Source organism: Salmo trutta, chromosome 15 (genome assembly GCF_901001165.1).
Source record: "Salmo trutta chromosome 15, fSalTru1.1, whole genome shotgun sequence".
NCBI classification, from domain to species: domain Eukaryota; kingdom Metazoa; phylum Chordata; class Actinopteri; order Salmoniformes; family Salmonidae; genus Salmo; species Salmo trutta.
In genome coordinates, this window is record NC_042971.1 from 65,469,733 (window position 1) to 65,585,850 (window position 116,118).

The 116,118-nt window shown below is 43.5% G+C and overlaps 2 protein-coding genes across 4 annotated transcripts; both read left to right on the forward strand.

The window, feature by feature from the left end:
* Positions 1 to 7,220: 7,220 nt before the first annotated feature.
* LOC115149553 (ras-related protein Rab-27B) lies at positions 7,221 to 91,239 on the forward strand. Of its 3 annotated transcripts, none has more exons than XM_029692507.1 (8): positions 7,221 to 7,331; positions 7,433 to 7,524; positions 61,828 to 61,929; positions 65,583 to 65,652; positions 76,362 to 76,447; positions 79,586 to 79,689; positions 85,833 to 85,956; positions 89,933 to 91,239. In XM_029692507.1, coding segments are annotated over exons 2-8 (675 nt in total). In that variant the 5' UTR covers positions 7,221 to 7,331; positions 7,433 to 7,522; the 3' UTR covers positions 90,120 to 91,239. The 3 variants fall into 3 exon arrangements, with proteins under 3 accessions (XP_029548367.1, XP_029548368.1, XP_029548369.1); XM_029692508.1 differs by having other exon boundaries at positions 7,223 to 7,331; positions 7,412 to 7,524; XM_029692509.1 differs by lacking the exons at positions 7,221 to 7,331; positions 7,433 to 7,524 and adding an exon at positions 44,731 to 44,833.
* A 15,317-nt stretch (positions 91,240 to 106,556) lies between these two features.
* LOC115148360 (ATP synthase subunit a-like) lies at positions 106,557 to 107,093 on the forward strand. Its single transcript, XM_029690270.1, has one exon. The coding sequence runs from the start codon at positions 106,557 to 106,559 to the stop codon at positions 107,091 to 107,093; it is 537 nt and encodes a 178-aa protein (XP_029546130.1).
* The last annotated feature ends 9,025 nt before the right edge of the window (positions 107,094 to 116,118 follow it).

The following is a 116,118-nucleotide window of genomic DNA, read 5'->3' on the forward strand; positions in this document are numbered from 1 at the left end:
GAGCAAAACAAAATTAGATAAAGGATGGTTTGTCTAGAAATCAAAATAGGGAGAGCCAACTAAAGGTCTAGACCCTCCACATCTATCCAGACAACTAAAGGAGTTAACCCTCCACATCTATCCAGACAACTAAAGGAGTTAACCCTCCACATCTATCAAGACAACTAAAGGAGTTAACCCTCCACATCTATCAAGACAACTAAAGGTCTAGACCCTCCACATCTATCAAGACAACTAAAGGTGTTAAACCCTCCACATCTATCAAGACAACTAAAGGTCTAGACCCTCCACATCTATCCAGACAACTAAAGGTCTAGACCCTCCACATCTATCAAGACAACTAAAGGTCTAGACCCTCCACATCTATCCAGACAACTAAAGGAGTTAACCCTCCACATCTATCAAGACAACTAAAGGTCTAGACCCTCCACATCTATCCAGACAACTAAAGGTCTAGACCCTCCACATCTATCAAGACAACTAAAGGAGTTAACCCTCCACATCTATCAAGACAACTAAAGGAGTTAACCCTCCACATCTATCCAGACAACTAAAGGTGTCGACCCTCCAGAGATGACAAACCAGAACAGGTGTAACACATACTGACTAACGAGGTGACACCAATCGGTGACGCACTACGTGCTAAAGTAGAACCTCAAAACATAAATGGAAAAACCAAAGCCTTTAACACCTTCCCCCTTAAGACAACACATATATCCTATTTTTTTTTATAGCCTGTAACAGTGGTTCAATGCATGATTTTCAAATCTTTCTTTTCCAAAACTGCAGCATCTGTCATGTAATCTGTAATGAGCAGACAACATAATCATCATAAGAACCAATAAAGTTATATATATTTTTTAATTTGATGCTGATTTGCCTGTGGGACTGCCCTACATGATCTGTGTGTCATGATGATGTGCATAGTCTACCATGTTTTGGGACAAGGAGTGTCATCATTTTACGTGAATAAAATGTTAAGTATGAGCCTTGACTGTGTCCTGCATGTACTCTTAGAAAAAAAGGTTCCCTCTGGAGGAGAACTCTTTTTTTTGGTTCCAGGGAGAACCTTTTTTTGGTTTGGGTTCTACATGGAACCCAAAAGGGTTCTACCTGGAAACCGAAAAGGGTTCTCCAATGGGGACAACAGAATAACCCTATTAGGTTATAGATAACTTATTATAGCACTACACAGCTGATTCAAATAATGAACTAATCATTACGTTTTGATCATTTGAATCAGCTGTGTAATGTTAGGGTAAAATGACAAAACGAGTTTGAGAAACACTGCCCTACATACTGGTATTGACCACTGAGTTTGAGAAACACTGCCCTACATACTGGTATTGACCACTGAGTTTGGGGAACACTGCCCTACATACTGGTATTGACCACTGAGTTTGAGAAACACTGCCCTACATACTGGTATTGACCACTGAGTTTGGGGAACTGCCCTACATACTGGTATTGACCACTGAGTTTGAGAAACACTGCCCTACATACTGGTATTGACCACTGAGTTTGAGAAACACTGCCCTACATACTGGTATTAACCACTGAGTTTGGGGAACACTGCCCTACATACTGGTATTGACCACTGAGTTTGAGAAACACTGCCCTACATACTGGTATTGACCACTGAGTTTGGGGAACTGCCCTACATACTGGTATTGACCACTGAGTTTGGGAAACACTGCCCTACATACTGGTATTGACCACTGAGTTTGAGAAACACTGACCTACATACTGGTATTGACCACTGAGTTTGGTGAAACACTGCCCTACATACTGGTATTGACCACTGAGTTTGGGGAACACTGCCCTACATACTGGTATTGACCACTGAGTTTGGGGAACACTGCCCTACATACTGGTATTGACCACTGAGTTTGGTGAAACACTGCCCTACATACTGGTATTGACCACTGAGTTTGGGAAACACTGCCCTACATACTGGTATTGACCACTGAGTTTGGGGAACACTGCCCTACATACTGGTATTGACCACTGAGTTTGGGGAACTGCCCTACATACTGGTATTGACCACTGAGTTTGGGAAACACTGCCCTACATACTGGTATTGACCACTGAGTTTGGGGAACACTGCCCTACATACTGGTATTGACCAGAATAACAAACAAAAACAAACTCTTCGGGAGAGGTTTTCTTTAGCACTATTCTATAGATCCAGTGAATGTGGAGGAAGAGTTATGATGGAGTGTTGCCTTGGTAACGTCTGAAAAACCCGGAACATCCGGCTAAGTTCTAGAAGGAACCTTTATTTTTATTTTCTTCTAAAATCTCAGACACATCAAGTCGGATTTTCTAAATGTTTGCCTGCCGACAGCACCTCTGTCAAGAGCGTCTTCTGTCAATCTCGTCTTTTATTGTTGTTTTGTTCACACAGCAACGCTACTGCCACACTCAACCTTGTTAAAATACTCCAAACCAGAACATTGTTTGGCAATGCATATCCGTGTGTATTGCTTATTTTCTTTCATTCTACACATTTTGCCATGGGGCAGAGAGAAGATTTTATAATTTTATATCTAATTTCATGCAATTCTACTCATTTTGCCATGGGGCGGAGAGACAAATGTGCAGTTTTACAACTAAATTTCCTGCAATTCTACCTATTTTGCCATAGGGTGGAGGCAAATGTATGCAGTTAATAGGATAACTGATGTTTATTGGGCCCCACTGCCAGTCGGTAATTCGACCATGCTTACTACAAGTTTATATAGCGGGCCGCTAGACTCACTTACCAATCTAAAACGATGTTGCTGACATGAGATAATTGAGTGACAGCTGATGCACAACCACATATAGAAATTGCACCTTGTACTATTATTCTATTATTACTCATACTACAATGATGAAAAAAATCTTGCTACCTAGCCATAAAAGAAAGATATTTAAATGTACCTGCTATGACAGCTAACCAGGGCCGGTGTATGGGTCCTGGCCCGCTCTACCGTACCTCCTTTCCGGTCCGAATTAAATATTGAAATATTGATCACGCGTTGTCAGAAAGACGCATCAATCTCAGATAAAGCATCCAAGCGAGCGAAACAGCGCCCCTCTGTTTCCTTATGTGTAGACCATCTATCTGATGCTGTCTGGACAAAGGGAGTATGGCATGTCATACCTTTCCTGTCCTGAATATACCCGATGTGTTTTCTATGGGGAAAATATGCAGACCAAAGCTTGTCGCCTGCATTCCCACCTTCGGGACAACGACTCGTATTGTTTTTAATTTTTTATAATTTTTTATTTATTTAACCTTTTTAACTAGAAATGTCATTTAAGAACAAATTCTTATTTTACAATGACGGCCTACGATTAGGGCGGAGACATGAGCATCTCGTTATTTTAAACAGATTTCTGGTTTCAGCCACTTGCGAATTAGAAAGGAAAGTTTGCGGGTGGAAAGTGCACTGTTCGGATGCTGGCTTCCCCTAAAGTAAATTGATGTTTTGCCAAAATGATATAATTAATCCTGTCTAATTAAAATAATACAAAAGACTTTACCAGAGAGCTTGATTTACCCACAAAGGATTATTATTTTATTTATTTTTTTAAATAGCTGTGAATTGTTTCAAATCACAAGTGCAAAGGCGGATGTCTATTTGGAAAGCCAGTAATTTGGGCAGTATAAATTAAAATGTTGAGAAATGAAGAAGAGGACGGCTGTGTGGTGAAGATTACTCTCCAGAACGTGCTCCGCTGTCTCCCTGTTAATTATTGCACATTCATTGTTTCATTGTGTGAATTGTTTGCCCTTTGATTGTTGTTTTTTTAATTTATTTTTTAAAATAAATTCCCCATGACATATGTAACCAGAAGGCTAGTAAATGTACCGTTAATCCATGTCATTTGGTTACATTCATTTCTGTTAATGCATGTTTTACAGTCATTTACCGTTCTCATTCTCGGAGTGGAAACGTTGTTTACAGAGTTCACAACCTGATAAACTTGTGAGAAACAGGTGTTGGTTTAGTTCATAACCATCATTTAGGAGTTTAGTCATTTTATTTTTTCATGGTGTTTTGTTTGGAGTGCTCCATGTGTGGTTTCCTGTCCTGATAACGTTGAGGGAAACCTGCTGAGTTGATACCATGTTGCACTTCCCTAGTCAATAGCTCAAATCAAGACAGATAGAAAGGGAGGGAGGCAGACAGACAGGCGGAGGAGTAGAGAGATTAATGAGAATGAAAGAACCTGCAATTTTAATCAGGATATTTTTACTGTTTTTATTTGTTGGCTTTAGGCCTATGTTTTTTACTTAGTTGCCGATGGAAGTTATAGGCCTACTGCTTCATTTGCCTATATAGGCTATCTCTGAGTTATAGGCCTACTGCTTCATTTGCCTATATAGGCTATCTCTGAGTTATAGGCCTACTGCTTCATTTGCCTATATGGGCTATCTCTGAGTTATAGGCCTACTGCTGCATTTGCCTATATGGGCTATCTCTGAGTTATAGGCCTACTGCTTCATTTGCCTATATGGGCTATCTCTGAGTTATAGGCCTACTGCTGCATTGTCCTATATAGACTATCTCTGAGTTATAGGCCTACTGCTGCATTGGCCTATATGGGCTATTTCTGAGTTATAGGCCTACTGCTGCATTGGCCTATATGGGCTATCTCTGAGTTATAGGCCTACTGCTGCATTGGCCTATATAGGCTATCTCTGAGTTATAGGCCTACTGCAGCATTGGCCTATATGGGCTATCTCTGAGTTATTTAAAGGCCTACTGCTGCATTGGCCTATATGGGCTATCTCTGAGTTATAGGCCTACTGCTGCATTGGCCTATATAGGCTATCTCTGAGTTATAGGCCTACTGCTGCATTGGCCTATATGGGCTATCTCTGAGTTATAGGCCTACTGCTGCATTTGCCTATATAGGCTATCTCTGAGTTATAGGCCTACTGCTGCATTGGCCTATATGGGCTATCTCTGAGTTATAGGCCTACTGCTGCATTTGCCTATATGGGCTATCTCTGAGTTATAGGCCTGCTGCTGCATTGGCCTATATGGGCTATCTCTGAGTTATAGGCCTACTGCTGCATTGGCCTATATGGGCTATCTCTGAGTTATAGGCCTACTGCTGCATTGGCCTATATGGGCTATCTCTGAGTTATAGGCCTACTGCTGCATTGGCCTATATAGGCTATCTCTGAGTTATAGGCCTACTGCTTCATTTGCCTATATAGGCTATCTCTGAGTTATAGGCCTACTGCTGCATTTGCCTATATGGGCTATCTCTGAGTTATAGGCCTACTGCTTCATTTGCCTATATGGGCTATCTCTGAGTTATAGGCCTACTGCTTCATTTGCCTATATGGGCTATCTCTGAGTTATAGGCCTACTGCTGCATTTGCCTATATGGGCTATCTCTGAGTTATAGACCTACTGCTGCATTTGCCTATATGGGCTATCTCTGAGTTATAGGCCTACTGCTTCATTTGCCTATATGGGCTATCTCTGAGTTATAGACCTACTGCTGCATTTGCCTATATGGGCTATCTCTGAGTTATAGGCCTACTGCTTCATTTGCCTATATGGGCTATCTCTGAGTTATAGGCCTACTGCTGCATTTGCCTATATGGGCTATCTCTGAGTTATAGGCCTACTGCTTCATTTGCCTATATGGGCTATCTCTGAGTTATAGGCCTACTGCTGCATTGTCCTATATAGGCTATCTCTGAGTTATAGGCCTACTGCTGCATTGGCCTATATAGGCTATCTCTGAGTTATAGGCCTACTGCAGCATTGGCCTATATAGGCTATCTCTGAGTTATAGGCCTACTGCTGCATTGGCCTATATGGGCTATCTCTGAGTTATAGGCCTACTGCTGCATTGGCCTATATAGGCTATCTCTGAGTTATAGGCCTACTGCAGCATTGGCCTATATAGGCTATCTCTGAGTTATAGGCCTACTGCAGCATTGGCCTATATAGGCTATCTGTGAGTTCTATGTGCTAATTTCTTTAGCTACCAATGGATCACAGTGTATCAATGTGTCTATATGGCAAAGGTTGGTGCTCTTGCATTAGTTGAATTTTAACTTTTAGATTTTTATGATTTTAATTAACATTTGTATGATTAACCATGACAATACTTTTGAGAAACGAACACGTTATCGAAATGAAACTGAAAAATGTACACATAAAATAATCAAGTTCCCCAAACTTGAAACTCGGGAGCTGTCTATGGTCTTCACTATTAACTGGGTGGTTCGAGACCTGAATGCTGATTGGCTGAAAGCCATGGTATATCAGACCCTATACCAGGGGTATGACAAAACATTACTTTTTGACTGTCCTAATTATGTTGGGAACCAGTTTATAATAGCAATAAGGCACCTCGGGATTTGTTGCACATAGCCAATATACCACGACTAAGGTCTGTGTTGTGTCGTACCTAAGAACAGCCCTTAGCCGTGGTATGTGTAACAGATACAACCCCCCCCCCCCCCCAGGCCTTATTGCTTAATTATAACACCTATTAACAACATTTCTCCAGGCGTGCATACAGGAGGTCCTGTGGAAGAAAAACAGGCACACCTATAGAAATCAAATGCCAACCGGTTTCGTTCTGGCGTGGGGCCCTGCAGCTAATATCTGGGATTCATTGGTGGACATTGGTTGAGCCTTGACAACACCGCTTTTGTGAGCTGTCACCAACCAACCAGTGATGAGTATACGAGTCTATGAAAAAAACTCATCTAATTGGTTAGTAGAAACAGGTTCCTCCTTCCAGAGCTCCTGCTCTCCCTCTATTTGCATGCAAATGGCTGTTTGCATATTTACAAATATTATTGTCACAGTAGGGCGCTAAAGTACTGCCAGAAGAATGATTATATGAAATTAACATGTGCAGGTGCAATTATTCCTGGCAAATATTAACGTACAAGTTTGTAAATACGATTACAACTACAAATGTGTTTTTTTTTCTTCATGTTTACAACTCATCAGTTACACACTTGCAAATTGTGTTTACAAATCTATTGTAAACGATCAAATCATTATGTCAGTGATTTATCTCCATACTTCCACTGTGATAAGAACCCGGAATCTATCTGATTCCTGCAGAGATATTCTCGGTGTGTTTTATGGTTCAGAGTGTAAGGTCGGGACCATTGGATGGGACAGGTAACCTGTTGAATGTGAAGCGACAGCTACAAGAGGACCCATCGGCACTAGGACCGTGTTGGATCGCCCACTCTTCTACAGAGTGGCTGTGATCACTGTCCACGACAGACAAGTCAGCCATCCTCACAAGGACGCGAAGAAGCACCATGCAAATATAATAGTTTGCGAAAGGTACGTGGATCCATGTAACATTCGTTCTCGCGCATTCGTTCCCGACGAAATTTGTTGTGCTGAAATGAAACGTTTTGTAGACGTTATGTTTGTCGTGGTAGGTGGTGAAGATGGATCGCTTCAGTGGTAAAGAAACATCCGCGAGGCAGCAGACACCTGCAAACAACATTTGAGTCGCAAGCAGCGTTATAATGTAAGTGAGAATTGTAGAATCTTACGTTGTTACATTGTTCGTTACATTGTTGCCATAAGTGGGGCTTCGAGATACATTGTTCCAATTGCACATTTTGCTCCATTTCTGTAACGTTTTGCGCTCATGAGTCATCACTAAACCCTACCGTAGACTGTGAGTCATACTCTTCCAGCCCACTGACGGTAGCCAGTGGAAAACCAGCGGCATCTTTATTGAGATCTGCACCTTGCAAAACAATGCATTGAAAAATATGTAGATTATAAAAATAAAAAAAAACATGCATAGAAAAAAGGGATTATTCATTTGCATGCTGTCTCTCTCGCGCTGTGTGTGTGTGTGTGTGTATACAATGCAGAAAACTAAATTAGTTTTTTTTTCTTTCTGTCATATCTCTCCATGTGTCATAATCCATTCACAGAGGATAACCCATTACAGGGCTAGGGATAATATTGATATCAATCCAATCAGTTTATGTCGATAAGTGTCACGTCTTGGTTGTGTTGCAGGAATATGACGTTTTAGAAAACACTCACTAAATCTCTAAACCTTCTGCAGTTGTTTTGACTGATGTCTAATCTTAATTCATTTATGAGTGAAATTACAGCCTTTCCTGTTTTGAATTACTGTCAGTACTTTTGCACCAGGTCCTTCAGGTCCTTCAGGTTCGGACATGTGGACAATAATATAATTTAGAAACTCAATGCTTTTGCCAATTAGTCGTCTCACTCCTGTCCTATGATAAACTTTAGCTCCAGTAATACTCCCTCTCTGACCATATTGTGTCCCAAATGGCATCCTATTCCCTATATAGTGCACTACTTTAAACCAGAGCCCTATGGAACCCTATTCCCTATATAGTGCACTACTTTAGACCAGAGCCCTATGGAACCCTATTCCCTATATAGTGCACTACTTTAGACCAGAGCCCTATAGAACCCTATTCCCTATATAGTGCACTACTTTAGACCAGAGCCCTATGGAACCCTATTCCCTATATATAGTGCACTACTTTAGACCAGAGACCTATGGAACCCTATTCCCTATATAGTGTACTACTTTAGACCAGAGCGTGCCATTTGGAACACAGGGGGTCATCACGTAAAAATGTCCCAGTTGTTCCTATGAATCACTGAACAAAACACAGTCTCAGGGATCTTGTAGTAATTACTGCCTTATTGCTTCCGGTTGTTTCACATCTACTGTTTTATATCTGTTACACATCCACTGTTTATATCTGTTACACATCTACTGTTTTATATCTGTTACACATCCACTGTTTATATCTGTTACACATCTACTGTTTATATCTGTTACACATCCACTGTTTATCTCTGTTACACATCTACTGTTTATATCTGTTACACATCTACTGTTTATATCTGTTACACATCCACTGTTACACATCTACTGTTTATATCTGTTACACATCCACTGTTACACATCCACTGTTTATCTCTGTTACACATCTACTGTTTATCTGTTACACATCTACTGTTACACATCTACTGTTTATATCTGTTACACATCTACTGTTTATATCTGTTACACATCTACTGTTTATATCTGTTACACATCCACTGTTACACATCTACTGTTTATATCTGTTACACATCCACTGTTACACATCTACTGTTTATATCTGTTACACATCTACTGTTTATATCTGTTACACATCTACTGTTTATATCTGTTACACATCTACTGTTTATCTGTTACACATCTACTGTTTCTCTGTTACACATCTACTGTTTATCTCTGTTACACATCTACTGTTTATATCTGTTACACATCCACTGTTACACATCTACTATTTATATCTGTTACACATCTACTGTTTATATCTGTTACACATCCACTGTTACACATCTACTGTTTCTCTGTTACACATCCACTGTTTATATCTGTTACACATCCACTGTTTATATCTGTTACACATCTACTGTTTATATCTGTTACACATCTACTGTTTATATCTGTTACACATCCACTGTTACACATCTACTGTTTCTCTGTTACACATCCACTGTTTATATCTGTTACACATCCACTGTTTATATCTGTTACACATCTACTGTTTATATCTGTTACACATCTACTGTTTATATCTGTTACACATCTACTGTTACACATCTACTGTTTATATCTGTTACACATCCACTGTTACAGATCTACTGTTTATATCTGTTACACATCCACTGTTTATCTGTTACACATCCACTGTTTTATATCTGTTACACATCCACTGTTTATATCTGTTACACATCTACTGTTTATATCTGTTACACATCTACTGTTTATATCTGTTACACATCCACTGTTACAGATCTACTGTTTATATCTGTTACACATCCACTGTTTATCTGTTACACATCTACTGTTTATATCTGTTACACATCCACTGTTAAACATCCACTGTTTATATCTGTTACACATCTACTGTTTTATATCTGTTACACATCTACTGTTTATCTGTTACACATCTACTGTTTATATCTGTTACACATCTACTGTTTATCTGTTACACATCCACTGTTTATATCTGTTACACATCTACTGTTTATATCTGTTACACATCTACTGTTTATCTGTTACACATCCACTGTTTATATCTGTTACACATCTACTGTTTATATCTGTTACACATCCATGTTTATCTGTTACACATCCACTGTTTATATCTGTTACACATCTACTGTTTATATCTGTTACACATCTACTGTTTATCTGTTACACATCTACTGTTTATCTGTTACAGATCTACTGTTTTATATCTGTTACACATCCACTGTTTATATCTGTTACACATCTACTGTTTATATCTGTTACACATCTACTGTTTATATCTGTTATACATCCACTGTTACAGATCTACTGTTTATATCTGTTACACATCCACTGTTTATATCTGTTACACATCTACTGTTTATATCTGTTACACATCCACTGTTACACATCCACTGTTTATATCTGTTACACATCTACTGTTTTATATCTGCTACACATCTACTGTTTATCTGTTACACATCTACTGTTTATATCTGTTACACATCTACTGTTTATCTGTTACACATCCACTGTTTATATCTGTTACACATCTACTGTTTATATCTGTTACACATCTACTGTTAATCTGTTACACATCCACTGTTTATATCTGTTACACATCTACTGTTTATATCTGTTACACATCCACTGTTTATCTGTTACACATCCACTGTTTATATCTGTTACACATCTACTGTTTATATCTGTTACACATCTACTGTTTATCTGTTACACATCTACTGTTTATCTGTTACAGATCTACTGTTTATATCTGTTACACATCCACTGTTACACATCCACTGTTTATATCTGTTACACATCTACTGTTTATATCTGTTACACATCTACTGTTTATATCTGTTACACATCTACTGTTTATATCTGTTACACATCCACTGTTACACATCCACTGTTTATATCTGTTACACATCTACTGTTTATATCTGTTACACATCTACTGTTTATATCTGTTACACATCCACTGTTTATATCTGTTACACATCCACTGTTTATATCTGTTACACATCTACTGTTTATATCTGTTACACATCTACTGTTTATATCTGTTACACATCTACTGTTTATATCTGTTACACATCCACTGTTACACATCCACTGTTTATATCTGTTACACATCTACTGTTTATATCTGTTACACATCTACTGTTTATCTGTTACACATCTACTGTTTATCTGTTACAGATCTACTGTTTTATATCTGTTACACATCCACTGTTTATATCTGTTACACATCTACTGTTTATATCTGTTACACATCTACTGTTTATATCTGTTATACATCCACTGTTACAGATCTACTGTTTATATCTGTTACACATCCACTGTTTATATCTGTTACACATCTACTGTTTATATCTGTTACACATCCACTGTTACACATCCACTGTTTATATCTGTTACACATCTACTGTTTTATATCTGCTACACATCAACTGTTTATCTGTTACACATCTACTGTTTATATCTGTTACACATCTACTGTTTATCTGTTACACATCCACTGTTTATATCTGTTACACATCTACTGTTTATATCTGTTACACATCTACTGTTAATCTGTTACACATCCACTGTTTATATCTGTTACACATCTACTGTTGATATCTGTTACACATCCACTGTTTATCTGTTACACATCCACTGTTTATATCTGTTACACATCTACTGTTTATATCTGTTACACATCTACTGTTTATCTGTTACACATCTACTGTTTATCTGTTACAGATCTACTGTTTATATCTGTTACACATCCACTGTTTATATCTGTTACACATCCACTGTTTATATCTGTTACACATCTACTGTTTATATCTGTTACACATCTACTGTTTATATCTGTTACACATCTACTGTTTATATCTGTTACACATCCACTGTTACACATCCACTGTTTATATCTGTTACACATCTACTGTTTATATCTGTTACACATCTACTGTTTATATCTGTTACACATCCACTGTTTATATCTGTTACGAATCCACTGTTTTTATCTGTTACACATCTACTGTTTATCTGTTACACATCTACTGTTTATCTGTTACACATCTACTGTTTATATCTGTTACACATCCACTGTTACACATCTACTGTTTATCTGTTACACATCTACTGTTTATATCTGTTACACATCCACTGTTTATATCTGTTACACATCTACTGTTTATATCTGTTACACATCCATGACATTAGAGCAACAGGGATGACAGTACAGTAACAGCAATGCTACGGCTATACAGTGGAGCAATACAGTAGGGTATAGTAGACTATACAGTAGGGCTAGACAGTAGAGCTATACAGTAGGGCTATACAATAGAGCTATACAGTGGAGCAATACTGTAGGGCTATACAGTAGACTATATAGTAGGGCTATACAGTAGGGCTATACAGTAGGCTATATAGTAGGGCTATACAGTAGGGCTATACAGTAGACTATATAGTAGGACTATACAGTGGAGCAATACAGTAGGGCTATACAGTAGAGCCATACAGTAGACTATATAGTAGGACTATACAGTAGGGCTATACAGTAGACTATACAGTAGGGCTATATAGTAGGGCGTTATAGTAGAGCTATACAGTAGGGCTATACAGTAGGGCTATACAGTAGGGCTATATAGTAGGGCGTTATAGTAGAGCTATACAGTAGGGCTATACAGTAGGGCTATACAGTAGACTATATAGTAGGGCTATACAGTAGGGCTATACAGTATGGCTAAACAGTGGAGCAATACAGTAGGGCTATATAGTAGGGCTATACAGTAGGGCTATACACTAGGGCTATATAGTAGGGCTATACAGTAGGGCTATACAATAGGCTACACAGTAGACCTATACATTAGACTATACAGTGGACACTACAGTAGACTATACAGTAGGGCTATACAGTAGGGCTATACAGTAGGGCTATACAGTAGACTATACAGTAGACTATATAGTAGGCTATACAGTAGAGCTATACACTAAGGCTATACAGTGGGCTATATAGTAGGGCTATACAGTAGAGCTATACAGTAGACTATATAGTAGGACTATACAGTGGAGCAATACAGTAGGGCTATACAGTAGGCTATACAGTAGACTATATAGTAGGACTATACAGTAGGGCTATACAGTAGGGCTATATAGTAGGGCGTTATAGTAGAGCTATACAGTAGGGCTATACAGTAGGGCTATACAGTAGACTATATAGTAGGGCTATACAGTAGGGCTATACAGCATGGCTAAACAGTGGAGCAATACAGTAGGGCTATATAGTAGGGCTATACAGTAGGGCTATACACTAGGGCTATATAGTAGGGCTATACAGTAGGGCTATACAGTAGGCTACACAGTAGACCTATACATTAGGCTATACAGTGGACACTACAGTAGACTATACAGTAGGGCTATACAGTAGGGCTATACAGTAGGGCTATACAGTAGACTATACAGTAGACTATATAGTAGGGCTATACAGTAGAGCTATACACTAAGGCTATACAGTAGACTATACAGTAGCATATACAGTAGGGTTATACAGTAGGGCTATACAATAGACTATACAGTAGGGCTATACAGTAGACTATACAGTAGGGCTATACAGTAGGGCTATACAGTAGACTATACAGTAGCCTATACAGTAGGGTTATACAGTAGGGCTATACACTAAGTCTATACAGTAGACTATACAGTAGCCTATACAGTAGGGTTATAGAGTAGGGCTATACAGTAGACTAAACAGTAGCCTATACAGTAGGGTTATACAGTAGGGCTATACAGTAGACTATATAGTAGGGCTATACAGTAGACTATACAGTAGACTATACAGTAGACTATAGTAGACTATACAGTAGGGCTATATAGTAGGGCTATACAGTTGGGCTATACAGTAGGGCTATAGAGTAGGGCTATACAGTAGGGCTATACACTAGGGCTATATAGTAGGGCTATACAGTAGGGCTATACAGTAAGGCTATACAGTAGGGCTATATAGTAGGGCTATACAGTAGGGATATAGAGTAGGGCTATACAGTACGGCTATACAGTAGGGCTATATAGTAGGGCTATACAGTAGGGCTATACACTAGGGCTATACAGTAGGGCTATACAGTAGGGCTATACAGTAGGGCTATATAGTAGAGCTATACAGTAGGGCTGTACAGTAGACTATACAGTAGGGCTATACAGTAGGGCTATACAGTAGACAATAGATTAGGTCAATACAGTAGGCTATATAGTAGGGCTACACAGTAGGGCTATACAGTAGGGCTATACAGTAGGGCTATACAGTAAGGCTATGCAGTAGGGCTATACAGTAGGCTATATAGTAGACAATACAGTAGGTCGATACAGTAGGCTATATAGTAGGGCTATACAGTAGGGCTATACAGTAGGGCTATACAGTAGGCTATACAGTAGACAATACAGTAGGTTGATACAGTAGGCTATATAGTAGGGCTACACAGTAGGGCTATACAGTAGGGCTATACACTGTGGCTAAACAGTGGAGCAGTACAGTAGGCTATATAGTAGGGCTATAGAGTAGGGCTATACAGTAGGGCTATACACTATGGCTAAACAGTAGAGCAGTACAGTAGGGCTATACAGTAGGCTGTACAGTAGGGCTATACAGTTGGGCTATACAGTAGAGCTATACAGTAGACAATAGTAGGGCTATACAGTAGGGCTATACAGTAGGGCTATACAGTAGGGCCATATAGTAGGGCTATACAGTAGACAATAGTAGGGCTATACAGTAGAGCTATACATTAGGCTATACAGTAGGGCTATACATTAGGCTATACAGTAGGGCTATACAGTAGAGCTGTATAGTAGGGCTGTACAGTAGGGCTATACAGTAGGGCTATACAGTAGACTATACAGTAGGGCTGTATAGTAGGGCTATACAGTAGGGCTATACAGTAGGGCTATACAGTAGACTATACAGTAGAATATACAGTAGGGCTATACAGTAGACAATAGTAGGCTATACAGTAGGGTTGTACAGTAGGGCTGTACAGTAGGGCTATACAGTAGGACTATACAGTAGACTATACAGTAGGGCTATACAGTAGACTATACAGTAGCCTATACAGTAGGCTATACAGTAGACTATACAGTAGTGCTATTTAGTAGGGCTATACAGTAGGACTATATAGTAGACTATACAGTAGACCTATACAGTAGACTATACAGTAGCCTATACAGTAGGGCTATACAGTAGACTATACAGTAGGGCTATATAGTAGGGCTATACAGTAGGGCTATACAGTAGACTATACAGTAGGGCTATACATTAGGGCTATACATTAGGCTATACAGTAGGGCTCTACAGTAGGCTATACAGTAGGGCTCTACAGTAGGGCTATACAGTAGGGCTATACAGTAGGGCTATACATTAGGCTATACAGTAGGGCTATACAGTAGGGCTATACAGTAGGGCTATACAGTAGTGCTATTCAGTAGGGCTATACAGTAGGGCTATACAGTAGAGCTATACAGTAGGGCTATACAGTAGGGCTATACAGTGGACACTACAGTAGACTATACAGTAGGGCTATACAGTTGGGCTATACAGTAGAGATATATCGTAGGGTTATATAGTAGGCTATAGTTGGGTAATACAGTAGGCCTATACAGTAGGGCTATACAGTAGGGCTATACAGTAGGGCTATACAGTAGGGCTATACAGTAGCCCATACAGTAGGGTTATACAGTAGGGCTATACAGTAGCCTATACAGTAGACTATATAGTAGGGCTATACAGTAGACTATAGTAGGGCTATACAGTAGGGCTATACAGTAGACTATACAGTAGACTATACAGTAGACTATAGTAGGGCTATACAGTAGACTATAGTAGGGCTATACAGTAGACTATAGTAGGGTTATACAGTAGACTATAGTAGGGCTATACAGTAGGGCTATAGTAGGGCTATACAGTAGACTATAGTAGGGCTATACAGTAGGGATATACAGTAGACTATAGTAGGGCTATACAGTAGACTATACAGTAGACTATAGTAGGGTTATACAGTAGACTATAGTAGGGCTATACAGTAGGGCTATAGTAGGGCTATACAGTAGACTATAGTAGGGCTATACAGTAGGGATATACAGTAGACTATAGTAGGGCTATACAGTAGACTATACAGTAGACTATAGTAGGGCTATACAGTAGACTATAGTAGGGCTATACAGTAGGGCTATACAGTAGGGCTATTCAGTAGGGATATACAGTAGGGCTATACAGTAGGGATATACAGTAGTGCTATACAGTAGACTATACAGTAGACTATACAGTAGGACTGTACAGTAGGGCTATACAGTAGACTATACAGTAGGGCTATACAGTAGGGCTATACAGTAGACTATACAGTAGACTATACAGTAGGACTGTACAGTAGGGCTATACAGTAGACTATACAGTAGGGCTATACAGTAGAGCTATACAGTAGGGCTATACAGTAGGGCTATATAGTAGGGCTATAGAGTAGGGCTATACAGTAGGGCTATACAGTAGACTATACAGTAGAGCTATACAGTAGGGCTATACAGTAGGGCTATACAGTAGGGCTATACAGTGGGGCTATACAGTAGACTATATAGTAGGGTTATACAGTAGGCCTATACAGTAGGGCTATACAGTAGGGCTATACAGTAGAGCTATACAGTAGGGCTATACAGTAGGGCTATACAGTAGAGCTATACAGTAGGGCTATACAGTAGGGCTATACAGTAGGGCTATACAGTAGACTATACAGTAGACTATACAGTAGGGCTATACAGTAGGGTTATACAGTAGAGCTATACAGTAGGTCTATACAGTAGGGCTATACAGTAGGGCTATACAGCAGGGTTATACAGTAGGGCTATAGAGTAGGGCTATACAGTAGGGCTATACAGTAGACTATACAGTAGACTATACAGTAGGGCTATACAGTAGGGCTATACAGTAGACTATACAGCAGGGTTATACAGTAGGCTATACAGTAGGGCTATACAGTAGGGCTATACAGCAGGGTTATACAGTAGGGCTATAGAGTAGGGCTATACAGTAGGGCTATACAGTAGGGCTATACAGTAGACTATACAGTAGGGCTATACAGTAGACTATACAGTAGGGCTCTACAGTAGGGCTATACAGTAGGGCTATACAGTAGGGCTATACAGTAGGGCTATACAGCAGGGTTATACAGTAGGGCTATAGAGTAGGGCTATACAGTAGGGCTCTACAGTCAGGCTATATAGTAGGGCTATACTGCAGGGTTATACAGTAGGGCTATAGAGTAGGGCTATACAGTAGGGCTATACAGTAGGGCTATACAGTAGGGCTATAGAGTAGGGCTATATAGTAGGGCTATACAGTAGGGCTATACAGTAGAGCTATAGAGTAGGGCTATACAGTAGGGCTATAGAGTAGGGCTATACAGTAGGGCTATACAGTAGGGCTATAGAGTAGGGCTATACAGTAGAGCTATAGAGTAGGGCTATATAGTAGGGCTATACAGTAGGGCTATACAGTAGGGCTATAGAGTAGGTCTATACAGTAGGGCTATAGAGTAGGGCTATATAGTAGGGCTATACAGTAGGGCTATACAGTAGGGCTATAGAGTAGGGCTATACAGTAGGGCTATACAATAGGGCTATACAGTAGGGCTATACAGTAGGGCTATAGAGTAGGGCTATACAGTAGAGCTATCCAGTAGGGCTATACAGTATTAGGACATCTCTTATCTTATCTATAGCATCTCTGCCCATATAGCTAGAGCTGTCTGTCTGGCTCCCTCCCCTGAGTGGCTATAGATGCTTTAAGATGCAGAGAGATATAGAGAGAGATGTGGACAGAGAGATGTAGAGGGAGAGAGATAGAGAGAGAGATGTAGAGGGAGAGAGATATAGAGAGAGATGTAGAGGGAGAGAGATATAGAGGGAGATATATTGAGGGAGAGAGATATAGAGAGAGATGTAGAGGGAGAGAGATATAGAGAGAGATGTAGAGGGAGAGAGATATAGAGAGAGATGTAGAGGGAGAGAGATATAGAGAGAGATGTAGAGGGAGAGTGATATATAGAGAGATGTAGAGGGAGAGAGATATAGAGGGAGAGATATAGAGGGAGAGAGATAGAGAGAGAGATGTAGAGGGAGAGAGATAGAGAGAGAGATATAGAAGGAGAGAGATATAGAGGGAGAGAGATAGAGAGAGAGATGTAGAGGGAGAGAGATAAAGAAGGAGAGAGATATAGAGAGAGATGTAGAGGGAGAGAGAGGTAGAGGGAGAGAGAAAGAGAGGGAGAGAGATAGAGAGAGAGATATAGAGGGAGAGAGATAGAGAGAGATATAGAAGGAGAGAGATATAGAGAGAGAGATATAGAGGGAGAGAGATATAGAGGGAGAGAGATAGAGAGAGATATAGAGAGAGATGTGGAGGGAGAGATATAGAGAGAGAGAGAGAGATAGAGGGAGAGAGATATAGAGAGAGATAGAGAGAGATATAGAGAGAGAGATATATAGAGAGATATAGAAAGAGAGATATAGAGGGAGAGAAATATAGAAAGAGAGATAGAGAGAGATATAGAGGGAGAGAGATAGAGAGAGAGATGTAGAGGGAGAGAGATATAGAGGGAGAGAGATAGAGAGAGATGTAGAGGGAGAGAGATATAGAGAGAGATGTAGAGGGAGAGAGAGATAGAAAGAGATATAGAGGGAGAGAGAGATAGAGGGAGAGAGATAGAGAGAGAGAGAAATATAGAGAGAGATGTGGAGGGAGAGAGATAGAGAGAGAGATGTAGAGGGAGAGAGATAGAGAGAGAGATATATAGAGAGATATAGAAAGAGAGATGTAGAGGGAGAGAGATATAGAAAGAGAGATAGAGAGAGATATAGAGGGAGAGAGATATAGAAAGAGAGATAGAGAGAGATATAGAGGGAGAGAGATATAGAAAGAGAGATAGAAAGAGATATAGAGGGAGAGAGCTATATAGAGAGAGAGATATAGAGGGAGAGAGCTCTATAGAGAGGTATAGAAAGAGAGATATAGAGGGAGAGAGATATAGAGGGAGATTGAAATTGAAAGACAGAGATTTGATAGACATGGAGAGATCTCAGTAAAATAGATACCTTGTCACCCTAGAAGAAACCAGCCTAAAACATACCACCATCTATAGTACCTACTCTCTACTCTCCCCTCTATACTCTCCCCTCTTTACACTCTACTCCCTACTCTCCCTTCTACTCTTCCTTCTACTCTCCCCTCTCTGCTCTCTAACTTCCCTACTACTCTCTACTCTCCCCTCTCTAATCTCCCTTCTCTACTCTCCCCTCTCTATAATCTCCCTTCTCTACTCTTCTCTCCCCTCTCTACTCTCCCTCTCTACTCTCCCCTCTCTGCTCTCTAACTTCCCTACTACTCTCTACTCTCCCCTCTCTAATCTCCCTTCTCTACTCTCCCCTCTCTATAATCTCCCTTCTCTACTCTTCTCTCCCCTCTCTACTCTCCCCTCTCTACTCTCCCCTCTCCCCTCTCTACTCTCCCCTCTCTACTCTCCCCTCTCTACTCTCCCCTCTCTACTCTCCCCTCTCTACTCTCCCCTCTCCCCTCTCTACTCTCTCCCCTCTCCCCTCTCTACTCTCCCCTCTCTACTCTCCCCTCTCTACTCTCCCCTCTCCCCTCTCTACTCTCCCCTCTCCCCTCTCTACTCTCCCCTCTCTACTCTCCCCTCTCTACTCTCTACTCTTCCCTCTCTACTCTCCCTCTCTACTCTCCCCTCTCCCCTCTCTACTCTCCCCTCTCCCCTCTCTACTCTCCCCTCTCTACTCTCCCTCTCTACTCTCCCCTCTCTACTCTCCCCTCTCTGCTCTCTACTCTACTCTCCCCTCTCTGCTCTCTACTCTCTACTCTCTACTCTCCCCTCCCCTCTCTAATCTCCCTTCTCTACTCTCTACTCTCCATTCTCTACTCTCTCTAATCTCTACTCTCCCCTCCACTCTCTATTCTCCCCTCTCTACTCTCCTCTCTACTCCACTCTCTAATCTCTACTCTCCCCTCTCTACTCTCTAATCTCCCCTCTCTACTCCACTCTCTAATCTCTACTCTCCTCTCTCTACTCTCCTCTCCTCTCTCTACTCCCCTCTCCTCTCCCTACTCTCCTCTCTCTACTCCCCCCTCTCCTCTCCCTACTCTCCTCTCCTCTCCTCTCTCTCCTCTCCTCTCCTCTCCCTACTCTCCTCTCTCTACTCTCCTCTCCTCTCTCTACTCTCCTCTCCTCTCCCTACTCTCCTCTCTCTACTCTCCTCTCCTCTCTCTACTCTCCTCTCCTCTCCCTACTCTCCTCTCCCTACTCTCCTCTCTCTCTCTCTACTCTCCTCTCTCTACTCCCCTCTCTCCTCTCCTCTCTCCTCTCTCTCCTCTCCTCTCCCTACTCTCCTCTCCTCTCCTCTCTCTCCTCTCCTCTCCCTACTCTCCTCTCTCTACTCTCCTCTCCTCTCCCTACTCTCCTCTCCTCTCCTCTCTCTCCTCTCCTCTCCCTACTCTCCTCTCTCTCCTCTCCTCTCTCTCCTCTCTCTCCTCTCTCCTCTCTCTACTCTCCTCTCCCTCTCTCTCCTCTCCTCTCCTCTCCTCTCCTCTCCTCTCCTCTCCTCTCCTCTCCTCTCCTCTCCTCTCCCTACTCTCCTCTCTCTACTCTCCTCTCCTCTCTCTCCTCTCCTCTCCTCTCTCTACTCTCCTCTCTCTACTCCCCCCTCTCCTCTCCCTACTCTCCTCTCCTCTCCTCTCTCTCCTCTCCTCTCCCTACTCTCCTCTCTCTACTCTCCTCTCTCCTCTCTCTACTCTCCTCTCTCCTCTCTCTCCTCTCCTCTCTCTACTCCCCTCTCCTCTCCCTACTCTCCTCTCCTCTCTCCTCTCTCTCCTCTCCTCTCCCTACTCTCCTCTCTCTACTCCCCCCTCTCCTCTCCCTACTCTCCTCTCCTCTCTCTACTCTCCTCTCCTCTCCCTACTCTCCTCTCTCCTCTCTCTACTCTCCTCTCTCCTCTCTCTCCTCTCCTCTCTCTACTCCCCTCTCCTCTCCCTACTCTCCTCTCCTCTCTCCTCTCTCTCCTCTCCTCTCCCTACTCTCCTCTCTCTACTCCCCCCTCTCCTCTCCCTACTCTCCTCTCCTCTCTCTACTCTCCTCTCCTCTCTCTACTCTCCTCTCTCCTCTCTCTCCTCTCCTCTCTCTACTCTCTTCTCTCCGAGTGGTGCTTTGCTTCATCCACGATTGATGTGTAAATGTGGAGGAGGGTGTTTGTTTCCCTGGAGGAGGTTAGGAGGACTGAAGAGTATCCCCTTTGTGTTTCTCCTAGAAGGACAGGACTCAGGAGTGTTTGTGTTGTGTAGAGGGACAGGACAGGACTCAGGAGTGTTTGTGTTGTGTAGAAGGACAGGACTCAGGAGTGTTTGTGTTGTGTAGAAGGACAGGACTCAGGAGTGTTTGTGTTGTGTAGAGGGACAGGACAGGACTCAGGAGTGTTTGTGTTGTGTAGAAGGACAGGACTCAGGAGTGTTGTCTTGGTCCAGCTACTGTTTAGCCTACTGTAAAGGCAGCTGGCAGGGAGGCAGTCAGCCGAGCGAGGGGAACAGAGAGGAGGGAGGAACAGAGGGGAGGGAGGAACAGAGGGGAGGGAGGAACAGAGGGGAGCGAGGGGAACAGAGGGGAGGAACAGAGCGAGGGGAACAGAGGGGAGCGAGGGGAACAGAGGGGGAGGGACCGAGCGAGGGGAACAGAGAGGGGAGGGACTGAGCGAGGGGAACAGAGGGGGAGGGACCGAGCGAGGGGAACAGAGGGGGAGGAACAGAGCGAGGGGAACAGAGGGGGAGGGACCGAGCGAGGGGAACAGAGGGGAGGAACAGAGCGAGGGGAACAGAGGGGGAGGGACCGAGCGAGGGGAACAGAGGGGGAGGGACTGAGCGAGGGGAACAGAGGGGGAGGGACCGAGCGAGGGGAACAGAGGGGGAGGGACTGAGCGAGGGGAACAGAGGGGGAGGGACTGAGCGAGGGGAACAGAGGGGGAGTAGAAAAAGAGAAAACAGCCCTCATCTTGGATTTCTAGAGTTCAGGTCATTCAGTACCACAGAGAGTGTAGGAGAGCAGGGAACTATTACAGTGGGGTCTGAAACCCTTGATAAAGATGAGCAAAAATGACTGTAAAGTAAATAATTCAAATACTGAGCTATATAGTATGCAAAAAAAAAAATGTATTTTTATTTTAGACTAATAATTGCTTAGAAAAAAATATTGAGTAATCCAAAAAAAATATTTTTTAATAAAGGTAGGGTTCAAAATGGACACCCCTGTTTTCAATATCTGCCAATACCTCACCTGGTGAGGATAACAGCACTGAGATGTTTATGGAATGGTTTAGGAGTTGGAGATACACATTGAGAGGGATCTTAGACCAGCCCTGCTTATAGAATCCTTCATCTACTCTTATGGACTGCCCTCTTCAATTGAAACCACAGCTTTTCAATGGGGTTCATGTCCGGAGACAGGTAGCCAATGGGGTTCATATCCGGAGACAGGTAGCCAATGGGGTTCATGTCCGGAGACAGGTAGCCAATGGGGTTCATATCCGGAGACAGGTAGCCAATGGGGTTCATATCCGGAGACAGGTAGCCAATGGGGTTCATATCCGGAGACAGGTAGCCAATGGGGTTCATGTCCGGAGACAGGTAGCCAATGGAGTTCATATCCGGAGACAGGTAGCCAATGGGGTTCATATCCGGAGACAGGTAGCCAATGGGGTTCATGTCCGGAGACAGGTAGCCAATGGGGTTGATGTCCGGAGACAGGTAGCCAATGGGGTTCATATCAGGAGACAGGTAGCCAATGGGGTTCATGTCCGGAGACAGGTGGCCAATGGGGTTCATGTCCGGAGACAGGTGGCCAATGGGGTTCATGTCCGGAGACAGGTAGCCAATGGGGTTCATGTCCGGAGACAGGTGGCCAATGGGGTTCATGTCCGGAGACAGGTGGCCAATGGGATTCATATCCGGAGACAGGTAGCCAATGGGTTTCATATCCGGAGACAGGTGGCCAATGGGATTCATGTCCGGAGACAGGTGGCCAATGGGTTTCATATCCGGAGACAGGTGGCCAATGGGATTCATGTCCGGAGACAGGTAGCCAATGGGGTTCATGTCCGGAGACAGGTAGCCAATGGGGTTCATATCCGGAGACAGGTAGCCAATGGGTTTCATGTCCGGAGACAGGTAGCCAATGGGGTTCATATCCGGAGACAGGTGGCCAATGGGTTTCATGTCCGGAGACAGGTGGCCAATGGGGTTCATGTCCGGAGACAGGTGGCCAATGGGGTTCATGTCCGGAGACAGGTGGCCAATGGGGTTCATGTCCGGAGACAGGTAGCCAATGGGGTTCATATCCGGAGACAGGTGGCCAATGGGGTTCATGTCCGGAGACAGGGGGCCAATGGGGTTCATGTCCGGAGACAGGTGGCCAATGGGGTTCATGTCTGGAGACAGGTGGCCAATGGGGTTCATGTCCGGAGACAGGTGGCCAATGGGGTTCATGTCCGGAGACAGGTGGCCAATGGGGTTCATGTCCGGAGACAGGTAGCCAATGGGGTTCATGTCAAGGAGACAGGTAGCCAATGGGGTTCATGTCCGGAGACAGGTGGCCAATGGGGTTCATGTCAAGGAGACAGGTGGCCAATGGGGTTCATGTCCGGAGACAGGTGGCCAATGGGGTTCATGTCAAGGAGACAGGTAGCCAATGGGGTTCATGTCAAGGAGACAGGTGGCCAATGGGGTTCATGTCCGGAGACAGGTGGCCAATGGGGTTCATGTCCAGAGACAGGTGGCCAATGGGGTTCATGTCCGGAGACATGTAGCCAATGGGGTTCATGTCCGGAGACAGGTAGCCAATGGGGTTCATGTCAAGGAGACAGGTAGCCAATGGGGTTCATGTCCGGAGACAGGTAGCCAATGGGGTTCATGTCCGGAGACAGGTGGCCAATGGGGTTCATGTCAAGGAGACAGGTGGCCAATGGGGTTCATGTCCGGAGACAGGTAGCCAATGGGGTTCATGTCCGGAGACAGGTAGCCAATGGGGTTCATGTCAAGGAGACAGGTGGCCAATGGGGTTCATGTCCGGAGACAGGTGGCCAATGGGGTTCATGTCCGGAGACAGGTGGCCAATGGGGTTCATATCCAGAGACAGGTAGCCAATGGGGTTCATATCCGGAGACAGGTGGCCAATGGGGTTCATAGCCGGAGACAGGTAGCCAATGGGGTTCATGTCCGGAGACAGGTGGCCAATGGGGTTCATGTCCGGAGACAGGTGGCCAATGGGGTTCATGTCCGGAGACAGGTGGCCAATGGGGTTCATGTCAAGGAGACAGGTGGCCAATGGGGTTCATGTCCGGAGACAGGTAGCCAATGGGGTTCATGTCCGGAGACAGGTAGCCAATGGGGTTCATGTCAAGGAGACAGGTGGCCAATGGGGTTCATGTCCGGAGACAGGTGGCCAATGGGGTTCATGTCCGGAGACAGGTGGCCAATGGGGTTCATATCCGGAGACAGGTAGCCAATGGGGTTCATATCCGGAGACAGGTGGCCAATGGGGTTCATGTCCGGAGACAGGTAGCCAATGGGGTTCATGTCCGGAGACAGGTGGCCAATGGGGTTCATGTCCGGAGACAGGTGGCCAATGGGGTTCATGTCAAGGAGACAGGTGGCCAATGGGGTTCATGTCAAGGAGACAGGTGGCCAATGGGGTTCATGTCCGGAGACAGGTTGCCAATGGGGTTCATGTCAAGGAGACAGGTGGCCAATGGGGTTCATGTCCGGAGACAGGTTGCCAATGGGGTTCATGTCAAGGAGACAGGTGGCCAATGGGGTTCATGTCCGGAGACAGGTGGCCAATGGGGTTCATGTCAAGGAGACAGGTGTCCAATGGGGTTCATGTCCGGAGACAGGTGGCCATTGCAAAATGCTGATTTTTTTTGTTGCCAATGAACCATTACTTTGTGTATTGTGACGTGTGCTTGTGGGGGACATTGTCTTGCTGGAACATCCTGCTGGCAGAGGAAACCAGGTTTTTGGCTGAAATGTCGTTGTACTGGGTAAAGTTCCTGATGTCGTTGACCTTAACAAGGGCGTTGCCAAAGAGCTCTCTAGTCAGATGAGAGAGACAAATTTTTCACTTGACTTTTCTCTAGTATAGGTTACTTATCGTAATGAACGATATCAGCAAAATGACTTCTGTCTGTCTAATTATGACACATAGAGGGGTCCCTACTCTGTATTGTTGATGTTGGAGGTAGATTTCATTAAATGGTAATAGAGTGTAGTGTCTGTTTATTTAACATTGAGAGAGTAGTGGAAGAAAACACAAGACAATTGAGATGCGACCTAGAGATGTTTATTTAAAGAGATACTATGGGATTTTGGCAATGAGGTCCCATATCTACTTCCCCAGAGTCATTTCCCTCATGCTAGTTAGCATTGGCTCGCAAAACAACCTTTAACTTCTTTCGTACTGGATACAGAGACATTAAAAATGGCATCTACAAGTTCATCTGAGTCTGAGGAAGTGGAACCTAGCTGTTTTGGAGTTAACCCTGAAGTATCTCTCTAACCCAGAACCTAGCTGTTGAGGAGTTAACCCTGAAGTATCTCTAGCTGTTTAGGATTTAACCCTGAAGTGTCTCTTTAACCCAGAACCTAGCTGTTTAGGAGTTAACCCTGATGTATCTCTCTAACCCAGAACCTAGCTGTTTAGGAGTTAACCCTGAAGTATCTCTCTAACCCAGAACCTAGCTGTTTTGGAGTTAATCCTGAAGTATCTCTTTAACCCAGAACCTAGCTGTTTAGGAGTTAACCCTGAAGTATCTCTCTAACCCAGAACCTAGCTGTTTAGGAGTTAACCCTGAAGTATCTCTTTAACCCAGAACCTAGCTGTTTAGGAGTTAACCCTGAAGTATCTCTAGCTGTTTAGGAGTTAACCCTGAAGTATCTCTCTAACCCAGAACCTAGCCTGCATTCCAAGAGTTGTGGGTTCTGCTCGTTTGGTAACAACAGCTCTGACCAAGTGCATTACTGCTAGTAAATAGGAAAACAAGTTTCCATAGAGATGTCAAATTGAGTTGAATTGTGCAGTAATCAGGCAGTAAGCAGGCAGTAATCAGGCAGTAATCAGGCAGTAATCAAGCAGTAATCAGGCAGTAATCAGGCAGTAAGCAGGCAGTAATCAGGCAGTAATCAGGCAGTAAGCAGGCAGTAATCAGGCAGTAATCAGGCAGTAATCAGGCAGTAATCAGGTAAATGTCATTTTGGCTGGAGGCCATCTGAATGTTGCTGATGACCTGATTGGTTGCTCGGTCATATTCACTAGGAACAAAACAGAAGCAAAAGAGCCTAAACGGGGAGGGTCTACATATACAACTTGTACAATATGAAACTCATGTTATTATTTTCTATAGGAAGTTTTCTATATTTTCTATAGGAAGAGAGGAGCAAAATGGAGTCGTGGTCAGATTTGCCAAAGGGAGTGCGGGGGAGGGCCTTGTATGCATCACGCAAGTTAGAGTAGCAGTGATCCAGAGTTTTGCCAGCACGCATACTACAGTCAATATGCTGATAGAATTTAGGTAGCCCTGTTCTCAAATTTACTTTGTTAAAATATCCAGCTACAATAAATGCAGCCTCAGGATATGTGGTTTCCAGTTTTCATGAAGTCCAGTGAAGTTCCTTGAGGGCCGTCGTGCTATCGGGTTGAGGGGGGATATACATGGCTGTGACAATAACCGAGGAGAATTCTCTTGGGAGATAATACGGTCGGCATTTGATTGTAAGGAATTCTAGGTCAGGTTAACAAAAGGACCGGAGTTCCTGTACGTTGTTACAATTACACCATGAGTCGTTAATCATGAAACATTCCCGCTCCGTCTACCTCTTCTCTGTTGGCGTTGTTGTTTTGGGTCAGCCTCTGGAATCAGCTCAAATGCCCTGGGTAGTTTGGACAAAAGATCCGCTTTGGAAAAGTCGTATTCCTGGTCGTAATGTTGGTAAGTTGACGTCTCTCTGACATCTAATAGTTCTTCTCGGCTGTACGTAATAAGACTTAAGATTTCCTGGGGTAACGATGTAAGAAATAATACACAAAAAAAATAAAAAATACTGCAAAGTTTCCTAAGGACTAGAAGCGAGGCAGCCCTCTCTGTCGGCATCATTTTGTTCATGTTATGGGTATGCTTGTTTATTGGCAAGGACTAAGGAGTTTTTAGGATAAAAATAATCGGAATACGGTTATAAGAACAGGCAAAGTCCTAGAGAAAAACCTGGTACAGTTTGCTTTCCACCAGACACTGGGAGATGAATTCACCTTTCAGTTGGACAATAACCTAAAACACAAGGCCAAATCTACACTGAAGTTGTTTACCAAGACAACATTGAATGTTCCTGAGCGGCCTATTTAAAGTTTTGACTTAAAGCGGCTTGAAAATCTATGGCAAGACTTGAAAATGGTTGTCTAGCAAGGATCAACAATCAACTTGACAGAGCTTGAAGAATTAAAACAAATAATAATGTGCACATATTGTACAATCCAGGTGTGCAAAGCTCTTAGAGACTTACCCAGAAAGACTCACAGCTGTAATCACTGCCAAAGGTGATTCTAACATGTATTGACTCAGGGATGTGACTACTTATGTAAATTAGATATTTAAGCTATTTAATTTTCAATATATTTGCCAAAATTTCTAAAAATATGCTTTCACTTTGTCGTTATGGGATAGTGTGTGTAGATGGGTGAGAATTTGTTTTAATCCATTTTGAATTCAGGCTGTAACACAACAGTGGAATAGGTCAAGGGGTATGAATACTTTCTGAAGGCACTGCTTTTTTGTTTTCTTTCCTGGTTATACTGAATTTATTTTATTTATTAACTTATACTCTGTATTTCTTACTGTTGTTTTCTTTTGAGTGCCAATCTACGGCTACATGTTTTATAAACGTATACATTGAAAATGGATAATGTACCTGAAGTAAACAGCCTTGTGTTCCCTTCACAAACAGTAGTTGTCACAGGCGTCGTTTTGAACAGACCAAGGCGCAGTGTGTATATTGCTCATCTTCATTTATTTTAAGAGAACACTTAAACAAAAATAACCAAACGACAAAACAGTTCCGTAAAGTACACAGACTATACGGAAAACAACCACCCACAAAACCCAAAGGAAAACAGGCTGCCTATGGCTTCCAATCAGAGACAACGAAAGACACCTGCCTCTGATTGGAAACCATACTCGGCCAAACCTGGAAAAACGAAACATAGAAAATGAAAACTAGAACACATTCCCCTGGAAACAAACAACCCCAAAACACACAAAACAACCCCCCTGCCACGCCCTGACCATACTACTATGGCAAATGACCCTTTTCACTGGTCAGGATGTGACAGTAGTAAACTAAATGTCAAGTAAACAGCCTTGTGTTCCCTTCACAAACGGTCCTTTCTTTCCCAAACTAAAAGGGTCCTTCCCATTCCAAACCTTTATAATAGAGTATAACATTCCTCAGATGCCTTAAGACTGGGTTTAATTGGGCCTGCATGACTGCCAGGCTTGTTTTCCTCCACCCATGGTTAACTAACTCCCTGTCAGGTCATATGGGTCTGTAGGTGTATAGCATTAGCATTAGCATTAGCATTAGCCTGAGGGTTTATATAATACGTCCTTTTGTGCTTGGACAGTGATGTCACGCCGTTGACAAGGATTTGTGTGTGTGTGTGTGTGTGTGTGTGTGTGTGTGTGTGTGTGTGTGTGTGTGTGTGTGTGTGTGTATGTGTATGTGTGTGTGTGTATGTGTGTGTGCACGTTGTGTACCCATGATTCCCCGGGGGGGGGGGGGGGGGGGGGGGGGGGGGGGTTGTGTGTGTGTGTGTGTGTGTGTGTGTGTGTGTGTGTGTGTGTGTGTGTGCACGTTGTGTACCCATGATTCCCCCGGGGGGGGGTTGTGTGTGTGTGTGTGTGTGTGTGTGTGTGTGTGTGTGTGTATGTGTGTGTGTGTGTGTGTGTGTGTGTGTGTGTGTGTGTGTGTGTGTGTGTGTGTGTGTGTGTGTGTGTGTGTGTGTGTGTGTGTGTGTGTGTGTGTGTGCACGTTGTGTACCCATGATTCCCCGGGGTAGGTTGAGCCTCAAAACAATCAGCTAGCGGGTGGAATGAAAACATTCCTTCAACCTGCGGGCCGACTCGCGGTTCAGAACAATTACATTACCAGTCGGGAAAACATTTTAAATCAAGATAATAGACTTTTAAAAAAATACCCAGGAGTTTAATGTGTTACATTGTGTGAGCGGTGAGGTAGACATGAGGCTGCTAGCCAACCATTGAGAAGCCCGAGAACTGGGCCCTTATTTAGTTTTGGTGCTAAAATGTTCTAATTTGTTTATGGTCCCTCTCCCCATGCGAGAGTACGTCACGTTGACAAGTTTACTCTCCCCCGGATAGCCTAGCTCACGCTAAATGGCTAACGTAGGACTAACCCGGAGAAATAAACAGAAAGGTTATGATTAAGGGTATGGACTACAACATCACCATGGCGAGTGAAATCGGCAGTTTGGAAGGACAACAACGGGGTAGATGGATACACAGCGGGTAGGCCTACTTGTTTTGGATAATTCAGTTCATTAACAGTTCATTAGACCATAAGCAGTCCCTATAAAGTGTAAACCAGTGCGGCTGGTAAAAGTTTGAGAAGACTACAAAATAAATGGATGCTATTTTTGCAGCCTACATTCCATCCTGGGAATGGTTTATTTAAGCCATGATTAGACCTAACCTATTTAATTATCTAAACAATATTGAATGTAAAGGTATTAGTTTATTATGTTGGCTATATGTAACAGTATAGCTTCCGTCCCTCTCCTCGCCCCGACCTGGGATCGAACCAGGGACCCTCTGCACACATTGACGACAGCCACCCTCGAAGCGTCTTTACCCATCGCTCCACAAAAGCCGCGGCCCTTGCAGAGCAAGGGGAACAACTACTTCAGGTCTCAGACCGAGTGACGTCACCAATTGAAACGCTATTAGCGCGCACCACCGCTAACTAGCTAGCCATTTCACATCGGTTACATATAGTACCCCCTGTATATAGCTCTTTAGTCATTTATTCTCTTACTTTTTGGGGGTATTTTTTCTTAAAACTGCATTGTTGGTTAAGGGCTTGTAAGTAAGCATTTCACTGCTGTATTTGGCGCATGTGACAAATAATATTTGATTTGATTTTTAGGTAAGTAGAAGGCTAATTAGAAGGCTGTTTCTCAAAACGATTTGAGTGAGTCATCGCATTTTGGAAGAAAAAAAAATATATATCTTAAATCATGGCATGGTTTCCTTTTATACAAATGTTGAATAGACATGCAGACACATTATAATTCATGCAGGGAATAGCCTACTACTCTGGAGTCATAAAAACAAAATATTTGGCGGGTAAAGGATCGGCTCTCAGAACAATTCTATGCGGGTGGGTCGATTTGCTGTCCTGATATCGGGTGGTGTTCGGGAATTGATGAAGTGGGTCAGGTGTGGGTCAGGTGGGCTCCAAAAACCGGACCCGTGCAGGACTCTAGTATGTGTCACTGTTTCTTTTATCCATTACACAAGCATCAGGTTTTCTAGCCTATAGTCTATCCTCTCATTTAACTACTGGCCTTCTGGACATGATCCCTAAACAACAAGACGCCTCATTCTCTGTAGATAGTGTAATGACTATGATCCATCTCCATGAATCACCATTCATTACCATCTCATAATATTGACTTCCTTTTATTAGAAATATTAGTTGGGTCATTTTGAAAATGACTTTGGTCTTGGGTACAGTAAATACAGCCACCTCCAGAGTATGGGACACATCCAGAGGGTAAACGATGAGAGACAGAGACAGAGAGAGTGTGTGTGGGACACATCCAGAGGGTAAATGATGAGAGAGAGAGACAGAGACAGAGAGAGAGAGAGAGAGAGAGACAGAGACAGAGACAGAGAGAGTGTGTGAGGGTCACATCCAGAGGGTAAATGATGAGTGCCATTGTCTGTCTGACTTAACTATTCCCATGGCTCCACTCTTAAATTGATAGCTGCAAGAACTGCTGCAGTACTAGGACTTGCGTGTGTGTGTGTGTGTGTGTGTCCATGTGCGCGTTTTAAAGCAACGCTGGGAAGATGAAATGGTCTTGCTGCTCTTGATTGTTTGTTGTTTTTGTGAGCAACCCCCAACCCCCAACCCCCAACCCTCAACCCTCAACCCTCAACCCCCAACCCTCAACCCCCAACCCTCAACCCTTAACCCTCAACCCCCAACCCTCAGCCCCCAACCCTCAACCCCCAACCCTCAACCCCCAACCCTCAACCCCCAACCCTCAGCCCCCAACACTCAACCCCCAACCCCCAACCCTCAACCAATAAACCCCCAACCCTCAACCAATAAACCCCCAACCCTCAACCCCCAACCCACAACCCTCAACCCCCAGCCCCCAACCCACAACCCCCAACCCACAACCCCCAACCCTCAACCAATAAACCCCCAACCCCCAACCCTCAACCCCCAACCCTCAACCAATAAACCCCCAACCCTCAACCCCCAACCCTCAACCCCCAACCCTCAACCAATAAACCCCCAACCCTCAACCCTCAACCCCAACCCCTCAGCCCCCAACCCTCAACCCCCAACCCTCAACCCCCAACCCCCAACCCCAACCCTCAACCCTCAACTCCCAACCCCCAACCCTCAACCCTCAACCCCCAACCCTCAACCCCCAACCCTCAGCCCCAACCCTCAACCCCCAACCCCCAACCCCCAACCCCAACCCCCACCCCTCAACCCCAACCCTCAACCCCCAACCCCCAACCCTCAACCCCCAACCCCAACCCCCACCCCTCAACCCCAACCCCCAACCCTCAACCCCCAACCCCCACCCCCACCCCTCAACCCCCAACCCCCAACCCCCACCCCTCAACCCCAACCCCCAACCCTCAACCCCCACCCCTCAACCCCAACCCTCAACCCTCAACCCCAACCCTCAACCCCCAACCCTCAACCCCCAACCCCTCAACCCCCAACCCTCAACCCCCAACCCTCAACCCTCAACCCCCAACCCTCAACCCACAACCCTCAACCCCCAACCCTCAGCCCCAACCCTCAGCCCCAACCCTCAACCCCCAACCCTCAACCCCCAACCCCCAACCCCAACCCCAACCCCCAACCCTCAACCCCCAACCCTCAACCCCCAACCCCCAACCAACCTCTGTTTTTTATGTTACGATAAACATTCATTGTTAAGCATCATACAGTCATTGGGAAATGAATTAATAGATTTACATTAGTGATGTCAGACTTGCCAACCAGAGAGACGTCACTATGGGTGTGATGTCAGTAGTGATGCTTATGTTGCTATCTCCTAACAGTGCAGTATAATGGGTATGTTACTATCTCCTAACAGTGCAGTATAATGGGTATGTTACTATCTCCTAACAGTGCAGTTTAATGGGTATGTTACTATCTCCTAACAGTGCAGTATAATGGGTATGTTACTATCTCCTAACAGTGCAGTATAATGGGTATGTTACTATCTCCTAACAGTGCAGTATAATGGGTATGTTACTATCTCCTAACAGTGCAGTATAATGGGTATGTTACTATCTCCTAACAGTGCAGTATAATGGGTATGTTACTATCTCCTAACAGTGCAGTATAATGGGTTTGTTACTAGCTCCTGAAAGTGCAGTATAATGTCAAACAAGTACACAAATGATAATAAAAAAACTAGAAACAAGTAATCACGAATGTCAGAACGAATCCAATTAACAACCCAAATAATACTGTATTTGTAATCCAAATACAATCTATGTGTATCTTCACTGAGTGTACAAAACATTAAAGGAAAAATTCACCCTGGGGGATTCTGGGCTTGTTTTCATCATTTCTGAGGCATTTCTAGGACAGTTTGATGTGTTTCACACATTACTGCCCAGAAGGAAGGCAGGTCAGCCGCTTCACTGCTTCATGCGATGTATTGATAGGGGGGGACGATCTAACCATACATGTAGTCCATTACGCCAAGGCTCTATGTTATACTGATCCCACTATAAGGCTCTACTGATCACACTATAAGGCTCTATGTTATACTGATCACACTATAAGGCTCTATGTTATACTGATCACACTATAAGGCTCTATGTTATACTGATCACACTATAAGGCTCTATGTTATACTGATCACACTATAAGGCTCTATGTTATACTGATCACACTATAAGGCTCTATGTTATACTGATCACACTATAAGGCTCTATGTTATACTGATCACACTATAAGGCTCTATGTTATACTGATCACACTATAAGGCTCTATGTTATACTGATCACACTATAAGGCTCTATGTTATACTGATCACACTATATGGCTCTACGTTATACTGATCACACTATAAGGCTCTATGTTATACTGATCACACTATAAGGCTCTACTGATCACACTATAAGGCTCTATGTTATACTGATCACACTATAAGGCTCTATGTTATACTGATCACACTACATGTTTTTGTGGGTGTAGATGTGATTTTCCTTCTTCGATAGAGCCAATGGAAGTGTTTCAGCGATGTTCCTATTGACGGATCCCATTGCTAAATATACAAGCACACACATTTTTTTCAGTCTCTCAAAGACTACAACTTCTGTTGGGCAGTTCTTCATGCTCTGGCCCCCAATCCCTCCCCCAAGTTTTTTTTTAAAGGAGGCGGACACTAAAGAACAATCCTTTGGGCAAAACCGAAATAATTAACCAGACTCAATGGCTTCAAGTGATTCCTCTCGTTGGCACTAATTTGACGATGGCGCGTCTATTAGCTACATGGTGACACACCATACGTTTCACCCGGAATATAACAAAGAGGATTTGAAACAAAGAGTTGGATTTAGCTAACGTTAGAAGCCCAGCAACAGCCGATGCCAGCACCAAGACGGCAGATGACAAATACAGTGCCTAGAAAAGTAAGTTACTGCAAGCCACCTAGCTAGCTAACTGTAGTTTATCTAATGAAAAACATTATTGTTTATTGCTGGCTAATATACTATTGTGTTACAGTGGGGAGAAATCCCCCCCAAAAATCTGGTTGCTTACTACCAGTATGACTAAAAATAGAAAATGTTTTGTATCTCGATTGTAAAAACCTCTTCTCTTTTTAGTTGTAGATATAGTTAGCTACTAAACTACAAGCTACAATGTTACCAACCTACCTAAAGGTAGATTTACCAGCAAATGTTAGCACATGACTGGAATTGGCTAGCTAGTTAACCTGGCACCTGCTAACTCATTATGCGCCACACCTTGCATTTGTAACTTGTCGCAAACATGTGTAACATCAGCGACTGTAGCTAGCTATGTAACATAATTGATGAGGGTTGACATCGGTTATGATTCAATCTCACAAAATTACACGCATGACGCAAGATAGGATTCCAAACAGATGTAAATAACAAGTATTGTATATCCAGCAAGCTCGCTAGCTTGCAAAGTTTACTAGCTAACAGTGAGGAGAAACAATAATACAACAATTTACTGTTGTAAATCTCTAAAACTGAAGCTGGTTTTACTATAAAAATATGCCTTACTACCTAGTTACATTTGTACAGTCTGGTCACTGTGTAAAGGCTGAGGGTTATACCATATTTCTTTCTATTAGGCTAGATATTGTTGTAAATGTAATCTCTGTGCCTGTGTACATGTATACATGTTCAACTAGTCTACCCTAATGTTGATGTTATGCTGGCACAGTTCAACTGTTGTTCAAACTGTACAATAGAGTATAATTTAGTTTAGGTTTTTTTGTCTTACAGACAATACCGTCTGGTGCCTGGGCTTCTTCCTGGAGTGGATTCCAGATACAGAAACAGAATTCCTTTGCCTGCGTGTGTCATTGTAGCAAAACAGTATTCTGTGATCTGTATCCCTCTCGAGGGATTAGACATTATGCTGGATTTCAAGCAGATGACTCATGAGGACCTGAAAGGCAGCTGTATGTTTCTTTGGAATGGCACTTTCATTCTGATCACCGCTCCCATCACCTGCTGATCACCAGTTCTCTTTAGCTATAGATTGTTGCACCAGATAATGTGATTTAACCAAAGATCTTTGGTATCAATTACTGAGAATTACAGGATAGCTACTGTTTGGTGTAGCACAGAGAATTTTCGACCAAATTTAGCAATGCCGTCTTCGTCCTCGATTTGGGGAAACAGGAGTCTCATAAAATGTCTGTGTCCAGTTGCAGGGGGTCAGTTTGAATGCTCCATTATTAAAATAATTTTCCTGATTGACTGACCTGTATGTCATAAAGTAATGATGGACTGTTATTTCTCTTTGCTTATTTGAGCTGTTCTTGCCATAATATGGACTTTGTCTTTTACCAAATAGGGTGATTACCTCATGAAGCTGGTTGAGAGAATGCCAAGAGCGTGCAAGGCTCTTTGAAGAAGAGCCTTGCAAAGTGGCTACTTTGAAGAATCTCAAATATAAAATATATTTTGAATTGTTTAACACTTTTTTTGCTTACTACATGATTCCATATGTGTTATTTCATAGTTTTGATGTCTTCACTATTATTCTACAATGTAGAAAATAAAGAAAAACCCTTGAATGAGTAGGTGTGTCCAAACTTTTGACTGGTACTGTAGGTCCTGGATGGCAGGAAGCTTGGCCCCAGTGACGTACTGGGCTATACTCACTACCCTCTTTGATGCCTTACACGGTCCCGTGTGGCTCAGTTGGTAGAGCATGGTGTTTGCAACGCCAGGGTTGTGGGTTCGATTCCCACGGGGGACCAGTACGGGGAAGAAAAGGAAAAGTATGAAATGTATCCATTCACTACTGTAAGTCGCTCTGGATAAGAGCGTCTGCTAAATGACTAAAATGTAAAATGGATGCTGAGCAGTTGCCATAACAGGCGGTGATAAAACCGATCATGCAGCTGTAGAACTTTTTGAGCATCTGTGGACCCATGCCAAATCTTTTCAGTGTCCTGAAGGGGGAAAAGGCATTGTCAGGCCCTCTTCACGACTGTCTTGGTGTGTTTGGATCATGATAGTTTATTGTTGGTGTGGACACCAAGGAACTTAACTCTCGACCCGCTCCACTACAACCCCGTGGATGTGAACGGGGGCGTGTTCGGCATCCTTATCCTGTAGTCCACGATCATCTCCTTTGTCTTGCTCACATATGTATGTGACCAATAACATTTTATTTGATTTGACATGATATGGACTTGGTCTTTCCCAAATAGGGTATCTTCTGTATACCACCCCTACCTAGGCTGTACGCACTACCCTCTGTAGCGCCTTACGGTCAGATGCCGAGCAGTTGCCATACCAGGCGGTGATGCAACTGGTCAGAATGCTCTCAATGGTGCAGCTGTAGAACCTTTTGAGGATCTGGGGACCCATGACAAATCTTTTCATTCTCCTGAGCGGGAATAGGTTTTGTGGTGCCCTCTTCACGACTGTCTTGGTATGTTTGGACCATGATAGTTCGTTGGTGATGTGGACACCAAGGAACTTGAAACTCTCGACCCTCTCCACTGCAGCCCCATCGATGTTAATGGGGGCCTGTTCAGCCCTCCTTTTCCTGTAGTCCACGATCATCTCCTTTGTCTTGCTCACGTTGATTGAGAGGTTGTTGTCCTGGCACCACAATGCCAGGTCTCTGACCTCCTACCTATAGGCTCTCATCGTTGTCGGTGATCATGCCTTCCACCGTTGCGTCGTCAGCAAACTTAATGATGGTGTTGGAGTCGTGCTTGGCCACGCAGTCGTGGGTGAACAGGGAGTACAGGAGGGGACTAACCACGCACCCCTGAGGGGCCCCCGTGTTGAGGATCAGCGTGGCAGATGTGTTGTTGCTAGGGTTGCACATTTTGGGGAATATTCAGAGGTGGAAACCTTCCGTGGGAATTAACAGGAATATATGGGAATTAACAGGAATATATGGGAATTAACGGGAATATATTGGAATTAACATGAATACCATTTAAATGTAGATGTTTTTTGCATTGGATATATTTACCATATCATATGGAGACAGAAACAAACCTTTTACCTCATAGACATAATTGCAAATGATTAAATCCTTCCAATAGAAATTTTAAAAAACAATTTAGTTACGAATTGAACTTTAATTAAATGAGTTGACTCTTCACATGGGATGATTTCACTGAACAACAAAAGGGAATATTGAATGATCCCCAATGATCCATCACATCTCCCAAAAACATTTTCAACATACATATGATGATAGTCTAGAAACTAAAGCTTTGGTTGTCTTCCTCTCAGGCTTCCATGTCTTCTCCTTGGACCTCCTCAATGTCCACCTCTTGAACATCAGACTCTGAGGCCTCATCTTCACTGTCACTTTCCAACCTTGTTGAGGATGGCTCGTTGTCAGGCCCAAAAAGCCTAAAATTTCCCTCAATGAAAACCGATTTTTCAACCCTTGTATTGATCAGCGTGTTAAGTCATTTGGTGTGTGTGTGTTCCCAAACAAGGACCAGTTGCGCTCTGAGGCGGCTGATGTTGGTGGGATTTGGAGTGGCTCAAGGCCAAGGCAACAAAGGAGTGGCTCAAGAAGAAGCACATTAAGGTCCTGGAGTGGCCTAGGAATTAAGTATTTGACCCCTCTGCAAAACATGACTTAGTACTTGGTGGCAAAACCCTTGTTGGCAATCACAGAGGTCAAACGTTTCTTGTAATTGGCCACCAGGTTTGCACACATCTCAGGAGGGATTTTGTCCCACTCCTCTTTGCAGATCTTCACCAAGTCATTATGGTTTTGAGGCTGACGTTTGGCAACTCGAACATTCAGCTCCCTCCACAGATTTTCTGGCTAGGCCACTCCAGGACCTTAATGTGCTTCTTCTTGAGCCACTCCTTTGTTGCCTTGGCCGTGTGTTTTGGGTCATTGTCATGCTGGAATACCCATCCACGACCCATTTTCAATGCCCTGGCTGAGGGAAGGAAGTTCTCACCCAAGATTTGACGGTACATGGCCCCGTCCATCGTCCCTTTGATGCGGTGAAGTTGTCCTGTCCCCTTAGCAGAAAAACACCCCCAAAGCATAATGTTTCTACCTGTTTGACGGTGGAGATGGTGTTCTTGGGGTCATAGGCAGCATTCCTCCTCCTCCAAACACGGTGTCATGACGTTGGCCTCTTTGGGTACAGGAAGGACAGTTGACCCCCTCCCCTTTGTACCATCACCCAACCTACCTTCCCCCCCAACCCAGGGTTGTAAAAATTCCAAGAGGAGAATCTACTACAACATGTTTCATAGAGAGACAAAGGAAATTCTTCCAACTCATAGAATTGGAGAACCTAGCGATGTGTGTTCTGGAGAAGATATGGAAGATTGATGAAGACTCCAGCTACGAACTGATCCGCTTGGTACAATTTTGTGATACTCAGAAGAGACAATATAGCCATATTACCCTAAAACGGTCTACATGATAGCCTCAGCGATGAGACTGAATCCACATGGTTGTATACAATGTATTATTAAGGATAAAGCTATTTGTAATACATTGAGATGCTATGTACTGATGTTAATGTGATAGAATTATATTTCTGTAACCAAGTCTAGCTCAGTCATAGGCACGCCCCCAGGGACACATACAGGACCAGGCGTCATTTGACAAGCCTGTTCTCTGGGCACTATAAAACACCCCCTGATTTACATTTCTACAGACCAGGCCTCCACTCCATCGTGAGTTTGGCCCATAGGTTTGACCAGCCAAGTATTCTACTGAAAGTGAACCATACCACGTGGTTAACTTTTAGACTATCGATATCGACAGAATAAGAACAAGTCTTTGATATTAATTATTAGTCTGCAGCTAAGTAAATTATATCATCGAACGCGAAGACCAACCACATCCATTCTATGACGACATTCATGAATGTCGCTCTGACAGATCCATTCTAACCGAGAGAGAGAGAGAGAACGCTGACAAACTCTCCATCAGAACAAAACTCTCCAACAAGAATCCCGACGACACATGAGCGTAAATATATATTGATTGCAAATGTTCCCGAATGAGTGAGCCTTCAATTGTCAATTGTTAATATTAATGAACTCTGTGTAACTTCTCAGCTTACCGTTTTATGACCCATTGTCTAACAGACCAGCCATGCTTGTTAGCCAGTAGGGCACATTACTATGCCAATCCTTGGTGACGATAATTACTGTTTGTATGTTTTCTGTTAATTACTTAGTGTAGTAAATAAATGATTTTAAGACAATTGATGTATGGATGATTTTAGTAAAGACTGGGTTCGTGCAGATAACCAAGAATTTACGACGTTTGGAATGAGACTTGACGCGAGGTAAAATACGCCATTCAAACCAGAAGATAATCGGCCTATATTATAATATAGGAAAGTTATATTAGGAAAATTATAACTTTGTAATCTGAATATTTTTCTTGGTGCCCCGATCTCCTAGTTAATTACGATTAAACGACTAATCAGTTTAGTCGCGTGATAATAATTACAGGGAGTTAGTTGATAAACCTATCTTCAGTTTAATGGTACCCAAAGACACGACAACGGCGAGTTGAGTTGATGTCAAAAAGCTACATTTTGGTCTCATCTGACCACAACACTTTCACCAGTTGTCCTCTGAGTCATTCAGATGTTCATTGGCAAACTTCAGACGGGCATGTATATGTATTCTTGAGCAGGGGGACCTTGCGGGTGCTGCAGGATTTCAGTCCTTCACGGCGTAGTGTGTTACCAATTGTTTTCTTGGTGACTATGGTCCCAGCTGCCTTGAGATCATTGACAAGATCCTCCCGTGTAGTTCTGGGCTGATTCCTCACCGTTTTCATGATCATTGCAACTCCACAAGGTGAGATCTTGCATGGAGCCCCAAGCCGAGAGATATTGACAGTTCTTTTGTGTTTCTTCCATTTGCGAATAATCGCACCAAATGTTGTCACCTTCTCACCAAGCTGCTTGGCGATGGTCTTGTAGCCCATTCCAGCCTTGTGTAGGTCTACAATCTTGTCCCTGACATCCTTGGAGAGCTCTTTGGTCTTGGCCATGGTGAAGAGTTTGGAATCTGATTGATTGATTGCTTCTGTGGACAGGTGTCTTTTTTACAGGTAACAAGCTGAGATTAGGAACACTCCCTTTAAGAGTGTGCTCCTAATCTCAGCTCGTTACCTGTATAGAAGACACCTGGGAGCCAGACATCTTTCTGATTGAAAGGGGGTCAAATACTTATTTCCCTCATTAAATTGCAAATCAATTTATAACATTTCTGACATGCGTTTTTCTGGATATTTTTGTTGTTATTCTGTCTCTCACTGTTCAAATAAACCTACCATTAAAATTATAGACCGATCCTTTCTTTGTCAGTGGGCAAACGTACAAAATCAGCAGGGGATCAAATACTTTTTCCCCCCACTGTATACACAAAAAATTCAAAACAAGAAATCAAGAAATGACAGAACGGGTCAAATTAACGATACAGAGTAGATATATTAATTATAATATATATTTAATTTACAGACGCTATTATCCAAAGCGACTTACAGTCATGCATTTTATACGTAAGGATAGTCCCATGAATTAAACCAACTATATTTCACTTTGACTCATGTTCCATAGACCTACATTTGCATTTGCAGGGCACAACACATAAGAAACCAAGGCAAGCATCTCACCGTTCTTCTCCCGGACTTCTCTTTTCTCCTCCGTGTCACATTCACTAAATTGCATAGGAAAAATAATGTCTGGTTAAAGATTGAGTTTTGATGTCCGTTCGAGTGCTTGAGTACTCATGCCCATTCCTGTGTCTCAAACTCAGGTCAGGCTATCTAGCTGGAAGCCCTGTGTCTCAAACTCAGGTCAGGCTATCTAGCTGGAAGCCCTGTGTCTCAAACTCAGGTCAGGCTACCTAGCTGACAGCCCTGTGTCTCAAACTCAGGTCAGGCTATCTAGCTGGAAGCCCTGTGTCTCAAACTCAGGTCAGGCTATCTAGCTGGAAGCCCTGTGTCTCAAACTCAGGTCAGACTATCTAGCTGGAAGCCCTGTGTCTCAAACTCAGGTCAGACTATCTAGCTGGAAGCCCTGTGTCTCAAACTCAGGTCAGGCTATCTAGCTGGAAGCCCTGTGTCTCAAACTCAGGTCAGACTATCTAGCTGGAAGCCCTGTGTCTCAAACTCAGGTCAGACTATCTAGCTGGAAGCCCTGTGTCTCAAACTCAGGTCAGGCTACCTAGCTGGAAGCCCTGTGTCTCAAACTCAGGTCAGGCTACCTAGCTGGAAGCCCCGTGTCTCAAACTCAGGTCAGGCTATCTAGCTGGAAGCCCTGTGTCTCAAACTCAGGTCAGACTATCTAGCTGGAAGCCCTGTGTCTCAAACTCAGGTCAGGCTACCTAGCTGGAAGCCCTGTGTCTCAAACTCAGGTCAGGCTACCTAGCTGGAAGCCCCGTGTCTCAAACTCAGGTCAGGCTATCTAGCTGGAAGCCCTGTGTCTCAAACTCAGGTCAGGCTACCTAGCTGACAGTAAATACCAGAGTGGGGAAATCAGACTAGAGTAGAAGAACATCAAGGAAAATAATATTGACAATCAGACAGTATTTCCCTGTTCTTTCTCTGAGCCGTAACTATGGAAACCATGCATTACAAGGCAGAGCAGAGAGAGAGAGAGAGAGAAAGGATCGTGTGTTTCTGCTTCCTCTGACAGGTACAGTACTTGACAGGGAAACAGGAAGAGCCCCTGCCCTAGTTTATCCCAGGTCATCCTCTACTAAAACTAACCCACTTCCTCCATCACTTTCCTATCTCATACGCTCTCTCTGTTCCCCCAGGCAGAGCATGGCCTGCAGCACTATGTGTCACTTACAGATAACGAGATAGTTCTCTGTCTCTGTCTCTGTCTCTGTGTCTCTCTGTTCCCAAAGGCAGAGCATGGCCTGCAGCACTATGCGTCACTTACACATAACAAGATAGAGACAGAGGCAGAGAACCATCTTGTTATCTGTAAGTGACGCATAGTGCTGCAGGCCATGCTCTGCCTGGGGGAACAGAGAGACACAGAGACAGAGACAGAGACAGAGAGAGAGAACTGTCTCTGTCTCTGTGTCTCTCTGTTCACCCAGGTAGAGCATGGCCTGCAGCCCTATGCGTCACTTACAAATAACAAGATAGTTCTCTGTCTCTGTTTCTCTGTGTCTGTCTCTCTCTCTCTGTCTCTCTGTCTCGCTATCTGTGTGTCTCTCTCAATTCAATTCAATTTAAGGGCTTTATTAGCATGGGGAAACATATGTTAACATTGCCAAAGCAAGAGAAGAAGATAATATACAAAAGTGAAATAAACAATAAAAATGAACAGTAAATATTACACTCACAGAAGTTCCAAAAGAATAAAGACATTACAAATGTCATATTATGTCTATATACAGTGTTGTAACGATGTGCAAATGGTTAAAGTACAAAAGGGAAAATAAATAAACATAAATATGGGTTGTATTTATAATGGTGTCTGTTCTTCACTGGTTTCCCTTTTCTTGTGGCAACAGGTCACAAATTTTGATGCTGTGATGGTACACTGTGGTATTTCACCCAGTAGATATGAGAGTTTATCAGAATTGGGTTTATTTTCAAATTCTTTGTGGGTCTGTGTAATATGGTCATACATTTGGCAGGAGGTTAGGAAGAGCAGCTCAGTTTCCACCTCATTTTGTGGGCAGTGTTGCACATAGCCTGTCTTCTCTTGAGAGCCAGGTCTGCCTACGGTGACCTTTCTCAATAGCAAGGCTATGCTCCCTGAGTCTGTACATAGTCAAAGCTTTCCTTCATTTTGGGTCAGTCACAGTGGTCAGGTATTCTGCCACTGTGTACTCTCTGTTTAGGGCCAAATAGCATTCTAGTTTGCTCTGTTTTTTTGTAAATTCTTTCCAATGTGCCAAGTAATTATCTTTTTGTTTTCTCATGATTTAGTTGGGTGTAATTGTGTTGCTGTCCTGGGGCTCTGTGGGGTGTGTTTGTGTTTGTGATAGAGCCCCAGGACCAGCTTGCTTAGGACCCACCCACTGGCCTCTCTCTCTGTGTCTCTGTGTCTCTCTCTGTCTCTCTCTGTGTCTCTCTCTGTCTCTCTCTCTCTGTCTCTCTGTCTCCGTGTCACTCTGTTTCTCTGAGTCTGTCTCTCTTTGTTTCTCTCTCTCTGTGTCTCTCTCTGTTTCTCTGTCTCTGTCTCTCTCTGTCTCTGTGTCTCTCTCAGTTTCTCTGTCTCTGTCTCTCTAAAGGCGTCAGCATGCTTCAGTGGGGCTGGCTCCTAGCCAAAGTCGGCATACTTCCTTAAAAGACATTCGCTTGAAAAACTGGAAAAAAAGCAGCAATAGTACAGTTTGATATAACGTAGCCAGTATACACATCCTCAAACTAGTCAGAAGCCTGGCCTGTCAGCCCCACCCCCTGGCCTGTCAGCCCCACCCCCTGGCCTGTCAGCCCCACCAACCCTGACCTGTCAGCCCCACCCCCTGGCCTGTCAGCCCCACCAACCCTGGCCTGTCAGCCCCACCCCCTGGCCTGTCAGCCCCACCCCCTGGCCTGTCAGCCCCACCAACCCTGGCCTGTCAGCCCCACCCCCTGGCCTGTCAGCCCCACCCCCTGGCCTGTCAGCCCCACCCCCTGGCCTGTCAGCCCCACCCCGTTCTTACACACACAGCACTCAGTTTCTCACTCTGAACCAGTTTCTCACTCTGAAACAGTTTCTCACTCTGAACCAGTTTCTCACTCTGAACCAGTTTCTCACTATGAACCAGTTTCTCACTCTGAAACAGTTTCTCACTCTGAACCAGTTTCTCACTCTGAACCAGTTTCTCACTCTGAAACAGAGTGCTGTGACATGTATTATTATACCTTTATTTAACTAGTCAAGTCAGTTAAGAACAACTTCTTATTTACAATGACGGCCTACCAGGGAACAGTGGGGTTAACTGCCTTGTTCAGGGGCAGAACGACAGGTTTTTACCTTGTCAGCTCAGGGATTCAATCTAGAAACATTTTGGTTATTGGCCCAATGCTCTAACCACTAGGTCACTAACCACTAGGCTACCTGCTGCACCGACATAGTATTACATGTGAAATGTCTTTATTCTTTTGGGACTTCTGTGAGTGTAATGTTTGCTGTTAATTTGTATTGTTTATTTCACTTTTGTTAATTATATACTTTACTTGCTTTGGCAATGTTAACATATGTTTCCCATGCTAATAAAGCCCTTAAATTGATATTGAGAGTGAGAGAGAGAAAAGGAAAAAGAGAGAAAGAGAGAGAGAGAGAAAGCGAGAGCGAGAGAGAGAAAGAGAGAGAGAGAAAGCGAGAGAGAGAGAGAGAAAGAGAGAGAGAGAGAGAGAGAGAGAAAGAGAGAGAGAGCGAGAAAGAGAGAGAGAGAGAGAGAGAGAGAGAGAGAGAGAGAGAGAGACATAGAGAGAGAAAGACATAGAGAGAAAAAGAGAGAGAGAGAGAGAGAGAGAGAGAGAGAGAGAGAGAGAGAAAATCAAACTGCAGTATGACCATAGTGGGCTTAGCCTGCAGCCGTGGGTGTGGCGTACAGAGCCTGGTGCTACGGCTGGATGCTAGGTCAGTCAGCTGGCTTACTGTGCAGGGCTGCTGCTGCTACTGGGGTTAAGGAAGGGCACAGCGTTAAAACGGTAAGGATGACCCTGTTAACTCTCTCTGGCTTCACTGGAAGGACCCTGTCAGGGGAGAGAAAGGCGGCAGAGGATGGTTGGGCTGTGTCAAAGATTCAAAACTTTAAACCTATCACAGAAGGTTTAAGTAGAGAGGAGAGTTTAGTGTGTGAAGTATATGTTTTGGGAGAGGAGGTGTTTGGAGTTTTAGAATGTGAGATCTGTTGTTTGGGACTGGATCGTTTGTAGTAGGAATGAATATGATCACATCTTACCTCTCTACAACTGTCTGACTTAACTCTTGATAAAAACAGTGTTCTGTAATAGAGAAGTATCTTCCGTTGCCTATGGCTGTTATTTCGCTTTTTCCTTTTCACTGCTACGCCATCGTCCTGATTGTTGTGTGAGGATAGTGGATACCTTCTAGGATACCTCCTAGGATACCTCCTAGGATACCTCCTATAGGATACCTCCTAGGGGAACCTACATCGCAGATGCTGTAGTCATTTCTTCATTGAAAGACTTGTTGGTTAGGGTGACTGCTCAGTTGTTCTGTTGAGTTTTCATGTATTTGATGGAAGTATTCAGCCCCGTATTTGATTATACAAATATTTTTGTTTGAGTAGCGGCTGTTCGCAGGTTTGGGTGCCTCTCCGCTTCGGAAAACTTTGTGTAAGGATAATATTAATAATTTGACCAGATCATGGAGCCAACACAAACACTCTGTGTCAAATGGTACCATGAAATTCTGTAGCCTACCATGAAATACCGTAGTCTACCATGAAATACTGTAGTCTACCATGAAATACCGTAGTCTACCATGAAATACTGTAGTCTACCATGAAATACTGTAGTCTACCATGAAATACTGTAGTCTACCATGAATTACTGTAGTCTACCATGAAATACTGTAGTCTACCATGAAATACTGTAGTCTACCGTGAAATACCATGAAATACTGTAGTCTACCGTGAAATACTGTAGTCTACCGTGAAATACTGTAGTCTACCATGAACTACTGTAGTCTACCGTGAAATACTGTAGCCTACCATGAAATACTGTAGTCTACCATGAAATACTGTAGTCTACCGTGAAATACTGTAGTCTACCGTGAAATACTGTAGTCTACCGTGAAATACCATAGTCTACCATGAAATACTGTAGTCTACCATGAAATACTGTAGTCTGCCATGAAATACTGTAGTCTACCATGAAATACTGTAGTCTACCATGAAATACACTAGTCTACCATGAAATACTTTAGCCTACCATGAAATACTGTAGCCTACCATGAAATACCATAGTCTACCATGAATTACAGTAGTCTACCATGAAATACCATAGTCTACCATGAAATACTGTAGTCTACCATGAAATACAGTAGTCTACCATGAAATACCATAGTCTACCATGAAATACTGTAGTCTACCATGATATACTGTAGTCTACCATGAAATACAGTAGCTACAGTACATTCGGAAAGTATTCAGCAGTATTTCAGTATGTTTTATTTAATCAGTTTTAGAATAAGGCTGTAACATTATCAGCACCACTATCTGAACATGTCCTAATACGGAACTGTGTGAATTTAAACTGGTGACAAACGTGTCATCACTTCATGGTCTCTCTCTCTCTCTCTCTCTCTCTCTTTCTCTCTTGCTCTCTGTCTCTCTCTCTCTCTCTCTCTCTCTCTCTCTCTCTCTCTCTCTCTTTCTCTCTTGCTCTCTGTCTCTCTCTCTCTCTCTCTCTCTCTCTCTCTCTCTCTCTCTCTCTCTCTCTCTCTCTCTCTATCTCTCTCAGGGGCTTTATTGGCACGGGAAACACGTTTGCGTAAAATACACGTAAAATAAACAAAAGTGAGATGACAAAAAAATGGACCAGAGCCCTATGGAACCCTATTCCCTATATATAGTGCACTACTTTAGACCAGAGCCTATGTACCCTATTCCCTATATATAGTGCACTACTTTAGACCAGAGCCCTATGGAACCCTATTCCCTATATATAGTGCACTACTTAAGACCAGAGCCCTATGGAACCCTATTCCCTATATAGTGCACTACTTTAGACCAGAGCCCTATGGAACCCTATTCCCTATATAGTGCACTACTTTAGACCAGAGCCTTATGGAACCCTATTCCCTATATAGTGCACTACTTTAGACCAGAGCCCTATGGAACCCTATTCCCTATATAGTGCACTACTTTAGACCAGAGCCCTATGGAACCCTATTCCCTATATAGTGCACTACTTTTGACCAGGGTTCCATAGGGCTCTGGTCTAAAGTAGTGCACTATATATAGGGAATAGGCTGCCATTTGGGACTCGGATTTCACCTTATTTGTCTGAAAGGGCAGTTTGTTGTAATTCATTTAAATAGTATTGACATGCAAATTATGCAATTATTTCTTAACCTAATAATAGACAAGTGTTTTTTTTCCCGTTGCTAAAGTTGTTTCACTGCTTGTGTTCCTCTGCTGTTTGACAAACACACCACAGACACTCCTGCAGGGTGGTTGCGTGTTGTTTGAACAAGTTAAATCAATTATTAACCCTTTCAGCACCATGTATTGCAGTCGCATTACTATATCTGAAATAATTAACCAGATCAAAAAAATAGATTATTTTTCTTATTTGTTTTTTACTCAGTGGAGGGGTCTCAACTTAATGTTGCGTTAGAATAGTAGAATACACAAGGTGCAATTTAGAAATATGATTGTCACGCCCTGATCTGAGAGAGCCTTTTTATGTCTCTGTTTAGGTTTGGTCAGGGTGTGATTTTGGTGGGCATTATATGTCCTTTTTTCTATGTGTTTGCATTTCTTTGTTTTGGCCTGGTATGGCTCTCAATCAGGGACAGCTGTCTATCGTTGTCTCTGATTGGGAGCCATACTTAGGCAGCCTGTTTTTCGGTTGGGGTTTGTTGGTAGTTATTTTCCTGTTTAGTTCTTGATAACCTGACAGAACTGTTGCTTGTCGTTTTTGTTTATTTTGTAAAGTGTTCATATTTTCTATTAAAAATCAAGATGAATACATTCTCCGCTGCACCTTGGTCCCATCCTTTCAACGGCTGTTACAATGATTCATCAGCAGTTTCTCTTATGTCAGTCACTGACAGTCACTCAATTAGCCCTGTCAGCTAACAAAATGTCAGATTGGTAAATTAGTTTAGCCAGCAATTTAAACTTGTAATCATGGTCGGGATGGGGGGGGGGGCAACAACATTCCACCTAGGGCCCCCAAAAGGCTAGGACCGGCGCTGACTGTATACCCGGGTATGGATGTGGGTACGCGGACCCCCTCGTGATGAGTTCAGATTTTTGTGTCCCCCCCAACTCCCATCAAAGTTACCCATCCCTGATTTAGATCAATAAAATGGACAGACACCTTTTGTTTTTAGGACAGGGAATATGAACAAATATTTATTTGGCATTGAGCGTGTGGGCGAGACATTTCTGTTTTTGTATTCCGTATTAACGGCCAGATAGACTGATAGCAGTATTGACCGACACGGCGGTGAGAGAAAACAGCTCTCTGAAATGCTAAAGCACTCAGAAACAGTGGGAATGTGCCAGACGTGACACACACAGAAACACACACACACACACACACACACACTGTCACGTCATGACCAGTAAAGGGGTCTTTTGTCTTTTGTAGTATGGTCAGGGCGTGGCAGGGGGTGTTTGTTTTGTGTGTTTTGGGGTTTTTGGTCTAGGGGATTTTGGTTCTAGTTTTCATTTTCTATGTTTCGTTTTCCAGGTTTAGCCGAGTGTGGTTTCCAATCAGAGGCAGGTGTCTTTCGTTGTCTCTGATTGGAAGCCATACTTAGGCAGCTTGTTTTCCTTTGGGTTTTGTGGGTGGTTGTTTTCCGTTTTGTGACAGAACTGTCAGTTGTCGGTTTTGTTATTTTTGTGTAAAAGTGTTATCTCATTAAAATGAAAAGAAGATGATCACTATACCCACTGCGCCTTAGTCTGTCCTTTACGACGCCCCTGACACACACTCTCTGACACACACACGTGCACGCACATACACACACATAATACACACACATACACCGACCCCAGACCTGTTCTCACTGAGGCTAGAGCCAGCCACCTTTGACAGCGATCAATAGCTATTCAAGCAAAAGCCAACATGTGTCACCGCAGAAACCACACCGCCTAGAATACAAAGTCAGGAGGCTCTCGATGGTGCAGCTGTAAAAGTTCAGAGGAAGAAGAGGCATGGCCGTCCCTTTGTTCTGGTGTGAGAGGACCATGCTTTCTCAGTGATGTGGACACACGTTTCAGAAAAATAGAGAATTTTGCAGTTACGAGAGTCCAGTTGATAGCAAATCCGCCATCTGAGGTCATCCATTTTACATTGGCCAGTAGATTGGAGGGAAGTAGTGGCCTGGTTTCCTTTCGCCTTAGTCTCACCAGGACACCCGCTCTCCTGACTATTTTGCGCCTGCGTTTCATCTTCGGTAGCCCGAAGATTGGGTTGGAGAAATACAAAGAGCCCAGGGCAGATGAGTAGGCCGCAATTGAGGTCAGTAACTGCCAATCTCATGTTCAAAAGTTCTTGTCCATCATAAAAAATGATAGCGGATATATTTCATGCATAAAAAATATATATAAACAAATCAAAAAATAGCAAAGTTGGGTCAGAGCTCTCAAGACAGGAAGGATACATTACGGCACAATCTTTTTCACTCTATTCATTCTAATTCTATGTGTGCTGCTGCTGCATTGTGGGGGGGGGGGGGGGCGTTGCCTAGGCAACCGAAGACTCGTTAGCTTGTTTCAGCAAGGAGCAACAAAGTTTCATCGCGTTGTTAAGAGTCCATGTTACTGTAGTCCATGTTACTGTAGTCCATGTTACTGTAGTCCATGCTACTGTAGTCCATGTTACTGTAGTCCATGTTACTGTAGTCCATGTTACTGTAGTCCATGCTACTGTAGTCCATGTTACTGTAGTCCATGTTACTGTAGTCCATGTTACTGTAGTCCATGTTACTGTAGTCCATGCTACTGTAGTCCATGTTACTGTAGTCCATGCTACTGTAGTCCATGTTACGTTCCCGAAATGGACTCAAACACACAAATGGCCGTCCGTCCGGTCTTCAGTCAGTTGTTCGTTCCACACTATTTTTCTTTTTTTACGGTTATGACTGTTATTTCATTTTCATGAGGGTCTTCATCCATAACTAACAGTTATACGGTAATTGTGGCAGCCTTACTTTCTGATTCATATTTCCCTTTTAACAGCACTCTTCACTCTTCACTAGCTATAGGCCCCAGGAATGGAAAGAGAAATGGACATAGTGAACCAATTTCTTCATCCTTCTCAAAACAAACACTTATTTAATCTCTTGTTGGAGCAGAATGTTTTGGTCACATCTATACACAATATAATCTATACAGAAACTCTTAAATCAAATCAAATCAAATGTATTTATATAGCCCTTCGTACATCAGCTGATATCTCAAAGTGCTGTACAGAAACCCAGCCTAAAACCCCAAACAGCAAGCAATGCATGTGAAAGAAGCACGGTGGCTAGGAAAAACTCCCTAGGAAAAACTCCCTAGAAAGGCCAAAAACCTAGGAAGAAACCTAGAGAGGAACCAGGCTATGAGGGGTGGCCAGTCCTCTTCTGGCTGTGCCGGGTGGATATTATAACAGAACATGGTCAAGATGTTAAAATGTTCATAAATGACCAGCAGGGTCAAATAATAATAATCATAGTAGTTGTCGAGGGTGCAACAAGCACGTCCGGTGAACAGGTCAGGGTTCCATAGCCGCAGGCAGAACAGTTGAAACTGGAGCAGCAGCACGGCCAGGTGGACTGGGGACAGCAAGGAGTCATCATGCCAGGTAGTCCTGAGGCATGGTCCTAGGGCTCAGGTCCTCAGAGAGAAAGAAAGAAAGAGAGAATTAGAGAGAGCATATTTAAATTCACACAGGACACCGGATAAGACAAGAGAAATACTCCAGATGTAACAGACTGACCCTAGCCCCCCGACACATAAACTACTGCAGCATAAATACTGGAGGCTGAGACAGGAGGGGTCAGAAGACACTGTGGCCCCATCCGATGAAACCCCTGGACAGGGCCAAACAGGCAGGATATAACCCCACCCACTTTGCCAAAGCACAGCCCCCACACCACTAGAGGGATATCTCCAACCACCAACTTACCGTCCTAAGACAAGGCCGAGTATAGCCCACAAAGATCTCCGCCACGGCACAACCCAAGGGGGCGGGCGCCAACCCAGACAGGAAGACCACGTTACACAATAGAATCTATACAGAAACTCCTACACAATAGAATCTATACAGAAACTCCTCCAGAATAGAGAACGGTATCACTTCATTTGGATAGTCGCAAATAGAGATCTTGTAGATGTTCAAGTAGAAGTTCAGTTAACCTTAAATCTAACCCTAATCCTAACCCTAACCTTAAACCTAACCCTAATCCTAACCCTAACCTTAACCTAACCCTAATCCTAACCCTAACCTTAAACCTAACCCAATCAAAGCCCTAGTAAGCGGTTGGTGAAAAATACTGGGGTGGCAGGTCGCCAAGCGGTTAGAGCGTTGGGCCCGTAACCAAAAGGTTGCTAGTTCGAATCCTGTAGCTCCAAGGTAGCCTTCAATAATGTCTGACCCTACTCTCTGAGCGTGACTCATTGGGATAATGTCTGATCCCTGTCTGACCCTACTCTCTGAGCGTGACTCATAGGGGTAATGTCTGATCCCTGTCTGACCCTACTCTCTGAGCGTGACTCATAGGGATAATGTCTGATCCCTGTCTGACCCTACTCTCTGAGGGTGACTCATAGGGATAATGTCTGATCCCTGTCTGACCCTACTCTCTGAGGGTGACTCGGTGGGATACTGTCTGATCCCTGTCTGACCCTACTCTCTGAGTGTGACTCATTGGGATAATGTCTGATCCCTGTCTGACCCTACTCTCTGAGGGTGACTCATAGGGATAATGTCTGATCCCTGTCTGACCCTACTCTCTGAGGGTGACTCGGTGGGATACTGTCTGATCCCTGTCTGTGAAACCTACTCTCTGAGGGTGACTCGGTGGGATACTGTCTGATCCCTGTCTGACCCTACTCTCTGAGGGTGACTCAGGGGGATAATGTCTGATCCCTGTCTAACCCTACTCTCTGAGGGTGACTCATAGGGATAATGTCTGATCCCTGTCTGACCCTACTCTCTGAGCGTGACTCGGTGGGATAATGTCTGATCCCTGTCTGACCCTACTCTCTGAGCGTGACTCGGTGGGATAATGTCTGATCCCTGTCTGACCCTACTCTCTGAGGGTGACTCGGTGGGATACTGTCTGATCCCTGTCTGACCCTACTCTCTGAGCGTGACTCATAGGGATAATGTCTGATCCCTGTCTGTGACCCTACTCTCTGAGCGTGACTCATAGGGGTAATGTCTGATCCCTGTCTGACCCTACTCTCTGAGGGTGACTCAGGGGGATACTGTCTGATCCCTGTCTGACCCTACTCTCTGAGGGTGACTCATAGGGGTAATGTCTGATCCCTGTCTGACCCTACTCTCTGAGGGTGACTCATAGGGATAATGTCTGATCCCTGTCTGACCCTACTCTCTGAGGGGGACTCAGGGGGATAATGTCTGATCCCTGTCTGACCCTACTCTCTGAGGGTGACTCATAGGGGTAATGTCTGATCCCTGTCTGTAACTCTACTCACTGAGCGTGACTCATAGGGATAATGTCTGATCCCTGTCTGACCCTACTCTCTGAGGGTGACTCCGGGGGGTAATGTCTGATCCCTGTCTGACCCTACTCTCTGAGCGTGACTCAGGGGGATAATGTCTGATCCCTGTCTGACCCTACTCTCTGAGGGTGACTCATAGGGGTAATGTCTGATCCCTGTCTGACCCTACTCTCTGAGGGTGACTCATAGGGATAATGTCTGATCCCTGTCTGACCCTACTCTCTGAGGGTGACTCATAGGGATAATGTCTGATCCCTGTCTGACCCTACTCTCTGAGGGTGACTCGGTGGGATACTGTCTGATCCCTGTCTGTGACCCTACTCTCTGAGCGTGACTCATAGGGATAATGTCTGATCCCTGTCTGACCCTACTCTCTGAGGGTGACTCTGGGATAATGTCTGATCCCTGTCTGACCCTACTCTCTGAGGGTGACTCATAGGGATACTGTCTGATCCCTGTCTGTGACCCTACTCTCTGTGGGTGACTCATTGGGATACTGTCTGATCCCTGTCTGACCCTACTCTCTGAGGGTGACTCATTGGGATAATGTCTGATCCCTGTCTGACCCTACTCTCTGAGGGTGTCTCATAGGGATACTGTCTGATCCCTGTCTGTGACCCTACTCTCTGAGCGTGACTCATAGGGGTAATGTCTGATCCCTGTCTGACCCTACTCTCTGAGCGTGACTCATAGGGATAATGTCTGATCCCTGTCTAACCCTACTCTCTGAGGGTGACTCATAGGGGTAATGTCTGATCCCTGTCTGACCCTACTCTCTGAGGGTGACTCATTGGGATAATGTCTGATCCCTGTCTGACCCTACTCTCTGAGCGTGACTCATAGGGGTAATGTCTGATCCCTGTCTGTGACCCTACTCTCTGATGGTGACTCGGTGGGATACTGTCTGATCCCTGTCTGTGACCCTACTCTCTGAGCGTGACTCATAGGGATAATGTCTGATCCCTGTCTGACCCTACTCTCTGAGGGTGACTCTGGGATAATGTCTGATCCCTGTCTGACCCTACTCTCTGAGGGTGTCTCATAGGGATACTGTCTGATCCCTGTCTGACCCTACTCTCTGAGGGTGACTCATTGGGATACTGTCTGATCCCTGTCTGTGACCCTACTCTCTGAGCGTGACTCATAGGGGTAATGTCTGATCCCTGTCTGACCCTACTCTCTGAGCGTGACTCATAGGGATAATGTCTGATCCCTGTCTAACCCTACTCTCTGAGGGTGACTCATAGGGGTAATGTCTGATCCCTGTCTGACCCTACTCTCTGAGGGTGACTCGGTGGGATAATGTCTGATCCCTGTCTGACCCTACTCTCTGAGGGTGACTCATTGGGATAATGTCTGATCCCTGTCTGACCCTACTCTCTGAGCGTGACTCATAGGGGTAATGTCTGATCCCTGTCTGTGACCCTACTCTCTGAGGGTGACTCGGTGGGATACTGTCTGATCCCTGTCTGTGACCCTACTCTCTGAGCGTGACTCATAGGGGTAATGTCTGATCCCTGTTTGACCCTACTCTCTGAGCGTGACTCATTGGGATAATGTCTGATCCCTGTCTGACCCTACTCTCTGAGCGTGACTCATAGGGGTAATGTCTGATCCCTGTCTGTGACCCTACTCTCTGAGGGTGTCTCATAGGGGTAATGTCTGATCCCTGTCTGACCCTACTCTCTGAGCGTGACTCATAGGGATAATGTCTGATCCCTGTCTAACCCTACTCTCTGAGGGTGACTCGGTGGGATACTGTCTGATCCCTGTCTGTGACCCTACTCTCTGAGCGTGACTCATAGGGGTAATGTCTGATCCCTGTTTGACCCTACTCTCTGAGCGTGACTCATTGGGATAATGTCTGATCCCTGTCTGACCCTACTCTCTGAGCGTGACTCATAGGGGTAATGTCTGATCCCTGTCTGTGACCCTACTCTCTGAGGGTGTCTCATAGGGGTAATGTCTGATCCCTGTCTGACCCTACTCTCTGAGCGTGACTCATAGGGATAATGTCTGATCCCTGTCTAACCCTACTCTCTGAGGGTGACTCATAGGGGTAATGTCTGATCCCTGTCTGACCCTACTCTCTGAGGGTGACTCGGTGGGATAATGTCTGATCCCTGTCTGACCCTACTCTCTGAGCGTGACTCATAGGGGTAATGTCTGATCCCTGTCTGACCCTACTCTCTGAGGGTGACTCATTGGGATAATGTCTGATCCCTGTCTGACCCTACTCTCTGAGCGTGACTCATAGGGGTAATGTCTGATCCCTGTCTGTGACCCTACTCTCTGATGGTGACTCGGTGGGATACTGTCTGATCCCTGTCTGTGACCCTACTCTCTGAGCGTGACTCATAGGGATAATGTCTGATCCCTGTCTGACCCTACTCTCTGAGGGTGACTCTGGGATAATGTCTGATCCCTGTCTGACCCTACTCTCTGAGGGTGTCTCATAGGGATACTGTCTGATCCCTGTCTGACCCTACTCTCTGAGGGTGACTCATTGGGATACTGTCTGATCCCTGTCTGTGACCCTACTCTCTGAGCGTGACTCATAGGGGTAATGTCTGATCCCTGTCTGACCCTACTCTCTGAGCGTGACTCATAGGGATAATGTCTGATCCCTGTCTAACCCTACTCTCTGAGGGTGACTCATAGGGGTAATGTCTGATCCCTGTCTGACCCTACTCTCTGAGGGTGACTCGGTGGGATAATGTCTGATCCCTGTCTGACCCTACTCTCTGAGGGTGACTCATTGGGATAATGTCTGATCCCTGTCTGACCCTACTCTCTGAGCGTGACTCATAGGGGTAATGTCTGATCCCTGTCTGTGACCCTACTCTCTGAGGGTGACTCGGTGGGATACTGTCTGATCCCTGTCTGTGACCCTACTCTCTGAGCGTGACTCATAGGGGTAATGTCTGATCCCTGTTTGACCCTACTCTCTGAGCGTGACTCATTGGGATAATGTCTGATCCCTGTCTGACCCTACTCTCTGAGCGTGACTCATAGGGGTAATGTCTGATCCCTGTCTGTGACCCTACTCTCTGAGGGTGTCTCATAGGGGTAATGTCTGATCCCTGTCTGACCCTACTCTCTGAGCGTGACTCATAGGGATAATGTCTGATCCCTGTCTAACCCTACTCTCTGAGGGTGACTCGGTGGGATACTGTCTGATCCCTGTCTGTGACCCTACTCTCTGAGCGTGACTCATAGGGGTAATGTCTGATCCCTGTTTGACCCTACTCTCTGAGCGTGACTCATTGGGATAATGTCTGATCCCTGTCTGACCCTACTCTCTGAGCGTGACTCATAGGGGTAATGTCTGATCCCTGTCTGTGACCCTACTCTCTGAGGGTGTCTCATAGGGGTAATGTCTGATCCCTGTCTGACCCTACTCTCTGAGCGTGACTCATAGGGATAATGTCTGATCCCTGTCTAACCCTACTCTCTGAGGGTGACTCATAGGGGTAATGTCTGATCCCTGTCTGACCCTACTCTCTGAGGGTGACTCGGTGGGATAATGTCTGATCCCTGTCTGACCCTACTCTCTGAGCGTGACTCATAGGGGTAATGTCTGATCCCTGTCTGTGACCCTACTCTCTGAGGGTGACTCGGTGGGATACTGTCTGATCCCTGTCTGACCCTACTCTCTGAGCGTGACTCATAGGGGTAATGTCTGATCCCTGTCTGTGACCCTACTCTCTGAGGGGGACTCGGTGGGATAATGTCTGATCCCTGTCTGACCCTACTCTCTGAGGGTGACTCATTGGGATAATGTCTGATCCCTGTCTGACCCTACTCTCTGAGGGTGACTCGGTGGGATACTGTCTGATCCCTGTTTGTGACCCTACTCTCTGAGCGTGACTCATAGGGGTAATGTCTGATCCCTGTCTGTGACCCTACTCTCTGAGGGGGACTCGGTGGGATAATGTCTGATCCCTGTCTGACCCTACTCTCTGAGGGTGACTCATTGGGATAATGTCTGATCCCTGTCTGACCCTACTCTCTGAGGGGGACTCGGTGGGATACTGTCTGATCCCTGTCTGACCCTACTCTCTGAGGGTGACTCATTGGGATAATGTCTGATCCCTGTCTGACCCTACTCTCTGAGGGTGACTCATTGGGATAATGTCTGATCCCTGTCTGACCCTACTCTCTGAGGGTGACTCATTGGGATAATGTCTGATCCCTGTCTGACCCTACTCTCTGAGGGTGACTCATTGGGATAATGTCTGATCCCTGTCTGACCCTACTCTCTGAGGGGGACTCGGTGGGATACTGTCTGATCCCTGTCTGTGACCCTACTCAGGGGGAGTTGGAAATTAAAAAACACATTTCCATTTCCCACTTCACACTTGTACATGTTTCATGCAGTGAAACATTGTAATCACACAGGCTCATTGGGTTATTGTGGTGTACAGAAAGGGAGAACGTAGATGTGTTTGTAAAGGAGACTGCACTCACCTGATCTCCACTACTGCTGACTACAGATGGGTCCCCCGAGGGACAGTGGGCTCCACTGATCAGCCACTAATCACATCCTCGGGACAGGTCATCCTCCTCCTCTCCGTCTGTCCCTCCAGGCCTGGTTAACAACATCAATTAGAGAGCTGCTAGGAAAACTGGGTCTCTGTTCCAATATCCACACTAGCATACTTCTTGGAATTAAAGCAATGTGTTGGGGAATGCATTCTAAATGGAATGCTAGGATGGACAATCTGGATGTTGTGTAGCAGCCAGGGCAGGCTGGTTCTAGAACAGGAGCAGGCTGGTTCTAGAACAGGAGCAGGCTGGTTCTAGAACAGGGGCAGGCTGGTTCTAGAACAGGAGCAGGCTGGTTCTAGAACAGGGGCAGGCTGGTTCTAGAACAGGGGCAGGCTGGTTCTAGAACAGGAGCAGGCTGGTTCTAGAACAGGAGCAGGCTGGTTCTAGAACAGGAGCAGGCTGGTTCTAGAACAGGAGCAGGCTGGTTCTAGAACAGGAGCAGGCTGGTTCTAGAACAGGAGCAGGCTGGTTCTAGAACAGGAGCAGGCTGGTTCTAGGGGCAGGCTGGTTCTAGAACAGGGGAAGGCTGGTTCTAGAACAGGGGCAGGCTGGTTCTAGAACAGGAGCAGGCTGGTTCTAGAACAGGAGCAGGCTGGTTCTAGAACAGGGGCAGGCTGGTTCTAGAACAGGGGCAGGCTGGTTCTAGGGGCAGGCTGGTTCTAGGGGCAGGCTGGTTCTAGGGGCAGGCTGGTTCTAGAACAGGAGCAGGCTGGTTCTATAACAATGGCAGGCTGGTTCTAGAACAGGGGCAGGTCAGGCAGAGTGTACAGTCAGGACCAGTGTCTCTGCTTTCCCATCTAGCCAGAGGAGCTTCTGATGCATCATGGGGAGGAGAGGATGTAAGAAACAGATCATGTGCCACATCTTCTGAGTGAGATCACATCGGTTAGCCCTCCCATAACACGCCCTCTCTACGCTCCCAGTGACTGGAGCTCCCAGGCCCTTTCCCAGAAGGCCACCGTCTAACCTCTGACCCCTGCCATAAAAATAGTGTTTTGTATTTTTTTCCTTCCTTCAGAATCAGAATTCTGCTCTCCTTTTGTATTTAATGATTTACTTTGAAAGAACAGTGTGGAATGGAGAGAGAGATAATTAGTATAGTGATAGACAAGAATGCAAGATGCAGGGCTTGAACCTCACTATTATGTGACCACCCAGAGGCAGGGCTTGAACCTCATGATATGTGACCACCCAGAGACAGGGCTTGAACCTCATGATATGTGACGACCCAGAGACAGGGCTTGAACCTCATGATATGTGACGACCCAGAGACAGGGCTTGAACCTCATGATATGTGACCACCCAGAGACAGGGCTTGAACCTCATGATATGTGACGACCCAGAGACAGGGCTTGAACCTCATGATATGTGACGACCCAGAGACAGGGCTTGAACCTCATGATATGTGACGACCCAGAGACAGGGCTTGAACCTCATGATATGTGACCACCCAGAGACAGGGCTTGAACCTCATGATATGTGACGACCCAGAGACAGGGCTTGAACCTCATGATATGTGACCACCCAGAGACAGGGCTTGAACCTCATGATATCTGACGACCCAGAGACAGGGCTTGAACCTCACTATGATTATGTGATGACCCAGAGACAGGGCTTGAACCTCATGATATGTGATGACCCAGAGACAGGGCTTGAACCTCATGATATGTGACTACCCAGAGACAGGGCTTGAACCTCATGATATGTGACTACCCAGAGACAGGGCTTGAACCTCATGATATCTGACGACCCAGAGACAGGGCTTGAACCTCATGATATGTGACGACCCAGAGACAGGGCTTGAACCTCATGATATGTGATGACCCCGAGACAGGGCTTGAACCTCATGATATCTGACGACCCAGAGACAGGGCTTGAACCTCATGATATGTGACGACCCAGAGACAGGGCTTGAACCTCATGATATGTGATGACCCCGAGACAGGGCTTGAACCTCATGATATGTGACCACCCAGAGACAGGGCTTGAACCTCATGATATCTGACTACCCAGAGACAGGGCTTGAACCGAACGATTATGTGACGACCCAGAGACAGGGCTTGAACCTCATGATATCTGACGACCCAGAAAGCTACCACTAGACCAGAGATCCGGCACATCATTTAAAGTCCCAGTGCAATCAAAAACATGATTTCCTGTGTTTTATATATATTTCCACACTATAAGGTTGGAATAATACTGTAAAATTGTGAAAATAATGATCAAATCAAATTTTATTTGTCACATATACGTGTTTAGCAGATGTTATTTCAGGTGTAGCTTGTGCTTCTAGTTCCGACAATACAGCAATATCTAACAAGTAATATCTAACAATTTCACAACAAATACATAATACACACAAATCTAAGTAAAGGAATGGAATTAATAATATATAAATATAATGACGAGCAATGTCAGAGCAGCATAGACTGAGATACAGTAGATAGTATAGAATACATATGAGATGAATAATGCAAGATATGTAAACATTATTAAAGTGACATTATTAAAGTGACTAGTGATCAATTTATTAAAGTGCACAATAATTTAAAGTCTGTATGTAGGCAGCAGCCTCTCTGTGTTAGTGATGGCTGTTTAACAGTCTGATGGCCTTGAGATAGAAGCTGTTTTTCAGTCTCCCGGTCCCAGCTTTGATGCACCTGTACTGACCTCGCCTTCTAGTAGTTTGCCCCCGGTGATGCGTTGTGCAGACCGCACCACCCTCTGGAGAGCCCTGCGGTTGTGGGCGGAGCAGCTGCCGTACCAGGCGGTGATACAGCCCGACAGGATGCTCTCAATTGTGCATCTATAAAAGTTTGTGAGGGTTTTAGGTGACAAGCCAAATTTCTTCAGCCTCCTGAGGTTGAAGAGGCTCTGTTGCTGCTGTGCCTTCTTCACCACGGTGTCTGTGTGGGTGGACCATTTCAGTTTGTCCGTGATGTGTACGCCAAGGAACTTAAAACTTTCCACCTTCTCCACTGGTGTCCCGTCGATGTGGATCTCCTTTGTTTTGTTGACGTTGAGTGAGAGGTTATTTTCCTGACACCACCACTCCCAGAGCCCTCACCTCCTCCCTGTAGGCTGTCTTATCGTTGTTGGTAATCAGGCCTACTACTGTTGTGTCGTCTGCAAACTTGATGATTGAGTTGGAGGCATGCATGGCCACACAGTCATGGGTGAACAGGAAGTACAGGAGGGGGCTGAGAACGCACCCTTGTGGGGCCCCAGTGTTGAGGGTCAGCGAAGTGGAGGTGTTGTTTCCTACCTTCACCACCTGGGGGGCGTCCCGTGGTGAACCCCTGCACAGGGTGGGGTTCAGACCCAGGGCCCCGAGTTTAATGATGAACTTGGAGGGTACTATGGTGTTGAATGCTGAGCTGTAGTCAATGAACAGCATTCTTACATAGGTATTCCTCTTGTCCAGGTGGGATAAAGCAGTGTGCAGTGTGACTGCGATTGCATTAACTGTGGACCTATTGGGGCGGTAAGCAAATTGAAGTGGGTCTAGGGTGACAGGTAAGGTAGAGGTGATATGATCCTTGACTAGTCTCTCAAAGCACTTCATGATGTCAGAAGTGAGTGCTACGGGGCGATAGTCATTTAGTTCAGTTACCTTTGCATGCTTGGGAACAGGGATAATGCCCTCTTGGTGTAAGAGCTGTTTGAAAAGACAGCCAGAAGTTTCAGCCTGTTTTGATGGGATGGAGTTTTGACCTGCCTGGTGACATCACCAGGCGGTAAATGTGTTAATAGACCAATAAAGAGAGCTAGAGAGTTCCAAACCTCTCTGCCAATAACAGCTAGATTTCAGTTTTCCCACTCAGACCATTCCCACGGTCATAGAAAAATGATTCCTTTAGAAATTCTTTACTAACAAGCTATTTTTGTAAATTGTTATTTAAAATAATCACAGTAAGGTACTTAATTGTTAGCCAGAAATGATTTGTTATTGAGATAAAAACGGCTGCATTGAACCAATTTTAAGTGTTGAAGTCTGAAGCAATGTCTAGTCCGGCCTGACATCAGACAGCTCTTTGCTTTCATATTGCTGGCTGCTTCAATTTCCTCACATAGCCTAAAGCAAAATGAGTCTTCACACATACTGTATAACAGGAATGCTAATTGTCTCCTATAAATAACTCATCACGTGGTGAAGGGCGTGCACTGTAAGGAGACACATGTGATTTCGTTTAGGCAGAACGCTGCCTCTCGTGACATGGTAGTTGTGGATGTTTTTATGTTCCAACGTGAGAAATTAACTAGACCCGAGGTCAAACTGTTAACAGGAAATGAGATGACTACATTGCAGTATTGTGTTACTGTTCTTCTCTGACTGGATCAGGGTTGTCTAGTTTGGTCCTCTCGTCTCTTAGATTTCATTGGATCAAATAAAGTTCTATTGGTTATTATGAGGCATGGCTTTTTGGGTCAGGCTATTTTGCTTTGGGCCTTTTCGAGACTATTTATGTTTCGCTTCGGTCTGTTTGACAAACCCTTACTGAAACCAGGCCAGTTCACTTTGTTTGTTTGTTTGTTACCAACCTGTAAGTGAATGTTTGTCTTTGAGGGGTTGGAATGAATGTGCAGTCACTCAGTAGCCTTGTGGTTGAAGTGTCTGTCCTGAGATTGGAAGGTTGTGAGTTCAATTCCCAGTCGAGTCATACCAAAGGCTCTTGAAATGACTAATTCATGTTTGTTTTGTTTTGTTTACTCCAGGTTCAGCGCAGTCAACACTATGACTGATGGGGACTATGATTACCTCATCAAGCTCCTGGCTCTGGGGGACTCTGGAGTAGGGAAGACAACCTTTCTGTACAGGTGCACACACAGCTCGTTATACTATAATAGTTATATATTCATTATACTATAATAGGTATATATTTATTATACTATAATAGGTATATATTTATTATACTATAATAGGTATATATTTATTATACTATAATAGGTATATATTTATTATACTATAATAGGTATATATTTATTATACTATAATAGGTATATATTTATTATACTATAATAGGTATATATTTATTATACTATAATAGGTATATATTTATTATACTATAATAGGTATATATTTATTACACTATAATAGTTATATTATATATTTATTACACTATAATACTTATATTATATATTTATATATATTTATTACACTATAATGTTATATATTTATTATACTATAATAGTTATATATTTATTATACTATAATCGTTATATTATATATTTATTACACTATAATAGTTATATTATATATTTATTACACTATAATACTTATATTATATATTTATATATATTTATTACACTATAATGTTATATATTTATTATACTATAATAGTTATATATTTATTATACTATAACAGTTATATTATATATTTATATATATTTATTACACTATAATACTTATATTATATATTTATATATATTTATTACACTATAATGTTATATATTTATTATACTATAATAGTTATATATTTATTACACTATAACAGTTATATTATATATTTATATATATTTATTACACTATAATAGTTATATATTTATTACACTATAATAGTTATATATTTATTATACTATAATAGTTATATTATATATTTATTACACTATAATAGTTATATTATATATTTATTATATATTTATTACACTATAATAGTTATATTATATATTTATTACACAATAACAGTTATATTACATATTTATTACACTGCATTCAGAAAGTATTTACAGAGCTTGACTTTTTCCAAATTTTGTTGTGTTACAGCCTGAATTTGAAATTGATTAAATTGAGATTATTTGTCACTGGCCTACACATAATATCCCATAATGTCAAAATGGAATTATGTTTTTAGAAATTGAAAAATGAGTAAAAAATGAAAAGCTGGGGCCTCCCAAGTGCCGCAGTGGTCTAAGGCTCTACATCGCAGTGTTAGCTGTTCCACTAGAGATCCTGGTTTGAGTCCAGGCTCTACATCGCAGTGTTAGCTGTTCCACTAGAGATCCTGGTTTGAGTCCAGGCTCTACATCGCAGTGTTAGCTGTTCCACTAGAGATCCTGGTTTGAGTCCAGGCTCTACATCGCAGTGTTAGCTGTTCCACTAGAGATCCTGGTTTGAGTCCAGGCTCTGTCACAGCCTGCCACGACCGGGAGACCCATGGGGCGACACACAATTGGCGAAGCGTCGTCCGGGTTAGGGGAGGGTTTGGCCGGCAGGGATGTTCTTGTCTCATCGCCAGGTGCACGATGTTTCCTCTGTCACATTGGTGCGGCTGGCTTCCGGGTTAAGCGGGCATTGTGTCAAGAAGCAGTGCGGCTTGGCTGGGTTGTTTCGGAGGACGCACGGCTCTCGACCTTCGCCTCTCCCGAGTCAAGTCCATATGGGAGTTGCAGCGATGGGACAAGACTGTAACTACCAATTGAATACCACGAAAAAGGGGCAATTTAAAAAAAAAATCATAATAATATAAAAAAAATCAGAGGAGACTGCGTGAATCAGGCCTTCATGGTTGAATTGCTGCAAAGAAACCACTACTAAAGGACACCAATAATAAGAAGAGACTTGCTTGAGCCAAGAAACACGAGCAGTGGACATTAGACCGGTGGAAATCTGTCTTTTGGTCTGATGAGCCCAAATGTGACATTTCTGGTTCCAACCGCTGTGTCTTTGTGAGATGTAGAGTAGGTGAACGGATGATCTCCACATGTGTGATTCCCACCGTGAAGCATGGAGGAGGAGGTGTGATGGTGTGGGGGTGCTTTGCTGGTGACACTGTCAGGGATTTATTTAGAATTCAAGACACACTTAACCAGCATGGCTACCACAGCATTCTGCAGCGATACACCATCCCATCTGGTTTGCACTTAGTGTATTTTCAACAGGACAATGACCCAACACTGCTCCAGGCTGTGTAAGGGTTATTTGACCAAAGAGAGTGATGGAGTGCTGTATCAGATGACCTGGCCTCCACAATCACCCAACCTCAACCCAATTGAGATGGTTTGGGATGAGTTAGACCGCAGAGTGAAGGAAAAACAGCCAACAACTGCTCAGCATATGTGGGAACTCCTTCAAGACTGTTGGAAAAGCATTCCAGTTGAAGCTGGTTGAGAGATTGCCAAGAGTGTGCAAAGCTGTCATGAAGGCAAAGGGTGGCTACTTTGAAGAATCTAACATCTAAAATATATTTTGATGTGTATAACACTTTTTTGGTTACTACATGATTCCATATGTGTTATTTCATGGTTTTGATGTCTTCACTATTATTCTACAATGTAGAAAATAGTAAAAATAAAGAAAAACCCTTGAATAAGTAGGTGTGTCCAAACTTTTGACTGGTTCTGTGTTTATATGATTACAGTACCTTTCTATACAAGTACTTACATGAGCACTTTTCTTTTAATATGCATTGGGGATGTGCTGTGTGTGTATTTGCTATGTATTAACGGTAATGTAATGTATGTATTTGCTATGCTATGTATTAATGGTAATGTGTGTATTTATTGGTAATCTATGTATTTATTGGTAATGCATGTATTTATTGGTAATGTATGTATTAATGGTAATGTATGTAGTAATGGTAATGTATGTATTTATTGGTAATGCATGTAGTAATGGTAATGTAATGTATTTATTGGTAATGTATGTATTAATGTAATGTATGTATTTGCTATGCTATGTATTAATGGTAATGTGTGTATTTATTGGTAATGTATGTATTTATTGGTAATGTATGTATTTACTGGTAATGTATGTATTAATGGTAATGTATGTAGTAATGGTAATGTATGTATTTATTGGTAATGTATGTATTAATGGTAATGCATGTATTTATTGGTAATGTATGTATTAATGGTAATGCATGTATTTATTGGTAATGTATGTATTAATGTAATGTATGCATTTGCTATGCTATGTATTAGTGGTAATGCATGTATTTATTGGTAATGTATGTATGGTAATGTTTGTATTAATGGTAATGTATGTATCAATGGTAATGTATGTATTAATGGTAATGTATGTATGGTAATGTATGTATTAATGGTAATGTATGTATTAATGGTCATGTATGCATTTGCTATGCTATGTATTAATGGTAATGTGTGTATTTATTGGTAAGGTATGTATTTATTGGTAATGTATGTATTAATGGTATTGTATGTATTTGCTATGCTATGTATTACTGGTAATGTATGTATTAATGGAAATGTATGTATTAATGGTAATGTATGTATTAATGGTAATGTATGCATGGTAATGTATGTATTAATGGTAATGTATGTATTAATGGTAATGTATGTATTTGCTATGCTATGTGTTAATGGTAATGTATGTATCAGCTTGTAAAAACAAATCCTTCAGGGGATTAATAAAGTACTATCTTATTGTATCTTACAGGTACACAGACAACCAGTTATTATATGTTGTATGTTATATTAAATTAGTATTATATTAATACTACGTTCATCTATAGGTACACGGACAACAAGTTCAACCCCAAGTTCATCACCACAGTGGGAATAGACTTCAGGGAAAAGAGAGTGGTGAGTAACGTTAAACACGCACACGCACATGCGCGCGCACACATACACACACACACACACACACACACACACACACGAGTGGTGCGTATCCTCCTTTTCTTCCTTCCTTCCTTCCTTCCTTCCTTCCTTCCTTCCTTCCTTCCTCTGTCAACAAAAGAAAAGAGAGTTGTGAGTATCCTCATGTAGTTTAGTTCAATCAGTAAGGCTGGTCTGAATAGCTCAATCAGTAAGGCTGGTCTGAATAGCTCAATCAGTAAGGCTGGTCTGAATAGCTCAATCAGTAAGGCTGGTCTGAATAGCTCAATCACTAAGGCTGGTCTGAATGGTTCAATCAGTAAGGCTGGTCTGAATAGCTCAATCAGTAAGGCTGGTCTGAATAGCTCAATCAGTAAGGCTGGTCTGAATAGCTCAATCAGTAAGGCTGGTCTGAATGGTTCAATCAGTAAGGCTGGTCTGAATGGTTCAATCAGTAAGGCTGGTCTGAATAGTTCAATCAGTAAAGCTGGTCTGAATAGCTCAATCAGTAAGGCTGGTCTGAATAGCTCAATCAGTAAGGCTGGTCTGAATGGTTCAATCAGTAAGGCTGGTCTGAATAGTTCAATCAGTAAGGCTGGTCTGAAAAGTTCAATCACTAAGGCTGGTCTGAATAGTTCAATCAGTAAAGCTGATCTGAATAGTTCAATCAGTAAGGCTGGTCTGAATAGTTCAATCAGTAAAGCTGGTCTGAATGGTTCAATCAGTAAGGCTGGTCTGAATAGTTCAATCAGTAAAGCTGGTCTGAATAGTTCAATCAGTAAGGCTGGTCTGAATAGTTCAATCAGTAAGGCTGGTCTGAATAGTTCAATCAGTAAAGCTGGTCTGAATAGTTCAATCAGTAAGGCTGGTCTGAATAGCTCAATCAGTAAGGCTGGTCTGAATAGCTCAATCAGTAAGGCTGGTCTGAATGGTTCAATCAGTAAGGCTGGTCTGAATGGTTCAATCAGTAAGGCTGGTCTGAATAGTTCAATCAGTAAAGCTGATCTGAATAGTTCAATCAGTAAGGCTGGTCTGAATAGTTCAATCAGTAAGGCTGGTCTGAATGGTTCAATCAGTAAGGCTGGTTTGAATGGTTCAATCAGTAAGGCTGGTCTGAATGGTTCAATCAGTAAGGCTGGTCTGAATAGTTCAATCAGTAAAGCTGGTCTGAATAGTTCAATCAGTAAGGCTGGTCTGAATGCTCACTTTAATTTCATACAGTAAGCATAATAGAATTCACATAGTTTCCTATAGTTGCTCATTTTGATCAGCCTCATTCCACTACCCACAGTGTATTTTAGAATTCATGGTCGCTGAGCTGACAACCTCAGCTACTGGGACGGACCATCGCTTTCCGCCGTGTTTCAGTTTGCACATGACTCGTAACAGGCTTCAGGCTGCAGGCTGCTGGCTACAGGCTGCAGGCTACAGGCTTCAGGCTACAGGCAACAGGCTACAGGCTGCAGGCTGCAGGCTACAGGCTACAGGTAACAGGCTGCAGGCTAAAGGCTGCAGGCTACAGGCTACAGGCAACAGGCATCAGGCTACAGGCTGCAGGCTACAGGCTACAGGCTACAGGCTTCAGGCTGCAGGCTGCTGGCTACAGGCTACAGGCTACAGGCTGCAGGCTACAGGCTACAGGTAACAGGCTGCAGGCTACAGGCTGCAGGCTACAGGCTGCAGGCTACAGGCAACAGGCAGCAGGCTGCAGGCTATAGGCAACAGGCTGCAGGCTACAGGCTGCAGGCTACAGGCTACAGGCTGCAGGCTACAGGCTACTTGTTGATCACTGTAGCCTGCTTGTGTTTCTTGTTACTGTATCCAGTCAGTTGTGCTGCCACATCTAGCTGTCATGATTTAATTCACTTCAGATAGCAGATCCGGATGGATTATTGTACATGCTCATAGTCTCCGAGACATTTCTCAGGGGCGCACACTACATAACACACTACATAACACACTACATAACACACTACATAACACACTACATAACAGGCTGATGGGGGTTCTTTACATTTGGGATTCTTAATCACTAAACCCACAGGACCTATCTGGGTAAACAATATGTTGTCTTCTGTCATGAACTTCATTTTGCAGGAAGCTCTCAGAGATATATTCCAATCTATTCTCTGTCATAGACTATGGGTAGTCATTACATAGGCCATGGGTAGTCATTACATAGGCCATGGGTAGTCATTATATAGGCTATGGGTAGTCTTTACATAGGCTATGGGTAGTCATTATATAGGCTATGGGTAGTCATTACATAGACTATGGGTAGTCATTACATAGACTATGGGTAGTCATTACATAGACTATGGGTAGTCATTACATAGGCCATGGGTAGTCATTATATAGGCCATGGGTAGTCATTACATAGACTATGGGTAGTCATTACATTACAGGGATAAGTGGCTTGCAGATCTCCCAGTCACAGTTCCATCTTGTATAATGGTTGTATTCTCCAGCTCTCCCAGTTCCATCTTGTATAATGGTTGTATTCTCCAGCAGTCACAGTTCCATCTTGTATAATGGTTGTATTCTCCAGCTCTCCCAGTCACAGTTCCATCTTGTATAATGGTTGTATTCTCCAGCAGTCACAGTTCCATCTTGTATAATGGTTGTATTCTCCAGCTCTCCCAGTCACAGTTCCATCTTGTATAATGGTTGTATTCTCCAGCAGTCACAGTTCCATCTTGTATAATGGTTGTATTCTCCAGATCTCCCAGTCACAGTTCCATCTTGTATAATGGTTGTATTCTCCAGCGGTTCCAGTCACAGTTCCATCTTGTATAATGGTTGTATTCTCCAGCAGTCACAGTTCCATCTTGTATAATGGTTGTATTCTCCAGCAGTCACAGTTCCATCTTGTATAATGGTTGTATTCTCCAGCTCTCCCAGTTCCATCTTGTATAATGGTTGTATTCTCCAGCTCTCCCAGTTCCATCTTGTATAATGGTTGTATTCTCCAGCAGTCACAGTCACAGTTCCATCTTGTATAATGGTTGTATTCTCCAGCTCTCCCAGTAGCACGTGGCAGGGCGGTGATCGACTAGAATATATCAATTGAGAATTATGTATTTCAGCTTCAAGATATGGTTGCCTGTAACCCATTAATGATAATTTCACGGTTTGTGGTCATTCCAATAATGTTGTTCATGCTTACAGGTGGAATTTCAAATTATTCATAATCTGTTTGACAGTTTATCCTCTTTGCCCGGGTTTTACTATGGATTCTTCTCATCCGTGTACTTTTGGGGGATTTTCAGGTTTATTAGTTTGCAGGCCTTTGCCCTGATGGGTTCTGATTTCTTGACTTGTGAAATCATGATATATACTTATTCATGTCACTGAGGGAGAGAGGATAAGGTATACCGTTTCCGTTCTGTCAGGATGTGTTATCGTTAGCCATCAGGGATCCTATGGGAGGAGAAAAGACACAGTCTGGTACCAGTCACCATGACAGCCGTGAGTTGGGGAGGAGCACTTTGGGGTGAGAGGTCAGGTCAGATGAAATGAGGAAGAACAGATATCACTAAGGTTTCTGTCTAGCAACAGAGAGGCTTTGGCTGTTCAGATACGAAAGGAGACTCAGCATAGGAGAAAGGGTTAAATGTCTTGGTCGGTTCAGCTGTTCGATCCTTTGGGATAAATAAACATGGTTTAAGCTTTCATAGCGTCCGTCGATTTCTTACTCTGATGATCAGAACCTAACAGCCGTTAGCCTACATTATGGGGAAACGCTAAACCCCGTAGTGGTGCTTAGCAAGTCTAATCACAATAACTCAAGCCACGCAACTCCGTTGCTTTGTTTCGTTGACATCTTGACCCCATTCTATTAAATCAACACAACTCTTCTCCGTTGATGTTCTGTATTATGTCATTCTGTTATTATGTTTCATGTTTTGTCTGGACGCCAGGAAGAGTAGAGTACTGCTTTTGCAACAGCTACTGGGAGATCCTAATACAATACCCAAAAAATACCAAATAAAGTGTATTCTCCATACCTCGCTACTTGTTATTATTCATATTCTACACCCTTCTATAGCAACAGTTACCGACAACCATCCACTTCCCCAACACCACCAGCTATAATAACCATCCACTTCCCCAACACCACCAGCTATAATAACCATCCACTTCCCCAACACCACCAGCTATAATAACCATCCACTTCCCCAACACCACCAGCTATAATAACCATCCACTTCCCCAACACCACCAGCTATAATAACCATCCACTTCCCCAACACCACCAGCTATAATAACCATCCACTTCCCCAACACCACCAGCTATAATAACCTTAAGAACCCTTCATTGGAATTCCATTCCCCTAACTGTTTAATGTAGTGTCATAATGCATTCCGTACTAGATTGAACTGCCATTCCTTCCTCTGTCATCAACTCAACTCTCCTTCAGACTCACTGAGACGGTGTCTGCATTCCCTTTCAACACATTTGTCTCAAAGTGAGCACTTGCACAATCGCCATCATGGATTTAAAAGAATTGGAGTGATGAAAGCGTTGGCTGGAGGGACTTTCCAACCATTGTTAAAAGAGGCTGAATGGTTTGGCCATTAAGAAATGCAGTGGCCATGGTATAATGTGGGTGTCTCTTGTGTGTGTTCGTATGTGGCAAGTGTTTCTACATTCACTCTGCCAAAACAGTACACAGTTACAGTCACTCACCCTTCTAGATCATTTGGAACAGTCTAATCTGGTCTTGTGCTAGCCAACGTATTTAGCCAATTAGCTACAGCCAGCTGGTGTGCGACTTTGGCAAAGAATGGTTGGATAGCCAATCTCTGTGGCTAGTTAGGGACAGTCAATAAAGTGCACAATGTAAATGGAACGTCTTTTAGTTGTCTCATTAAATTCTTTCTATATTTGTATATAATTTCTACAATTTATAGTTGGTTTTAGATGTTATTTTTTGTTGTTGCCCTTTTTCTCCCCAATATTGCGTGATATCCAATTGGTAGTTACAGTCTTGTCCCATCGTTGCAACTTCCGTACGGACTCGGGAGAGGCGAAGGTCTCAAGCCGTGTGTCCTCCGAAACACAACCCAGTTAAGCCGAACTGCTTCTTGACACAATGCTCGCTTAACCCGGAAGCCAACCGCACCAATGTGTCGGAGGAAACACCGTGCACCTGACGACCGTGTTAGCGTGCACTGCGCCCGGCCGGCCACAGGAGTCGCTAGAGCGCGATGGGACAAGGACATCCCTGCCGGCCAAACCCTCCCCTAACCCGGACGACGCTGGGACAATTGTGCGCCGCCCCATGGGTCTCCCGGTCGCGGCCGGCTGCGACAGAGCCTGGACTCTTACTCAGGATCTCTAATAGAACAGCTAGCACTGTGATGCAGTGTCTTAGACCACTGTGATGCAGCCTGGACTCGAACCAGGATTAGACCACTGAGCCACTTGGGAGGCCCTGGTTTTAGATTTTTAAGTCATTTGGATTTGGAACTATTGTCATTTCTAAATATTGTCCCATGTTCATTGTGTAATTTACTGATGGTCCCTAACTAGCCTCATAGGGATATCGGATGTCAAACCAAATTGACCATGGGCATTACGATCGGGTCGCGTGAAGCTGCGCTCCGAATTGACGATTTCTTAAGTGCTGCCACGTGTGTTGTTATATGGGCAGGGTTGAAATATCCAAGCCAAGGAAACTGTTATGTACCCTTCATTACATTACGCTACCCTTCATCACGTTACGGTACCCTTCATCACGTTACGGTACCCTTCATCACGTTACGGTACCCTTCATCACGTTACGGTACTCTTCATCACGTTACGGTACCCTTCATCACGTTACGGTACCCTTCATCACGTTACGGTACCCTTCATCACGTTACGGTACTCTTCATCACGTTACGGTACCCTTCATCACGTTACGGTACCCTTCATCACGTTACGGTACCCTTCATTACGGTACATTATCTCACAAATCTCAGTTTTGGACAGACTGACTTTATGACCAGAATTATCCTATGTACACTTTATAGTCAATTTCGACAGTATAATATGTTTCTGACATATCAATACCTTTTTCAAAACGAGAAGTAGTTGTTTTGGGGCAGTCGCTCTTTAAATCCATGACAGGGAGGGTGGAGCGGGGAGAATCGGTTTGCAGCCAGTCGCTTTCTCATATCTTCATCCGTGTTAAACTGAGTTACTGGGCTGTTTAGAGATGGCCAGGGAAGAGGAGAGGAAGGGTAGCTGTATAGCTGAATTAATGGGAGAGGATAAATCTCTGAGAGGAGGGGAATGGTAGATCAACCAGTAGGACCATCAATGAGATGTAATCTGTTATACATCAACCAGTAGGACCGTCAATGAGATGTAATATGTTATACATCAACCAGTAGGACCGTCAATGAGATGTAATCTGTTATACATCAACCAGTAGGACCGTCAATGAGATGTAATCTGTTATACATCAACCAGTAGGACCGTCAATGAGATGTAATCTGTTATACATCAACCAGTAGGACCGTCAATGAGATGTAATCTGTTATACATCAACCAGTAGGACCGTCAATGAGATGTAATCTGTTATACATCAACCAGTAGGACCGTCAATGAGATGTAATCTGTTATACATCAACCAGTAGGACCGTCAATGAGATGTAATCTGTTATACATCAACCAGTAGGACCGTCAATGAGATGTAATCTGTTATACATCAACCAGTAGGACCGTCAATGAGATGTAATCTGTTATACATCAACCAGTAGGACCGTCAATGAGATGTAATCTGTTATACATCAACCAGTAGGACCGTCAATGAGATGTAATCTGTTATACATCAACCAGTAGGACCGTCAATGAGATGTAATCTGTTATACATCAACCAGTAGGACCGTCAATGAGATGTAATCTGTTATACATCAACCAGTAGGACCATCAATGAGATGTAATCTGTTATACATCAAACAGTAGGACCATCAATGAGATGTAATCTGTTATACATCAACCAGTAGGACCATCAATGAGATGTAATCTGTTATACATCAACCAGTAGGACCATCAATGAGATGTAATCTGTTATACATCAACCAGTAGGACCGTCAATGAGATGTAATCCTGTGACGCAGAAGCAAAGTGGATAATGACGCTGCATGCTTTTGCATACAGTACCTCAGTGATGGCTTGATGATACCTCATTGATGCATCTCCTGCAGACAGACACAGACCACAGCATATGGGTTATAATAAGAGGTCGACCGATTATCATTTTTCACCGCCGATACCGATTATTGGAGAATTTAAAAAGCCGATACCGATTAACTCCAAGTCAATCACACTTCTGTGAAATCAAACTGTCCACTTAGGAAGCAACACTGATTGACAATAAATTTCACATGCTGTTGGGCAAATGGAATAGAAAACAGGTTGAAATTATAGGCAATTAGCAAGACACCCCCAATAAAAGAGTGGTTGTGCAGGTGGTGACCACAGACCACTTCTCAGTTCCTATGCTTCCTGGCTGATGTTTTGTTCACTTTTGAAAGCTGGCGGTGCTTTCACTCTAGTGGTAGCATGAGACGGAGTCTACAACCCACACAAGTGGCTCAGGTAGTGCAGCTCATCCAGGATGGCACATCAATGTGAGCTGTGGCAAGAAGGTTTGCTGTGTCTGTCAGCGTAGTGTCCAGAGCATGGAGGTGCTACCAGGAGACAGGCCAGTACATCAGGAGACGTGGAGGAGGCCGTAGGAGGGCAACAACCCAGCAGCAGGACCGCTACCTCCGCCTTTGTGCAAGGAGGAGCAGGAGAAGCACTGCCAGAGCCCTGCAAAATGACCTCCAGCAGGCCACAAATGTGCATGTGTCTGCTCAAACAGTCAGAAACAGACTCCATGAGGGTGGTATGAGGGCCCGACGTCCACAGGTGGGGGTTGTGCTTACAGCCCAACACCGTGCAGGACGTTTGGCATTTGCCAGAGAACACCAAGATTGGCAAATTCGCCACTGGCGCCCTGTGCTCTTCACAGATGAAAGCAGGTTCACACTGAGCACATGTGACAGAAGTGACAGAATCTGGAGACACCGTGGAGAACGTTCTGCTGTCTGCAACATCCTCCAGCATGACCGGTTTGGCGGTGGGTCAGTCATGGTGTGGGGTGGCATTTCTTTGGGGGGGCCGCATAGCCCTCCATGTGCTCGACAGAGGTAGCCTGACTGCCATTAGGTACCGAGATGAGATCCTCAGACCCCTTGTGAGACCATATGCTGGTGCGGTTGGCCCTGGGTTCCTCCTAATGCAAGACAATGCTAGACCTCATGTGGCTGGAGTGTGTCAGCAGTTCCTGCAAGAGGAAGGCATTGATGCTATGGACTGGCCCGCCCGTTCCCCAGACCTGAATCCAATTGAGCACATCTGGGACAGCATGTCTCGCTCCATCCACCAACGCCACGTTGCACCACAGACTGTCCAGGAGTTGGCGGATGCTTTAGTCCAGGTCTGGGAGGAGATCCCTCAGGAGACCATCCGCCACCTCATCGGGAGCATGCCCAGGCGTTGTAGGGAGGTCATACAGGCACGTGGAGGCCACACACACTACTGAGCCTCATATTGACTTGTTTTAAGGACATTACATCAAAGTTGGATCAGCCTGTAGTGTGGTTTTCCACTTTAATTTTGAGTGTGACTCCAAATCCAGACCTCCATGGGTTGATAAATTGGATTTCCATTGATTATTTGTGTGTGATTTTGTTGTCAGCACATTCAACTATGTAAAGAAAAAAGTATTTAATAAGATTATTTCTTTCATTCAGATCTAGGATGAGTTGTTTAAGTGTTCCCTTTATTTTTTTGAGCAGTATATACAGTGGGGCAAAAAAGTATTTAGTCAGCCCCCAATTGTGCAAGTTCTCCCACTTAAAAAGATGAGAGAGGCCTGCAATTTTCATCATAGGTACACGTCAATTATGACAGACAAAATGAGAAAACAAAATCCAGAAAATCACATTGTAGGATTTTTAATGAATTTATTTGCAAATTATGGTGGAAAATAAGCTCATTGCAGTCACAAGGTCCTTTTGACGCTGCACTCGCGTAACAGGTAGTCAGCCTGCCACGCAGTCTCCTCGTGGAGTGCAATGTAATCGGCCATAATCGGCATCCAAAAGGCGGATTACCGATTGTTATGAAAACTTGAAATCGGTCCTAATTAATCGGCCATGCCATGCCGATGACAGTAGTACAGCTAGACAAAGAGGAAGAAAATGCTAATATCCATGAATGCCAAATACATGTAACAACATCCACTGTTTAGGCTAGTGCAGGGCTTCCCAAACTTGGTTCCTCGGGAACCCAAGGTGTGCACTTTAACTTTTTGCCTTAACACTACACAGCCGATTCTAACAATCAACTAATCATCAAGCTACGATAATTTGAACAGCTGTGTAGTGTTAGGGCAAAAAAACAAAATGTGCACTCTTTGGGGTCCCGAGGACCGAGTTTGGGAAATTGCTGGGCTAGTGCTTACTAAAGCATTTTATTACTATCTCTAGTGCTCATACGGTCAAAAGTAGGCTTATGGAAAGAAAAGGCATTTGAGTCAATATTTAGTCTTATGATTTCCCTTCCCTCACCACTGCACAGTTCCTATTCTCCCATGTTCCTATTCTTCCATGTTCCTATTCTCCCATGTTCCTATTCTCCCATGTTCCTATTCTTCCATGTTCCTATTCTCCCATGTTCCTATTCTCCCATGTTCCTATTCTTCCATGTTCCTATTCTCCCATGTTCCTATTCTCCCATGTTCCTATTCTCCCATGTTCCTATTCTCCCATGTTCCTATTCTCCTATGTTCCTATTCTCCCATGTTCCTATTCTCCCATGTTCCTATTCTCCCATGTTCCTATTCTCCCATGCGGCCAATGTCCCTATAACGCTGCTACTCATTTACTATGAGCCTGTTTATCTGTTCATGTCTGTTTTATCTGTTCATGTCTGTTTTATCTGTTCATGTCTGTTTTATCTGTTCATGTCTGTTTTATCTGTTCATGTTGGTTTTGTTACAGTATTTTCTTTGGATTCTGCAGCAAAAGAATTTCCTTCCCAGGATTTTACTGTTTTCTTATACTAAAGTCTGTTGTACCTTCGTTGATAACAGTACTAGTGGGATGTCCAAACACAGTTTGTTTCCTTTCTGTTTACAAAGCTAGGCGCCTGAGTAGCTTAGCGCTGTAAATGTAGTGGCTTAGCTAACGTAGATCAGTAAATTTAGTGACTTAGCTAACGTAGATCTGTAGATTTAGTGACTTAGCTAACGTAGATCTGTAGATTTAGTGACTTAGCTAACGTTGATCAGTAAATTTAGTGACTTAGCTAACGTAGATCTGTAAATTTAGTGACTTAGCTAACGTAGATCAGTAAATTTAGTGACTTAGCTAACGTAGATCTGTAGATTCCGGAGACACCTGAAACCCCACCTCTTTAAGGAATACCTGGGATAGGATAAAGTAATCCTTCTAACCCCCCCCCCCCCAAAAAAAGATATAGATGTACTATTGTAAAGTGGTTGTTCCACTGGATATCATAAGGTGAATGCACCAATTTTTAAGTCGCTCTGGATAAGAGCGTCTGCTAAATGACGTAAATGTAAAAATGTAAATGTAGATTTGTGTGTTGGGTGTGTTTCTCACCCTGTGTGTGTCCATGTGTGTTTCAGGTGTACACAGCGTCGGGCCCCAATGGAACCACAGGGAAGACCTTTAAAGTTCACCTCCAGCTCTGGGATACAGCTGGACAGGAGAGGTAATGGAACTGCATTCTAATGCATTACATGTAGCTCATAAAGTGTTACAAATGTGCCTATAATGCATTATAAAGAGAGGGTAGTCATAGGAATATCTTAACGAGCCTTAACAATGAGGCGTCGTCACAGCATCTTAACGAGCCTTAACAATGAGGCGTCGTCACAGCATCTTAACGAGCCTTAACAATGAGGCGTCTTCACAGCATCTTAACGAGCCTTAACAATGAGGCGTCGTCACAGCATCTTAACGAGCCTTAACAATGAGGCGTCGTCACAGCGTTTTCACAGCATCTGTCTGTGATTGCTAGAGGGTCAGACACCTTCGTACGTACGAAAGAGAAACTGACGTGTCTGTTGATCTAAAAATAAAAGCCTCAATGAGAGACAGACTGAGGCTGTGTCCCGAACCGCACCCTATTCCCTACGTTGACCAGAGCCTGGATTAAACTAATGCACTACATACGGAACAGAGTCAAAGCTTCTTGAGAGTCAACCACTCAACGTTCCCATTCCAGTCTTTTAAAAAAAATGTAGTCTAGTCTTTGACATTTTTAATAACATATTGAGTCTTTAGTGGCATTTTTTGTCATTTTGAATAATGATTGTCTTGTTATTGTCAAAAATGATTAAAACAACGGGCTATTTTAGTCAACTAAATGTTCTTTCATTTTAGTCATATCACATTTGTATTGGCTTCATTAACCTATAGTCAACATAAATCACTGACTTCCATGTGCACAAACATACATTTTACATAGCCTTGTCCTACCAACATATTGTTCTGCATAACAATGAACCAACAGCTTGGCCTAGGTCTCTATATGTTCTCTCATGGATAGAACGTTGGATAGAACTCATGGATAGAACGTTTGGAGCGTAGCATAAGGTAACCAGTCCATCCAATATGGATAATAGCCTTGTTGTAGCTCAGTTGGTAGAGCATGGTGTTTGCAACGCCAGGGTCGTGGGTTCAATTCCCACGGGGGGCCAGCACAGAAAAAAAAAAAAATGTATGGAATTGTATGAAATGTATGCATTCACTACTGTAAGTTGCTCTGGATAAGAGCGTCTGCTAAATGACTAAAATGTAAATGTAATAATAATACAGTCACTACTCAATAGAGAAGTTATTTACCCAGTCAGATATAGAGAAGTTATTTACCCAGTCAGATATAAAGGAGTTATTTACCCAGTCAGATATAGAGGAGTTATTTACCCAGTCAGATATAGAGGAGTTATTCACCCAGTCAGATATAGAGGAGTTATTTACCCAGTCAGATATAGAGGAGTTACTTACCCAGTCAGATATAGAGGAGTTATTTACCCAGTCAGATATAGAGAAGTTATTTACCCAGTCAGATATAGAGGAGTTATTTACCCAGTCAGATATAGAGGAGTTATTTACCCAGTCAGATATAGAGGAGTTATTTACCCAGTCAGATATAGAGAAGTTATTTACCCAGTCAGATATAGAGGAGTTATTTACCCAGTCAGATATAGAGGAGTTATTTACCCAGTCAGATATAGAGGAGTTATTTACCCAGTCAGATATAGAGAAGTTATTTACCCAGTCAGATATAGAGGAGTTATTTACCCAGTCAGATATAGTGGAGTTATTTACCCAGTCAGATATAGAGGAGTTATTTACCCAGTCAGATATAGAGAAGTTATTTACCCAGTCAGATATAGAGGAGTTATTTACCCAGTCAGATATAGAGGAGTTATTTACCCAGTCAGATATAGAGGAGTTATTTACCCAGTCAGATATAAAGGAGTTATTTACCCAGTCAGATATAGAGGAGTTATTTACTGAAAACCTACAGGACAGTAGATCTCCAGGAAGAGGGTTGGAGTGAAAACCTACAGGACCGTAGATCTCCAGGAAGAGGGTTGGACTGAAAACCTACAGGACAGTAGATCTCCAGGAAGAGGGTTGGACTGAAAACCTACAGGACGGTAGATCTCCAGGAAGAGGTTTGGACTGAAAACCTACAGGACAATAGATCTCCAGGAAGAGGGTTGGACTGAAAACCTATAGGACAGTAGATCTCCAGGAAGAGGGTTGGACTGTAAACCTACAGGACAGTAGATCTCCAGGAAGAGGGTTGGACTGAAAACCTACAGGACCGTAGATCTCCAGGAAGAGGGTTGGACTGTAAACCTACAGGACCGTAGATCTCCAGGAAGAGGGTTGGACTGTAAACCTACAGGACAGTAGATCTCCAGGAAGAGGGTTGGAGTGATAACCTACAGGACGGTAGATCTCCAGGAAGAGGGTTGGGCAGCCCTGATTTAGGGAATAGGGTTCCATAGGGCTCTGGTCAAAAGTAGTGCACTATATAGGGAATATTTGGAACGCACCCAGAGACAATAAACACACTGGGAGGCAGCGGTTGATTCAAGGCTGCCAGTCCATTTAATCAAGCTTTGACTCATAGTTTGATGACTCATCAGTATGTATTATGTAATGTCTATGTTACACACGAACACACACACGCGCACACACACACACACACACACACACACACACACACACACACACACACACACACACACAAACACTTCAACTCATTTAATTTCTGACCGGGCCTTCTCTATGCCAGGATGAGATTGCAATTCTCTAAATTGAAAGATCATAACGAATTTGTGCCTTGAATCACTTTGCAAGCTGGAAGCCCCACTGGCAATCTTGGTCATTTATTAGACGCTAAATTACTGAACTGTCACCATTGACAGAGATATATTCAGTATATGTGACACATGTGGGAATCGAAACCACAACTCTTGATGGTGCCATCAATCAATCAATCAATCAAATGTATTTATAAAGCCCTTCTTACATCAGCTGATGTCACAAAGTGCTGTACAGAAACCCATTGAACTGTTGCCATCACCATTCTCAGACCTTCTCTAAACCAGTCCTCAGCTGATTGGTATCCCACCTTTCCCCAGCCCTAACTAACAAACCTGGTTAAAATAGTGGTATTTTAAACTGGAGACCTGGGGCAAAACTGGAGACCTGGAGCAAAACTGGAGACCTGGGGCAAAACTGGAGACCTGGGGCAAAACTGTGTGACCATCCCGGGTCTAAATTGGAATGCCATTTGTAAAATTCTGTTGTTGTCTCCCCCCCCCAGGTTCAGGAGTCTGACCACAGCCTTCTTCAGAGATGCCATGGGCTTCCTGCTCATGTTTGACCTCACCAGCCAACAGAGCTTTCTGAACGTCCGCAACTGGATGAGTAAGTGGTGGTCTAGGTGCACACACACACACACACACACACACACACACACACACACACACACACACACACACACACACACATACATACACACACACACACACACACACTACACACACACACACTACACACTACACACACACACTACACACACACACACACACACACACAGGCTTGAGATAATATATGCCATTTAGCAGACACATTTATCCAAAGCAACTTATATGTGGATACATTTTTCTTATGGGTGGCCACAGCGGAAATCAAACCCATGGCCATTGGCGATGCAAGCGCAAGTGCTCTAGCAACTGAGCTACACAAGACCACTTTAGAAGACACATCTCTTCTAAACACCAGCATGATTCAACCTGAATTGTACAGAACATGGCCAGGCCAGGGTTGGGGATTCAGTCAATTCATTTATTCAATTGAATAGAAATACGTTTTCCTCCTTACCTTTATTTAACCAGTCAGTTAATAACAAATTCTTATTGACAATGATGTCCTGGCATTTGAAAGGAAGACAGTTTAATTAAGGAGGTATTGGAAGAGCAGACAGGTCCTCAGTGGATCAATATCAATCAATACTGTAATCATCCTTAGAGCTAGGCCTGGAGGGAGGGCACAGGAAGTAGGCAAAGGTTAGTAGTAAACTGTTTTCTGGAGAAAGGAAAATGCAGACCTGAGTTAACAAGGCCCAGTCCAGATTTAGCGAGGCCCAGTCCTAATTTAGCGAGGCCCAGACCTGAGTTAGCGAGGCCCAGACCTGAGTTAGCGAGGCCCAGACCTGAGTTAGCAAGGCCCAGTCCAGAGTTAGCGAGGCCCAGTCCAGAGTTAGCGAGGCCCAGACCTGAGTTAGTGAGATTAGCGAGGCCCAGTCCAGAGTTAGCGAGGCCCAGACCTGAGTTAGCGAAGTTAGTGAGGCCCAGTCAAGAGTTAGCGAGGCCCAGACCTGAGTTAGCGAGGTTAGCGAGGCCCAGTCCAGAGTTAGCGAGGCCCATACTTTAGTAAGCGAGGCCCATACTTGAGTTAGCGAGGTTAGCGAGGCCCAGTCCAGCATTAGCGAGGCCCAGTCCAGTGGTCCAAAACACTTCAAAAGAAGTGATCCTCACCCTGTATTACTCTGATACAATACTTGTATCAGAGTATTGTATGGCCATCCAATCAGGGTTTAGGCCTGGCCATCCAATCAGGGTTTAGGCCAGGCCATCCAATCAGGGTTTAGGCCCGGGCATAGCAGTGTCACAGCATCCACATTAGTTGTTAATGATCTTATCAATGCTTTAGATGCTAAAATGAAATGTTCTGCTTTGTTTGTAGACCTGCCAAAAGCTTTTGATACTGTTGATCATGTTATTTTATAGAATACGTTGTCCTCTATAGGTCTGAGCTCTGACGCCTGTTCATGGTTTCATGATTATCTTAGTGACAGAACTCAGGCCGTCGTGATTGATGGGGTTAAGTCTGAATTTCTTGATGTACATAAAGGTGTACCACAGGGGTCCATTCTGGGACCTGTTCTCTTCACTATTAATATAAAACACCATTGGTCAATCTGTTAAAAAAAATCAGAAACTTCATCTCTATGTGGATGATAGTATTATGTATGCTGTAGCCCTGACTGTTACCCCGGCTATTTAACTGGCTGTTGATCTAACTGTTGATCTGGCTGTTGATCTGGCTGTTGATCTGGCTGTTGATCTGGCTGTTGATCTGGCTGTTGATCTGACTGTTGATCTGGCTGTTGATCTGACTGTTGATCTGGCTGTTGATCTGACTGTTGATCTAACTGTTGATCTGGCTGTTGATCTGACTGTTGATCTGGCTGTTGATCTGACTGTTGATCTAACTGTTGATCTGGCTGTTACCCTGACTGTTGATCTGACTGTTGATCTGACTGTTGATCTGACTGTTACCCTGACTGTTGATTTGGCTGTTACCCTGGCTGTTGATCTGACTGTTGATCTGGCTGTTGATCTGACTGTTGATCTGACTGTTGATTTGGCTGTTGATCTGGCTGTTGATCTGACTGTTGATCTGGCTGTTGATCTGGCTGTTGATCTGACTGTTGATCTGGCTGTTGATCTGATTGTTGATCTGACTGTTGATCTGACTGTTGATCTGGCTGTTGATCTGACTGTTGATCTGGCTGTTGATCTGACTGTTGATCTGGCTGTTGATCTGGCTGTTGATCTGACTGTTGATCTGGCTGTTGATCTGACTGTTGATCTGACTGTTGATCTGGCTGTTGATCTGGCTGTTGATCTGACTGTTGATCTGGCTGTTGATCTGGCTGTTACCCTGACTGTTGATCTGGCTGTTGATCTAATGTTTCAGATGGACTACATGTTCCCTCATTAGGTGTTTCAGATGGACTACATGTTCATTCATTAGAATGTTTCAGATGGACTACATGTTCCCTCATTAGAATGTTTCAGATGGACTACATGTTCCCTCATTAGAATGTTTCAGATGGACTACATGTTCCCTCATTAGAATGTTTTAGATTGACTACATGTTCCCTCATTAGAATGTTTCAGATGGACTACATGTCCCATCATTAGATGTTTCAGGTGAACTACATGTTCCCTCATTAGAATGTTTCAGATGGACTACATGTCCCATCATTAGAATATTTTAGATGGACTACATGTTCCCTCATTAGAATGTTTCAGATGGACTACATGTCCCATCATTAGATGTTTCAGATGGACTACATGTTCACTCATTAGAATGTTTCAGATGGACTACATGTTCCCTCATTAGAATGTTTCAGATGGACAACATGTTCCCTCATTAGAATGTTTCAGATGGACTACATGTTCACTCATTAGAATGTTTCAGATGGACTACATGTCCCATCATTAGATGTTTCAGATGGACTACATGTTCCCTCATTAGAATGTTTCAGATGGACTACATGTCCCATCATTAGATGTTTCAGATGGACTACATGTTCCCTCATTAGATGTTTCAGATGGACTACATGTTCACTCATTAGAATGTTTCAGATGGACTACATGTTCACTCATTAGAATGTTTCAGATGGACTACATGTCCCATCATTAGGTGTTTCAGATGGACTACATGTTCACTCATTAGAATGTTTCAGATGGACTACATGTTCCCTCATTAGAATGTTTCAGATGGACTACATGTTCCCACATTAGAATGTTTCAGATGGACTACATGTCCCATCATTAGATGTTTCAGATGGACTACATGTTCCCTCATTATAATGTTTCAGATGGACTACATGTCCCATCATTAGATGTTTCAGATGGACTACATGTTCCCTCATTAGAATGTTTCAGATGGACTGAATGTTCACTCATTAGATGTTTCAGATGGACTACATGTTCCCTCATTAGAATGTTTCAGATGGACTACATGTTCACTCATTAGAATCTTTCAGATGGACTACATGTTCCCTCATTAGATGGTTCAGATGGACTACATGTTCCCTCATTAGAATGTTTCAGATGGACTACATGTTCACTCTTTATAATGTTTCAGATGGATTTCATGTTCCCTCATTAGAATGTTTCAGATGGACTACATGTCCCATCATTAGATGTTTCAGATGGACTACATGTTCCCTCATTAGAATTTTTCAGATGGACTGAATGTTCACTCATTAGATGTTTCAGATGGACTACATGTTCCCATCATTAGATGTTTCAGATGGACTACATGTTCCCTCATTAGAATGTTTCAGATGGACTGCATGTTCACTCATTAGAATCTTTCAGATGGACTACATGTTCCCTCATTAGAATGTTTCAGATGGACTACGTGTTCACTCATTATAATGTTTCAGATGGACTACATGTTCACTCATTAGATGGTTCAGATGGACTACATGTTCCCTCATTAGAATGTTTCAGATGGACTACATGTTCCCTCATTAGAATGTTTCAGATGGACTGCATGTCCCATCATTAGATGTTTCAGATGGACTACATGTTCCCTCATTAGAATGTTTCAGATGGACTACATGTTCCCTCATTAGAATGTTTCAGATGGACTACATGTCCCATCATTAGATGTTTCAGATGGACTACATGTTCCCTCATTAGAATGTTTCAGATGGACTACATGTTCCCTCATTAGAATGTTTCAGATGGACTACATGTTCCCTCATTAGATGGTTCTCCAATGGAACTTGTTCCTGCGTATAAATACTGAGGCATTTGGATTGATGTGGATTTAACGTTTAAAAAAACATATAGATGAGCTGGTTGAGAAGATTTGAAGTTGTTTTTTCTCTAGAGAAACAGATGGTGTCTTTCTCTACAGAAACAGATGGTGTCTTTCTCTACAGAAACAGATGGTGTCTTTCTCTACAGAAACAGATGGTGTCTTTCTCTACAGAAACAGATGGTGTCTTTCTCTACAGAAACAGATGGTGCCTTTCTCTACAGAAACAGATGGTGTCTTTCTCTACAGAAACAGATGGTGTCTTTCTCTACAGAAACAGATGGTGTCTTTCTCTACAGAAACAGATGGTGTCTTTCTCTACAGAAACAGATGGTGCCTTTCTCTACAGAAACAGATGGTGTCTTTCTCTACAGAAACAGATGGTGTCTTTCTCTACAGAAACAGATGGTGCCTTTCTCTACAGAAACAGATGGTGTCTTCTCTACAGAAACAGATGGTGTCTTTCTCTACAGAAACAGATGGTGTCTTTCTCTACAGAAACAGATGGTGTCTTTCTCTACAGAAACAGATGGTGTCTTTCTCTACAGAAACAGATGGTGCCTTTCTCTACAGAAACAGATGGTGTCTTTCTCTAGAGAAACAGATGGTGTCTTTTCTCTACAGAAACAGATGGTGTTTTTCTCTACAGAAACAGATGGTGCCTTTCTCTACAGAAACAGATGGTGTCTTTCTCTACAGAAACAGATGGTGTCTTTCTCTACAGAAACAGATGGTGTCTTTCTCTACAGAAACAGATGGTGTCTTTCTCTACAGAAACAGATGGTGCCTTTCTCTACAGAAACAGATGGTGCCTTTCTCTGAGCAGTAGGAAGCAGATTATTCAGTCAAACCTTTTTTTATCTGTTGTTGATTATGGTGATATTATTTATCAAAGTGCAGCAGAAACTACTGTTAAACCTTTGGATGCCATCTCCCATAGTGCCCTTCGTTTTGTTACAGGCAATATGTTTGATATTCATCACTGTGTCCTGTGTCAAAAGGTCGGCTGGATGCTAAAACATCTCTACATTACTCCCTATTTGTTTACAAGGCGCTACTTCATAAATTTCCGTCTTATTTAACTTTGCTGTTGAAGTAAAGACACCTGAGTTGCCTAACCCGTTCACAGGATTGGTTAACTCTTGATGTTCCTAACCCGTTCACAGGATTGGTTAACTCTTGAGGTTCCTAACCCGTTCACAGGATTGGTTAACTCTTGATGTTCCTAACCCGTTCACAGGATTGGTTAACTCTTGATGTTCCTAACCCGTTCACAGGATTGGTTAACTCTTGATGTTCCTAACCCGTTCACAGGATTGGTTAACTCTTGATGTTCCTAACCCGTTCACAGGATTGGTTAACTCTTGATGTTCCTAACCCGTTCACAGGATTGGTTAACTCTTGATGTTCCTAACCCGTTCACAGGATTGGTTAACTCTTGATGTTCCTAACCCGTTCACAGGATTGGTTAACTCTTGATGTTCCTAGGGTTTCCACCTAGCCAGGTAAATCTGCTTTTAGTTTTAATGCACCGTATTGCTGGAACAAACTTCTAAATACATTTCATCTTGATGTTCTGGTACTGTTTGGAATGTACATGTTTTTTTTCTGAGAGATTAATGATGTTTTATTTTTGCTTCCCATGAGTGTGTTTTTATATTCTAATATGTGTGTATAGAGTGTATATTGTGTTTAATGTGTATTTCATATTGTATTATACAGGGCGCATTTGTAAAAGAGACCTTGGTATGTCAGTATGTCTTCCTGTCAAATAAAGGTTACATAAATCATCCTGGCTTTAGATTTAGGGACAGGATGTAGAAAAGACGACTAGTAAACTATAGAATGAGTATGAGGGCCCACAGCGCTTCACATGCTTCACATGTCCCAAAGAGATGGAAACCAAAGTTAACCAAATGGTAACTGTTCCTTGTTGTCCTCAGGCCAGCTGCAGGCCAATGCGTACTGTGAGAACCCAGACATGGTGTTGGTGGGTAACAAGGCAGATCTGGCGGAACAGAGAGAGGTGCAGGAGGAGCAGGCTAAGGAACTAGCCGACAAGTACGGGTGAGTAGGAGAGAGCCGTCATCTACACAGACAGTGAGCTCCAAAAGTAGAGGGACAGTGACACGTGTTTAGTTATTTTGGCTCTGTACTCCAGCACTTTCGATTTGAAATGATACAATGACTATGAGGTTAAAGTGCAGACTGTCAGCTTTTATTTGATGGTATTTTCATCCATTTTGGGTGAACCGTTTGGTAATTACAGCACTTTTTGTACATAGTCCTTAAATTTTAGGGGACCAAAAGTATTGGGACAAATTTACTGTATTAAAGTAGTGAAAAGTGTAGTATTTGGTCCCATATTCCTACCACTCAATGACTACATCAAGCTTGTGAATCTACAAACTTGTTGGATTCATTTGCTGTTTGTTTTGGTTGTGCTACAGACTATTTTGTGCCAAATAGAAATGAATAGTAAATAATGTATTGTATCATTTTTAAGCCACTTTTAATGTAAATTAGAATATAATATGTTCTAAGCACATCTACATTAATGTGGATGCTACCATGATTATCGACAATCCTGAATGAATCGCAGAAATATCATACCCTCAAGACATGCTAACCTCTCACCATTACAATAACAGGGGAGGTTAGCATTTTATATCATACCCCCAAGACATGCTAACCTCTCACCATTACAATAACAGGGGAGGTTAGCATTTTATATCATAACCACCAAGACATGCTAACATCTCACCATTACAATAACAGGGGAGGTTAGCATTTTATATCATACCCCCAAGAGATGCTAACCTCTCACCATTACAATAACAGGGGAGGTTAGCATTTTATATCATACCACCAAGACATGCTAACCTCTCACCATTACAATAACAGGGGAGGTTAGCATTTTATATCATACCACCAAGTCATGCTAACCTCTCACCGTTACAATAAGAGGGGAGGTTAGCATTTTATATCATGCACAGTAGACATGCTAACCTCTCACCATTACAATAACAGGGGAGGTTAGCATTTTATATCATACCCCCAAGACATGCTAACCTCTCACCATTACAATAACAGGGGAGGTTAGCATTTTATATCATACACAGTAGACATGCTAACCTCTCACCATTACAATAACAGGGGAGGTTAGCATTTTATATCATACCCCCAAGACATGCTAACCTCTCACCATTACAATAACAGGGGAGGTTAGCATTTTATATCATACCCCCAAGACATGCTAACCTCTCACCATTACAATAACAGGGGAGGTTAGCATTTTATATCATACCCCCAAGACATGCTAACCTCTCACCATTACAATAACAGGGGAGGTTAGCATTTTATATCATACCCCCAAGACATGCTAACCTCTCACCATTACAATAACAGGGGAGGTTAGCATTTTATATCATACCCCCAAGACATGCTAACCTCTCACCATTACAATAACAGGGGAGGTTAGCATTTTATATCATACCACCAAGACATGCTAACCTCTCACCTCTCGCTGAATACAACAGGTGTAGACCTTACAGTGAAATGCTTACTTACAGGCTCTAACCAATAGTGCAAAAAAGGTATTAGGTGAACAATTGGTAAGAAATAAAACAACAGTAAAAAGACAGGCTATATACACTAGCGAGGCTACAACAGTAGCGAGGCTACATACAGACACCGGTTAGTCAGGCTGATTGAGGTAGTATGTACATGAATGTATAGTTCATGTACATTCATGGGGGGCACACAATGCAAATAGTCCGGGTAGCCATTTGATTACCTGTTCAGGAGTCTTATGGCTTGGGGGTAAAAACTGTTGAGAAGCCTTTTTGTCCTATACTTGGCACTCCGGTACCGTTTGCCATGCGGTAGTAGAGAGAACAGTCTATGACTGGAGTGGCTGGGGTCTTTGACAATTTTTTGGGCCTTCCTCTGACACCGCCTGGTGTAGAGGTCCTGGATGGCAGGCAGCTTAACCCCAGTGATGTACTGGTCCGTACGCACTACCCTCTGAAGTGTCTTGCGGTCTGAGGCCGAGCAATTGCCATACCAGGCAGTGATGCAACCAGTCAGGATGCTCTCGATGGTGCAGCTGTAGAACCTTTTGAGGATCTAGGGAATAGGGAATAGGGTGCCATAGGGCTCTGGTCTAAAGTAGTGCACTATATAGGGAATAGGGTGCCAGAGGGCTCTGGTCTAAAGTAGTGTACTATATAGGGAATAGGGTGCCATAGGGCTCTGGTCTAAAGTAGTGCCCTATATAGGGAATAGGGTTCCATAGGGCCCTGGTCTAAAGTAGTGCACTATATAGGGAATAGGGTTCCATAGGGCTCTGGTCTAAAGTAGTGCACTATATATAGGGAATAGGGTTCCATAGGGCTCTGGTCTAAAGTAGTGCACTATATATAGGGAATAGGGTTCCATAGGGCTAAAGTAGTGCACTATATAGGGAATAGGGTTCCATAGGGCTCTGGTCTAAAGTAGTGCACTATCTAGGGAATAGGGTTCCATAGGGCTCTGGTCTAAAGTAGTGCACTATATAGGGAATAGGGTTCCATAGGTCTAAAGTAGTGCACTATATAGGGAATAGGGTTCCATAGGGCTCTGGTCTAAAGTAGTGTACTATCTAAGGAATAGGGTGCCATTTGGGACACAGATGTTGACGCCTCTGTCATGTCTGAGTGCTGGGCTTGTCATTCAGAGCTGTACTAGCAGAGAGTTTGTGGTTCATTAACATAAAATAATACCTGGTGGATCTCTTCTCAAGACATAACCAGAGTCATGTGGTTGTTATTACAACAGTCTCGATCAGTATCTATCATGTTCAGTCCCTTATACCCTAATGTGCTTGACATGGTCCCTCGATTTAACTTTCAGATATAAGATACGACTAGTAGAATGCTCTGGTGTGGTCCTGTCTGGTGTGGTCCTGTCTGGTGTGGTCCTGTCTGATGTGGTCCTGTCTGGTGGGGTCCTGTCTGGTGTGGTCCTGTCTGATGTGGTCCTGTCTGGTGTGGTCCTGTCTGATGGGGTCCTGTCTGGTGTGGTCCTGTCTGATGTGGTCCTGTCTGGTGTGGTCCTGTCTGATGTGGTCCTGTCTGGTGGGGTCCTGTCTGGTGTGGTCCTGTCTGGTGTGGTCCTGTCTGATGTGGTCCTGTCTGGTGTGGTCCTGTCTGATGTGGTCCTGTCTGGTGTGGTCCTGTCTGATGTGGTCCTGTCTGGTGTGGTCCTGTCTGGTGGGGCCCTGTCTGATGTGGGTGTTGGTGGGGCCCTGTCTGGTGTGGTCCTGTCTGGTGTGGTCCTGTCTGGTGGGGCCCTGTCTGGTGGGGCCCTGTCTGGTGGGGCCCTGTCTGATGTGGGTGTTGGTGGGGCCCTGTCTGGTGTGGTCCTGTCTGGTGTGGCCCTGTCTGGTGGGGCCCTGTCTGGTGTGGTCCTGTCTGGTGGGGCCCTGTCTGATGTGGTCCTGTCTGGTGGGGCCCTGTCTGGTGGGGCCCTGTCTGGTGTGGTCCTGTCTGGTGTGGTCCTGTCTGGTGGGGCCCTGTCTGGTGGGGCCCTGTCTGATGTGGGTGTTGGTGGGGCCCTGTCTGGTGTGGTCCTGTCTGGTGTGGTCCTGTCTGGTGGGGCCCTGTCTGATGTGGGTGTTGGTGGGGCCCTGTCTGGTGTGGTCCTGTCTGATGTGGGTGTTGGTGGGGCCCTGTCTGGTGGGGCCCTGTCTGATGTGGGTGTTGGTGGGGCCCTGTCTGGTGTGGTCCTGTCTGATGTGGGTGTTGGTGGGGCCCTGTCTGGTGTGGGTGTTGGTGGGGCCCTGTCTGGTGTGGGTGTTGGTGTGGTCCTGTCTGATGTGGGTGTTGGTGTGGTCCTGTCTGATGTGGGTTTCGATGTGGTCCTGTCTGATGTGGGTGTTGGTGTAGTCCTGTCTGATGTGGGTGTTGGAGTGTTCCTGTCTGATGTGGGTGTTGGAGTGATCCTGTCGGATGTGGGTGTTGGAGTGGTCCTGTCTGATGTGGGTTCTGTATGTCCCCTGTAGGATCCCGTACTTTGAGACGTCGGCAGCGACGGGGTCTGAGGTGGACAAGGCCGTCATCGCTCTACTAGACCTGGTCATGAAGAGGATGGAGCAGTGTGTCGACAAGCCCACCGCCGAGCCCGCCAACGGGGGAGGGGCCACCAAGCTGGAGGACGCCGCGCCTGACCAGAAGAAGTGTGCATGTTAGACTTGGCCCCTCCCACGTCCCCTTTCTACCCTACTCTGATTGGTGCTCTAGCACCCCCTCTGGTGGCTAGACACAGAAGTGCAGCAGCATTATGATAGCATGATGTGTGAGGGGGCAGCTCAATCAGCCACGCTACGATGACGCTGTAGTTCTGGCCTTGCATGGCCTGTGTGTACTGTGCTGGGTCTGACTATATGTCTCTCCTGTCCTGTCCTGTGTTATGTCTCAAATGTCACCCTGTTCCTTATTACAGGGCTCCCGAGTGGCGCAGCGGTCTAAGGCACCGCATCTCAGCACTAGAGGCGTCGTTACAAACGCCCTGGTTCGATTCCGGACTGTGTCACAACCGGCCGTGATTGGGAGTCCTCATAGGGCGGCGCACAATTGGCCAAGCGTCGTCCGGGTTAGGGTTTGGAAAAGAAGAATTTGTTCTTAACTGACTTGCCTTGTTAAATGTTAACTAAAAGGTGAAATAAAGGTTAAATAAATATAGTGCATTACTAGTCTGAAGTAGTGCACTATATGAATAGGGTGCCATTTGGGACGAGAGTCTGGCCTACCAGAGGACAATGCTTTATAGGACTTTATATCCCAATGTTGTTTACAAGTGTATGTCCAATCTAATCTACTGCCTTGGCTGTTAAGGCCCTATCCATATTACAGTACCAATATTACAGTATATTAATAAAAAATGTGACCAGTTATTTATATATGATTTAAATTTAGTTTGATTTTGTGTATTTAAATATAAGTTCTTTCTAGGAAGATTTTTTGTTTTAGAATAAATTATGGTTCCACACATTTAATTTGAATCCCCAAATAACAGTAGACAATAACAGTGTCAAGCTAAATGTGCATAAAAGACAGTAACAACTTTATCATATTGTAATATCACTCAGTCAGGAAAATATATTGCCAAAGCAGAAAATCTAATCTCTTGATAACTGCTGTTGGGCTGTTTGTCTGTGTGCCAAAATCACCTTCACATTTCCTGGAGTCCAGGGCAGGATTGTCTGTCTGTCTGTATGTGGTTGTTACCAAGGGCCTTTGACATTCTTACCTACTAATCTCATGTGACAGACTTTAACAATAAATCTAGCTAGTTAGCTAGTGCACTCGAGATGTAGTTCTGTGTTCCCGTTTCTACAGTCGTAGCATGTCCCATCTACCAGCTTTACAGGAAGTAACCCCACTCCTCACTCCTCACGATAACACACCGTTTCTACAGTCGTAGCATGCCCCATCTACCAGCTTTACAGGAAGTAACCTCACTCCTCACGATAACACACCGTTTCTACAGTCGTAGCATGCCCCATCTAGCAGCTTTACAGGAAGTAACCTCACTCCTCACGATAACACACCGTTTCTACAGTCGTAGCGAGATTTGAGATTCATCAGGTTATCAGTGGATATTTCTTATCAGACACGGACAAAAATATTGACACCCTTGCACTTTTTTCTAAAATAATTATCTATTTCTTGTAAAATAAGGTTTAAATCAAAGAAGAAGAATTTAAAAAAAACACATTGTTATTATAATTTCAACTTTGCAGAACCAATTTTATTTTTTACTAGTTTTATTTATAGAAAATAAAGAAAAATGGCATAGAGAAAATGATTGGCACCCCTCGGAGCTAGTACTTGGTTGAGTCGCCTGTGGCCAAGATAACTGCCAACAAATGCCTCTTGCAGCCGTCAACGAGCTTGCTGCACCTTTCCACTGGCAATTCGGCCCATTCTTTAGCAGCAAACTGCTCTAATTCTTCAATGTTTTGATGTTTTGCACCTCCATCAGCTGCTGTTTTTGATATGTTTTATCTCGCCATAGGTTATGGATGTGATTCAGATCTAGACTCTTCGCTAGCCACTCCAGAACAGTCCAGCGTTTCTTCTTGAACCATTCCAAGGTCATTTTGATGTGTAATGTTTTCTTTGAATGCTTCATTCGATCGTTGGTAAACATAGAAATATCCAGCTTCTGATGGAGACACAATAATGTCTGAAAAACACAATAACTTCTCAAAAACCCACCTAAACAACCCTAAATCCTGGGGGGGAGGAATGTTCTGGAAAAATGAAATAAAATTAGAGCTCTTTGACAATACAGATCATTTCTGTGTTTTACTGAATTAAACACTCAATTAAAAGAACAGCTTCCCTACAAGCAAAGAGGTTTCATAATGCTGTGGGGTTGTTTTGATGCCTTCCGGTACCGGAGGGCCTTGAACGTGTGCAAGGGATAAAATCAGCAGATTATCAGGTGTTTTGAAGTCCAATGTTCAAACCAGCGTGCCAAAAACTGGGTCTCCGTTGAAGTTTACGGGTCTTGCCAGTAGAAAAGGTGCAGTAATCAATCAATCAATCAAATGTATTTATAAAGCCCTTTTCTACATCAGCTGATGTCACAAAGTGCTGTACAGAAACCCAGCCTAAAACCCCAAACAGCAAGCAATGCAGATGTAGAAGTACAGTGGCTAGGAAAAACTCCCTAGAAAGGTGAGAACCTAGGAAGAAACCTAGAGAGGAACCAGGCTCTGATGGGTGGCCAGTCCTCTTCTGGCTGTGCCGCGTGGAGATTATAAGAGTACATGGCCATTTAAGGCCAGATTGTTCTTCAAGATGTTCAAATGTACATAGCTGACCAGCAGGTTCAAATAATAATCACAGTGGTTGTAGAGGGGGCAACAGGTCAGCACCTCAGGAGTAAATGTCAGTTGGTTTTTCATAGCCATGCATTCAGCGGTAGAGAGAGAGAGTCGAAAACAGCAGGTCCGGGACAAGGTAGCACGTCCGGTGAACAGGTCAGGGTTCTCTAGCCGCAGGCAGAACAGTTGAAACTGGAGCAGCAGAACGACCAGGTGGACTGGGGACAGCCAGGAGTCATCAAGCCAGGTAGTCCTGAGGCATGGTCCTTTGGCTCAGGTCCTCCGGGAGGGGAGGGAGAGAGAGAGAGAATTAGAGGGAGCATACTTAAATTAAACAGGACACCAGATAAGACAGGAGAAATACACCATATATAATAGACTGACCCTAGCCCCCCATCACATAGACTATTTCAGCATAGATACTGGAGGCTGAGACGGGTGGATCGGGGGACACTGTGACCCCGTCCGACGATACCCCCGGGACCGAACCAACCAGGCAGAGTATAACCCCACCCACTTTGCCAAAGCACAGCCCCCACACCACTAGAGGGATATCAACAGACCAGGCTGAGTATAGACCCCACACCACTAGAGGGATATCAACAGACCAGGCTGAGTATAGTCCCCACATCACTAGAGGGATATCAACAGACCAGGCTGAGTATAGACCCCACACCACTAGAGGGATATCAACAGACCAGGCTGAGTATAGTCCCCACACCACTAGAGGGATATCAACAGACCAGGCTGAGTATAGCCCACGGACATCTTCACACCACGAGCCCGAGGTGGCGCAAAACCGGACAGGAAGATCACGTCTGTGACTCCACCCACTCAAGTGACGCACCCCTCCTAGGGACGGCATGGAAGAGCACCAGTAAGCCAGTGACTCAGTCCCTGTAATAGGGTCAGAGGCAGAGAATCCCAGTGGAGAGAGGGGAACCGTCCAGGCAGGGACAGCAAGGGCAGTTTGTCGCTCCAGTGCCTTGCCGTTCACCTCGCACCCCTGGGCCAGACTACACTCAATCATAGGACCTACTGAAGAGATGAGTCTTCAGTAAAGACTTAAAGGTCGAGACCGAGTCTGCGTCTCTCACATGGATAGGCAGACCATTCCATAAAATGGATCTCTATAGGAGAAAGCCCTAGAATTTGTCACATACACATGGTTAGCAGTGTGTAGCGAAATGCTTGTGCTTCTAGTTCCGACAGTGCAGTAATATCTAACAAGTAATCTAACAATCCCCAACAATTAATACACACACATCTAAAGGGGTGAATGAGAATATGTACATGTAAGTATATGGATGAGCGATGACCGAGCGGCATAGGCAAGGTGCAATAGATGGTGTAAAATACAGTATATACATGTGATATGAGTAATGTAAGATATGTAAACATTACAATTTGGCATTATTTAGAGTGGCATTGTATAAAGTGACTAGTGATCCATTTAGTGGCCAGTGATTGGGTCTGTATGTAGGCAGCAGCCTCTCTGAGTTAGTGATGGCTGTTTAACAGTCTGATGGCTGCTAAACAGGAGGCCTGCGTCTTGTGACCGTGGCGTACGTGTAGATATGTATGACAGGACCAAATCGGAAAGCTAGGTAGGAGCAAGCCCATGTAATGCTTTGTAGGTTAACAGTAAAACCTAGAAATCAGCCCTAGCCAACAGCTTTTTCAAAATCATTTTAGCGGAATGGAAGATTCAATATAGGCCGATAGTTTTTTTGTGCATTTTCCAGCTTTATTACTGCCACATTTAGTGAGTTTGGTACACATCCGGTGGATAGAGAGCCGTTTATTATGTTCAACAAATGAGGGCCAAGCACAGGAAGCAGCTCTTTCAGTAGTTTAGTTGGAAGCTCTTGACTTTGACCAGCACAAATATATCCTGTGGCGTTCTGCATCGAATAGCCCCCGTGATATGCAACTTTTCAGCGAAGTTAGGAACAAATATACACAAGCAGTTAGAAAAGCTAAGGCTAGCTTTTTCAAACAGAAATTTGCATCCTGTAGTACTAACTCAAAAAAGTTCTGGGACACTGTAAAGTCCATGGAGAATAAGAGCACCTCCTCCCAGCTGCCCACTGCTCTGAGGCTAGGAAACACAGTTACCACCGATAAATCCACTATAATTGAGAATTTCAATAAGCATTTTTCTACAGCTGGCCATGCTTTCCACCTGGCTACCCCTACCCCGGTCAACTGCCCGGCACCCTCCACAGCAACCCCCCAAAGCCCCCACCATTTCTCCTTCACCCAAATGCAGATAGCTGATGTTCTGAAAGAACTGCAAAATCTGGACCCATACAAATCAGCCGGGCTAGACAATCTGTACCCTCTCTTTCTTAAATGATCTGCCGAAATTGTTGCAACCCCTATTACTAGACTGTTCAACCTCTCTTTCGTATCGCCTGAGATTCCCTAAGATTGGAAAGCTGCCACGGTCATCCCCCTCTTCAAAAGGTGTGACACTCTAGACCCAAACTGCTACAGACCTATATCTATCCTACCCTGTCTTTCTAAGGTCTTCGAAAGCCAAGTTAACAAACAGATCACCAACCATTTCGAATCCCACCGTACCTTCTCAGCTATGCAATCTGGCTTCCAAGCTGGTCATGGGTGCACCTCAGCCACTCTCAAGGTCCTAAACGATATCATAACCGCCATCGATAAAAGACAATACTGTGCAGCCATCTTCATCGACCTGGCCAAGGCTTTCGACTCTGTCAATCACCACATTCTTATTGGCAGACTCGACAGCCTTAGTTTCTCAAATGATTGCCTCGCCTGGTTTACCAACTACTTCTCTGATAGAGTTCAGTGTGTCAAATCGGAGGGCCTGTTGTCCGGACCTCTGGCAGTCTCTATGGGGGTGCCACAGGGTTCAATTCTCGGGCCGACTCTCTTCTCTGTATACATCAATGATGTTGCTCTTGCTGCTGGTGATTCTCGGATCCACCTCTACGCAGACGACACCATTCTGTATACTTCTGGCCCCTCTGTGGACACTGTGTTAACTAACCTCCAGACAAGCTTCAATGCCATACAACTCTCCTTCCGTGGCCTCCAACTGCTCTTAAACGCAAGTAAAACTAAATGCATGCTCTTCAACCGATCGCTGCCTGCACCTGCCCGCCCATCCAGCATCACTACTCTGGACGGTTCTGACTTAGAATATGTGGACAACTACAAATACCTTGGTGTCTGGTTAGACTGTAAACTCTCCTTCCAGACTCACATCAAACATCTCCAATCCAAAGTTAAATCTAGAATTGGCTTCCTATTTCGCAACAAAGCATCCTTCACTCATGCTGCCAAACATACCCTCGTAAAACTGACCATCCTACCGATCCTCGACTTCGGTGATGTCATCTATAATATAGCCTCCAACACTCTACTCAACAAACTGGATGCAGTCTATCACAGTGCCATCCGTTTTGTCACCAAAGCCCCATACACTACCCACCATTGCGACCTGTACGCTCTCGTTGGTTGGCCCTCGCTTCAAACTCGTCGCCAAACCCACTGGCTACAGATTATCTACAAGTCTTTGCTAGGTAAAGCCCCGCCTTATCTCAGCTCACTGGTCACCATAGCAGCACCCACTCGTAGCACGCACTCCAGCATGTATATCTCACTGGTCACCCCCAAAGCCAATTCCTCCTTTGGTCGTCTTTCCTTCCAGTTCTCTGCTGCCAATGACTTGAACGAACTGCAAAAATCTCTGAAGCTGGAGACTCATATCTCCCTCACTAGCTTTAAGCACCAGCTGTCAGAGCAGCTCACAGATCACTGCACCTGTACATAGCCCATCTGTAAACAGCCCATCTATCTACCTACCTCATCCCCATACTGTATTTATTTATTTATTTATCTTGCTCCTTTGCACCACAGTATCTCTACTTGCACATTCATCTTCTGCACATCTACCATTCCAGTGTTTAATTTCTATATTGTAATTACTTCGCCACCATGGCCTATTTATTGCCTTTACTTACCTCATTTGCACTCACTGTATATAGACTTTTTGTTTTCTTTTGTTCTACTGTATTATTGACTGTATGTTTTGTTTATTACATGTGTAACTCTGTGTTGTTGTATGTGTCGAACTGCTTTGCTTTATCTTGGCCAGGTCACTGTTGCAAATGAGAACTTGTTCTCAACTAGCCTACCTGGTTAAATAAAGGTGAAATAAGTCTTAAATATATATATATATATATATTGGCAGTTATCTTTGCCAAAGGCTGTGAAACCAACTACTATCTCCGGGGTGCCAATAATATCCATTTACAAAAATAAAATTGGTTCTGCAATGTAGAAAAATCAAATAAGAAGGTGCGGTGACCAAAAGTTATATTTTAATTATTTAAATGTAAACTTATTTTAGAATCATTTTTTTAAAGAAAAGTGCAAGGATGCCAATATTTTCCACTTTAATCAGATGCTATCATATATGATTGTTTCATCCATTTGAATACAGGGGATATCATAGGCCACTAGATTAGTTGACTACTGCAGAGTAACCCTAATTTTCTCTCCTGGATCACTCACATTGGTATTCACTATTACACGTGCTGTCACGAGTGCTAGGATTGGTGGTAGGAGTCAGGCACAGAGAGAGCAGAGGTAGGTAACAAAATGAGATTTATTTTCTCCAATAACACGGTCCACGCCAACACAACAGGCGTGTGAAACAAAACGACCAACCCAATAACCAACGGGCACACAGTCCGGAAAGAAAATAAATCCAATAGGATCGCCAGCACATCCAAATAGCAAACTGACGATAAAATAATCCCGCACAAACCTGGGCGGGCTAAACAGGCTTAAATAAACCAAAATCAAGACACACAAAAAGAACAGGTGCAACCAATAAGACATACCAACAGAAAAGGAAAAAGGGATCAGCGGCGGCTAGTAGGTCGGCGACAACGACCGCCGAGCGCCGCCCGAGCAGGCAGGGGAGCCGCCTTCGGTGGGATTCGTGACAGTACCCCCCTCCTGACGCGCGGCTCCCGCAGCGCGCCGCCACCGACCTCGAGGGCGACCCGGAGGACGAGGCGCAGGGTGATCCCCATGAAGGCGGTGGAAATCCCTCAGTAGTGAGGGGTCCAAAATGTCCTTCCTAGGTACCCAGAACCTCTCCTCCGCGCCGTACCCCTCCCAGTCGATGAGGTACTGTAGGCCCCCCACCCGACGTCTGGAGTCCAGAATGGCGCGTATCCTATACGCCGGGGACCCCCCAATGTCCAGAGGGGGCGGAGGGACCTCCGGCACCTCACCTTCCTGCAGGGGACCAGCCACCACCGGCCTGAGGAGAGACACATGAAACGAGGGGTTAATACGGTAGTAAGATGGAAGTTCTAACCGGTAACACACCTCGTTTATCCTTCCAAAGTTGTGGCAAAATGGCTTAAGGACAACAAAGTCAAGGTATTGTTGTTTCCTTTCCACTCGTCTCCTCCCCGGATACGCACACTGCCAGGTCTCTGACCTCCTCCCTATAGGCTGTCTCATCATTGTCGGTGATCAGGCCTACCACTCTTGTGTCGATTACAAACGTAATGATGGTGTTGGAGTCGTGCTTGGCCATGTAGTCATGAGTGAACAGGGAGTACAATAGGGGACTGAGCACGCACCCCTGAGGGGCCCCCATGTTGAGGATCAGCGTGGCAGATGTGTTGTTACCTACCCTTACCACCTGGGGGCGGCCCGTCAGGAAGTGCAGGATCCAGTTGCAGAGGGATGTGTTTAGTCCCAGGGTCCTTAGCTTAGTGATGAGCTTTGAGGGCACTATGGTATTGAACGCTGAGCTGTAGTCAATGAATAGCATTCTCACATAGGTGTTCCTTTTGGGAAAGGGCAGTGTGGAGTGCAATAGAGATTGCATCATCTGTGGATCTGTTTGGGCGGTATGCAAATTGGAGTGGGTCTAGGGTTTCTGGGATGATGGTGTTGATGTGAGCCATGACCAGCCTTTTGAAGCACTTCATGGCTACAGACGTGAGTGCTACGGGTCGGTAGTCAATTAGGCAGGCTACGTTGGTGTTCTTGGGCAGAAGAGAAGAGAAGCTTCTTTTGTGATTGATTGCACCAACTTCTTTTTGATTTTGGCCAGCCCGGGGAATATACTGTACTGTTGTTACTGCTTAATCTGAACCCCAGTGAAATAGACTGACTCAGTTATATTTCTATGGAGAACCTCTGTAGAGTGAGAAAGAGCAGTCTGTGGTGACTGTATGACTGTGATGTTCGTGATGTATGTTCATTTGCATCAGAGAAAAGATTAATCAGATTTCTGTAATTTAATCTAGTGTGCATTTTAAATTTAGAATCAAAGGCTCTCAGTTGTTGTTAGCCAACCAGCCAAACCAAGCCTAGTGTCATAAGATTCGTCTTCTGAGGAGGAAGAAATATCGGACCAATACGCAGCGTGGTAAGTGTCCATACTTATACTTTTATTTAAATGTGAATACTGAAACAAAACAAGAAAACGAACGACAGTCCTGTAAGGTAACCTAACTATACATTGAGACAACCACCCACAAACACAAGAGAAAATAAACCAACTTAAATATGGCCTCCAATTAGAAGCAACGACAACCAGCTGCTTCTAATTGGAGGTCGTTCCCAAAACTAACATAGAAATAGACAAACTAGAATACCCACATAGAAATACAAAACATAGAACATAAACCAAAAACCCCGAAACACACAAAACAAACACACCCCTGCCACATTCTGACCAACCACAAAATTACCCCTTTACTGGTCAGGACGTGACAGTACCCCCCCCCAAAGGTGCAGACCCCGAATGCACCTGAAACAAAAAATTACCAAAACAATAAAACCAAACTAAAGGGAGGGAAGGGAGGGTGGCCACCGTCACCGACGGTTCCTGTGCTACACCCCCCCCTTCCCAAACCTCCACCCACGGAGGTGGCTCTGGCTTAATCCCCACTCTAACCTGTCCACCCCCGCTGAAGGCTTAGGGCTGTAGCACGACTCTGGGAGCAACGGACTGGCGGGCGACTGGCTGCGACGGACTGGCGGGCGACTCTGGCTGCGACGGACTGGCGGGCGACTGGCTGCGACGGACTGGCGGGCGACTGGCTGCGACGGACTGGTGGGCGACTCTGGCTGCGCCGGACTGGCGGGCGACTCTGGCTGCGCCGGACTGGCGGGCGACTGGCTGCGACGGACTGGTGGGCGACTCTGGCTGCGCCGGACTGGCGGGCGACTCTGGCTGCGCCGGACTGGCGGGCGAGCCAAAAAGGCCCTTCCCTTGTAGTTTGAAATTCAGTTCATTCATGAGGGCCATGACGTCCAAGGTGAAGGCAAAATCAGCCAACCATTCTTTATCTTGCAGTTGAGGGAAATCCACATATTTTCCTTTCATTTGCAAAAACTCAGCAATCTCCGACTTCAGGTCCCACGCCCTTTTAAGCACCTTCCCCAAACTCAGCCATCTCACGTTTGTGTGGTAGGGGAGATCTGCATGACCCAACTCTGTCTCTTCCAACAGTGAGACAATTTGTCTGGGGTTTAAAGATTTAGCTCTTATGAAGTGTATCACTTTAGTGACTGTATCCACAACATGGCTCATTTTCAGAACACATTTACAGAGAACCTCCTGATGAATAATGCAATGCAGGAAAATCCTTTTCTGATCTGGGTTCAGCTCAGCTACTTGATCTTGTATCCTTTTCAAAAGGCCAACGTTTTTTCCTGTCAACTTTGGGCACCCATCAGTGGTCACACTGGATAACTTTTCAAAACTCAGTCCCAGCTTTGCCACACACTTATTAACCTCGTCTATTAAATCTTTCCCTGTGGTTGTGCTCTTCATTGACTGCACTGAAACAAGCTCCTCTGTAATTTCAAAGTCTGAGGTTCTGCCTCGTAAGAATATCAACAACTGTGCTGTTTCACGTGCATCACTGCTCTCATCCAGGGCCGAGGAGAAATAGGTGAAATCCTTTACCTTGTCTTTCAACTGTTGCTCCATCAACACGCCGTGTCACTGTTCGTCTTGACGAGGAAACATTTCAAAAATCTCTTTCTTGTTGGGACAAAGTATTGCTGCAGAGTCAATTAAACATTCTTTAATGAATTCGCAGTCAGCGAATGGCTTGCTATTTTTAGCAATTTTGTGGGACAGTACACACAGTTGAAGTCGGAAGTTTACATACACCTTAGCCAAATACATTTAAATTCAGTTTTTCACAATTCCTGACATTTAATCCTAGTAAGAATGTCCTGTCTTAGGTCAGTTAGGATCACCACTTTATTTTAAGAATGTGAAATGTCAGAATAACAGAGAATGATTTATTTAAGCTTTTATTTCTTTCATCACATTCCCAGTGGGTCAGAAGTTTACATACACTCAATTAGTATTTGGTAGCATTGCCTTTAAATTGTTTAACTTGGGTCAAACGTTTCGGGTAGCCTTCCACAAGCTTCCCACAATAAGTTGGGTGAATTTTGGCCCATTCCTCCTGACAGAGCTGGTGTAACGAAGTCTGGTTTCTAGGCCTCCTTGCTCGCACACGCTTTTTCAGTTCTGCCCACAAATGTTCTATAGGATTGAGGTCAGGGCTTTGTGATGGCCACTCCAATACCTTGACTTCGTTGTCCTTAAGCCATTTTGCCACAACTTTGGAAGTATGCTTGGGATCATTGTCCATTTGGAAGACCCATTTGTGACCAAGCTTTAACTTCCTGACTGATGTCTTGAGATGTTGCTTCAATATATCCACATAATTCTCCCTCCTCATGATTCCATCTATTTTGTGAAGTGCACCAGTCCCTCCTGCAGCAAAGCACCCCCACAACATGATGCTGCCACCCCCATGCTTCACGGTTGGTATGGTGTTCTTCGGCTTGCAAGCCTCCCCTTTTTCCTCCAAACATAACAATGGTCATTATGTCCAAACAGTTCTATTTTTGTTTCATCAGACCAGAGGACATTTCTCCAAAAAGTACGATCTTTGTCTCCATGTGCAGTTGCAAACCGTAGTCTGGCTTTTTTATGGTGGCTTTGGAGCAGTGGCTTCTTCGTTGCTGAGCGGCCTTTCAGGTTATGTCAATATAGGACTCATTTTACTGTCGATATAGATACTTTTTGTACCTGTTTCCTCCAGCATCTTCACAAGGTCCTTTGCTGTTGTTCTGGGATTGATTTGCACTTTTCGCACCAAAGTACGTTCATCTCTAGGAGACAGAACGCATCTCCTTCCTGAGCGGTATGACGGCTGCGTGGTCCCATGGTGTTTATACTTGTGTACTATTGTTTGTACAGATGAACGTGGTACCTTCAGGCGTTTGGAAATTGCTCCCAAGGATGAACCAGACTTCTGGAGGTCAATTTTGTTTTCTGAGGTCTTGGCTGATTTCTTTTGATTTTCCCATGATGTCAAGCAAAGAGGCACTGAGTTTGAATGTAGGCCTTGAAATACATCCACATGTGCACATCCAATTGACTCAAATGATGTCACTTAGCCTATCAGAAGCTTCTAAAGAATTTTCCAAGCTGTTTAAAGACTGTCAACTTAGTGTATGTAAACTTCTGACCCACTGGAATTGTGATACAGTGAATTATAAGTGAAATAATCTATCTGTAAACAATTGTTGCGTCATGCACAAAGTAGATGTCCTAACTGACTTGCCAAAACTATAGTTTGTTAACAAGAAATTTGTGGAGTGGTTGAAAAATGTGTTTTAATGACTCCAACCTACGTGTATGTAAACTTATGACTTCAACTGTAGCTAGCTCTCGCAATTCTGTTGTTTGCTGAATGCAGTTTTGTGAAAAGTCCTTACTGCTTTTGCAACTGCAACTTTTTTGATGCACTTGCCCTCTGCTCAGAAGACATATTCCTATATTTCTCTGCATGCTTCGTCTGGAAGTGTCGGGACAAGTTGTAGTCTTTCAAGACAGCGATGCTCTCTTTGCACACTATAATCACACGGCTTTCCCTGATTCCTCAATAAATACATATTTCAATGTTCACTCTTGCTGCAACACCCAAAATTCATTGTCTACATTTGCTTTTCTTTTAAAAAATATATTTTTTGCCATTTCTAGTGTCACGTCCTGACCATAGACAGCCCTTGGTTCTCTAGGGTGTTGTAGGTTAGGGCGTGACTAGGGGGGTGTTCTAGTTGATATATTTCTATGTTTGGGTTTGAATATGGTTCCCACTTAGAGGCAGCTGATTATCGTTGTCTCTGATTGGGGATCATACTTAAGGTGTCCCTGTTCCCACCTGTATTTGTGGGATATCGTTTTGGTGTCCCTGTTCCCACCTGTATTTGTGGGATATTGTTTTGGTGTCCCTGTTCCCACCTGTATTTGTGGGATATCGTTTTGGTGTCCCTGTTCCCACCTGTATTTGTGGGATATTGTTTTGGTGTCCCTGTTCCCACCTGTATTTGTGGGATATCGTTTTGGTGTCCCTGTTCCCACCTGTATTTGTGGGATATCGTTTTGGTGTCCCTGTTCCCACCTGTATTTGTGGGATATCGTTTTGGTGTCCCTGTTCCCACCTGTATTTGTGGGATATTGTTTTGGTGTCCCTGTTCCCACCTGTATTTGTGGGATATCGTTTTGGTGTCCCTGTTCCCACCTGTATTTGTGGGATATTGTTTTGGTGTCCCTGTTCCCACCTGTATTTGTGGGATATCGTTTTGGTGTCCCTGTTCCCACCTGTATTTGTGGGATATCGTTTTGGTGTCCCTGTTCCCACCTGTATTTGTGGGATATTGTTTTGGTGTCCCTGTTCCCACCTGTATTTGTGGGATATCGTTTTGGTGTCCCTGTTCCCACCTGTATTTGTGGGATATCGTTTTGGTGTCCCTGTTCCCACCTGTATTTGTGGGATATTGTTTTGGTGTCCCTGTTCCCACCTGTATTTGTGGGATATCGTTTTGGTGTCCCTGTTCCCACCTGTATTTGTGGGATATCGTTTTGGTGTCCCTGTTCCCACCTGTATTTGTGGGATATTGTTTTGGTGTCCCTGTTCCCACCTGTATTTGTGGGATATCGTTTTGGTGTCCCTGTTCCCACCTGTATTTGTGGGATATCGTTTTGGTGTCCCTGTTCCCACCTGTATTTGTGGGATATTGTTTTGGTGTCCCTGTTCCCACCTGTATTTGTGGGATATCGTTTTGGTGTCCCTGTTCCCACCTGTATTTGTGGGATATCGTTTTGGTGTCCCTGTTCCCACCTGTATTTGTGGGATATTGTTTTGGTGTCCCTGTTCCCACCTGTATTTGTGGGATATCGTTTTGGTGTCCCTGTTCCCACCTGTATTTGTGGGATATTGTTTTGGTGTCCCTGTTCCCACCTGTATTTGTGGGATATCGTTTTGGTGTCCCTGTTCCCACCTGTATTTGTGGGATATCGTTTTGGTGTCCCTGTTCCCACCTGTATTTGTGGGATATCGTTTTGGTGTCCCTGTTCCCACCTGTATTTGTGGGATATCGTTTTGGTGTCCCTGTTCCCACCTGTATTTGTGGGATATCGTTTTGGTGTCCCTGTTCCCACCTGTATTTGTGGGATATTGTTTTGGTGTCCCTGTTCCCACCTGTATTTGTGGGATATCGTTTTGGTGTCCCTGTTCCCACCTGTATTTGTGGGATATCGTTTTGGTGTCCCTGTTCCCACCTGTATTTGTGGGATATTGTTTTGGTGTCCCTGTTCCCACCTGTATTTGTGGGATATCGTTTTGGTGTCCCTGTTCCCACCTGTATTTGTGGGATATCGTTTTGGTGTCCCTGTTCCCACCTGTATTTGTGGGATATTGTTTTGGTGTCCCTGTTCCCACCTGTATTTGTGGGATATTGTTTTGGTGTCCCTGTTCCCACCTGTATTTGTGGGATATTGTTTTGGTGTCCCTGTTCCCACCTGTATTTGTGGGATATTGTTTTGGTGTCCCTGTTCCCACCTGTATTTGTGGGATATTGTTTTGGTGTCCCTGTTCCCACCTGTATTTGTGGGATATCGTTTTGGTGTCCCTGTTCCCACCTGTATTTGTGGGATATTGTTTTGGTGTCCCTGTTCCCACCTGTATTTGTGGGATATCGTTTTGGTGTCCCTGTTCCCACCTGTATTTGTGGGATATTGTTTTGGTGTCCCTGTTCCCACCTGTATTTGTGGGATATTGTTTTGGTGTCCCTGTTCCCACCTGTATTTGTGGGATATCGTTTTGGTGTCCCTGTTCCCACCTGTATTGTGGGATATCGTTTTGGTGTCCCTGTTCCCACCTGTATTTGTGGGATATCGTTTTGGTGTCCCTGTTCCCACCTGTATTTGTGGATATCGTTTTGGTGTCCCTGTTCCCACCTGTATTTGTGGGATATCGTTTTGGTGTCCCTGTTCCCACCTGTATTTGTGGGATATCGTTTTGGTGTCCCTGTTCCCACCTGTATTTGTGGGATATCGTTTTGGTGTCCCTGTTCCCACCTGTATTTGTGGGATATCGTTTTGGTGTCCCTGTTCCCACCTGTATTTGTGGGATATCGTTTTGGTGTCCCTGTTCCCACCTGTATTTGTGGGATATTGTTTTGGTGTCCCTGTTCCCACCTGTATTTGTGGGATATTGTTTTGGTGTCCCTGTTCCCACCTGTATTTGTGGGATATCGTTTTGGTGTCCCTGTTCCCACCTGTATTTGTGGGATATCGTTTTGGTGTCCCTGTTCCCACCTGTATTTGTGGGATATCGTTTTGGTGTCCCTGTTCCCTCCTGTATTTGTGGGATATCGTTTTGGTGTCCCTGTTCCCACCTGTATTTGTGGGATATCGTTTTGGTGTCCCTGTTCCCACCTGTATTTGTGGGATATCGTTTTGGTGTCCCTGTTCCCACCTGTATTTGTGGGATATCGTTTTGGTGTCCCTGTTCCCACCTGTATTTGTGGGATATCGTTTTGGTGTCAGTGCATTCAGCGCCACGTAGTTCACGTTTCGTTGTTTGTTTATTGTTTTTGTTTAAGTTTCACTTTAAATAAAGATGTGGAACTCAACTCACGCTGCGCCTTGGTCCGTCCATTACAACGATCTTGACATCTAGCTAGCTACTATTTGTAACTGTGACATGTGTGTCAGCCTGTCAGTCACTATCTGTCCTCGTGCAGTTGTTATTTATACGTGCCTGGTCTAACTGGTCTACTACTGAAATGATAGCACACTATGGTCTAACTGGTTTACTGAAATGATAACACACTATGGTCTAACTGGCCTACTGAAATGATAGCACACTATGGTCTAACTGGTCTGCTGAAATGATAGCACACTATGGTCTAACTGGTCTACTACTGAAATGATAACACACTATGGTCTAACTGGTCTGCTGAAATGATAGCACACTATGGTCTAACTGGTCTGCTGAAATGATAGCACACTATGGTCTAACTGGTCTACTACTGAAATGATAACACACTATGGTCTAACTGGTCTGCTGAAATGATAGCACACTATGGTCTAACTGGTCTGCTGAAATGATAGCACACTATGGTCTAACTGGTCTACTACTGAAATGATAACACACTATGGTCTAACTGGTCTATGACTGAAATTATAGGCATTTTACTTCTTAGAATGATCATAAGCTACATAGAAACTGATAGGAACTTTACTTCTTAGAATGATCATAAGCTTTATATAATTTTTTTTATTTAAGAAAATGCCTTTAAATGTGACAATCTTTGGGACCAAATACATTTTGATATTTTCTCTCCGAGCTAATTTTTCTCCCATCCTTTAGAATCTAAAGTGCATCATAACTTAATGCCCCTGCTAGTCTTTGTTGTCTTCTTCTACTGCTTTGTTGTCTTCTTCTACTGCTTTGTTGTCTTCTTCTACAGCTTCGTTGTCTTCTTCTACTGCTTTGTTGTCTTCTTCTACTGCTTTGTTGTCTTCTTCTACAGCTTCGTTGTCTTCTTCTACTGCTTTGTTGTCTTCTTCTACTGCTTCGTTGTCTTCTTCTACTGCTTTGCTGTCTTCTACTGCTTTGTTGTCTTCTTCTACAGCTTTGTTGTCTTCTTCTACTGCTTTGCTGTCTTCTTCTACTGCTTTGTTGTCTTCTTCTACTGCTTTGCTGTCTTCTTCTACAGCTTCGTTGTCTTCTTCTACTGCTTCGTTGTCTTCTTCTACAGCTTCGTTGTCTTCTTCTACTGCTTTGTTGTCTTCTTCTACAACTTTGTTGTCTTCTTCTACTGCTTTGTTGTCTTCTTCTACTGCTTCGTTGTCTTCTTCTACTGCTTTGTTGTCTTCTTCTACTGCTTTGTTGTATTGTCGTGTTATTATTGCTATAGGGCAAACTAATCACATTGTTCAAGAGAAAAGGAACCGTCTAAGGTTGCATCCCTAATGGCAGCCTATTCCCTATACCGGGGTTTCCCAAACTCGGTCCAGGTCTGGGAATGAAGCTTTGTTTGAGCTAGTCAGTGTTACCATGCTATGATGCTATCATGCCATCTCTCTGTGGGTCTAGTACTGTTAGTGGGTCAGTCTACCCTGAACTCCCCAGTCTGGTCCCAGACCTATGCCAGCTGTATAGGTAACTCCTATGGTTGTTGTTTGTCAAACATGATTGTAATGACCATAGGAGTTGGCAAGATGGCACAAACTGATCTGGGAAAATGCTATCACCACTCTGCAACCAGGTAGTCAGCCAGACTGCTACCAAAAACAACACAACTTGAGAATACCAGATATGGGTTCAAATTGTATTTATTTTTGGTTTAAATACTTTAACTTGCCTGGCCCAAAAAAATGCAACAATAGAATAGTCCCAAAAGTGAAAACCCAAGCTCTGCCCAACTAGCACTTCAGGTAAGAAAAGGAATACTATTGAAACTCCAGTCTATGACTAACACAGACAACTTGAGGCCACACAATGTGGAAATATGCTAATACTAATTGATTTATTAATTGATTAATTGATTTTCATTCTGTTAGATCTCAGTAAGTAACCTGATTGAATAACATTTTGTGGCAAATGTGTTCTTTCCTCGGATCGGTCCGTCTCTGTTTAAGTTAGACCTTCTGTTGTGGTTCTGTACTCTGTTGTTTTGAAGGTTGTGCATATTGGGCAAGAATATACTAGATCTGCTGGAGGTTTTGGGATAGAATATACTAGATCTGCTGGGGGTTTTGGGATAGAATATACTGGATCTGCTGGGGGTTTTGGGATAGAATATACTGGATCTGCTGGGGGTTTTGGGATAGAATATACTAGATCTGCTGGGGGTTTGCTTGTACACAAAATTGTTTATTTTCCTCTCATTGGGATGTTCCCCTTTCTTTTTTGATCAAGTTAATAAAGTTTATTGAAACCATTAAGTGGCCATTGATATCATTGATATGAGTGTTGTCTATGTGTAAACTATAGTGGAGACTGGGGATAGTTATTAAACTATAGTGGAGACTGGGGATGGTTATTAAACTATAGTGGAGACTGGGGATGGTTATTAAACTATAGTGGAGACTGGGGATGGTTATTAAACTATAGTGGAGACTGGGGATGGTTATTTAACATTAGTGGCGACTGGGGATGGTTATTAAACTATAGTGGAGACTGGGGATGGTTATTAAACTATAGTGGAGACTGGGGATGGTTATTAAACATTAGTGGAGACTGGGGATGGTTATTAAACTATAGTGGAGACTGGGGATGGTTATTTAACATTAGTGGAGACTGGGGATGGTATTAAACTATAGTGGAGACTGGGGATGGTTAATAAACTATAGTGGAGACTGGGGATGGTTATTAAACTATAGTGGAGACTGGGGATGGTTATTAAACTATAGTGGAGACTGGGGATGGTTATTAAACATTAGTGGAGACTGGGGATGGTTATTAAACTATAGTGGAGACTGGGGATGTTATTAATATGTAATGTGATGTAATATGATGCAGAATCTAATCCAACATCCCTCCCGCTTATATGTCCAACTGTAACATGACGAGAATGATTTATTCATGTCAGAGATTTGAACCATAGCACATTAAAATAAACTGGTCAAATTATCAATTACTTAAATCCAAAACGTAACTAGGGGGCTTGGGGCTAGATTCAATCCCTATCGCAGGAGATCTGCGTTATAGAGTGATTGACATTTCATTTCAGATGGAGCCGACATATGCAGCGTTGACCGTGAACGCAGTCTCCGTGAACGTGAAAACATTGTCTTTTAAATTTACATCGCGCTATAGCACGGATATTCCGTGATACGGATTGAATCTAGGCCTAGGACCTGTTTTGGGAAAATCTCCCCACAACTATAACTACGAGGTGTACTATCCCTTTAAAGCCTGAGGTCTGATGTCACAATGTCTTTAAACACCTGGTAAAGTGTCTGTACACAAACAATAAGGAAAAAAGGAAGACGATGTCTTCAAGAAGAGATCCCCTAATAATCACTTGTGGCACCACCTGGTGGCCAATATTTGTAATTACGCCATCAAAAATTACACCTGGAAAATGGCTGATCTCACCAGCCTGTAAAAGCGGGAAATCTGTTCATCCGAATGGTCTCGTATATTGTCAAAAAGGTGTGTTTCTGAAATTCAATGCACGTAACGTAAGATGTCCTGAGACACCAGAATACTTTTTCAAAACAAATAACATAACATTTGGAAAAATATGTGAAATGTTTGTGATGTATATTTGCTGCCAAGGCAGCAGCTACTCTTCCTGGGGTCCAGCAACTTAAGTCAGTTACATACAGTTTAAAATACTACATTTCAGAACACCTTACCCAACACAGGCCACCACATATTTACAATACACATCCATGTGTACGTGTGTGTAGAGTGTGTGTGTGTCTGTATGTGAGTCTCTTCACAGTCCCCGCTGTTCCATAAGGTGTATTTTTACCTGTTTTTTAAATCTGATTCTACTGCTGCATCAGTTACCTGATGTGGAATAGAGTTCCATGTAGTCATGGCTCTATGTAGTACTGTGCGCCTCCCATAGTCTGTTCTGGACTTGAGGACTGTGAAGAGACCACTGGTGGCATGTCTTGTGGTGTATTAATGGTTGTCCAAGCTGTGTGCTAGTAGTTTAAATAGACACCTCCGGTGCATTCAGCTTGTCAACACAAAAACAAGTAATGATGAAGTCAATCTCTCCTCCACTTTGAGCCATGAGAGATTGACTTGCATGTCATTAATATTAGCTCTCCATGTACATTTAAGGGCCAGCCGTGCTGCCCTGTTCTGAGCCAATTGTAATTTTCCGAGGTCCCTCTTTGTGGCACCTGACCACACGACTGAACAGTAGTCCAGGTGCGACAAAACTAGAGCCTGTAGGACCTGCCTTGTTGATAGTGTTGTTAAGAAGGCAGAGCAGCGCTTTATTATGGACCGACTTCTCCCCATCTTAGCTACTGTTGTATCAATATGTTTTGACCAGGACAGTTTACAATCCAGGGTTACTCCAAGCACTTTAGTCACCTCAACTTGCTCAATTTCCACATTATTTATTACAAGATTTGGTTGAGGTTTATGGTTTAGTGGATGATTTGTCCCAAATAAAATGCTTTTAGTTTTTGAAATATTTAGGACTAACTAATTCCTTGCCACCCATTCTGAAACCAAATGCAGCTCTTTGTTAAGTGTTGCAGTCATTTCAGTCGCTGTAGTAGCTGGTGTGTATAGTGTTGAGTCATCCACATACAGTGGGGGGGAAAAGTATTTGGTCCCCTGCTGATTTTGTACGTTTGCCCACTGACAAAGAAACTATCAGTCTATAATTTTAATGGTAGGTTTACTTGAACAGTGAGAGACAGAATAACAACAAAAAATCCAGAAAAACGCATATCAAAAATGTTCTAAAATGATTTGCATTTTAATGAGGGAAATAAGTATTTGACCCCCTCTCAATCAGAAAGATTTCTGTCTCCCAGGTGTCTTTTATACAGGTAACAAGCTTCCATTAAGGGAAGAGGCTTCCATTAAGGAATATCCTCTGTGTTCTGTTAGACAGGTAACTCTTCATCCACACTATAACCGAAGGTGTAAAGCCATAACATATTACGTTTTTCCATCAGCGGACTATGATTGATAATGTCAAAAGCCGCACTGAAGTCTAACAAAACAGCCCCCACAATGTTTTTATCATAAATTTCTCTCAGCCAATCATCAGTCATTTGTGTAAGTGCTGTGCTTGTTGAATGTCTTTCCCTATAACCGTGCTGAAAGTCTGTTGTCAATTTGTTTACAGTAAAATAACATTGTATCTGTGTCACGTCCTGACCATAATATGTTATTTTCTATGGTAGAGTAGGTCAGGGCGTGACAGGGGGTGTTTTGTGTTTTTCTATGTTTTCTATATCTATGTTTAGTTCTAGTTTTCTATTTCCATGTTTTTTTGGGGGGGGATGATCTCCAATTAGAGGCAGCTGGTCCTCGTTGTCTCTAATTGGAGATCATACTTAAGTAGGTTTTTTTTGCACCTGTGTTTGTGGGTAGTTGTCTTCTGTTTAGTCTATGTACCTGACAGAACTGCGCTTTCGTGTTTCTCTTTGTTATTTTGTCTTTAGTGTTTTTGAGTTATAATAAATATTCATCATGAGCACTCAACATGCTGCGCTTTGGTCCCCTCTCTACGACAGCCGTTACAATCTGGTCAAACACAATTTATTCCATAAGTTTACTAAGGGTTGGTAACAGGCTGATTGCTCGGCTATTTGAGCCAGTAAAGGGGGCTTTACTATTCGTGGGTAGTGGAAGGACTTTAGCTTCCCTCCAGGCCTGAGGGCACACACTTTCTGGTAGGCTTAGATTGAAGATATGGCAAATAGGAGTAGCAATATCGTCCACTATTATCCTCAGTAATTTCCCATACAAGCTGTCAGACCCCGGTGGCTTGTCATTGTTGATAGACAACAATAATTGTTTCACCTCTTCCACACTTACTTTACAGAATTCAAAATTACAACACTTGTCTTTCATAATTTGATCAGTTATACTTGGATGTGTAGTGTCAGCGTTTGTTGCCGGGACGTCATGCCTTAGTTTGCTAATCTTTCCAATGAAAACATACATTACAGTGCAACACTGGCCATTAAAGATGCAGTCAGTCATGTCAGAAGCTAGCAGATTCATTACTTAACAACAACAGTTGTAAATTCTAATAAACGACATCACGTTTTCAAGTTCACTTTCTTAACTTTGTCTAACAACACTATCATGAATTTAGCAAAGAAGTTTGTTAGCACATTTTGTCACACTTGGCTTTAGCCATGGAGGGAGAAGGATCGCCTCGGACAGTGCAGCTGGGTTGCCTAGCAACACATGCCTGGGAGTCTGCACAGTGCAGACAAGATTCCCATGATTTGTGAATCTGTTCGGACCGAACAACTAGCACAACAGCTAAAAAGGTTTTGTAAAAAACATATGTCAGCTAATAAGGAGAACTATCTAACAAATAAATACATTATGGCATTCACTAATCATAAACTATTAATAAGAGACATTTTGGTACATTTGTGGACCAAATTTTTTACTTACTCAACTTAAGTGATGCAAATCACACATATGCATAGATTTAAAAATAAAAAATTGCAAAATCACGTCAATTTGTCTCTCCAGATATATGTTATTTGGCGTCTCCTTGAGCAGTACTAATCACTTAAAAATGTTCCATGCAAGGTTTCTAAAGGCTATTACGGTATATTTCTGGAGTGTTTATTTGATGGCCTTCATATCTATGAATGAATTTCAATGAAAAGCTTTAATAGGAAATAAGGAACATGGATTCTTTTGAAAAATTATTTAATATTAATATTCATCATTTTAGGAAGATAAAACACCTGTAAAGTAGAATAAATACCCAACGGCACCTTAAGCATATAAACGCTGTTACAAAAATACATAATAAAATGGCATTTTTTAAAGATATACAGAAGTCTATTGCAAAACAGGGTCTCAAGGGCCCGGAACCTGGTCTCAAGAGCCCGGAACCTGATCTCAAGGGCCCCCGAATCCCTTTTTGGTCTTGCCAGCATGTGGAGAAAGGGAAAGGAACATTTTGTGAAATAGGTTTATCTAAAGGGTTAGAGTTTATCTAACTGCATCAGATAAAACAGCTATTTATACAAACGTAAAACCATAAAATAGGATATCACATTCTCAATTCTCAAAAAACATGAGATCACTGCTGCTTCCTACCTCCTGTTTATGTGGAGCCTGAGTGCATACTATGAGCAGTTCCTGTAAGTGATTACATATTTCGTGTATTGCATGAGCATCTTTGACTTACAGGTGAAGATAACATCAACAAGAGCGGGCAATAGGCCTAGACACTGACTGGACTCTAGATATGGTACTAATGGTTGTACACAGGGCATTATGGGTACTGTAGTACAGTCTCCATGTTCTATACTGTACTACAAAACAGCACATCAGCTCCATGGTTAGATGAATCTCCAGCAGCTATTCACCATGCACACATCGTATCGAATATATTCCCTTTAGACTCCCCTGTCCTGAGAATAAAATAATCTCCCTCTTGAACAGTCTGTCTTGGTCCTTACACTCTCTCTCTCAGAGCTTCTGCTCAGGGTTTGACTTGGTCCTCTCTCTCTCAGAGTTTCCGCTCAGGGTTTGTCTTGGTCCTCTCTCTCTCAGAGCTTCTGCTCAGGGTTTGTCTTGGTCCTCTCTCTCTCAGAGCTTCTGCTCAGGGTTTGTCTTGGTCCTCTCTCTCTCTGAGCTTCTGCTCAGGGTTTGACTTGGTCCTCTCTCTCTCAGAGCTTCTGCTCAGGGTTTGTCTTGGTCCTCTCTCTCTCAGAGCTTCTGCTCAGGGTTTGTCTTGGTCCTCTCTCTCAGGGTTTGAGCAACAAGTGTTGTTGCCAGAGGTGGGATCAAGTCATTGTTTTACAAGTCACAAGTAAGTCTCAAGTCTTAGCACTGAAGTCCCAAGTCAAGACAGGCAAGTCCGAGTCAAGTCTCAAGTCTTAGCACTGAAGTCCCAAGTCAAGACAGGCAAGTCCGAGTCAAGTCTCAAGTCAAGTCTCAAGTCCTAAACTTTGAGTTTTGAGTCCTAAACAAGTCATAATGTGCTCTTCACCAAATGTAATACCATTTCATATTTTTAACAAGAGTAATAGTTAGTATATTACATTTACACAAATCATGAATTATTTTACAAATATATATATTTATTACTTTCCAAATAAACTTTCTATTTCCATGGAAATACATGGGTATCCATGAGAAAGACCCGCCCTCCCCCATTGCAATCGACTATCGAGGATCGCTATGGGGCGCAATCAGGCGATGTAGGCTGTTACACAATCGCCTGACCTTAACACACACACACACACACACACACACTCACACACACCATATATGTGTGTGGTTACAGTAGGCTAAAGTATGTCAATGGTTTTAGGAACAGCAGTACAGCAGTAACATCAGTCAGGATTTAGGCTACTAACAGCCTAGCCAGATGTAGCTCAATCTTGGGTGCAATGTTCACGTTCCCGTACTGACTGACTGTGTGGAGGCTCATTGATTTAATGTTACGTTAGCCTACATGCTACACTAGTTATATATAGCAAGTTATATATAGCTGTCGGCTATATTAGCCACGATTTACCGTTCTTTGTGCAGCTTCAAATGTCGAACAAAGTTGGAAGTTGTTGCGCCTCTGTCTGTAATTTTCTTCCAACATGTTTTGCAAGTTGCAATCTGTTTTTTGTTGACTACAGCGTAATCTTTATATAATTTTTGGTAACATCTTTCCAAGGGCTCCATCTGAATTCACCCGCCGACATTCCTCTGCACTGCAAAGCGCCACTTTTTCTCAGCCGGCACAATTTGATTGGCTGCTGTCCGATTCAAACTGTAATCCGTTAAATGAAGAGTTGATGCGCTGCACACTTTTTTTTTTTAAAGGCATCATTTTTAATATTTAGGCTTGGGGAGGGTATCAAGTCAGTTTGAGTCAAAAGGCTCGAGTCCAAGTTAAGTCACGAGTCATTGGTGTTAAAGTCAAAGTCGAGTAGGAAGTCATGTGACTTGAGTCCACACCTCTGGTTGTTGCTGCTGTTGTTTTTTGTTTTAATCAAATCAAATCATAATAACATGTTATTTGTCACATGCTTCATAAACAGGTGTAGACTAACAGTGAAAGGCTTACTTACGGGTCCTTCCCAACAATGCAGAGAGAAAGAAAATAGAGAAATAATAGAAAAAGGTAATAATAAATACAAAATGAGAAATGAGAACTATAAATTGTAAATAGGGCGGCAGGTAGTCTAGCAGTTAGAGCGTCGGGCCAGTAACAGAAAAGTCGCTCGTTTGAATATCCGAGCCAACAAGGTGAAAAATCTGTGATTTTGCCACTTAACCCTAGTTTGCCCCAGGGGTGCCGTACTACAATGGATGACTCTGTAAAACAAGACATTTCACTGTGCCTATCCGGTGTATGTGACAAAAAAATAACATTTTATCATTTGTAAACAGTCCATTGTGGAACATGCTGTTCATGCTCACATAGACTTGTATTGTAGTCCAATCATTCATAAGCTTATTTTGTAGTCCAATCATTCACAGGCTTGTATTGTAGTCCAATCATTCATAAGCTTATTTTGTAGTCCAATCATTCACAGGCTTGTATTGTAGTCCAATCATTCAAGACACAGTCTGTCTGTCCTTCAAGCATTGCAAATGGAAGACACTTCCACATTCTGCTCAGTGGGTGTAAAATAAAAGCTTTTTCATATACCGTATATAAAATAAATCAAAGTGTATAGTGTAGCAGGTATAATCAATACTGGATGGAAGTAAGATATTTATAATAAAGTTAACACGGTAATGCAACAGATTCCTTTGGTATTTTGTAGGAAATATTGTCCAAAATCCTCCAAACTACTTTAACCCAAAGTCCTATATGATCATATAATGATTATTTATTGATTATTAGCCCTTTTCTTCACTAAAACACGTGACTTGAGTGCACAGGGAAAGCTAGCTTGATTCAATATCATTTTTCATATACGTGATATCTTCTGCTGTATAAATAAAGCTTGATTTGATTCAAAAGAATCACAACAAAACAACTACTACTTCCTTTAACGTTCTGTAGATTCCCCCCCCCCCCCCCCCCCCCGCAAAGAAAAACATGATTTTCCTGTGTTTTATATATATTTCCACACTATGAGGTTGGAATAATACTGGGAAACTGTTAAAATGATGATAATGCCCTTTTTTTTACTGTAAGAGCTGTTTGAAAAGACTACCCGAAATCTCAGCCTGTTTTGGAGGGATTGAGTTTTGGCTTAACTGGTGACATCACCAGGCGGTAAATGAGTAAATAGACCAATAAGAAAGAGAGTT

Coding starts and splice junctions, on each gene's coding strand:
- LOC115149553 (XM_029692507.1), top strand. Junction 79,690..85,832: donor GAACGTCCGCAACTGGATGA/GTAAGTGGTGGT, acceptor TGTTGTCCTCAG/GCCAGCTGCAGGCCAATGCG. Junction 85,957..89,932: donor GAACTAGCCGACAAGTACGG/GTGAGTAGGAGA, acceptor TGTCCCCTGTAG/GATCCCGTACTTTGAGACGT.
- LOC115148360 (XM_029690270.1), top strand. CDS start 106,557: ATGCCCCTGCTAGTCTTTGTTGTCTTCTTCTACTGCTTTGTTGTCTTC.